General features: G+C 38.9%; 8 protein-coding genes and 1 pseudogene across 10 annotated transcripts; 5 read left to right on the top strand and 4 right to left on the bottom strand.

Moving 5' to 3' along the window:
* Positions 1-10,629: 10,629 nt before the first annotated feature.
* On the bottom strand, positions 10,630-14,174 carry LOC130997075 (receptor protein kinase TMK1-like). The gene is made up of 2 exons (XM_057922347.1): positions 11,397-14,174; positions 10,630-11,330 (listed from the first exon to the last, which is right to left on the bottom strand). Exons 1-2 carry the CDS (start codon positions 13,720-13,722, stop codon positions 10,822-10,824), a joined length of 2,835 nt encoding a protein of 944 aa, XP_057778330.1. The 5' UTR covers positions 13,723-14,174; the 3' UTR covers positions 10,630-10,821.
* Positions 14,175-20,447: 6,273 nt separating this feature from the next.
* Positions 20,448-31,312, bottom strand: LOC130997073 (uncharacterized). The gene is made up of 2 exons (XM_057922346.1): positions 30,385-31,312; positions 20,448-20,797 (listed from the first exon to the last, which is right to left on the bottom strand). Exons 1-2 carry the CDS (start codon positions 30,638-30,640, stop codon positions 20,550-20,552), a joined length of 504 nt encoding a protein of 167 aa, XP_057778329.1. The 5' UTR covers positions 30,641-31,312; the 3' UTR covers positions 20,448-20,549.
* Positions 31,313-42,989: 11,677 nt separating this feature from the next.
* On the top strand, positions 42,990-60,121 carry LOC130998480 (uncharacterized; annotated as a pseudogene).
* An 8,410-nt stretch (positions 60,122-68,531) lies between these two features.
* Positions 68,532-72,533, bottom strand: LOC130998479 (uncharacterized). Its single transcript, XM_057923898.1, has one exon. It carries the CDS (start codon positions 72,531-72,533, stop codon positions 68,532-68,534), a length of 4,002 nt encoding a protein of 1,333 aa, XP_057779881.1.
* Positions 72,534-74,617: 2,084 nt separating this feature from the next.
* On the top strand, positions 74,618-77,632 carry LOC130998478 (uncharacterized). The gene is made up of 2 exons (XM_057923897.1): positions 74,618-74,797; positions 76,070-77,632. The coding sequence occupies exons 1-2, from the start codon at positions 74,618-74,620 to the stop codon at positions 77,630-77,632; spliced, it is 1,743 nt and encodes a 580-aa protein (XP_057779880.1).
* Positions 77,633-77,658: 26 nt separating this feature from the next.
* Positions 77,659-80,882, top strand: LOC130998477 (uncharacterized). The gene is made up of 5 exons (XM_057923896.1): positions 77,659-78,518; positions 78,783-79,095; positions 79,154-80,411; positions 80,503-80,654; positions 80,748-80,882. Exons 1-5 carry the CDS (start codon positions 77,659-77,661, stop codon positions 80,880-80,882), a joined length of 2,718 nt encoding a protein of 905 aa, XP_057779879.1.
* Positions 80,883-97,404: 16,522 nt separating this feature from the next.
* Positions 97,405-102,063, top strand: LOC130998475 (uncharacterized). The gene is made up of 3 exons (XM_057923895.1): positions 97,405-98,211; positions 98,335-98,605; positions 102,017-102,063. Exons 1-3 carry the CDS (start codon positions 97,405-97,407, stop codon positions 102,061-102,063), a joined length of 1,125 nt encoding a protein of 374 aa, XP_057779878.1.
* A 31,841-nt stretch (positions 102,064-133,904) lies between these two features.
* On the bottom strand, positions 133,905-139,965 carry LOC130997072 (protein LEAD-SENSITIVE 1). 3 transcript variants are annotated; one of them, XM_057922343.1, is made up of 4 exons: positions 139,600-139,965; positions 135,377-135,783; positions 135,227-135,300; positions 133,905-134,838 (listed from the first exon to the last, which is right to left on the bottom strand). In XM_057922343.1, the coding sequence occupies exons 2-4, from the start codon at positions 135,394-135,396 to the stop codon at positions 134,156-134,158; spliced, it is 777 nt and encodes a 258-aa protein (XP_057778326.1). In that variant the 5' UTR covers positions 135,397-135,783; positions 139,600-139,965; the 3' UTR covers positions 133,905-134,155. The 3 variants fall into 3 exon arrangements, with proteins under 3 accessions (XP_057778326.1, XP_057778327.1, XP_057778328.1); XM_057922344.1 differs by having other exon boundaries at positions 135,377-135,721; positions 139,665-139,940; XM_057922345.1 differs by lacking the exon at positions 139,600-139,965 and having other exon boundaries at positions 135,377-135,784.
* A 1,455-nt stretch (positions 139,966-141,420) lies between these two features.
* On the top strand, positions 141,421-143,602 carry LOC130998474 (uncharacterized). Its single transcript, XM_057923894.1, has 5 exons — positions 141,421-141,522; positions 141,708-141,965; positions 142,095-142,547; positions 142,647-142,795; positions 142,858-143,602. Exons 1-5 carry the CDS (start codon positions 141,421-141,423, stop codon positions 143,600-143,602), a joined length of 1,707 nt encoding a protein of 568 aa, XP_057779877.1.
* The last annotated feature ends 577 nt before the right edge of the window (positions 143,603-144,179 follow it).

Genomic DNA, 144,179 nt, shown 5'->3' with positions numbered 1-144,179 from the left:
GGAACCGGCGGTTCCAAAAAATAGAACCGTAACCGAACCGTATTGAACCGGTTTCGGTTCCCGGTTCAGAACCGTCTCTAACGGTTCCGGTTCCGGAACCATGCGGTTCGGTCCGGTTCCCGGTTTCGGTTCACGGTTCTGGTTCGAATGGCCACTTGGGAAAGTACTCGTGCATGCTATTTACTGTAACATGGATATGGAGTATTTTTTTATTTTATCTCTCACGGGACGGGATACATTGTGTGTGTGTCTCTATAGTCTATATATATAAACGCTAATTCTCCTGTGCGACCGTTGCACAGGTGTGCGACGGGTCGACCCGGCCCAAACCCGCCCTCCTGACCCGGAACCCTGACCCGCGTGGGTTTGACCCATACTCATAATTATTACATTTGTTTATAATAATGGTTACTTTTATTAAACATAATATATACATTTGTTCATATAAATGTATATTGATATGTATAATATTTTATATTGAATGAAGGTAAATATTTATATTAATATAAGTATACATTTGTGCGACCAAATGTATATCTTATGCTTATTAAAAGTAAATACTCCTATTAGGGTTTAATGTTCAGACTTAGGGTTTAGTCTTCACCTATTAGGGTTTAGTGTTCACGCTTAGGGTTTAGTTTACAGGGTTTAGGGTTTAGTTTATAGAATTTAGGGTTTAGAAAATATAATATTGTATATTAAATGAAGAAAAATACCTATATTTATATAAGTATACATTTGCGCGAACAAATGTATATTTCATGCTTATTAAAAGTAATAATTATTATAAACAAATGTAATAATTTAGGATTTAGGATTTCGGATCTGGATTGCGGGCCGGGTCGGGTACGGGCCGGGTCGGACCCGTCGCACAGTGTGCGACGGTCGCACCCAAGACCAGCCCATATATAGAACATGCATAAATGGACAAATATTATGACTATGAGGACGTGCCAATATAGAATATACTTTTATCAAGCTAACCCATAAATACAATGCAAAGCTCTCGTACTATGCTTTATTTCGTGACTAACAAAAAACTTATATACACCCATAATCTCGCGATTTCGATTGACAGAAGCAAAATAAAAATAAATGTTTAAAAAATCTATACATATATAAGAGGAGAACCATTAAAATCATCATTCTATTTATGGAAAAAAAAAAGCATAATTACATGTTGATGTATATATATATATATATAAGGGGCGTTCCAATGAGATTCCTGATCTGTGATGAGATCTTAGATTGATTTATAAGTGTTGATTTAAAGCATCCTATGACTGATATTTATTTGGAGAGGGGCGAAATTTTCTTGGGTTCGAAATCTCTGGAGGGGGCGAAAAATTTTACTAAATTTTTTAATATCGTTATTCAACACTATATGTTGCCTTATTCAACAATATATATATCTTATTCATTAGTCTCACTATCTCACCAAAAATAGCAATCTCACTAGAACCTACCCCTATATATATATATAGGAAGAGAGGTTCAAGAAAGAACCACTAAATAAAAGAAGAACGGGCTATTTTCAGTCATTCGATCATCAAGATCTACGGTGGATGCATCATCTTGTTGGATGAATGCAAATCCTGGGTTCGAATTCTAAAAGGAGTAATTTTTTTTTTAGTGCATTAATTTTAACAGCGAATGCGTTAATTTTTACAGTGAATGCATTAGATTTGATGGTTCTCACGTTCTCACAAATAATGTAGTTCTCTCTAGAAGAACCACACCCTTATTAGTGTTATCGATGCATATACATAACACTACATAGATAACAGAATTTTCTCGAACCGTTATCTATTGTTAAAAAGGTGCTCAAAGATAACGGTTTTTGAAAAAAACTGTTATGTATGTACGATTTTCTTGTAGTGAGCAGAAATTACGATGTAGGAAAAAAGTGTCCAGTAATTGGTTCTCTTATTTATATACTCCGTAGTAGTTAATTTACTTAATCGTAATAATTGGTTTTTATACTAATTAACAAAATATAATTCTATTATATATACAATAATATTTACATGCATCAAAAAAGTGTGTGTGTGTGTGTGTATATATATATATATATAGTACCTTTTTTCTATAAAATCTTATTTTAATAATAATGCATAGATAACAGTTTGAAGCAATGCGTTATGTATCAACGTTATCTATTAGTCAAAAAGATAACGGTACTCTTGAACCGTTATGGAATACGCTATCTATAGTGTATCTTTTATAACGATTTGTTCAAGCGTTACGAAAAGCGTTATATACGAACGTCTATTATAATGGTTATTTTTACCGTTACAGAAACTGTTATGTAAGAGAATGGATGCATAACAGTAAGCCTGGACCGTTATGGAAAACGTTATCTATGAGCTGAGTTTTTTATAACGAAAATGTAAACGTTAAGATAACCGATATATATGAAAGTCTTTAACAACAGTTATTTCAACCGTTACGATGACTGTTATGTATGAGCATCATATTTTTTTTTTATTTTTTGAAAACCATAATATATCTATTTTTTTAAACAAAAACCTGTTTATCTAAATAATAAAAATTCGAAAAAAAATTATTTTAAATTATCATTTTAATAATAAAAAGTAAAAATTATTATAATTTTTAATGTTAAAAAATAATTAACTCTTATGCGAATCAATTTTTTTTTTCATTTTTTTCTTCAGTTTTTAATCATTTTTTTTAAACCATAATATTTCTATTTTTTAAACAAAAACCTGTTTATCTAGAAATTAAAAGTAGGAAAAATTATTTTGAAATTCGTATTTAAATAAATTATAATTAATTTTAATTATTAAAACTGAAATAATTTTAAATTGTCATTTCAAGGATTAAAAAACTGTAAATTGAAAAAAAAATGAAAAATAAAGATATGGTGATGCAAAGGGTCGAACCTAGGACCTATGTGTTATAAGGAAAGAGTCTTGTCAATTCGTCTACAACATATTTATAACATGTGTAAATATGAGTTGTAACATCAAATAAAAGCACTTGGGCTGAAAAGTTTCAGTTTCTTCTCCTGCCCACAATTAATCCGACCAACTTCTTCTCCCACGATTAATTTGACGAAACCTTCCGCATAAAAAAAATCGACAAACTTTCATCTTCTAACCCTAGCAGTTGTTCCATCTTTGGCGTGTCGATCGTTGCCGATACCGACGTTCTTCGACAGTCTTCTGAAGTCACGCTTCATTCAATTGCTTTCTGAAGTCATGGCAAAGTTGGTCTCAAAGTTCTTCAAATTTCGTCAGTTCCTTCGACACTGATCTGGTATAAAGAGGGGTAAATATCACTTTAAACCCCAAACTATTTTCGCACTATCAATTATATCCTGAACTATTGAAAATGATTTTTTAAACCTTGAACTACCAATTTTGTATCAATTGTACATTTTATCCATTTTTCATCCTTTGAATTTTCAATGAGTAATGCATATAATCACATCGTTTTATATAATGTAGGTCAAAAAAAGAATGATTCTAAATACATTGTAGCATCCGGTGAGCCACATCAAATTTTTGAAGCTAAAAAAAAGGAATGAATGGTGAAATTGATACAAAATTGATAGTTTAAGGTTTAAAAAATATTTTCGATAGTTTATGATATAATTGATAGTGCGAATATAGTTTGAGGTTTAAAGTGATATTTACTCTATAAAGAGAAAGGGCAATTAGAGGGGTTGAGGTGCAGGGTGTAGAGAGAAAGAGAGCGACGACGTGGAACGAGTGCCCTACTTGGCCTGTATTTTTGGTGGTGAGTTAAGGTATGCAAATCTATTTAACGTAAACAAATTGTATAATTTTAATATCAACTGCCCTAATTTCGCCCAAAACCTTGAAATTTGAGGCTTCCTAATGCCATTGTTTCTATAATCTTTTTTGTTCTACGTACTTATTTCTGAAAATAATAAGTGTTTGAAAACTTGTTTCTTCTATGTGATATTGAAAGATGATGTTTTTGTGCATTGACTATTTATATTTTGCTGCGATTCTAAGCTAGTTATTCGGCGTTGTTGGTCATGAAAGTAGCTTCATTTTATTCCAGTTTTAACTGCATTTTGACAGAGTTCAATTTTCAGACGGGAGAGAAGGCTGTGAGCTGCGGATTCACGAAGTATCAAATTATCAATTAAGTGGTATAAGATTCACAACTTGACGACAATCAATTTGAGAAGACTCATTTTTCGATCACTGAATTTTATGTAGCAAGACATTTTTATAGAAATTGTTGAAAGTTTATGGTTTTTTAGGAGAAAATAAAAGTTCGGGATATTTTATGAAAAATGCTAAAAGTTCGGGACATTTTATGAAAAAATGTTGAAAGTTCAGAGTTTTTGAGGAGAAAATGAAAGTTCGTAACATTTTATGGAAAAGACTGAAAGTTTGAGACATAAAATACTATAAACCCTTATTATTATTAGGGTTAATGCCGTGAAAAACCATGAACTTTGGTGCGATTTTCAAACTTTCCATGAACTATTTTTTTATCAAATTTTCCATGAACTTAAACGCCTGAACAATTTTTCCACGATTTTTACCTCCGGTGATTGTCCGGTGTTAGGTGGCGCCTACGTGGCATTAGTCAAAACGACGGCGTTTTGATAAAGTATATGAAAAGACATCGTTTGAACTAGAATTCGCATCAAACGACGCCGTTTCTTTTGCTGGGGTTAAATCATATTAACCCTAACCTAATTTCACCGCATTTTCTTACATTCACCATTGTCGAATCTTGACTGCAACTGTTATGGGAGAATTTGACCTTGGGATGATGAGATATTGCGAGTGAGGCGCCGAGAAGAAGACGAAGTAAGAGATATTGACGACGATATTTTGCGAAATGGGAGACAGGTATTTCTCTTTCCCCGTGTATAGAATTTGTCGCCCATAGTACTTTGCCGCCCTTAGCTTAGAGAAAAAATTGAGTCTTTACTTGCCTATTGCTGTGAATCTTTGATTTTGCTTTACTATTTCATTAAATCTTCTTCTTGCCCATCCATCACATTGAATTTCTTTTTTTTCAATTTGCGCAGTGACTCATTTGGTTTGTATATTCACCATGGTGGGAAGTTTGTCAACTTAGGCGCAGGTAGATTGTACTCAGGTGGTGAAGTTTTGGAGAAATTCGGTTTAGATAAGGATAGGTTTGGTTATTTTGACTTAGAGGAGGAAATCAAGCAACTTGGGTATACTTCTTGGAGGTGTTTAGCTTTCAAGGTTCCTAGAACTTTAGTGTTTATGGATTTGTGTGATGATAAGCAGGTAATGCAAATGATTAGTTGTGTTACATCTACAATTACATGTGTGAGTATCTATGTGGATGATGGGAAAAAGGGAAAGGTCAAGAAGGTTGTCACTGAAACTGAAACTGTTACTAAGACAGTCATGAAGACTATAACAACCACTAAGAGTAGTAATAATAAGGGGAAGTGGAAGGTAAATCAGTCCAAAGGGGAAGAGAAGGTATTTGATAGGGAAGAGCCTGCTAGTGTAGTGAAAGAGCATAATGTGCAGATTGAGTCAAGGATGGGCAAGGATACTGACAGAGTGGTGATGGAGCAAAATGTGCATATTGAGCCAAGGATTGAGCATGACGTGCTGATGGAGGAGCTTTATGAAACAGATGAAGATGATGATGATTGTGTTCCTCAATATATTGAGAAAGAGGACGTAGAGTCAGATGATTCTTTAGGTGATAAAGAGCTAGGGTCAGAAGATGAAGAGTATATGCAAGCAAGAAGCAATGTCAGGGAAAGTATTGGTGTGATTGCTGAAATGGGTTTAGAGAAAGAGAATGAAGAAGAAAGATTGTCTGAATATGATGATTCTGATAAAGAGAGGTCTGATAGTAGTGACTTAGATGGTCAAGTTGTTAGAAGCAAACAACCTAAAGTTGTGTATGATCCAAGGGGAGATATTGCAGATTTGAAGCTTGTTCTAGGCATGCGGTTTGAGGATGGTTTTCAGTGCAAGAAAGCACTGGTAAAGGTCATCCAATTCACTTTAGAAGGGTAAGCAAGGATCAGTGTGAGGCTTATTGTGAGGAGCCTTGTCAGTGGAGAATATATGCTAGTATAAAGAAAAATGAGAGGTCTTTGGTGGTGAAGATCTTGGGTCAGGATCACACATGTACATTTGCAATTGGTAATAAGCAAGCAAGTTATAAGTGGCTTGGGGAAGAGTACACTGAGGTCTTCAGAGTTAGACCTCAAATGTGTGTTGAAGATTTTAGGAATGATGTTAAGAGGAGATTTAACATAGCTGTTCCAAATGGACGGTTGTACAGGGCCAAAGCACATGCCTTACAGGTGCTTAGAGGCACTATGCAGGGCCATTACAATAAATTAAGGAGTTACATTGCAGAGTTGATGAGAGTGGACAGAGAGGGCAGATTTGAGCTCCTGTGTGGGGATGGTACCATATTCCAGGGACTGTACATTGGGTTTTCAGCCTTGAAGAATGGATTTTTAGAGAGATGTAGGCATATTATTGGTCTAGATGGCTGCTTCTTGAAAACACATTTAGGAGGTCAGCTTTTGTGTGCCATAGGGAAGGATGGCAATAATCAGATGTACCCCATTGCATGGGCCGTAGTAGAAGTGGAGAATGAAGCTTGTTGGCGATAGTTTTTAAGCTTGTTGTTGGAAGAGCTTGGCATCAGGGATGGCAATGGATTTACTTTGATTTCTGATCGTATGCTCTGAATGCTATATAGTATGCTCTGAGCAGAATTCTTGCTCTGAGCTCTGCTCTGGCTCTGAAGTATATTCTGGCTCTGGCTCTGCTAATTCTTGCTCTGAGTCATATTTAAGTCTGCTCTGAAATTAATGAATATGCTCGGTAGAGCCAGAGCAGAATATGCTCTGCTAATTCTTGCTCTGAGTCCTATATAGTCTGCTATGAAATTAATGAATTTGCTCTGCTATATTCTTGCTCTGAAATGTAGGGCCTAACTAATGCTGTGAAAGAGTTGGCTCCACATGCCGAGCACAGAAACTGTGCTCGACATGTCTATATGAATTGGAAGAAACAATTCAAGGGAGTTTCATTGAATAACTTATTTTGGCAAGCTGTGAGGGCTACATATTCTGAGGAGTGGGAGGCAGCAATGGAGGAACTTAAGTGTGAAAATGAGCAAGCATATGAGGATCTTATTGAGAGAGATCCAACCAGGTTTTGCAAAGCCTTTATTTCAACTTGTTGTGTTATTGATATGGTAGATAACAATGTATCAGAAACTTTTAATGGGTATATTCTGAGTGCTAGGGGGAAACACATCATCGACATGCTAGAAGAAATCAGAAGTGGTCTAAGAGAGAGGCAATATAAGAAATTACAACATGTGAACACTGTCACTGACATAGTAACACCAGCTGATATGGTAGATAACAATGTATCAGAAACTTTTAATGGGTATATTCTGAGTGCTAGGGGGAAACACATCATCGACATGCTAGAAGAAATCAGAAGTGGTCTAAGAGAGAGGCAATATAAGAAATTACAACATGTGAACACTGTCACTGACATAGTAACACCAGCTGTTAGGAAAAAACTAGAGAAACTGAAATCACAAGCTAGGTATTGTACTGCTCACCCTGGTCTAGGAGGGAAATTTGAGGTCGCAATGAAAGGTGATAGGTTTATTGTGTCTCTGCATGAGAGGACATGTAGTTGTAGGGCATGGGAGCTCACTGGGATACCTTGTATCCATGCTGTGAGTGCTATCCATTTTATGAGGGATGATCCAGCCACATATGTGCACAAGTATTTGAGCACAGAGACATATTTGAAGGCTTACTCATTCCCTCTTGAGCCAATCAATGGTGAGAGATTTTGGCCAAAGGCTCCTGGATATCTAGTTGAGCCCTCACATGTGAGGATCATGTCGGGTAGACCAAAGAAGAAGAGGAGAAGAGACAAGGATGAGAAGGACCCAAAAAACCCTTCAAGGCTGAGAAAGACAGGCACCATGATGACATGCCAAAGGTGTTTACAAGTTAGGCATAATTCAAGGACATGCAAGAATGATGAAGTGGAGAAGCCTGAAGGTGAGAAGAGGAAGCCGGGAAGACCAAGAAAGTACCCACCCCCTGAACCCACTGAACCCACTGAGGCACCCACAATAGAGGCCACAGACACCACAAACCCTACAGATACCACAGTAGCTGCATCATCAAGAGGAAGGGGCAGGGGCAAGGGTAGGGGCCGGGGAAGGGAGATTGCAATGGAGAGACAAGAGGTAAACTGTGTTATCCTTAAGTTTTCTTATGTTATTTTCATTTGGCATTACAATTTAAAGTGTACTTTATTTACATCATTGTAGGCAAGCAAAGGAATAGGTCATTACATTGGAGAAGAAACATGGAACTCTTATATTGCAAGTGGGAGTTATGTGCAACAAATCCCAAGAGGAGGGGAGCTGTCCATTCAAGGCCCTACACAGAATCCCAAACCAACACTTGAAGATGGATTGTTGAAGATGAGAGGAGCTGTCCATCTGTCTATTTGATGTTGTTTGGTGTTTTTGATGTTTTTGATGTGCAAACTTTTCATGTTTCTGTTTCTTCAAGATGGATTAAGACAATTTGAATTTGGATTGTTGATCTTGAGGATGTTTTGTCTCAGTTTTTGATGGTATAAATATCAGAATCAGTTATGTTATTCTATTTCTTGAACATTCAATGAGCACATATAATTGCACATAATTCTGAAAATAAACTTACTTCTCATTACCATTGCCAATGAGATTACAAGGTTGTTACAAGAGGAATGACAACAAAACACCATCAACCCTATACCCTAAGCAACAAATGCTTGAATTACCACACTAACAACTCCAACAACACAAGCACAAACAAACACTTTCTTCTTCCCGTTCTTGCTGCCCTTAACCTTCTCCATTCTGAGGAGTCTCACTTCATCCTCCAACAATCTAATTCGCTTCAAATCTTCCTCCACATATTTCTGTAGGCGATAGCATTCTCCAATCCAGAAGTTCAATTTTTCAGCATCATCATCTTGATTTCTAGGCTTTATTTCAGGATCTACCCACTCAAAGAAGCCGCATTGTTTCTGCAACAACAAAGATTGTTGCTTTAAGGAAGAAGAGAGAACAGAAATAAACTCAAAAGCAAAAAAACGTGACAATCACCTCTTTGTTGGAGCATCTGAGGAATCTTCGCCCAGGATTGAAGTGCGTTCGCGACGTTTTCATCTCCACTCGAAGTTTGCACGTACATTCAGGGAGGGAATCAGGTGTAGCCATGGAAGAAGAGGCGCCATAAGATGAAGAAGGCGAGAAATTCATCTGAGTCTTCTGAAACCCTAATCGCTGAAATGGGGAAGTGATTTCTTAATTTCCCCAAATGTAGACTTAAATAGATTGTAGGAAAGAAAAAATGAAGAAAACGACGTAGTTTGATGCCAATGTAGACGACGTCGTTTCTTACTGTCGCCGGCGAAGACATGTCATCTTTCAGGTGACTTAAAGAGTGCCATGTCAGCACTCTAATTGGGGCTTATTCAAAATTGTGGAAAAATTGTTCGAGTGTTTAAGTTCATGGAAAATTTGATAAAAAAAAAATAGTTCATGGAAAGTTTGGAAATCGCACCAAAGTTCATGGTTTTTCACGACATTAACCCTTATTGTTATTATTATTATTATTATTATTATTATTATTATTATTATTATTATTATTATTATTATGGTTCTTGATCTAAAATTTACAATCAAACAACGTCAAATCGACCAACCCATATAACGGTTGTGTGTGCGATCAAAGCGCCAACAATATTATCAGTTACGAATGTATTTTTCATGATCGTGATGTAAAATTTTAAAAGAAAATACTATTAAAAAAATATTCGTTGCTTGTTTTCTGTTTTCATAAGACACTGGAATTTCATGTGTACAATTTGGGATGAGTACGTGGATGTAATAAAAAAAACATTATATTAAAATGAGAAATCAAATATCATAATTATCCAAATGTATCGGATCAACATGTACAAATCTCATATTCAAGTAATTACTATAAAATCACCAAAATTTTGTTGAACAATTTATAAATTGTACAATATAAAATTTTCGATACTCATGTATTATTAATTAATAAATAATTAAATTTTAAATATAAAATTTATTTTAAAATAATATTTATTTTTTGAAAACTAATGTCTTTCCTTTTTTTTTTTTTTTTTTTTTTTTTTTGGTCGGTCAAAGTCATGTTAGATGTTAGTAGTTAGTTCCCCATCCACTCCAAGAACCACCTTATCTCTCCATTCACCAAACTCCAACCTTATATCTCCAATCACCAATTCGTTCCCAAGAGGGATCGAACTAATGTCTTTCCTACATCCCACGAGCGCAAAATTAGTAAACTAAAAAAATGCGAACGTGTGAATAAATGCGATTTAAGGTTGTGAGCAAGTATGGGATTACCTCGTCTCTGGGCTAATAAAATTCAGACAACTCACAATATATAATTTAACGTCAACACATGACCTAACGTGACAACCAGACACATCATTATACACATGCCACTGAAATTGACTTTCACGTTCTACATCTACATCAACACACCCACCTATTTCATTCGCATTTTTCACTTATTCTAATTCATGCTCACAAAAACACAAATTCATTAATAATTAGAAAACAAGAATGCAGCAGTGAGGGACTGCTCTAACTCTCCAATATCTACAAACCAACAAAACTGGCATCAAGCATTACACATACACAACGTAAGCAAACAACAAACAAATGAAAACAACATGACAAAATTAATTATGAACAAAAAATGAATAGCTAACCCTAACGGCCATCAACCGAGGTGAAGGAGTCGGCGAAGCCGGCAGGTCGAGTCGGGATGCTGCCATTGCTATCCTCAAGGTCCATACTGCTATGCTCCTTCCCTTCTGCCTCCTGCCAGCCCTTCACCATCTGGTTGAGGGGAAGGCTGTAGTCGATCCCACAATACTCCTCCGCCTCGTCGTTGAGTGGCCTCCACTTCTCAACGAGGGAGGCCAGCACGTTCACAGCGTGCCCCATATCAGGCCGTTGCCCCGGCTCCCTGGCCGTGCAGTGACCAGCCAGCTCAGCAATGATGGCGATGCTATCCGAGATATCCTCCTTTCCGTCTAGGGCCGGGTCCACCGCCCCCATCACCTTCTCCCTGCTCGATTTTATCTGCCAGAACCACGCCACCAAGTACTGGCTCTCCTCGGGCCTCTCCTCATCCAGTGCCATCATTCCGGTCAGAAGCTCCATCAACACAACTCCAAAGCTGAAGACGTCCGCCTTGGTCGTGATCTTGCCCGTAACTGCACATCAAAATTGAAGTAAAACGCTTCCAAAGAGAAACAACCATTCAAAGCAAGAAACCTTACCGGCATATTCAGGAGCAAGGTACCCGAAAGTCCCAGCAAGGCGGGTGACTACAGACCTCTCCCCATTCCCATCCCCATCCGGGGCGAGCTTCACGAGCCCAAAATCTGAGACCTTCGCACGAAAATCATCACCAAGTAAAATATTAGAAGGCTTAAGGTCTCTGTGAATGAAGCTTTGGTGAGCTAGATTGTGAAGGTATTCCACCCCCCTTGCAACATCAAGGGCAATATTGAGCCTCCTTTTCCAAGAAAGAGGCTCCAAATTCAATTTCTTCCAATGGAAAAGATGACTACTCAGAGCCCCCTCCGACATATACTCATAAACCAGAATCCTCTCATTCCCTTCAACACAGAATCCTAACAGAGAAACCAAATGCCTATGCCGAACTTTGGAGAGCACAGCGATCTCAGACCGGAACTCATCCAACGCCTTGTTGCTGATCACGCCCGCCTCCATCCTCTTCACTGCTATCTTAGTCCCATCATCCAACTCCCCCTTATAAACCACCCCAAACCCGCCACGCCCAAGCTCATTCTCTGGGGCAAAGTTCTTGGTCACATCTCGGAGAACCTGGACCGAGATCACCAAGTTCCCCGCCTCAATCACATGAGACTGGCCGCTGTTCACGCTGGCAGAGCCAGCAGAGGAAGCACTCCTGTTTGTGTTATCCGCGACCACAATCTTGACCATGTTGTCTGAATCAGACGGGCCTCTCGGATGCACCACAAGGGAGGTAGGCACCCTGCCTTTCCTCTTCTTACACAAGTGCATCGAGAGTGGCACAACCAAGCAAATTAGAACCGAAAAACAAGCAACAGGTGCAACAATCACGTAGAGCTTATTTGAACGCTTCCCTGCAGTGGAATCGCGCGTGGTATTGACAGAATCAGACGAGGAAGGCAACCTAGGCGAGGACTGTGAGCCCGGAGATGACGTGCTATTGTTTTGAGATGGATTCAAAAGGGAATTCCCACCTAAAACAAGCTTGACACTTGCACTAAACTTTGGAAGTGGAGGGGAAATATTGTTGTCACTCAAATCCAACACTGCCAAAGACTTCAAACTAGTCCAATTTGATGGAACCAAACCAGAGAGATTGTTAGACTGCAAATATATATGAGTTAAGGAATCAAGATTGGCAATGGAAGGGCTCAATACACCAGAAAGATTAGAATTGGGCAAGTTGAATGTGATGATCTTTCCACTAGGATCACACCCTACTCCCAACCAAGACTGTCTGCACGGATCATTACCCGACCACGAGCCCACGAGCCTAGAAGGGTAATCCACACCATCAAGAAACTCTAACAGAGCCATCACAGAAGGGGCACAGAGATCTCCAGGGTTAGGCAAACAAAATGGATTTGATCCATAAGTAGCATTAGCAGCATTGAATTTAGGCATAGGCCCCATAAAATGATTGTTATTCAAATCAATCCTAACCAGCTTCATTCCAACCAAACTAGCAGGAATCAAGCCAACAAGCTCATTCCCATTGAGGTCAAGATCTTGCAATGAAACCAAATCACCAATGTTGTCTGGAATTCTACCTGTGAAGTGATTCCCATGAAGCCAGAGGCTAGTGAGAGAAGCCATGGTGGCAACGATCTCGATTGAACCAGACATCCCCACAGTTTGCTCATTCAACCAAAGCTCTGCAAGAACAGACCCCTTAAAGCTCGCCGGAATGCTGCCGGAAAGCCGATTTTTCGACAGCCTTAAAACCTGCAGGGACGACATGGTCCCTAGAAACTCCGGCAGCGGTCCGGCCAAATTGCAGCCCATCAATGTGAGATTGGTCAGCTGAGCCGAGCCGCGGAGCGCCTCCGGCAAGGACCAGCCGGTGGTGGCGTTGAGAGGGTTGTAATCCAATGCCATCGCCTCCAAATTCACGAGACCGTCGAAGAAATCAGATGGGATTGTTTCAAAGTTGTTGTTGTCCAGATACGCATACTTCAATTCGGAAAGACCGCTGAAAGACGGCAGCTTTCCGGTAAACTGGTTCCTTTGAAGGCCGATGTTGAACAGTTTAGACAATTGGTTGAAGTTTTCCGGCAAAGGGCCTTTGAGACCTAAACCCCGCACCTGAATCTGAGTCACTCTTCCGTTTTCGCAGAAGACGTGGGGCCAGCTGGGGGGCCCACATGGGTCGCCGCCATTGGCAGGCCATTGCAGAAGCTCCGCATTTTCGAGATTTTTTCTGAACTGATTCAGCACGGCTAAATCGCCCGGGTCCGTCGTAGCGCTGTGAACGACAGCGGCTGAGAAGGTGAAGAGGAAGAAGGCTGCTGCGGCGAGTTTTGTTATCTGGGTAGCAGCCGCCATGGCAGATATTTTGGAGCTAGCAAGCAGCGCACAAGCATTGGGTTATAGTGAGAGCTTTTTCAACATCCCATCTGAAATCTCGCAGAGGGAGTGGGAGAGAGACAGAGAGGGGGTGATAATTGGAGAGAGAGAGAGTGTGTGTTTGCAATTGCAGAGCTCCACTTTCTCATGTGCGGGAATAATAGCAGTAAACATAAAACACCAGAGAATTAATTAAAAAATTGGGGAATGGAGAGACTTTCAAGCCAAGATTGTTGAACGAGAAAGTGGGTCTTTGAAGAGAAATGCAGATCGAGAGAGGAAAAGGATAAATTAAGGAAGAGGAAAAGGAAATGTTGAAATTGCTTTGACAAATGTGACTGTTAAATCATGGAAAATAAGTGGTTACTTTCGGATTTTGGGTGTTGGCTGATTTTGTGCTGGAACGAGGGAGAAGGGTGTTTTTGTCTTTTCGGGTAATATCCACCTAGTCTTTATATAATATAAAACGGGAGTTTTCTTACCTCCAAATTTTCTCTCTTCTCTCACTTCTTCCTTCCAAAATTTCTTTCTATTTTAATTTTATTTAAAAAATCGTTAACTTCGATTCATGAAAAAAATATTCAATTCAATGTTTAATTAAAAATTATAATCTTTAATTAGGATTAATAAATAAATTTGAAGTGAGTCTCTAATATTGAACATCATGCTATTTTTTCATTTTGTTATTAGTTGTTTAATTATAATTATTTTAAATTTAATTTTTTTTAAAATATAGTCGTTTTTAATGCAGTTAAGGAAAAGAAAATTTGTCTTAATTTTAATGTGAATTTGCAAATAAAAAATTAGTTATATATATTAAAATTAGAATTTAAAATATTATATAGATTTATTTAATTATGTATATGATTTATTTATTTATTTATATAAACATATTTATTGTTATATATTCTTTTTATATTATTCGTATTTCTCCTGATGTTTAAATTAGTTTTGGGTTGTTTAAATATAAACTTCAATAATAATGCACTTTGGTTTTTTAAGATCCCAATATTATAGTATTAAATGATGACTATTAATTTTGTTATATTAATAGTTTAGTACATTATTTGCTCAAAATGAGATTGACTGAAATAATTTATTTTATAATCTATAAATTTAATTATATTATTATTATACAATGCTCATTAAGTTGATTTACCGTTATTATACATTATTTTAAATCAAATACTTATATTTAAATTAATACTCCATCCGTCTACGATATCGTTTTCACTTTGTGAATGATACAAGTTATAAAAAGTGGTGAATAATAGTTCATAATAGTGGGTATTGTTGTTAGTGAAGTTTGGGTCTCACTATTGTGTTTCTTTAGGGGTGGGTCACACTATTGTTGTGAGTGGAGTTTGTGAATCTTACTGCTATAAATAAAAGTGAAAATGATATTATGGACATACCAAAATATTAAAAGTGAAATCGATATCGTGGACAGAGTGGTATAATTTTTTCGTTACCAATTAATCTAATTCATAAATAATGACACTTTAGTATTTTTACATAATTTAAAATTTTAAAAAATAAGTAAATATATCGTGGCCCGTGCATCGCACGGGAGGGCGTACTAGTATTAAATATTTTGCAGTTTATCTCAATGTAGTGTTTGCATTTATTTATTTATTTTCTGATAAACAGCTGCAGAATATTTTCTTGGTTTGTTCTGAAAAACCAATGAACTTGGACTTCATATTTATGGATGCAACTCGGAAATAGTTCGTTATTTAACATGAAATTTGTTCTCTTCTGTTAAATTTACTACTTCCAGAATAGTTTGCGCCGATTCAGGGAATGTTTTTTTTTTTCCTTCTGTTTTTTAATAAAAAGTAAGAAATTATTAATCCATTGGTTCACGAAATTGCACAACATTTCAAGAATGAATATTGTGGTGGGTGTTCGACAATTTGTCTAGCTAAAATTTACTGGCAACTCAATTAATCTAGACTGTGATTGAATTTTTTAATGCTAACGTAATTTCAAATGATCTAGTACTTCCTCCATTCCGCGGAGCTTGAGCAATATTTTTTTTCGAGTTGCCCAGTGAACCTTTGGCATTTTTCTAATATGATAAAATCTTTTTTCTTTATTCACTTTTTTTTACTTTTTTACCTTACCACACAGAACACATAAAAATAAATAACTCTTTAAAATTTGTGCCGAAATTTTTTTTCCCTCAAATTTCGCTGGACAGAGGAAGTACGGATGTAAGCGTCAAAGTGTGGGACTAATTCCGGTATGGATGATTGTAATACAATACGCCTTGAGCTTGCAAGATTGAATAATAATTCTCTCTTCACCTTTGGAATATAGTTCAGTTGTATAATTTGATATGATGTGTCAATTCAGTTCCATTATTTATGGATAACGTAGCAGCAGGGGAAAATGAAAAGGAAATGCATTTTTATTTTTTTTAATTGCCGCTTGGAAACAAAACAAGTATGAAAAACAAATTAAAGGATTCATTTTTTTTTTTTGAAAACATTCAAAATCGGCATGTAGTAGCTAGGTCGGATTTTTTCATACCTAGCTACTTGATCATCTCTCCAATTTTTAACAATCTATTGAACCTACGAGATGAAATTTTGGTACCTCTATTAATGAGAAATAAATTTTGCAAATTGCACTATTGAAAAATAATTAATCCATACAAAAAGTGGTGAGATTCATTGTATCAATGAATGTGAGTACGAAAGATAGAACACAACGAATGATAACCCAGTTCGGTTAAACAACCTACGTCTGGGGGGCCTCGTCCAGGGAAAATCATCCACTATATGAAGTTAAGATGTACAAAGGACTTACACAATAAGACACCCTCTTACTTAGCCTCTACATCTTCCCAAAACCTCATCAACGGTGAATAACTGAAAGCTTGACAACGACTAACTTTCTAGGCGCACCTAATCCCTCGAGAAACAAGAACCAACAATAAAGAAGAGTAAATAACTCTTTTACAATGTACGCTCAAGTGTATAACTCACAAACACTCTTCTGCTAGGTAATAAAAGTACTGTATCAATGAAAGTACTACAGACTGTACAAATTTGGGGGGACACCTAGCAGGATCATAATTCTCGACTACATTGCGAGAGATGTTAAGCACGAAATTCCCCAGCCATGATGAACGAAATATGGCCTCCTTTATAGACATCAAGCCTTTAATCTTCTCTTGTAGCCCAAGTTAATCCTTTCTCATTCGTAGAAGGAAATAAGAGTTCTAGCTTGATGAGGACTCTGCTTGGATGATCTTGATATATCTCTAATTGTAATCCATCAGCAAATTGTGCATACTACTGATATAATATGAAATATATCCATAAGAGTCGTGTAAGATACCAACTGGAATATGCTGCTGAAAATCGCGCAGGAAAGTATCAGCCAAAGTACCAGACACTGATTAGTACTTTGTTTGTAATCGTATCTGAACATCCTGAGATACTTAAAGAATTGTCTATACAATGACAATATATATTTGAGTATAACCAATACTCAACAATCTCCCCCTTTGTCATTGATGTAGACAAAACAAGCAGCACAACCCATGAATAAACTGCAGCAAGCAAAAGTATCAGCATCTGTACCATCTCTTCAAAGAACTCTCGGAGATACATCACCAGCGACAGGCACACGAACACGTGGAAATACAGCACCAGCGACATACATATGAATATGAAACGCTCTATCAAAAGGTCTCTTCATTTTCCATATTCTCCCCCTGAATTGAATTAATTTGTGAATGCACCAGCAGCAGCCTCCAATACAATCTCACAAAAAAAAATACCACATGGATTAGTGTCACCAAGATCTAACACCGATAACTTAGGTGACCTGCTCTGATACCAATTGAAATTGTACCTATCCAACAATCAATTGTCTCGGCCACACACAAATAACGTAAGCAGCGATACTCAACGAAAATCAAGCGGAAAGTAAAGAACACAAGACACCAACAATGATTACCCAGTTCGGTGATAACACACCTACGTCTGGGGGGCCACGCCCAGTTCCAACAGTTCACTAGTGAAGATAAGAAATACAAAGGACTTACACGCAAAGACTCGATCTTCCTAGCCTCTATTTCTTCCCAAACCTTCACCTACGTGAACAAAAAGAGAGCAAGATAGAACTTACCCACAGAACGTGATTGCCTCTCAATCCACGTTCAAACCAACATCAAGAAACACTCCAACAGGCTGGAGTTCAGATCACTAAACCAAAGAAGCCTTACGCTTACATAGAAATAAAGAGTAAAACAACAGCACACACTCACAGATTGTATGCTCACTCAAAGGCACGAAAATACTCTCTCAAAGAAGTAGAATATCAGATCAAAACAGCAGCAAAAACGTATCCTCTTCAACACCAATATATGGCCAAACCCTAGAAGATGTTTGGGCTCTTGGAAGTTTGGGTTCTAGGCGATTTGGGCTCTTGGTCGTTCCTCGAAGGGATTACTTGAGGCAGCACTAAATAGGGTTTATAAAAGCCCTAGGAATAAAGACTCCTTAGCAAACTTGAAGGCCCAAGCCTATCTTAAACTAAAAACCCGTAGAGAGAGAAAAACTGCCAGACAAGAGACTGAAGAAGCAACCCAACAAGAGACATTCTGAGAAACAGCAGAAGATACTTCCTTTGTTCTACATAATGACAACAAACCTTAGAGTATATAAATACTCTAACAACTATTAATTTGATAGCCTCGCTTTAAGTTAACAATTGTCAGCATGACTATAAGGTTTTATAATCATTATACATTTTTTTTAGAATTATAATCATTATATTTTATCAAACATATTATGTCATGTAATGTTACATATTTTCTCATATTGATGCTCGTGTATAATATATGATCATTTTACATGAAATGATTTTACCAAGATTTTACTTTGGTTTTATAGTGCCAAAAGTGCCAACGGAAATCCAAAATAAAACCAAGTAAAATGGTCATTTTGGCACTTATGGCACTAATAGTGCCATACGTGCAACATAAACAACAGTAATAGAATCAAGAAATCATAAATGGATCATCTAAATCATAAATGGATAATGTAAACCCTAAATCGAACATCTAAATCCTAAATGGAACATCTAAACCCCATGGGGAAGTGTTTAAAATGGTTCTTTTGGCACTTATGGCACTATTAGTGCCATAAGTGCCAACGGAAATCCAAAATAAAACCAAGTAATAAAATGATGCGTATGACACTTATGGCACTATTAGTGCCATAAGTGTCACACGCGCAGCGGACGCTGGCTTTTTCCCGCGAGCGCGCAACTCACCCATAAGCTTCTAGCGGCCGCGCAATCACCCTAGTAAAAATGGCAAATTGGGCATACCACCTAATTAATGACCATATTTTGATGTTTTAAGATTAAGGGCCAAAAATTGATTTTCAATTTTCATTATGACCATTTGAGTACGTTGTTTGATTGAGATATATGCCGAGTCTATAGAAGTGTTTTTGGATTTAAAGGAGTAATAAATTAGTACTAATATTAATTAGGTATGATTCAGTGTGGGGCCACGCTCATACTATCATGCGCTTCACCTTTATTTCGTATCTTAATTTACATGATCATCCATTATAACGCCATTACTTCAATTTCCTCGCATTCTTGCAGCTAAATTATTTTGCCAATTAGCACTTTATTTTTATTTTTTTGTCCGATTCTTTTGAGAATGTGTTGGAATTGTGTGACCTCATATTGAAAAAGAAAACCTTTAAGCATAAATTTATGATTAATCAATTTGACCCAATTATGCACAATAAAAAAAATGAAAAAAGTGGCTTGAAAGGGTAAGTTTTTCATTCCGAATTGACAACACACGATAAATAGAGCTTTTATTAATATAAAATGGCTGGTCATAAGAATTAGTGTACGTAAAAATCAAGAGTATTGGTACATGTGATGAAAAAGATTTTATTGTTTCTTGAAATTGAAAGGAGGGGAAATCTTGACCATACACGACTGAGTATGTGGAATTTATGACTAAGAAAATTATGACAAATGTTTTCTGCTCACGTTAACAAAATAGACTTATATTAAATCAATATTGGCTGATACGTGGACGGGCTAGTGTACATTCATTTATATGTAATAATGTAAATAGGAATAATGAACTAAAAAAAATGATTACGTTTATACTATACGATGCTGTTACATTTTATTTGATAATGTGATAGATATTAATGCGTCTATCCATAAATAGGTGTTATTTATGTATCTAATTGCAGCTGTTGGAATTTCTGTTACATACTGCAAAATGATTGTCGCAAAATATATACCCCTCAATTTTTTGATAATCTATGACCATTTAATATCCTGTTTTGATTGTAGTCTTCATCTAACTTCATTTGTTATAAAAAATAATAATAAATTATGTAATTATGGATAAATATATAAGCATTTTAAATATAAAGTTAAGTTTTAAAATTTTATTTGAATTCGAATAAGCTCGAATATATATGATCACAAATCTGACCCGGGTATGTACCAGCAAATGACAAAAAAGATAAGAAAATGAAATTATTGTTCAATCTTAGGCATGTAAATGGAATTAATGATTTCCATACGTTACAGCCAGCCATAATTAATGCAATAACTAAAAAGATATTAAGTGAGACGTGACCTTTTTTTTTTTTTTTTTGGAAGGAAAAACCAATCTCATATATTAGTGAATATCATGAGAAACAATGTCCCTAAGCCATTTAGGGAAGTCATTCGTCCAACAAATGGACTCGTTACACGTTCTTGCCTTTTGCGCTAGAAAATGAGCCACAGAATTGGCTTCTCTATACATATGAATTATGATGCACATTCAAAAGGAAATTCTCTCTCGCAGCATGAAGGATCTCCGCCAAGTGTGCAGGGAGGCAATTCTCATCTTCTTTTTCGTTCGCCATAGCTCTCGCCGCCAGAAGCGAATCAGTGAAAATTTCCACTGCCTCAACATTATGCTTCATACACACATAAATTCCCTGAATGACTGCCATAATCTCAGCCTTCATTGCGGTCGACGCCGGCTTCATCCGTTGAGTTCCTGCTGTAGACAATTAAATTTGTCGTCGAATTAAATCGTGCCACGTGTAAATTTATGAATTAAATATTCAATTATATTTTCTATTTTATTAAATGGGATTTTATTCCTAAATTAAATAGATATATAATTAATATTTAACATAAATAAATTAATGGGCTTATGGACACCTAAAGCCCTAAGGCCCATGCATGAAGGCCCAAAGCCCATAAAGCCCACGAAGCCCATCTCTAAAATCTATAAATAGAGGTGTTGGGGTGCTCATTATCACAACGTGAAGGAGTGGAAGATCGAAGGGCACAAAGAATTCTCTCTAGTATCACAAGTAGAAGAGGCGGAGAATTGGAGAGTTCAAGTATTCTTCCAAGCATTCAAGTATCTTGAAGAATTCTATCTAACGTTCAAGTCTCCTTCAAATCTTCAATCGTTTGAGTATTCAAATCTTCAAGTATCCTTCGAATCTTCAAGTATTTGAGCATTCAAATCTTCAAGTATCCTTCAAAATCTTCAAGTATTCAAGTATCTTCAAATCTTCGAGTATTTCTTCAAATGTTCAAGTATTCCTGCGAATCTTTGAAGTGATCTTCAAGTATCCAAAGAAATCAAGTTCAAAAGCTTCAAGGCATTCTTACAAATTCTAAGAATGTTCTCAAATCAAATCAAGTTCAATGTTCAATCCAAAATCATGACTTAAGTCCTTTGGATTGGCGTCATCAAAACAAGTATTTCAAGAACCTTCAAGCTTGTTCAAGAATCAAATGGAAGAGAAGAATCAGAGGATTAACTAGAGATTGCAACCCGCATAAATCTATCTTCAAATCTATCAAATTATCTTTGTAACGCGTTTTTGTATTTTATCAAATTGAAATACAAAATTTGTGTTTACAAATTTTGGCACGCCCGGTGGGACATCTCTACCTCTCATCTCTACTCTTCACCAAAAATCTTGAACAATGTCTATTCAACCAAATGCAACTGCTCAAGCTTCATCTAAAGGTTCTTCGGAAAGCATCGATGTAATTACGCGAAGCAAAGCAAAATTGATGCAAGAGGTGTCCAAGTCGACCTCCCGTCTTCCATCTATTCATGAAGAGGATGACAACTCCAGAAGAAGCTTCATGTTTCCCATGGAAAATTATCAACTCCACGCGGATGTCATGATGACAAACACATCCACTATGGAAGAACAACTCTTAAACCTAACAAAAATGGTCGAATCTCTATCTAAGCATATCCAAGATCAAGATGCCCAGATTGCAAAGCTGAGAGAAGAAAAAGAAGAATCAAGCCACGCAAACAATGATAGGGAAGATGAAGAAGACGAAGAAGATGGAGAGAATAATGATAAAGAAATCTCCAAGGACAAGCAAAACTATGATGAAAGAAAATCTTCAGGAAAGGATACTCCTTTCTCGTCTGGTGGCCTTATCCCAATCGACCAACTCAAGGAGTTCATCGAAGCAACCATGAAGAGTAACAATGCTGGAAACTCAAAGTCATCATTGACCTACTCCAAGCCATATACTCGGCGGATCGACGACTTGAGGATGCCTCTTGGTTATCAGCCCCCCAAATTCCAACAATTTGATGGCCAAGGAAATCCGAGACAACACGTGGCTCATTTCATTGAAACATGCAACAACGCTGGTACTTGTGGAGATCATTTGGTCAAACAGTTTGTTCGCTCATTGAAAGGTAATGCCTTTGACTGGTACACCGACTTAGAATCAAACTCAATTGATAGTTGGGAACAACTGGAGCATGAGTTCCTCAACCGCTTCTATAGCACTAGAAGTACTGTCAGCATGGTGGAGCTCACAAGTTCGCGTCAATTCAAAGAAGAGCCAGTCATTGACTACATCAACCGATGGAGAAACCTTTGTCTCAACTGCAAGGACCGATTGTCTGAATCATCTGCCATCGAAATGTGTATTCAAGGGATGCATTGGGGCTTGCAATACATCTTGCGAGGAATCCAGCCTAGAACATTCGAAGAACTTGCTACAAGAGCTCATGATATGGAGTTGAGCATGATGACAAGCGGGATCGAAGAACCACCCATCCGAGAACCTCGCAAATTCAAGCCAGAATTCAAGAAAGGAAGCAAACCGTCCGATGAAACACCAAAGAAAGAATCCATGGCGATTAAGGCAACTTCGGTGAAATTCTTAAAGAGAGAAGCTGGACAAGAAGGCAACCAGAACTCTTCCCGAGACTTGGGGCAAAGAAGACCTACCTTGAAAGAAATGCAACAAAAACAATATCCATTCTTAGACTCTGATGTTTCAGGAATTTTTGATGACCTGATCAAAGAAAAGCTTATCGAGTTGCCAGAAATGAAGCGACCAAATGAATCAGGGAGGACAGACGATCCAAGTTACTGCAAATACCATCGTCTGGTTGGGCACCCCATACATGATTGCTTCATCTTCAAAGACAGGGTCATGCGGTTAGCTCGAGAAGGGAAAATATCTCTTGAAGAAGACGCTACTGCTGTAAATATGGTCTCCACAGACTTGAATGACATAATAGAAGGTATTGGAGCTCTGTATGACACATCCAATCAAGTAGATGAAGAACCTGAGCTAAATATGGATGAAGACGATGATGCATTGGCAATCACATTCTCCAATGAAGACTTGCAGCTTGGATTTAAATCTCATAACAGACCATTGTTCGTGAGTTGTTATACACATGAGCAGAAGGTCAATCGAATTCTCATCGATGGAGGCTCGGCGGTCAATATTTTGCCACTAAGGACTTTGAAGCAATTGGGAATCCAAGTAGATGAGCTGTCAAAAAGTCGATTGATGATCCAAGGTTTCAATCATGAAGGGCAAAGAGCTCTTGGAACTATAAGGTTGCGATTGCTGATGCAGGATATGGATTCGACAGCGTTGCTTCATGTTATCGATGCCAAGACGTCCTATAATATGCTTCTGGGTCGACCATGGCTTCATGAAAATGGTGTTGAACCATCTACATTGCACCAATGTTTCAAGTACTATCAAAATGGCGCCATAAGAAAAGTGGTTGGTGATCAAAAGACGTTTACGGAAGCAGAATCACATTTTGCTGATGCTAAGTTCTATTTGGAAAGAACCAAAGTCTCAATGGTGAAAGATGATACATCACATGACGAGTTGAGATCTTGCCAGGAGAAAAAGAAGAAAGAATCTTTTCTGAAGATGGAAGGATTCACCATGCCTTTAACGAAGATTGATGCTAAGAAGCCAATTCTCCAACCATTTGAAGGGTTTGTCCGACCAAAGCGAAGTGGCGTCACAGATCATGAAGATCTCTCAAACAAAGAACTCTCAAAGCACTTTGGTCCGAAGGCATATAAACTCCTCGTGAATGCTGGATACAATCCTCAAGAAAGCTCTATGTCAAAGTCTCATTTGGAAAAGACTGATAACGCGGGCCAAAACTCCAAAGCAGGTTTGGGATATACAGCGCAGAGTCCCGTTCGTATCGCCATCAAAAGAGCTGCCACTAACTATGTTAGCACCCAACAAACCCTGGAATCGTCAAACATTCAAAGGGTTTCTGTTTTCAGAATGATGGGTAGAAGAGAAGCTCAACGAGTATCTGTCTTTAAAAGACTTGGCAAAGGCAAATCATGGAAACGAAGCAAGACAAAATGGAGTGATGAACTACACATAACAGAGAAATGGAGAAGTTTGATCCCTCCTCGAATGAAAAGATACACCACTTTGCTTATGCCATGTGGGAAAGAAATGAAAGCTCAAATGAAGACCACCATCTTCACACGAGATGCCATAGATGAAGAAGATAGAGAAAGTGTGGCTTCCTCTTACTACACTACTAATAGTGCTAGTAATCCAGTTCCTCATACTACTCAAAGTCAAGAGCCCCGTGAAATTGCAAGTCTCGTTAGAAGTGGCGTTATCACAACAAGCGTTGCAGAGAATATATCCTTCATACGCCAGAGAAATGAAAGCATAAAGACGTGTTTTGATTGCAAAGATCCTCGCCAAAAAGATGAAGACGCTGTTACAGCAAACCATATCACCTCCTGCGAGAAAATGGTCGTTGGAGAAGAGAATTCGCACTTGAGCCCCAAAGAACTGGAAACTCTGGATGAAGAGAGACTAGAAGTCCAGCAAAATTGGAATACTATCAAACTCTTCCTTCAAGATCCTTCAACAAAGCAGTGCGAGCGCCCTCTTTTCAAATTGGAGACATGGCCCTCGCTGCAAGGAGGCCAATTGTTACCACTCTCAAAGGAAAGTTCTTGAAGTACTACTATCCTTGAAGGGTGGTAGAGGTTGAAGCATGTACATATGTATATAGTTCCAAAAAAAAAAAAAAAAAAAAAGCCAAAAAGAAATGGAAAGCATAAAAAGCCAAAAAAAATAGAAAAGCAGAAAAGCCAAAAAATGAGTCAGATGAAGAAAAGCAACAAAATGGAGTGTATGAAGACAGCTCCTTGACGCACGAGCCTAAAATGCATGTTACTCCTGGCCCGCATGAGTATAAACTGTGCACGGCACCCAATCTCAAACACCTGTTGATCCTATGAACTACGTTTTGACTTGATCCCTTTCAAAAGGGTACGTAGGCAGCTTAGATAATTTCTAGGTTCAGTCATAAGTTGTGTTTGACTCTTTTCAATTTATATCATCAAAGTTATGATTTAAGTTGATTATGTGAAGCCGAATATGTCTCAAATTGGAAAGAAAATCAAGCCATCAAAAGAAGCACAAGCATTTGGAGAAGATGTCAAAATATCCATCACAAACCAAATAAGAATCATCAAGAGAGAAATGATAGAAACTGCGGTTTGCACCAATACTAAGCAAATAGGTCTTGACCCTCCAAAGTTCTCTAAGCAGAGATCAAAAGTGACTCTGAAGTCTTCAAAATTCCGCAGCATTTCCTCATCAACATGTGCAACTTTATGTTTGTCAAACTCTCTTTTGAATTCTTGGATTGCACCTCAGACGGTATGAAATGAGGCACTATCTTGCTTGAAGGACGACAACATCTTCGTCTCCCAACAGCTCTATCATAGCAAGCTCTTCCTTGATCAAAGCAATTCAGATGATGGCTTCATTCTCCTTGGCTTAAGCATCAAGAAAAGAAGACTCAATCTTCTCGAGTCGCTGTGCAGAATTCTCCCAACTTTGTGAGATGCCAAACACAACAACCTCACTCAAACCAGACTCGAACAATCCCAGGTCCGAGCGCACCCAAGACCTGTCAAAGAATTGAGTCATCTGGCGTTGAGGTCAGCTATGCATCGCCAACTTCACTTATCCCCAAGCTAAAGTTGAAACTATTCGTGGAGTGGAAATACACGTTCACACCTTTAAATCATCTAGCCTGCTCAAATGCGCGCAAAGAGAAGATGTAACCAGCAATCTTCAAAGGTTGGACTCACAATGGCCTAGATCCGAGCGCACCCGAAATCTGAGTAAAAGCCAATTGAGCCACCTGAAGTGCAAAGTAAACATCACTCAAATAAGGTCTTAGATGGACTGCTGCCAGATTTTTGGATGAACTCTCTGAGGATGGTCTTTAGTCGGGCTGATGGAGATGTCAAGACTGAAAGAAAAATAACAATAGATTCCGAACTTGGCAAATACTCAAAGCATCTTCTTTGGGGCAAAATCCGCCATGAAGTTGATTAATGAGACTACGCTAGTCTTAAACATAGCCTCCCAAGATTGTCATCACCAAACTCCCATCGTTGTTAACTGCAAGGAAAACACAAGATATGGTAAAATAAGATATGGTCAAATCAAAAAAGGAGTCAACTTAAGTTCCCGTTGGATCATTGTTTTCGACTGAACAATGCATATGCCTAAGAGAGGATTAAGAAGTATCACGGGCCTGATTGTTTTGGGCCCTCATTAATTGGAAATGGGCTGAGATAGGGAAAGAATCCAATTACCTCCCCTAGAAATGGATCTAACACCCAATCTCTCAATACTCGTCTCCTCCCTCTCGGTGGACATACAGAACGCATAGATGCAAATACCGCCGCCGCCGTTGTTTCAAAATTGGCGAGAACCGCCATGGACGAGGCCGCCTTCTCCCTCCGGTCACGGTCATCTGTTCCATCCCTCTCTCTAAAATCCTGCTGTTGCTGCCGCATTCAAGATCAGCAAGGGCGGCACTTCAAATCATTGCTGCTGAATCATGGAACCCATTCGCCAGTGTTGTTGCTCTGAAATTGGTGAAGCCGATGTTTCGAATCTCCATGAATAGATGGCCACCGCCTTCTCTTTCTCTCGCACATAGATAAAAATTGTGTCCAAATTTGAAGCAGAGCTTGACAAAATTGGTTGTGGCTGCACTCGACGCCGCCGTGGCTCGTGAAGACCCGTTCTGCCTCAAAGCCTTTCCGATGACAAGCGCTCCCCACTTCTCACAAATACTACTGTCGGCTGCCGAAACTTCTGCTTCAATGCGAAATGAAACTCGATGAAATCAGCTGCCTCTGAATTAAAGGCGTTGCTCGTGAACACTCGTTCCGCCTTAGAAAATAACGTCATCGCGTCCAAGCCCGACCCCAACAACTCCAATCCCTTCGCCAGCAGCTGCTACGCCGGCTAAGAAGAAGCCGAAGTCTACTGCAAAGCCGAAGCCAGATACCGCCATCGCGCTCCAAGCCGGTTCCAACAGCTGCTCTACCGCCCTCTGCCGGAACTTGTCGTAATCAATACTGCAGAAGCCATGGAAAAAGAGATAGCAACAGCCTCCTCATAACTTCATTCTCCTTCGTTCCATCTCTCCAATTACAATAAGTGGCAGCTAACTGGAATTCTTTGAAAACTGAACTGAAATGTACCAAGCTAAATGCATTTGTTCAAGTTGAGATCAAAACCAAGTCATTTTGAGAACGGTGAAAGAAACAAGTAGACGAGCATGAACAAGCAAGATGTCTAAGAAGTAATATTATAAAGAGAAAGCATAAGAGCTCGCTGCTAAGTTTGAGGAAACTCAAAAAAAAAAAAAAAGGTGGTGCCAAAATGAAAGGTGCTTTAACTGACTACATCTAAGCATGGGGCAGTACACAACATACCTTTGCTAAAGTTAGTCGAGGACAGCAACGACACGAAGGGAACGAAACTATGGCGCTGTCAAATTCCTTGCCGGAGCTCTACTACAACCAAGCAATCCCCTACAACGCATTCCTCTCGGCTCATAGGAGAATGGAGCATTCCGACGCCGCCATAGCCGTCAAAATTCGCTCCGACTTTCTGCAAAAATCTTCGTCGGAGCTCCGCTGCACTCAATGGAGAGAGAAGTAAGATACAATGGAAGAAACGTGACAAGAAAGAAAGAAGATGACGAGCCGACCACCTTCAACCCTCCGTCGGCACTCCGCGAGAACTAGAAGCAAGCCGAGCTTTGTTTTGAGAACTATAGCTATAGCTATCAAAAGATACTACAGCTATCAAATGAAAACTCCTAGAACAGGCTACTGTAGGCAGCCGAGAAAGAGGAAGCTGCGTTTGTTTTGAGATGCAATACATAGGGAGGGTTTACTCTATTTATAGAGGAGAAAAAGGAAGAAGCAGAAGCAAAACCAGAAGAAAAGAAAGAAATAAAAAAGGAAGAAGAAGAGATTCCCTAGCCACCAATGTGTACGAGAACAGAGTGCAGCTCCAGCTATTTTTTTTTAGTTTTCAGCAGGCGACAGCTCGTCAAAACAAAAGTATCGATCAGTTTTGAAAAGTAAAGATAATGCATTTAATGCATGTTCTGGTATAGCTGTAGATAAAGTCTAAAGTGTATAGCTGTTGTGGTTTTAAAAAGATAGCATAATCATAGGGGCTGCCTTCTATTCTCTTTGGAACAAAACTCATGTGATTTGAAGATAAATTGGGCCGAGCAAATAAGTGAATTTGGTCAAGCCTTTTAAGTGGGAATTGGGCTTGTAGTTGATATCTTCAAATTAGACATTTGATGTCTTTGGTTAAGCAAATGGCTTGGATTAGAGTTTGCAGCTAATACTTTCTATCAACGTATAGAAAATAGCTCCAAATGATTGAACCACAAATAGGTTAATCATTATGGGATGCTAAAGCAAAGTTAAAAAAAAAAAAAAAAAAAAGAGCAAATTCAAAATCCAAATAAAGAACTCCTAAATACGAGTATAAACTATTTACAAAATTCAAAGAAATTCAAGAACTCCTAAATACGAGTATAAACTATTTATAAATCCAAAGAAATTCAAGAACTCCTAAATACGAGTATAAACTATTTACAAAATTCAAAGAAATTCAAGAACTCCTAAATACGAGTATAAACTATTTATAAATCCAAAGAAATTCAAGAACTCCTAAATACGAGCATAAACTATTTACAAAATTCAAAGAAATTCAAGAACTCCTAAATACGAGTATAAACTATTTATAAATCCAAAGAAATTCAAGAACTCCTAAATACGAGTATAAACTATTTATAAATCCAAAGAAATTCAAGAACTCCTAAATACGAGTATAAACTATTTAAAATTCCAAAATCAAATGAAGAACTCCTAAATACGAGTATAAACTATTTATAAATCCAAAGAAATTCAAGAACTCCTAAATATGAGTATAAACTATTTATAAATTCAAATTCAAGTCAAGAACTCCTCGATAAGAGTTTAAATTATCAAAAAATAAATTTCGAGACTCGTCTATTACCGAAGGCATTTCGTCCATAAAACAAGTCTCGATGGGGCAATTTGTAGACAATTAAATTTGTCGTCGAATTAAATCGTGCCACGTGTAAATTTATGAATTAAATATTCAATTATATTTTCTATTTTATTAAATGGGATTTTATTCCTAAATTAAATAGATATATAATTAATATTTAACATAAATAAATTAATGGGCTTATGGACACCTAAAGCCCTAAGGCCCATGCATGAAGGCCCAAAGCCCATAAAGCCCACGAAGCCCATCTCTAAAATCTATAAATAGAGGTGTTGGGGTGCTCATTATCACAACGTGAAGGAGTGGAAGATCGAAGGGCACAAAGAATTCTCTCTAGTATCACAAGTAGAAGAGGCGGAGAATTGGAGAGTTCAAGTATTCTTCCAAGCATTCAAGTATCTTGAAGAATTCTATCTAACGTTCAAGTCTCCTTCAAATCTTCAATCGTTTGAGTATTCAAATCTTCAAGTATCCTTCGAATCTTCAAGTATTTGAGCATTCAAATCTTCAAGTATCCTTCAAAATCTTCAAGTATTCAAGTATCTTCAAATCTTCGAGTATTTCTTCAAATGTTCAAGTATTCCTGCGAATCTTTGAAGTGATCTTCAAGTATCCAAAGAAATCAAGTTCAAAAGCTTCAAGGCATTCTTACAAATTCTAAGAATGTTCTCAAATCAAATCAAGTTCAATGTTCAATCCAAAATCATGACTTAAGTCCTTTGGATTGGCGTCATCAAAACAAGTATTTCAAGAACCTTCAAGCTTGTTCAAGAATCAAATGGAAGAGAAGAATCAGAGGATTAACTAGAGATTGCAACCCGCATAAATCTATCTTCAAATCTATCAAATTATCTTTGTAACGCGTTTTTGTATTTTATCAAATTGAAATACAAAAATTTGTGTTTACACCTGCCACCACCAGAGAACCATTCGAGTCTCTGCAAACAAAACCCACTCCAAACTCGCCCTTCGCCGGATCAAACAGCACATCAACGTCCATGCGGAAAATCCTAAAAGCTGGTCTTTCCCATTTCTTTTTTCCCAACTTCACTCCCAACCATCCATCTTTGCAACGCGTTGCACAAGCATCTGCAAAAGTTTCCAGCAGCGCTCTACTCATGTTTTCATTTGGCGTTTCATATTCCTCTTTCTGCCCATGCTTCATTTTGCAAACGTAATCCCATGTTTGCCATAATAAAACACACCAGATCTCGTACTCCTCTCATGTGTATTCTCTTCCAATCATCTCTGCAATATCAATCATCTCCATTCCCTCCACTCTCCTCAGACTTTTCCAGAACATCGAATTCTTCCACACTTTTCGAACCATCGGGCAGAAAATAGTAGCGTGAGCTGTTGTACCCCATCTGTCATGGCAATGCTCACATATCCCATCCACCGGAACATGATGGAGCTTAAGGTTCACAGCTGCTGGAATGATATTTTTAATCACACGCCAAATAAAAATGTGCACCTTCGGTGGAATTGAAGCACTCCAAACCAATCTGCTCCAAAGTTTCCTGTCTTCTCTGCATTGATGAGGGTGTTCATCATAGAGGAAGTACGGATGAGGGTGTTAACACATAAAAATAAATAACTCTTTAAAATTTGTGCAGAAATTTTTTTTTCTCAAATTTCGCTGGACAGAGGAAGTACGGATGTAAGCGTCAAAGTGTGGGACTAATTCCGGTATGGATGATTGTAATACAATACGCCTTGAGCTTGCAAGATTGAATAATAATTCTCTCTTCACCTTTGGAATATAGTTCAGTTGTATAATTTGATATGATGTGTCAATTCAGTTCCATTATTTATGGATAACGTAGCAGCAGGGGAAAATGAAAAGGAAATGCATTTTTATTTTTTTTAATTGCCGCTTGGAAACAAAACAAGTATGAAAAACAAATTAAAGGATTCATTTTTTTTTTTGAAAACATTCAAAATCGGCATGTAGTAGTTAGGTCGGATTTTTTCATACCTAGCTACTTGATCATCTCTCCACTTTTTAACAATCTATTGAACCTACGAGATGAAATTTTGGTACCACTATTAATGAGAAATAAATTTTGCAAATTGCACTATTAATTTGATAGCCTCGCTTTAAGTTAACAATTGTCAGCATGACTATAAGGTTTTATAATCATTATACATTTTTTTTAGAATTATAATCATTATATTTTATCAAACATATTATGTCATGTAATGTTATATATTTTCTCATATTGATGCTCGTGTATGATATATGATCATTTTACATGAAATGAACTGATCCATACCAATACTTGATTTATTATTGAATACAATACTTACAAATAGGGGTGTAATCGAACCGAGCTGAACCGAATAGTGGTGTGCTCAAGTTTGATTTGTTAAGTATCGAATCGAATCCCGAACTTTACTTACCGAATACTTTGAGGCTCACGAGCGGCTCACGAGCCTATACGAACTTTCTAAATTTATATTTATATACAAAATATTGATTATTTTATTTTAAAAATAAATTATTTTATTTAAAATAATAAATGTATTAATTATTTTTTTATAACAAATAAAATTAATTAAAGATTTAATACAATTATTATTAATTTTAGTGGATAAATATAAGTTATGTCTACTAATAATTTATATTTTTCAAGCTGAATCACTTGACGAACATGTTCACGAGCTAACGAGTCGAATACTACTAAGCTCAAATTTGGTTTGTTTATTTTACGAGCTTCTCTAAACGAACTTGAACGAGCTTTTTTCGAGCCGAGCTCCGAATAGTTCCCGAGCGGCTTGGTTTGTTTACAGCCCTTACAAAACATATCTTTGTTTCTTAAACTTGTAACCCCATCACTCAACCTTTGTAATTTTTCATTTTTTCTTATTATATCTGGCTCTTTGATTCTAAGGGTCGGTTTACTTTGCTTGTAAAATTTTCATTGGTAAAAAATACATAAGAAAAGATGAGAAAATATTAGTATTTTTTTCTCTTTTTTTAACAGGGATGAAAAGATGAGAAAATATTGAGAAATATCGAGAAATATCATACCCCTAGGGTAGGGGCTATGATAATATTATCCAATATTAGAGAGAAAATGAATGAAAATGAGTTGCCCGATAAAATATTTCATTTTATTCAGAAAAGGATTTTCATTTTATTGATAAAATTATATTTTTTTATCTCTTTTTCCATCGCGGTGAACGCACCTAATTAGTACTCTCTTCGTCCACGAAATTTATGCCATACTTTTCTTTTTTGTCCAAATTTCCACTATCAATTTTATTTATATTTTATTAAAATTTATGCTAAAAATAATATGACATAAATTTTGCTGACGGATGGAGTATAATTTTAAGAAGTTTGCGAAACCGTGACATTTTCAGATATTTTTTTCAAACGGTCTCTTAAATTTTAATCGCCACTAGTATACGCCCATTCGTGCGATGCACGACGAACATCGAAATCAAACGATAAATTTAAATAAATAAATATAAATAATAATAAAAATAAAAATAAAATATAAACAAATACAACATATGTTTTAAAAATATAATATAATAATTAAGATCAATTATCAATAAAATCTTGAATATAAAATTATAAATTTTCAATTTATACAAAGTGTAATGAAAATTTGCATTATGCATATTATTATATAGTATTATACATCATAATAAATATTTTCATACACAAACATAAATAAAAAGTTGTAATTTTTTAATGAAGAGACAGAAAATAAAATATTTTATACTTTTCATAACTTATTCGTTTTAAATTCATTTTTGATTATTTTTATACTATATTGAATTTAAGATACATATGATTATTTTTTCACGAATCAAATTTGATGACGTTTAGAAAATATATAAAATATAATAACATAAAAAGCAAAAAAAAAAGTGAAAAAATTGGTGGAAGAAGAGAGAAAAAAGAGAGGGAAAACATGGAGGGGAAAAACTTCTCTTTTATATACTATATAGATTGTCAATTCTCAATCTAATATTAAATTTAAGTAAAACATAATAATAACAAATATGTTAATATAAAGAAATATAAAAATTCATACAAAAATTTAATAAATCTAAATCATATTTGAAATTAATTTTTTAAGATTTAATTAATTAATTATCTATAAATTTATATTAATATAAATTTCAACCTTTAAAATTTATTTTTAAGCTAAAGAGTTCTAAAATGAACAAATATAAGACTAATATTTTTAGTTACATTATATTGTTATAACAAAAAAAAAAAATAGAAAATATTAAAAATGATGTCTAACAAAAATATAAAAAAATAAATAAAATAAATATTAAAAAAGGAATGAAATAGAAAAAAAAAATTGAACGTGTTATTCAAAGAAAGGAGGTAGGAGAGAGGAGAGGATAGATGAAAGATGAGAGAGAAAAAAAAATTGTGACTTTAAATGATAATAATTTATTTATTTTAAATTTATTTTTTATAATTTTTTTACATCAAATTAAAGATCTTATCATTATCTTTAATTTAACATCCATATAAAATATTTTTTTATAAGTAAAAGTTGATGAATTTAAAAAAAAAATCAAAACAAAATATGCAAAGTAAAGAGAAAAAATTTTGTAGAAAAAATTCGTGCATGTTTTATATATATAGATTAACTAATAGATATTTAATGAGTAAATAGTGGGATAGATTGTGAGAGAGAATATAATTTTATTATAGGAGAGAGAAAAATTGGTGGTAAAATTTTACCGTTAAAGTGCTCTTTTATATTATATAGATATTATATATAGATTGCCGAGAAGTGTTTTTGGATTTAAAGGAGTAGTAATAATAAACTAGTACTAATATTAATTTGGTATGATTCACTGTGGGGCCACGCTCATACTATCATGCGCTTCACCTTTATTTCGTATCTTAATTTACATCATCATCCATTATAACGCCATTACTTCAATTTCCTCGCATTCTTGCAGCTAAATTATTATAACACAAATATTTATGTGCAACTGATTGCATCGTGCAATTAATTGTCAGAATGACACTATTTTAATCGAGAAATGATACTTGAATATTTTCGAATGACACTATTTTAATATACAAATGACACTTAATCTTCTTTAAGTGTCATTTGTATGTTGCAGTAGTGTCATTCATAAATCAATTGCACGGTTGCAATCAGTTGCCCTCATGCTTCTTTTGCCAATTAGCTCCTCTTTTTTGTCCGATTCTTTTGAGAATGTGTTGAAATTGTGTGACCTCATATTGAAATAGAAAACCTTTAAGCATAAATTTATGATTAATCAATTTGACCCAATTATGCACAATAAAAAAAATGAAAAAAGAGGTTTGAAAGGGTAAGTTTTTCATTACGAATTGACAACACACGATAAATAGAGCTTTTATTAATATAAAATGGCTGGTCATAAGAATTAGTGTACGTAAAAATCAAGAGTATTGGTACATGTGATGAAAAAGATTTTATTGTTTCTTGAAATTGAAAGGAGGGGAAATCTTGACCATACACGACTGAGTATGTGGAATTTATGACTAAGAAAATTATGACAAATGTTTTCTGCTCACGTTAACAAAAATAGACGTATATATATTAAAGGGTAAATATCATGAAAATCCCTTAACTATACTCATTTTATCAAAAATACCCTGAAACTTTCGAAATGTTCTCTAAACCCTCAAACTATCAGGTTTTTATCAAATATATCCTGCATTTATTTTTCGGTTACCAAAAACGTGATGTGACTCGCCAGATACCACAGTGTAATTTATATTCTATTTTTTTAAAATGACATGGAAAAACGACTTCGTTTCGTACCATATTCTACCGCGTTTATCCCTAATTCTAGGTTATTAGTATGAATTTCAAATACAATAGAAGTCAATTTTAAATTTCAGAGTGAATTTTTTTAAATAATATGGTACGAAATGACGTCGTTTTTGCCATTGCATTTAAAAAAAATTAAATATAAATTACATTGTGGCATCCGGCGAGCCACATCACGTCTTTGGTGATCGGAAAATAAATGCGGGATATATTTGATAAAAATCTGATAGTTTGAGGGTTTAGAGAACATTTTGAAAATTTCAGGGTATTTTTGATAAATCGGGTATACTTCAGGGGTTTTATGATATTTACCCTATATTAAATCAATATTGGCTGATACGTGGACGGGCTAGTGTACATTCATTTATATGTAAATAGGAATAATGAACTAAAAAAAAATGATTACGTTTATACTTTTTTTTTTTTAATTTGAAGGAGTTGGGGAGGGAGAGCAGTGAGATTTGAACCCGAGACCTCACTGTTCACACATAGAAGGTCGCACCGTTTGGTGTCCCCTTGGGCACTGATTACGTTTATACTATACGACGCTGTTACATTTTAATGTGATAGATATTAATGCGTCTATCCATAAATAGGTGTTATTTATGTATCTAATTGCAGCTGTTGGAATTTATGTTACATACTGCAAAATGATTGTCGCAAAATATATAACCCTCAATTTTTTGATAGGTTAATTGCCCCTAAATACACCACAGTTCCTTAAATTCTATAATTGCACATCACCTTTAAAATTCGCCCTTAAATACACTATCTTTCCTCGAATTCTACAATTGCACATCACCTTTAAATCCGCCCCAAAATACATCACCTTTATATTTTTTCTGTTTTTGCACATGACTAAAAAAATCTCAAGAAATAAATTAAAGTGTTAATTTATAAATTTAAATATCTTTTTAGCAGCGGAAATATAATAAAATAAAATTCTTTATAAAGTTTAAATCATATATATATATATATATATATATATATATATATATATATATATATAAATAAGTATTTTCGTAAAGAAATAAATTCTCTAATAAATTTTTAGAAATAACTTGAATTAAAAAAATAAACAAGTCGTGACATTAAGAAAATAAAATGAAAATTTTATTTTAATAAATTTCACACGAATTCGATATAATTTGGAATTTAGAGTTACAATAATCAAAAGTACCACATGAATAATATAATGAGTTTGAAAGAAACATTTTTTTTAAGAGGTTCGACGCGCCCATTCGACTCTCCACGCGCCTCCAATGTCATTTACCTGAAATATTAAATATGGGTTAAGCATACATAGTATACTTAGTGTGTGAACATGCAATTATTGTCCACGTTAATAAAATGGTAACACATACGATCATAACATTCAAAACGACACAGTTGTGCCAATCTGGAAGCCACGTCATTTAAAGTGGTAACACCCTAATCTAATTAAAGTGTTAAATATAAATTTAAATATCTTTTTAGCAGCGAAAATGTAATAAAATAAAATTCTTTATTTATTTATAAAGAATTTTATTTTATTATATTTCCGTTGCTAAAAAGATATTTAGATTTATAAGTTAACACTTTAATTTATTTCTTGAGAATTTTTTAGTCATGTGCAAAAACAGAAAAAATATAAAGGTGATGTATTTTGGGGCGGATTTAAAGGTGATGTGCAATTGTAGAATTCAAGGAAATGTGGCGTATTTAGAGACGAATTTTAAAGGTGATATGCAATTATAGAATTCAAGAAAATGTGGTGTATTTAGGGGCAATTAACCCTTTTTTGATAATCTATGACCATTTAATATCCTGTTTTGATTGTAGTCTTCATCTAACCTCATTTGTTATAAAAAATAATAATAAATTATGTAATTATGGATAAATATATAAGCATTTTAGATATAAAGTTAAGTTTTAAAATTTTATTTGAATTCGAATAAGCTCAAATATATGTGATCACAAATCTGACCCGGGTATGTACCAGCAAATGACAAAAAAGATAAGAAAATGAAATTATTGTTCAATCTTAGGCATGTAAATGGAATTATTGATTTCCATACGTTACAGCCAGCTATAATTAATGCAATAACTAAAAAGATATTAAGTGAGACGTGACCTTATTTCGCCATTAACTCAATTCCCAAATCTCCCATACAATGCTAAATTGCTAACAAACTAATTTAACAGCCAATTAGGCAGAATATTAATATACGCAACTGTCGTTTGGAACTTAATTGTCATTATATTAACATGTATGTAAATGTAAACTAGTGCATAACCCATTGAAATTCGACGGGATTTGAAATTATAATGGGTTAAATTAGTAATTTTATATTTATTATAGTTATATATTTAATTATTCATTTATTATTTTACAATGTCACCCCTACATATATTTCCTTTCCTTACTAATAAAAGATTATTTCCTTACATACATTAAACTAATTATGTTATGTTTGACTAATTAATTATTACCTAATATACATTGAGTTATTTTTAGATATGTTAAAGGGATATTAAGCCAATAAGGGGACGGATACTAAGCAACAATTTTAATATATATATATATATATATATATATATATATATATATATATAGGGGTGCGCTCCAGTGAGACCCCCTATTTTTCGTGTAACATGAGTACAATGAATAAGACATATATTACTAATGAATAAAACATATATCTAATGAACAAGATGTATATACTAATGAAAAATAAAATTTAAAAAATTCGTAATGAATAAGACATAAATACTGATGAACAGAGCCGTATATACTGATGAACAATGCAGTATATACTGATGAATAACAAAATTTAAAATATTATGCTCCCTCCAGGATTCGAACCCTGCGAAAAAAAATCACCCTCCAGATACAATATCAGCCATAGGATTGATCAAATAAACGCACCAGATCGTGCCTTAGATCTCACTAAAATTAGGGGGTCTCATTGGAGCGGCCCCCTATATATATATATATATATATATATATATATATATATATATAGGGTCAGCTTCAATAGAGACCACTTCCCTATATAGAGAATAGAGACCAAATCAGAGCCATTGATCCCGTAAATCAATGAATCAGATTAATTCGAATTCTTCAAGTTTAGGAAATCCCATAAATTTCTCATTTTTCAATTCTGGGAACCAACGAATATTATTATGAACTTACGAACATACTAATGTTTGTTGATGTGTTCGTATAAAAAACAAATGAACATACTATTAATGTTCGTCAATATGTTCGTATAAAAACAAATGAACATACAAATAAACATACTTATATTCGTAATTTCATAATAATGTTCGTTGGTTCCCAGAATTGGAAAATGAGGAATTTACAGGATTTCCTAAACTTGAAGAATTCGGATGAATCTGATTAATTGATTTTGGTGAGATCAATGACTTTGATTTGGTCTTCATTCTCTATATAGGGGAGTGGTCTCCATTGAACTCTTCCCTATATATATATATATATGGGGCCGCTCCAATGAGACCCCCTAATTTTAGTGAGATCTAGGGCACGATCTGGTGCGTTTATTTTATCAATCCTATGGCTGATATTGTATCTGGAGGGTGATTTTTTTTCGCAGGGTTCGAATCCTGGAGGGAGCATAATATTTTAAATTTTGTTATTCAACAGTATATACTGCATTGTTCATCAGTATATACGGCCCTGTTCATCAATATATATGTCTTATTCATTACGAATTTTTTAAATTTTATTTTTCATCGGTATATACATCTTGTTCATTAGATATACGTTTTGTTCATTAGTATTATATGTCTTATTCATTGTACTCACGTTACACGAAAAATAGGGGGTCTCACTGGAGCGCGCCCCTATATATATATATATATATATATATATATATATATATATATATAGGGGAGAGTTCAATGGAGACCACTCCCCTATATAGAGAATGAAGACCAAATCTGGTTCCTTGATCTAACTTAATCTAATGGTGGTAATTTAATTGATTAAATTTATTAATTTTAATTTATTTTATAATCAAAAGGTTAAGCATGTCATTTTCTATTTAACCCTAATCTCACTCACTCTCTCTCATTCACGCTCTCTCTCTATCTCTCTCTCTCAATCACTCTCCCCCCTCTCCCGCCGCCTCCCCCAATCCCCTGTTGCTCCGCCGCCTCCCCATCTCTGCTGCGCCGCCGCTTCTGCTCCGCTGCCATCCCTTCCATTCTCCCTTCCACCGCCTTCCTCCCCTATCGCCTCCATCTCATCCTCCTTCTGCTGCTCCGTCGGCGTCGCAGGCGGAGGATTCTCGAGGCTGTGCTGCCCCGGCGTCGTCAGGGTGAAGCCGATGAAGACGACAATGGTAGAACGCTCGTGGTGGCGACCGCCGTGCCGCGTCGTCGCCGGATTTGCAGATCTGCATATCGTCAATGAAGTGTTCGTAGAAAATATCAATGAACATTATGATGTTCGTTAATATGTTCGTAGAAAACCAATGAACATACTGATGTTCGTCGATATGTTCGTAGAAAAACCAATGAACATACTGATATTCGTCGATATGTTCGTAGAAAAACCAATGAACATACTGATGTTCGTCAAAATGTTCGTAGGAAAACAATGAACATACTAATGTTCATCTATTATGTTCATTGACGAATTAGATCCCAGAATGGAAAAAGATGAATTTTCAGGATTTGTTCAATGGGATCCCATATTTCAGTAGATTTGAGTGGACGTTTTTGCCCTTTCTGGATTAAATAAATGTAATTAACCATTATTTAATTACATGAAAAATCAAATCATGAATTAATCTGGATCATTGATTGGATTGAGATGAATGGCCTTGATTTGGTCTTCATTCTCTATATAAGAAATGGTCTCCATTGAATGCGACCCTATATATATATATATATATATATATATATATATATATATATATATATATATAAAGTTAACCCACAAATTTTAAGTTTATGTACTTTTACATTTAACTTGAAAGCTTTACCTTTATTGGCCTACAATATCACGATTTCATTACCTAATCATTTTAATTATTTCCTGCAAAACGATTTTTGTTAAAGAATAAAATTAAAAAATTCACAATTTTTGTTCGTCTATATAATACTATAAAAAGTGAATTGTTTTTTCTCCTATTATTCTCTCTCTCTCTCTCTCTCTCTTTTTTTTTTATCTCTTCTCCCACCAATTTTTCCACTATTTTTATCTATATTCGTACAAAAAACCAATCAAAAATGAATTTTAAATAAATTAGGCATGAAAAATTTAATATTTAAAATATTTTATTTTCTCTCTCTCCATTATTTTTTTACATTTATTTATTTATGTTTGTGTATTAAATATTTATTTATTTATTAAATATATTTTGTACTTGTTTATATTTTGATTTTGTTTAATTTTTATAATTATTTATTTAAACACAGAAAATGGTTGAAAATAAATTTATTCAAAAAAAGATGAGAGGGGAAAGATGAGAGATGAGAGAGAGTTTTTTTCAAACTTTAATCTTTAAATAAAAATAACTTTTACATTTTAAATAGATTAAATATTTAAGATTAATCACACCACTATAATTGTGTATCAATTGCAATCCATCAAATTAATTATAAAATAATCATAGCACTATATAATTTATGATATAATTAATTTTTAATCAGCGTGCGCGCGCATGTGTTAATAATAAAAAATGTTCAATCATTTTACATTATATGTTAAAAATGTCTTATTTTATAAATATGACGAGACTCTTCATATTATTAGTAAGTACGTAAATGGGTACCTAAAATTTGAGGATCGAGTCGATATGAAACGAACCGAGCTTAAAATTTTATTTGTATTTAAGTACAAAATTTGTATTTGTAATATGAATTTGCCTAGCTACTAACCTATTAATTAGTTTTAAAAATATTGTATCATGCATGCATGTTGACATAACTTCTAACATAAACACTAACACTCTACACACATAATCAATATTAATATATCTTTTTAGTCATATTAACACTTTAACACAAATAACACTGATCTACACATAATTTCAGATATTTGATTAAAAATTGCGAATAATTAATATAAAAATTATGAACTAGAAAATCTATATAATATACTATAAAAAATTAGTTTTTTCCCTCCATATTTTCCCTCTCTCTCTCTCTCTCTCTTATAATTTTAATTCTTTTCTAAATATCGTCAAATTTAATTTACAAAGAAATATTCAGTATGCATTTTAAATATATATGTCTGTGATAATATCTTTATATAGTATAAAACTCATCAAAAAAATAGTTTTAAAATTAATAAGTTATAAAAAGATTTAAAATATTTTATTTTCTCTCTCTTCGTTAAAATTTTACAACTTTTTATTTATGTTTGTGAATGAAAATATTTATTTATTTATTATGACGTGTAGTACTCATAATAATGTATAATGTTAATTTACATTATAAAATTATTTAATAACTAAAATAATCATTAAACTTTACACATAGTTGAAAATTACGTTTTTAAATTCAGGATTTTATTGAGTAATTGATGTGAATTATTTCTCATCATAGTGGTAAAGGCTTTCTCATAATTTCTCTCAACGAATGATCAATCCCTCTTTGATGCATTTATGCTTCTTTTCTTCTCTTTTTTTTTTCATCTTCTCTTTTTTTTTTGTCAAATAAAAATTGAATTTGGTGAGGAGCAATATATGCAGAGTAGGGAGAGAGTACAAATCAGAGGAATCACTCTCATCAGAGGAGCCGTATGGGTCAGAAGAACCATTTTTACCAGAAGGATTTCATCCATCAGAGGAATGACTCTAGCCAGAGGAGTCATCCGCACCAGAGAAGTCATTCTTGACAGAGGAGCCCTCTTCTCCAGAGGAATCATCCGCGCCGGAAAAGTCACCATCGTCAGGGAAGTCATCGTCATCAGAAAAATCAGCTCCATCAGAGAAGTCATTACCACCAGAGGAGACGCCCTTGCCAGAGAAGACGTGTTTACCAGAGGAGTCCTTCATGCCAGAGAAGACGTGTTTACCAGAGGAGTCCTTCATGCCAGAGATGTCAATATCACCAGAGAAGACGCCTTCTCCAGAGAAGACATTTCCATCAGAGGAGCCAATAAACGCGCGGGAAGGTCTCCCGCGTATTATCGAAATTACCAGCGTACCCTTCCACCACGCATGACGCATGCACCGAAGATGTTTTTACTATTTTACCCCTCCGCTTGTAAATCTATAAATAGGGCTCGAGCTCGTGTACTGTGGTTTACGCTCTCTCATATTTTCGAATACAATAGTTGTTTTCTCTCTCGTGCAAGGTTTCCGATCAGCTATTTTTACTCTTTCTAGCCTTCTCGACTAGGTAGAATTTTATGTTTCCTTTTATAGATTTAGGTGTTGGTTCCGTAAACACCAACTGGCGCCGTCTGTGGGAAACAATGGGCTAAGGCGTGAGAATTCCACCCCCTGCGTATGCAGATCCGGAATCGTCGCCGGATTTGCATGCGTAGGTCCCAATTACGCCATCATTCGGAGGTTTCAAGTTATTGTAGATCAGTTTTTATGTTTTCGTGCAAATTTACTTACAAGTTCGGGAAATCTACGTTCAATTGTGTTTTTGTGCATGGGGAAAAGGTGGTGACGGTTATAAATTATGAATTAGGGAAAATTTACGTTTCTTCACTGTGGATCGGGGTAATTATGGGCAAACATGAGTTTCCTTTGGAGAATGGAGAGTTTATTCGTAGATCTAACGGTTTTATCGGTGAATTATGGAATTTTGGTTCTGTTTTTGCTTAATGATTGGCTCTGTGCTGGGGATTTGTGGGTTTGCAGCGATAGGATGTTAGTTAGCACTCCATTTTGGTTATGATTGGGCTTGCGTGGTTGATCTGTGAGTGTTTTTTGTTCGCGGATGGTGCTTATCAGTATTTTCCATGTTTTTATGGTTAATCCTCGTGTTTTATCGGTGGATCGGGGAATAGTGTTTTGTTTCCGTTATGATGAGGCTGATACTGTTAATTTACTGGTATTTTTCATTTAAGAAGGATGTTTATCAGTGTTTCCATGGTTTCTATGGATAGTCTTCGTTGTGCTTGGGCTCGTGTGGTTAAATCTGTGGGTCTTCTTCGTTTGAGGTTGATAATTACCGTTACTTCCTTTGCCTGGATGACAAATCTTCGTTCTATATCGTTGGATCGGAGTTGATGCCCTGTTTTTGTTATGTTGGCTCTGTGCCGGGGGTTTATAGACGTTTTTCGTTTAAGGGAGGGGGTTTATGGGCGTTTTCCATGATTTTCGTGGTTAATCTTCGATCTCGATGATTGAATTGGGAAGTTATGCTCTGATCCTGATGTATTGGGGTTTTTTGTTGCGGATCTGTGGGTTTTTGTGGTTAATCGTCGATGGCGAAGAGTATTTATTGTCGTTGATGCAAGAGTTTTACCTCAATAATATGATGATTAACACTTTGTCTTAGTTATGGTGAGATCCATATTGTTGTTTTGTGAATGATCTTCACTTATGGGAAACGATTATTCATGATTCTCCATGTTTTCCTTGACTAATCTTCGTATTATTAGCTTGGTCTCTTACATAATTTCTTTTCTTATCATGTTTAATGCAATCGTGCTAACATATCTTCTGGTGATAGCTCTGTTTGTATTTATCTCTGGGTATCTTGCGTCTGTTGAAGTTTTATTGAGGGCTCTGTTTTCTCAATCTATACTCTGGGTTTATTTCCCCGAGTGTAGAATTATTTGGAAGGGAATTTTTTAACGGTCTCTGCACCGGAAGCCGGGATTTCTTATTGGATTTCTTACATTGGGACTCCAATCGATAATAAGGGGTTTATTCTTTCGTCGTTAGAATGGTTTCTCACTTTGTTTATGTGTAGGTACCATGGGATCATCAGACGCTCACCGCAACCTAGAAAGGGAGTTCGACTCCGCTGCTCTCACCACTGAGGTGCCACCTTCACTGTTCCCTGGCCTACAGGGCAATGCTACCTTCACTGCCCCACCAGGATTTCAGGCTATCCCCGCCACTCCGTTGACAGGGTTGAATGCAAGTCTCCAGAGATCTGCTCTGGTGACTCCAGGATCTGACATGCCATGCTTAACTCCCGTGTCTGGAGCGGGACAGATCACGTTTGGGTCGATGGAACAGATGATGGCGCTGCTTCACTACTCCGCTGTGCGTCAGGCACTAGGAACTCCCATGTTGTCCACTGTTCCCACTGTAGCTCCACTGGTGGAAACGGCTACTTTGCAGGGCACTGAGGCCCCACCTCCCGCTGCTCAGGAGGTAAACACTTTAGCAATCAACAAACAAGCTGCGATGCCTCTGGAAGTGCAAGGGGACCCTGCTGACAGGGAAGTGGAAAGAAGACCAGAGGGGAGCCGGGTCAGACTCAACAGTGTTGTGAGAAAGGAGAGGGTTGACGAGTCTGATAGTCAATCCGTCTCTTTGGTGTTCGAGGAAGAGAGACCGAGGGAGAAAGCTCGGCTAAAAAACCAAGTGTCTCAGCTGAAGCATCAACTCCAGGATCTGGAGGAGTCACTGAGGGAGAAATCCCGAAGGGAGGACAGGGAACAAAGGTCAGGAAAATCGCACCGGGTGGAGAAGTCCCATCGATCGGAAAAATCGCGCTACACAGAGAGGTCAGAGGAAAGAGAGCCGGAGTATTCCTCTGGCAGACATGAATATAGAGTCCACAAGCGCCACGCTCATGAAGTACCCAGGGACAGAAGGGAACAGGGGAGGCACAAGGGGGACAAGAGAGCTAAGACATCGAGGTTCCACCCGATCAACAACCGCAGTCCTTTCTCGGACGATATTTTGGCAGATACCTTACCTAGAAGCTACAAGCCCATCTCACTGGATTACGATGGCACTACCGATCCGGAGGTACACCTCAATCGGTTTGAAGGGTTGGTTACGCTGCACATGTACACGGAGGGCATCAAGTGCCGCATCTTTTCAACTACGCTCACTGGACCAGCTCAGTTGTGGTTTGGGACGCTGCCCCCAAATTCCATTCACTCATTCGAAGAATTACAGACTCGTTTTTTGCGTCAGTTCGCAAGTTCGCGGAGGGTAGGGAAGTCAGCCCTTTCGCTGATGGATATTAAGCAGGAGCAGGGAGAAACGCTTCGGGAATACACAGCAAGGTTTAACCTTGCCGCTCTGGAGGTGCCAGAGGCAGAATCACAAATTAAAAACTGCGCCTATGTCAGAGGACTCAGGCCAGGGATCTTTTTTGACGAATTACAAATTCGACCAGCAAGGGATTTTGATGACATCATGGCAAGGCTGCCGGGTTATCTACAGTTGGAGGACGCCAAAATGGCGAGGAAGGTGGAAAATGAGAAACACAGAGTCAAGAAAGCTGAGGAAGCACCCGAAAGACAGAGACAGCAAGATAGGGCCCCATTCAGAGGATTGCCTCCTAGGGTACTCCCACCCCAGGGAGGAATGCCATCTAATCAACAGCGCACAGTGAATGAAGTAACACGGTTTACCGAATACACGCCCTTGATCAAACCACAAGAAGAAATTTTTCATCTGATAAAGGATCAGCCGTTCTTTAGGGCACCGGGGACCTACCGGACTGGGCCGCCGCAGGAAGGTCCTAACAATAAGTTGTGTGAATATCACAATTCCTTCGGGCATTACACGAAATATTGTGGACACCTTAAACACCAATTGGAGTTATTGGTGCGCCAGGGATGTCTCGACCACTTCATTGACAGGGGAAATGAAGGTCAGAGGAGGACTGATCAGAGAGATCAGCGGGATCAGAGGGATCAGAGAGATCAACGAGATCAGAGGGATCAAAGAAATAACCGGGATCAGCGACGAGAACAGGGGAACAACAACAGAGATCGCAGGCTTGATGACAACCAGGATAATCGCAGAGAGGGGGCAGACAGACAAGCTCTTCCTCCCCCCCCATATAGAAGGGAAGTTCACATGATTTGTGGGGAAAACGGGATGCCCACATCAAATAGGGCTAAAAAGCAAGTCGTCAGAGCAGTCAAAACAGGATATTATCCTAAAAGGGTCATGGAAGTCACCAGCGCGGCAGAGGAGCCGGCAATCACTTTTGGAGCAGAGGATATACGCACATTAATGTATCCGCATGATGATGCGCTGGTCATCACGGCGGACATTGCCGGCTGCATTATTCACCGTATTTTCGTGGATTCGGGCAGCGCTGTAAACATCTTGTACAAGGAATGTCTCCAAAATATGGGAATTAACGCTCATGTTGAGCCGACAAATGCTCCTCTGTTTGGGTTTGGAGGAGAGATGGTCATGCCCCTGGGGTATGTAGAGCTGCCGTTGATTCTTGGCAGTACAGTGGCGGGCAACAAAACAAGGATGGTACGTTTCTTAGTGGTGGATATGCCTAAACCCTCATACAATGTCATACTCGGCCGGCCCGCCTTGACGGCGTTCAAGGCGGTTATCTCTTTGTTTCACCTTAAAATGAAGTTTCCAATCGAGGGTGGAAGAGTGGGAGAAGTTTGTGGCGATCAGACGACATCAAAAGCATGCCACGTGCAAATGCTCACACAATCAGCGGGGCAGAAAAGGGAAAGATGGACAGAGGGGTCGAACGCCCGGAAGAGGGGGAAAGTGGGCGAGGTGCATGCCCCAGCAGAGGAGCGCCAAGAGTTGGCGGATTTATTAAAAGACAGAGACTCCACAGAGAAAACCGCGCTGGTGTCCACTAGCGATGTTTGCAATATGATAGAGTTGTTTCCAGGGAAAGAGGGTTTCCAAACTAAGATTGGATCGGCCATGAGTAATCAAGTCAGAGAAGAGCTCATTGGTTGTCTCCGGCGAAATGCGGATGTATTCGCTTTCAGCACCGCAGATTTGAAGGGAATCGATAGAGGGTTGGCGGAGCATTGCCTCAACGTGGACCCTAAGGTCAAGCCGGTAAAGCAACGGACAAGGAATTTTGGGGCTGAAAAGGACGCTGCCATCAGAGAGCAGGTCTATGAACTATTGAAAGCTGGGCATATTGTGGAAGTGCAATACCCAGAGTGGATCTCAAACGCACTGATGGTACCCAAGAAAACAAACACCTGGAGGATGTGTGTGGACTTCCGAGATTTAAACGCTGCTTGTCCGAAGGACCACTATCCTCTGCCGAGGATTGACCAATTGGTGGACTCCACTTCAGGATGTGCCTTATTATCCATGATGGATGCGTACCAAGGGTATCATCAGGTAAAGATGAACAGGGGAGACATCGCCAAAACGGCCTTTGCCGTCTGCTGTGGCGTATATGGGTGGAAGAGTATGCCGTTCGGTCTGAAGAATGCAGGAGCCACATATCAGCGGATGATGGAGAAAATTTTCAAAGAACAGCTTGCTAAGAATATCTCAGTATACGTAGACGATATGCTCGTACGGAGTAACAGGGCAGAGGACCACGTGTCGGATCTGGAAGAAATCTTCACAGTAGTCAGAGATCACAGACTCATGTTAAACCCAGCCAAGTGCACTTTTGGGGTCACCACAGGGAAATTCTTGGGGTATAAAGTCACGCCAGCAGGGATTGAGGTCAACGCCGACAAGGTCAAAGCTATTTTAGAAATGACACCGCCCAGAGGAATCAAGGAGGTGCAGACTCTGAATGGGCGTATCACTGCTTTGAGCAGGTTTATATCGCGATCGGCAGAGCGAAGCATGCCATTTTTCAAAGTGTTGAGGAAGGGAACCAAGTTTCTATGGACAGAGGAATGCCGAGCGGCATTTGAGGATCTTAAAGTATACCTAGCAAAACTCCCAACTCTGACCAAGCCAATTCCGGGAGAAACGTTGTATCTATACATAGCTATGGGGGAGGAGTCAATCAGCTCTGTGCTAATCAGAGAGGAGGGAAGTCATCAGAGACCCATCTATTTTGTCAGCAGAATTATTCAGGGCCCTGAGCTCAACTACACAGAGATCGAGAAGGCGGCTCTGGCGGCCATGATCACGGCAAGAAAGCTGAGGCCTTATTTCCTTTCACATCGAGTGGTGGTACGCACGTCTTTACCTTTTAAACAAGTTTTGGGGCGCGCGGATTTGTCGGGAAGAATGGTCAAATGGGCTGTGGAACTAGGGGAATATGATGTAGAGTACGAGCCACGAACGGCGATCAAGGCGCAGGCATTGGCAGACTTCATACAAGAAACAACTCGTCGTCCCATACCAGAGTTCTGGGTGGCTTATGTGGATGGGTCAGTGACAAAAGAGGGGTGCGGAATTGGAGTACATATCACTTCGCCAGGATACGGAACATATCAGTTCGCTATTAAATTCACCTGCCGGTTATCTAACAATGAGGCGGAATATGAGGCAGTGGTCAGAGGGGCACATATCTTGTCAGAGCTTAAAGCCGAGTGTGTCATCATCAGGACAGATTCTCAATTGGTAGCTCAACAGTTCTCAGGAGGATACAATATTAAAGATCAGAGGATGAAAGCGTACCACACCAAAATTAATGGAATGAAAGAAAAGTTCATGGAATTCAAGCTCGAGCAGATTTCACGGGAGGAGAATACAAAAGCGGATCTACTGGCGCGAATGGCTAGCGCAGTAGAGCAAACTTGGAGCGACGAGATTATTTTACTCTGTGATACCAGAGAGATGGAAACTTCGCAGGTGTTCTCGGTAGAGATCAGAGATGATTGGCGGGCTCCGATTATACACTTTCTGAAAACAGGGGAACGACTAAGCAGAGAATCCAACCAAAGGGCCCGCTATGAAAATTACTGCCTAATCAATGATCAACTCTTCAAAAGATCTTTTACTCAACCTCTGCTAAAATGTTTATCGCCAGAGGAAGCTAACTTTGCTCTGAAAGAGATTCATGCAGGTTGCTGCGGCGGGCACACCGGATTTCGAGACCTTGTACGCAAGATCATTCGGGCAGGTTTTTATTGGCCTCACATCAACCAGGAAGCCAGAGAGTTTGTCCGCAGGTGTGAAGCTTGCCAGCGGCATGCCGGGAAAATCAACATACCAGGGGAGCCCATGGGTGTAATGTACGCTGCTTGTCCGTTTGATAAATGGGGCATTGATATAGTTGGGAAGCTGCCTACAGCACCTGGAGGGAAATGCTTTCTCATTGTGGCAGTGGACTATTTTTCCAAATGGGTCGAAGCTGAGGCCGTGAGCAAGATCGATGAAGTTACAGTGGAACGTTTTATCTGGAGGAATATCTGTTGCAGATTCGGAGTGCCACGCATCATCGTGTCTGATAACGGGATTCAGTTCACGGGGCAAAGGATCGCGGATTTCTGCGACCGAATGGATATTACACAGAGGTTTGTCTCAGTGGCTCATCCACAGGCAAATGGACAAGTGGAATTAGCTAACAGGTCCATATGTGAGGGAATCAAGAAGAGGCTAACTCAGAGCAGAGGGAAGTGGGTAGAAGAGCTGGACACCGTCCTCTGGGCTCATCGAACCAGTCCAAAAACGGCGACAGGGGAGGCACCATTCACGCTGGTGTATGGATCCAATGCGGTGATACCAGCAGAGGCACGACTAGAATCATACCGGATTACCACGTATGACACTGAGCACAATGAGGAGCTCCGCCGAGCAGAGCTGGACTTGGTGGAAGCACAGAGGGAGGAAGCCCGTATCAGAGCGGCCAAGTACAAAGGCATCATCAAAGCGGGATATGACAAACGGGTCAGAGTGAGGAAATTGTCGAAGGGAGATTTGGTTCTCAAGCGAGCTGATGCATTAAAGGCGGTGGGTAAGTTCGAAGCCAATTGGGAAGGGCCATACATCGTCACAGAGGTTTTGGGAGGCGGTGCGTACATATTGTCGGATTCAGACGGCAGAGCTCTACCCAGACCATGGAATATAAACACACTCAAAAAGTTCTATGTATAACTGCTTCTTAGCAGGAGTAATCACTTGTAGACCGGATACTCTTTTTCCCCACAGGGGTTTTAACGAGGTCCGGGGCCATAATATCAATAAAACAGATATGTGGTTCTAGGGAATTCCCTGGTGTTGTGTTTGTTTATTTCAATTCTTGTTTTCTTACACTACATATGCTACTTAACATGTTCGTGCAGAGCACTGCACATGTCACCAGAGGGGGGAGTAGGGTGTATACCCATAATCCTCAATTTTTAAATTCAAAATGCAAACTGCTTCTTAGCAGGACAAGGGAGAAACAAATACAAAAACTGCTTCTTAGCAGGTCAAAGGGAAAACAAGCATCAGGGATGGACATCTCTTCTTCCATGATCCAACACTCCAAGTTCTTCTTCGTGGCTGGGACACGCTCACCTCTCAGATCTACTTCAACTCCACTTTGTGTCTGCAGAATACCAAGAAAAACAACAAGTCAAAATGCCAAAAAGAAAGAATACAGAGGAGGAACAAACCAAAGGCCAGATCTGAGGAACCAACGCTCAGATCCGGAAACCCAACACCCAGATCTGGGAAATCAACGTCTAGATCTGAGGAGCCTGGTTATAAAACACTCAAGCAAGGGAACTCCACTCGTTACAACCACAAAGTTAGAGATCTACACCAGAAGCACAGGGGAAAAGGCGGAGCCCTCAGGGATGTGAGTGTTTAGAGGGGAAATTCCCTTACTTGAGTGCCTTACAACCGATCTAGGGAGGCAAAACATCAGCAGATCCAGGGTTTGAAGGATCGGAAGAGGATATATATAGAGACGATACTGGGTTTAAGAAATGGGCTAAGGGGTAATGGGCCCGCATGAGCTTATGGGCCGGAGAAGGGAGTAAGAAATAATTGGGCCAACATGTTCATAACAGAGTATTGCACATGTCACCAGAGGGGGGAGTAGGGTGTATACCCGTAGGTCCCAATTTTTAAATTCAAAAATTGCTTCTCAGCAAGACTAGGGCAAACCAGAGGAATTACGCTCCACCAGAGCAGAGGGGTCATGCTCAACCAGAACAGAGGTTGCTGACAATCGTAAGCCGCGAAAGTTGGTTGTGCCACCCGGGCCCTCCATGCTCCGCGCAGAGGTTCCTGACAATCGTAAGCCGCGAAAGTTGGTCGTGCCATTCGGGCCTTCCATGCTCCGCGCAGAGATAGCACTTAATCATAAGCCGCGAAAGTTGGTTGCACCCCCCGGGTTTTCCATGCTCCGCGCAGAGGTTGCTTTAACCGTAAGCCACGAAAGTTGGTCACACCCCCCGGGTTTTCCATGCTCCGTGCAGGGTGTTCTTTCAATCGTAAGCCGCGAAAGTTGGTTGCGCCACCCGGGCCCTCCATGCTCCGCGCAGAGATCGCACTTAATCATAAGCCGCGAAAGTTGGTTACACCCCCCGGGTCCTCCATGCTCCGCGTAGAGGTTGCATTTAACCGTAAGCCATGGAAGGTGGTGTGCACCCCCCGGGTCTGCCAAGCTCCGTGCAGGGTGATCGCTTAACCATAAGCCACGGAAGGAGGCGTGCACCCCCCGGGTCTGCCAAACTCCGTGCAGGGTGATCCTTTAACCATAAGCCACGAAAGTTGGTCGCACCCCCCGGGTCTTCCATGCTCCGTGCAGGGGGTTACTATTCAATCGTAAGCCGCGAAAGTTGTTTGCTCCATCCGGGCCCTCCATGCTCCGCGCAGAGATTGCACTTAATCATAAGTCGCGAAAGTTGGTTACACCCCCCGGGTCCTCCATGCTCCGCGCAGAGGTTGCATTTAACCGTAAGCCATGGAAGGTGGTGTGCACCCCCCGGGTCTGCCAAGCTCCGTGCAGGGTGATCGCTTAACCATAAGCCACGGAAGGAGGCGTGCACCCCCCGGGTCTGCCAAACTCCGTGCAGGGTGATCCTTTAACCATAAGCCACGAAAGTTGGTCGCACCCCCCGGGTCTTCCATGCTCCGTGCAGGGGGTTACTATTCAATCGTAAGCCGCGAAAGTTGGTTGCGCCATCCGGGCCCTCCATGCTCCGCGCAGAGATTGCACTTAATCATAAGCCGCGAAAGTTGGTTACACCCCCCGGGTTCTCCATGCTCCGCGCAGAGGTTGCATTTAACCATAAGCCATGGAAGGTGGTGTGCACCCCCCGGGTCTGCCAAGCTCCGTGCAGGGTGTCCCTGTCAATCGTAAGCCGCGAAAGTTGGTTGGGCCGCCCGGGCCCTCCATGCTCCGCGCAGAGATAGCATTTAATCGTAAGCCGTGAAAGTTGGTCGTGCCACCCGGGCCTTCCATGCTCCACGCAGAGGGTTACTATTTAATCGTAAGCCGCGAAAGTTGGTTGCACCCTCCGGGTCTTCCATGCTCCGCGCAGAGTGCTCAAGCTTGAATGGGAAGCAGCTTGGATGGGAAGCAGCGCGGATGGGAAGCAGCTCGGATGGGAAGCACGAAATCGCCAGCAAAGAAATCAACCAAATCCTCGTCAGAGGAGGCGGTGAAATCCTTTCCAGAGGAATCAACCAAATCCTCGTCAGAGGAGGCGGGGAAATCCTTTCCAGAGGAATCAACCAAATCCTCGTCAGAGGAGGCGGTGAAATCCTTTCCAGAGGAATCTATCAAATCCTCGTCAGAGGAGGCGGTGAAATCCTTTCCAGAGGAATCAACCAAATCCTCGTCAGAGGAAGCGGTGAAATCCTTTCCAGAAGAATCTATCAAATCCTCGTCAGAGGAGGCGGTAAAATCTTTTCCAGAAGAATCAACCAAATCCTAGTCAGAGGAAGCGGTAAAATCCTTCCCAGAAGAGTCAACCAAATCCTCGCCAGAGGAGTCATCACCATCCTCGACAGAGGAGTCATCACAATCCTCGCCCGAGGAGTTATCACCATCCTCGACAGAGGAGTCATCACCATCATCCTCACAATCCTCGCCCGAGGAGTCATCACCATCCTCGACAGAGGAGTCATCACAATCCTCGACAGAGGAGTCATCACTATCCTCGCTAGAGGAGTCATCACAATCCTCACCAGAGGGGTCATCAAAATTCTCGATAGAAGAGTCAATGGAATCCTCATAGCAGAAATTAAAGCAACTCCAAGGGAGGGGATCAGAGAAGCATCAACAACAATCATAACAAGTCAATTCAAATCAACAGGGGAAAGACGGAAATATAAGTCCCACCTCAACAAGCAGCGAAAACAACACAAATAACAGAGACGAAAGAAGCGGACATGGGAATGAAATTTCATTAGAGCATGCCCAAGAAGCAAAGATGTACATCAAAAACTGGCGGTAAGTGTTCAGTTGGTACAAATTAAAGAGTTACAAAATTTTCCTTTTGATAAAGTCAGGAGTAAAAGGGGGAACATCAAGAGGGAGGAACAGAAGCAGCTTGAGCAGCAGCAGAGGAGACAAGAGCAGAGGCAGATGAAATTAGGGGAGGAACACCACCGGCAGAAGCATGGCCAGAAACGGCTTTCTCTGTGAACACGGGCAACGGGCCAGTTTCCTTCACTTGAGGAAGACGAACTCCCAAATCCAACAACTTTGCAGCCTCCTGCACATACAGATCCTCATTTTGGTACAGGTCGAACAGCTGTCCCACCGCAGCGGGGGAAGAGGCAGAGTCGGTGAAGACAGAAGCCGCTAAGTCAGAGGGCAGGGGAGGCTCCAGGCCGAATTGGGAAAATGTTCGGGAGCTCTCGCCAGAAGGATCCCGCAGCCGGTTCACAAAGCGCGCCAAGGAAGCAGAGAACGCAGGTGCATACGCGGGAGTAGAGGGCAGCGAGTCAGATCCAATCCCAAGAGAAAAATAGGGAATGGCTTTCTCTAGTACTGGGTACCACCACTCTGGCTTCTCTGGAGAATGCGCAGGGATCCCCATCCGCTTATTTATCTCCTCATCCTGGAGGTTATCCATCAGGGCTCTGAAATTCAAAGTGGCAAGTTGCTCTGGGGTGGCCCCCGCCATCTCCAATGCCTTGGAAGCTGTTTGCTCTATCACATAAGCAAAGAGGGGTCCAAAATCCTCCAAGTATTCGGGAGTCTTTTTGAAAGCCTCCAGAGTGCCTTCCAGCATCAACCCCAGGAAATGTTGACCCCGCGGAGACAAGAAATACTCCAGGCGTTGATCTCGAGCCCCCAGGACGAACGCGCGGTTCTGAGCTTCCACAAGTATCCTTTTCCAGCCCCGCCTGGCTTCCTCGTAGTCTCTTTCATAACCAGCTTTGAACCTGGCCAGGCATTCATGGCCCTCTTTTGTGGCCCTCGACAATTCGGAGGCCAAGGAAGCTCTCTCCACCTCCACCTGAGCTAATTTAGCTTTCAACTCAACAACCTCCGCTTCAGCCTTGCTCAAGCGCTCCACAACTCCAGCAACAACATCATCGCGCTGGGCGACCTCTGCCTGCTCTTTTTCTCTTTCCTTCTCTGCCATATCATAGTCATGGATGCACTTAACAGCACCCTATAACCGTGATTCCACCTGCAAGCAAACAGAAGGGGGCCCAACAGAACAATAGAGAGGTTAGTAACTCGAATTTTTTATGGCAAAGATATAATATGCAGGGTACCTGAAGAGCCAGCTGGCATAGCTGAGTAGCCAGAGACGCCCGAGACAAATTCTCCACTTTCTCTCGGTCCTCCGAGTGGACACGAGCTATCAGCGCATTAATTAATGCCTTACCCGATAAACTCGAAATGGGCCCAGGAACAAGATCCTCTGACTCAGCAGCCGAGGGCACCACAGCTTTGCCCTTACCCTTTCCACCGGCAGAGGGGAGAACCTTGGAACCACCAGCTGACTTCTTCGCTGGCCCTTTGCCCTTGTCCCCAGCAGGAGTGAGAATCTTCACACCACCAGCAGACCTCCTCGCTGGCTCTGAGGACTTGCCAGCCTTTTTTAGGCCCTCCTGTCTCTCCTTCTCACCCACAGAGATCAGGGAACCTCTCTTCCTCTTCTTCGTAAGATCGGCAAGGGTGGCATCGGGAGCCGAATCAGGTGAAGGAACCTCATCGATAATATCCACGACTTGGATATCTTCTTCACGGGTGCCAGCGGCGTCACCAGCACTGGAGTGCCTACTTCTGTGAACAAGAGCCCCCGCATCAACTTCCTCCGCATCAAAGGGGTGCGAGGCTTCCACATTCCCCTCTGGGATTTCAACTACAGGGGGAATGGGGATCAGTTCGGAACCAGCAGGCTGCTCCGAGGGACTTGTTCTGGAAGCAGAACCGCTTGGGCCATGTGCTCCGCTGCCAGCAAGAGAAGGGGTGTCAGGCAAATTGTCCCCACATTTCGATCTCCAAGACATATCTGCAAACCAAAATTTCACATCATTAAAAGCAGGGTAACAAAAGCTAATGTGTTTTCTAATGTATATTTTTTACCTATTGATCTCGCTGGATACAGGGGAAACAGACCATTATATGCCAGAGAGGAATTGTTCTCGGCCAGGTACCTACAGTCTAGAGGCTGGGTCTTATTCATAGCATTAAGGTGAGTTATAATACTCTGGTCACGGGTAGAAGGGACTTCGGGAGAGGCTGGTTTATAAGTAGTGCGACTTGTATGCCATTCCAGCTCCGAAGCACCATAATCGCGCCAGTTGCCGAAAAGGGTGCGCACATAACAATAATATTCCAGGAAGCCCTTATCCAAGGAATTCAGGGAGGAAAGAAAAGTAGTAGGATATTTAGGGTGAGAGGCAAAACTGTACAAGGGATTGCCTTGCATGCGAAGGGTCTGGGTTTGACAAAATAGCTTGGCGGTGTCCCCAACACCGTTAGCCCGGCACAAAACATGGAAGGCATATAACCTCCGGATAGCAGAAGGAGCGACTTGAAAAAAGGGGATGTGAAAGTAATTACAAACGTCAACCAGCAAGGTAGGGGGAGGGAGCCTTAAACCAGCCTCTATCTGGGCTTTCCAAACAACTATTAACTTGTGATGGTGAAGGCTCTCGGGAGGCGTTGAACCCTTAGAGAAGGCCTCGAACTGCAAACCTGCAGGACGCCTACATTTGCTTTTCAATTTTTCCACCTCCGCGACACTAAGGCGGGATGGAGGAATACTTTTGGGGGGTTGGCGGGGCTTTTTCCCTTTTTTCTTAGGTGGAGAAGGAGGGGGTGCAGTTTGAGATTCGCCAGAAATAGAGGGGGAAGGAAGATTTTCAGGATCTTGCCGCGATGGGGAGGAAGATGAAGGGTCTTGGGCAGAAGGAGAGGGCGAGCGAGAGGGTTGAGGGGCGGAGGTGCAGGCCATGATGGGAGATGCCAACCCTAGGGTTTCTAGCACGCTCAATCAGAGCACCAACAGTTATACCACTACGCTATGAATAAACACAAAATTGCAGGGAAGAGGATGCGCGAGTTACCTAGGCCAGAAAAAGATGGACGGTAAAACCTGGAGCGGAAGGGTCACGTGAGAACGCCGGAGCAGTGAGAAAATCGCCGGAAAATGCAGAAAATTCGCTCGGAAAACTTGGAGAAGAAGAATAGTGAAAAAAGGGGAGTTCGAATCGGCTAAGTAAGATTGTACGCGGGTAACCACCAGCACGCGGGATGAACGGCACGTGGCATACGGAAGAAATCAACGGATGGGAATTTCTACGGAAAGGCGAAAGGACGCAAAGGTTAAAAAGTAACCTCGGGGTACGGGGAAAATACTGTAGACTGGGCAGACATTTAATGCGGATGACGTCATCCACGCGGGCGAGTCCTCTGACTAGTTGTACCTCTCCAGAGTGAACTAGCCAGACCAGGGGGCGGGAATGACAAAAATGCCAGAGAACAATTTACAGGGCTTCTTTTTACTTTCTCATAATGTCAAAATGTCAAAATGCTTATGTCTTTATGATTTACAGGGGCCAAGGAAAATAACAAAGCTTTGATGCTGATAACACACCACTGGTTGAACACGAAGAATACCCGGTTCAACCAGACTAGAGGGGGGAGTGGTTGGTGAGGAGCAATATATGCAGAGTAGGGAGAGAGTACAAATCAGAGGAATCACTCTCATCAGAGGAGCCGTATGGGTCAGAAGAACCATTTTTACCAGAAGGATTTCATCCATCAGAGGAATGACTCTAGCCAGAGGAGTCATCCGCACCAGAGAAGTCATTCTTGACAGAGGAGCCCTCTTCTCCAGAGGAATCATCCGCGCCGGAAAAGTCACCATCGTCAGGGAAGTCATCGTCATCAGAAAAATCAGCTCCATCAGAGAAGTCATTACCACCAGAGGAGACGCCCTTGCCAGAGAAGACGTGTTTACCAGAGGAGTCCTTCATGCCAGAGAAGACGTGTTTACCAGAGGAGTCCTTCATGCCAGAGATGTCAATATCACCAGAGAAGACGCCTTCGCCAGAGAAGACATTTCCATCAGAGGAGCCAATAAACGCGCGGGAAGGTCTCCCGCGTATTATCGAAATTACCAGCGTACCCTTCCACCACGCAGGACGCATGCACCGAAGATGTTTTTACTATTTTACCCCTCCGCTTGTAAATCTATAAATAGGGCTCGAGCTCGTGTACTGTGGTTTACGCTCTCTCATATTTTCGAATACAATAGTTGTTTTCTCTCTCGTGCAAGGTTTCCGATCAGCTATTTTTACTCTTTCCAGCCTTCTCGACTAGGTAGAATTTTATGTTTCCTTTTATAGATTTAGGTGTTGGTTCCGTAAACACCAGAATTATAGTACTATTTTTTAAACCACACCAAACCACGGTGAATTTATTCTTTTTTTTAAAAAAAAACCTTCGTTAATTCATCTTTTTTTTTTCTAAGGTTTCTTCAGTGATCTCTCAACTAAGGTAATTTTTTAAAAAAATTTAGTTATATTTTATAGTTGTTAAATCATACCAAACTAAACACATTTATGCTTCTTTTTTCATAAACTTTTTTTTTATTTATATATCTTCCATTTCCTAGGTTTTATTCAATGATCTTTCAAGTCTAGAACAAGATAATTTCTTAAAAAATTTCAATCATATTTTATATTTTTCTTTATAGGAGTTAGATATGTATGTATATATATATATATATATATATATATATATATATATATATATAATATTATGATGTGTTAATAGGTAAAAATGTCGAATCATCTTAATTTATATGTTAAAAATGTCTCATTTTATAAATATGACTAGACTCTTCAAATTGTTGGTAGTGGGTACTTAAAGTTTGAGGATCGAGTCGGTTTGAAGTAAATCGAGGCTATGTTTTTATTTGTATTTAAGTACAAATATCTAATTTGTAATATAAATTTGTCTACTATCCAATTAATTAGATTTATAAATGTTAATGATGATTTATTTTTACAATATGTACACTAACACTAACAATAGCACTCTACGCTCATAATCAATATTAATATAATTGTTTTAGTCATATTAACACTCAAATTAACACAAATAACAATCTACACATAATTTCAAATATTTATTTCATTTTAATTTGAAATTACAATATATACACACACACACACACACACACACACACACATATATATATATATATATATATATATATATATATATATATATATATATATATGGTCCGACATGATGATAATTGATGATGAAATTATATGAAGCCATTTATGCTGCCCTACATCCAAAAATTTGAAGAGTTAATATATGTGAAAACTTGAAGAAGTTAATTTATGGAGCCATTTATTTGCTGTTTTGTTCTTTTCCTTTTCAGTGGATTTGATAATTTGGAAATTGGAGGTATTGAATACACTTAACCATTATAAAATATATGCCAAAAATATTTAAAGGGACATTTTAGTCCTAAATAGTTTCCATAAAATTTCAAGGGTATTATGGCAGCCATAATTATGGCTCCATATAATTTCCCTATAAATTATTTATATTATTTTTGTATAATATAATTAATTTTTAATTAATTTAGTTTCATGTAATAGAATTTACATTATACTAATCTATATAATATATAAAAAGGCAGTTAACGACTACTTTTTACCGCCAAAATTTAAAAATTAGTTTTTGTTTTCAACTACACCAATGCCATATTTTCGGATACCTCAATTCAAATGGAGTTCAATTTTTTAACTGCATTCAAATTTAAATTAAAGATAATTTAAAAATAATTTAAAACTTTTTACTTCCACTAACCCACGTAAATGATACCATCAATAATCAATAATTATACATGTATTCTCACTTATGCATAACCGCCCCACTAACCCACTTCAAAAAATTTGACAACTTATAAACATAAATTTATACACGTAGCAGTTACATTACATAATTATATATTGCATAAATTTATGAATAAATTTATTTTGGGATTAAACGAGCAAATTAATACTAATGTGATTCGTGGAGAAATGAAAAAATTGCCATGACATGAACGAAGGAGTGCAGAAGAATACTCTCTACATCGGCGGTTTAGTCAAGGAAGTGAACGAGCAAATACTCCATGCTGCCTTCATCTATTTCGGAGACATTAATGATGTGAAGACGTCGTTGGACTTGGACCAGGCCACCCAGAAGCACCGCTCCTTCGGCTTTGTCACTTTTCTAGAGAGAGAAGACGCTGCTTCCGCCATGGACAATATGGACGACGTTGAATTCTACGACCGCGTCCTCACCGTCAATTAATTATGCGCTTCCCAAGAAAATCAACGGTGGAGAGCAGGGTTAGCGGCCAAACCTATTTGGGAGGATGTTGACATTTGGTTTGAGAGGTAGCATCAAGAGAGCATGAAAATGTTGCGGCTTCGAGCAGAGCACGAGAAGCGATGGAGGCAGCCGAAGATTTGCACATAAAGAAGATGGCTGACGAGCAAGAAGGCGAGAAAGATGCTACTGATGATGATCCTATGCAAAGCCTAAAGCTGAGGTTTTGGAGCAGAATGCTGGAGTCTAGAAAATTCACATTATTAATTAAAATCAATTAATTTTTATTTCAAAAATTGAAAATTCAAATGTTTTTAGATTCATGTTTTTCTTTGAGATCATATTGTGGATAATTTTAATTTTTTATTAAGATTCATGTTCGCATTTACTTATATCTAAATTATATTTTAATATGTATATTTATTTATTAAAATTAAATGTCGTTCAATTTTGATGTTGATCGTGCATCGTACAAATGAGCATACTAAATTAGATTTATGTTTATGATGAATTTATGCTTATTTTACTTAAAATGTTCTTTCAAAATATATAACGCCCATGATACTAAATTAGATTTATGTTTATTTTACTTAAAATATTCTTTCAAAATAACGCCCACCGTGCAACGTACGGATGGTTGTACTAGTCTTAATTATATTCGTCAATAAAATGTTAACTTTTTGTTAGAATAATAAAAATACCCGTTTATATAAATTTTGTACATTTGTAATATATTGATGGATAAGAATTAATTTAAAATCTCATTTTTCATCTAAGCATCATCTCATCTCATGATCATCAAGAACCCGAAAGACGATATCTGATTTTTAAGCATTATCTCGTCTAGATCCTAAAATACTATGCCTGACTTATGCGTCAATCGTTTGAACATCACTATCTGATGCTTTAAATATGAGCTTGAAAGACCAGGGCAGACTTGTGAGATTATATAATTAGAAGCTTGTGAGATTATAACTAACTTCTAAACATCATCTTGTATAGAGTTTAAAAAATCACCATTTGTGCATCATCTTATTTAGAGCTTAAAATATCATAAATGAGTTTCAAGCATCATTTCGTTTGGAGTTTGAATGAATAAAATTGATTCGTGAGAATCATCTTGTTTGAAGTTTAAAAGACTATACACTACAAAAAAAGCAGAGATTATCGATGGCAGAATGCCGTCGGTAATAAAGAACGGCCGCCGGTAAAATATGCTACCGGCGGCGGCGCCGTCAGCAATGTGCTGCCGCTAATGGGCTCGTAGGTAACGATATACCGACGGCGATCGGCCGCCGCCGGCAATTAAGGGCGGCACAGCCGCCGGCATTTACCGCCGTTGATCGGCGGAGAATTGCCGGAACATTACCGACGGCATTTACCGTCGGTAATTAGCGGCGGCATTAACGTCGTCGGTAATGTCCACCGCCGTCCGGTGGCGCATCGCCGGAGTTAGCCAGGATATTACCGAGGGCAAATGTCGTCGCCAATTACCGACGGCATTTTGCCCTCGATAATTTTTTTTAATTTTTATTTTATTTATTTATTTATTTATTTATTGTATATCCACAATTTATTTCTGTATTTATACAGTATTGCATAATTTAGATGAACTTCCCAGTCGGTCACCCGACTTCCCAGTGGGTCACCCATCTTGCTTGTGCTCTATGTCAAGCACACTTAACTTTGAAATTCTTTTCGAGTGGTCACCAGTACAGAACACTCGTATTATTGATATATCTACACCTATTAATTCATTTAAATGCTATATGCTCACTCATATATTTATAATCTTTGAATATGTGGAGATAATACCTGAAAGATGTTGTTAATTACTGATCGAGTTCGTTTCCATCCTTATTTTTATCGTCGGTAAAATATTTAATTATTAATTTTATTTTATTTTAACATTAATACACTAAAAGTGTTTTAATTTGGTTATTGTAATGTGATTTGAATTTATTTGTTTATGTTAAATGCAATCATCATCATCATTGCCATAAATATATAAAACATATATAGTTTTAATAAAACACTTGAAATATATAGTTCAATAAAACATAAATTTGAAAATAAAGTGCAAATGTAATTTTGTTTGAAAACATAAATATAAGTCTAGCATCATCATCATCAGGGGGAGACCTAAGCATCATCATCAGGGGATGGAGCTCGCTGACCACTATACATCCTCATAAACTGCTCCATTTGAGCAATGCGCTCCTGCATGGCTTGTCGTTCTGCTTGCTCTGCAGCCAATCGTGCCTCCATTGCAGCCCTCTCTGCTTCCCGCTCCTGTTCCTGCTGCTGCAGGCGCTCCTCCAGCGTGGAGATCCGTGTCTCATAAAGCTGCTGAGACACCGTAGAAGTGCCCGTGCTGCGGATAGACCCCCTACTAGCCTGGCTCTGCCCGGCACTCCCGACGCCGTAGATCCGTGACCTGTCCGGCTGTACCACATCCAAATACACCTCATCTAGCCGCTGCTCTCGTCCTGTGGCAGCGACAAGTCGATGAACCTCGTGCTAATTCATACATAACAATGCATAATTGTTAGAAAATAAATACATTCACTAAATATTTGAATAAACTTAAACACTTGCGTCAATTCTTGCATCTCTCTCCGACGTATAAGTTCCATCGGCGTACATGTGGAGGCGGAGAAAGGTGGCATAGTTCGGCGCATCTTGGGGGAAATCAGGCTCCAAGTTCTGTTCATGCATTTATATAAGATAAATAAGTTATATTAGTCAAGATATTATATTATATAAGATAAATAAGTTATATTATATATATATATATATATATATATATATATATATATATAGGGTGTGGTTCTAGAGAAAACTACATTATATGTGAGAACGTGAGAACCATCAAATCTAATGCATTCACTGTTAAAATTAATGCACTCAAAAAAATAAAAAAAATTGCTCCCTTCAGGATTCGAACCCAGGATCTGCATTCATCCAACAAGATGATACATTCACCGTAGATCTTGATGATCGAATGGCTGAAAATGGTTCTCCGTTCTTTTTTTATTTATGGTTCTTTCTTGAACCTCTCCCTATATATATATATATATATATATATATATATATATATATATATATATATATATATAGGGGAGGGCTACAGTAAAAACACTTCTTAAAATATAAATATAAACGTTTTTTAATGTACGAATTTTATCCAACAGGGTTACGAATTCATCCAACATGGTTATGAATTGTGAAAAATAAATTTTTGCTACCTTCGGGATTCAAACCCAGGACCAAAAATTCATCCAAAAGGATTACGAATCAACCGTAGATCTTGATGATCTAAGGGCTGAAAATCATTTATATTTTATACACTTAACAGTGTTTTTATTCTAGCCTTCCCATATATATATATATATATATATATATATACACATATACTTATGAACTTAATTATTTGTTAATTATTAACCATATACTGCTGCAGGATACGAGTCGACTGAGACCCGCCCACGTGCCTACTGATCCCTGTACCCTCCCCATCGGGCTCAGACATCTGGTTGGCACATGCTCGTGTAGAAACAACCTGAACCTTGGGACGCTGCCAGTATTCCTGGAGTCCAGTCCAGAAATTGGGAGTCATCCAGGCGGGTCTAGACATCTCTCTCCCTTGGCGGGTACACTCCTTGAGCTCTTTATTGTAGTCGCTCATCATGTCGGAGTACCTTTTTGCGGGCGTTTTTCTCCCACATGGCCCTCACGTCATGCTCATCCTCGGGCTTCCAATAAAACTCTTTCTGTTGAAAGAAAGAGAATTAATTTAATATCAAACAATTTAATATGATAAATTTATATATACTATAAATTTATTTGTACCCGTAATTCATCAAAAAACGTATCCTTCATCGCCGGGGGCGTCAACTTCCATGTGTACCCGCCTGGGTTATCAAACATCTTAAATGCTTGCGTGCAAGCTTTGGACAGGCCTATTGGCTCCAACAACACACTGTGTAAAAGTAATTTTATCACTTAATCATGGTATACGAGAAACAGTAATTTAAACTAAAGTACTTACCCAATCGTAGGATTCCTCTAAAATATAATCCTCCCTGTTTCCTTAGCCGATCTCTCTCTGATCACGGCAGCTGTAGGGCCCCTAGGCCTTCTAGCCCGTGAACTACTAGCAGAGACCTGAGGAGTCTCGGGAGTCCCAGAAATATGCGTCCCAGACCCATCAGATGTGTCTCTAGTAGCTTCCGGCGCATTACTTCCAGATTGCCTCCCAAATCCCAATAAACTTCTACGGCTAGACATGATACATGTTGCATACAATTACATTAACAAATATATAACCAAACATAATATTAACAGTAACTAACAAACATAACAAATTTATTTTCAAATTCAACCAAAATGTGCTTTTACATTTATTCATAATCATCACTACTATCATCATCACTATCGTCAAATGTCAACGGGGGATCATCGTCTTCTGGTTCATCGTCATCTTCAATCTCAACGATTCCACCGAGGGGATGAAGAAGAAGTGGTTGTTCAATGCCTACATTTGTGTGAGTAGACATAATAGTAACCACTTCTTCTTGAAATGGTTGATCTAATGTTGATGTAGATACTTCAACCTTTGATCTTGCGTTGACTTTGCATGCTGACCACCAATTTTTCTTTGATTGGTTCGTACTGGGATAGGGGCAGTAAAACACTTGAACTGCCTGACTCGCCAAAACAAAGGGATCATACTTCTTATATCTTCTTGTGTGGTTCACTGAAACTAACTTGAAGTCTGTATCAATAGAAGTTCCCTGAGCCGACAAGTCAAACCATTCACATTTGAACAAGACTGTTTTCTTAATTGGATACCCCGAATACTCCAGCACGCAAACCTCTTGCAGACGCCCATAAAAGTCTAGCACATCTCTATCACTACCGTAGACCGAGCCTTTCATGCAAACGCCACTGTTCACAGTCGCACTCTCTCTATCATGATCAGTCGTGTGAAATCTGTAGCCATTCACGAAATAGCCGGAGTATGTTTCAATCTCCCTTAATGGTCCAGCTGCAAGCGACCTAATATACGGGTTCAACTCGTCGTTACAAGGACGACAAACCTGTTACACACATTAATTTAAGTTTGCAAGCCAATTTTAGAGTAAGTAAATGTATATTTAACTTAAATATATCGTCTCTTACGTAATGGCTAAACCACATAATAAACTCGTTGTCAAACGCGACCTCAAACTCTGCATCAGTCATGTAAGGATTTGCATATCGCTTTTCCTCCTTGAAGATCCTTGGATACAAAGAAAAAGTTATATGTTACTACCTATGTATGATGAATACTTCTTATACATAAATTGAACGAGAATACTCACTTGCTATATGTCTCTGCAACCTCTGCACAATTGCTCAAAATATACATGTGTGCAGCAATGTATTCGCGCTCATCCATGTATCTCTTCGTCCCTCGACCAAGTGAACGCCCAATAGGTTTGAATATGGCAAGACAGAGATGATCCTTATTTTCAGCAACAAGCATCTCAATATTGCGAGGCAAAGTTGTCCACTTTGTAGATATTTGATCTTCAAAGTAAAAAGAAGAGAAGGTTGACATTTCTGCAAGTATGTATGCATTGGAGATGGACCCCTCAACTTTGGCTTTGATTTTTATATGATTTTTCAATGTCCTCAAATATCGTTCAAAAGGATACATCCACCGATATTGCACTGGACCAGCCAATCGTGCCTCATCTGCCAAATGAACTGGTAGGTGCTCCAATGAATCAAATAAACTAGGAGGGAAGATACGCTCAAGTTTGCAAAGAGTAACAGCTATCTTCTCACTAAGTATTCCCATATCGTATATGGCCACGTTGCGGGATGTTAATTCTCTGAAGAAGAAACTTAACTCTGTAATTGCCTCCCAAACATTCTTAGGAAGAAGTTCTTTAAAGGCAACAGGCAACAGTATTTGCATGAACACGTGACAGTCGTGACTTTTCATGTTGTGCATCTTCAGGGCGTTCATGTCAATGCATCTACTAATATTTGACATGTACCCATCGGGAAACTTAAGACTCTTGATCCATTGAAGTAAGATCTTCTTCTCTTCCCTGTCAAGCGTATAACATGCTTTCGGATACTGTCGGGTTCCATCCACTTTCTTCAACTCTTTCCGCTTGCAGAAGATGTTCAATTCTTCTATGGATTTTTCTATATCTTTTGTCTTCCCCTTCACATTCAGGACAGTATTAAACACGTTATCAAACACATTTTTCTCAATGTGCATGACATCCAGATTATGTCGAATCAAAATATGTCTCCAATAGGGTAGATCCCAAAATATGCTTTTCTTTTTCCACCCAACATGTTGATATTTTGCGAGTTGAGCGTTCCTGCCATCGAAGTCTTCGGTAACCTTCACGAAGCCCAACCCCTCAATTTGATTCAAGATTTCTATTCCCGATCTTTGTTCTGGTGGACCAACATTGCAGGTCTTATTCTTCAAGAATGAAGTTTTGTTTCTCCTAAACACATGGTTAGGAGGTAAGAACTTCCGATTATTATCAAACCACGATTATTTTCCACTCCTCAGTAAAGTGAATGCTTCTGTATTCTCCATGCAGTGTGGACATGCCAATTTCCCAGTTGTACCCCACCCAAACAACATAGCGTACGCTGGAAAATCACTGATAGTCCATATCAGAGCTGCTCGCATCTGGAAATTTTGCTTCAACGATATGTCGTAAGTGTTCACACCAACCTCCCACGGAGATTTCAACTCTTGTATCAGTGGCTGTAAGAAAACGTCCAACTTCATCTTTGGGTTTGATGGCCCAGGCACGAGGACTGTGAGGAACATGAATTGTTCTTTCATGCACAACCACGGAGGCAAGTTATACGGCGTGACAATAACTGGCCAAGAAGAATATTGACGCCCTGATTGTGCAAATGGGGCAAAACCATCTGTAGAAAGGCCCAATCTCACATTTCTGATCTCCTCGGCGAATCCAGGAAAGACTGAATTCAAGTGTTTCCATGCCGGAGAGTCGGTCGGGTGGCGCATGATCCCATCGTCTGTTGAGGTCGCATGCCACCACATATTTTTAGCAGTTGCGGGAGATGCAAACAATCTCTGCAATCGGGGCATCAAGGGAAAATAGTGCATCTGTTTGGCGGGCACCTGTTTCTTTCGGCGACTTCCAGATGCATGCAAATTCTCCTTATATCGTGATTGGTCACAGAATATACAATTATGTAGCTCGCTAGTTTTCCCCCAATACAACATGAAGTTATTAACACAACAATCAATCTTCTCTACTGGCAAACCCAAACCACGCAGATTTCTTTTCGTACTATAGAAGTCTTCTAGACAGTTGTTATCCTGCGGTAAAGCAGCTTTCATCATCGAAGACATTTGATTGTAAGTCCTCTCTGACATGTGGCTTTCAGCCTTTATGCTCATGAACTGAGTCATCCAACTTAATTGTGTGTACGTGTCACATCCTGCGTACAATGGAGTATCCGCTGTATCCAACATGTTATAAATATGCTGAGCGTCATTATTGGGCGGCTGCTCCAGATTTGGAGGATCTTGATAATTACTAGGTCCAGCATGGTCATGCACCATCCTTTCGTAGTTATTGTATGATCCATCATCCTCATCCATTATAACATGTTCTGTCGGCATATACAGCGGTGCTTCCCCGTGAGAAACCCAATTTGTGTAATTTAGGACAAATCCACGCCTACTAACATGTTTTCTGACCGTAAGTACATCTAAATACGCTTGATTCTTGCACTTCTTACACGGGCACCTAATGTTACCTTCTCCATCTGTGTATGCCGTTTGATTTCTCGCCCACTCAAGAAAACTCTCAAGCCCCGTTTCAAATGCAGTACAATCATTGTATCTCGCGTACATCCACATACGATTATCACTCATTCCTGCAAATTCTAATTGAAAAAAATAAATAAAATATATAATAAATTAATTGAAATCTAACAAAATTTCGACAACATAACCCCACTATCCTAACTACCAAGTGCTCGACTCTACCAGCAGCTATAGTGACCATAGTGGTCCTAATTTACTAAGCCTATACTAGGTCTACCCGGCCCCCCAATGTCGAAGCAATAATACAATACAAATAAAAGCAATAAAAATCAGGGTAATTAAATTAAAAACAATCATTTGTTGGGAGAAGATCCTTAAGAAATAATCAATTTCTATCCCAAAGGGAAAAGATCCTTAAGAAATTGATTAAATCTATCCCACAATATATATAATAACATAACATTTCATAAACACATAACATAGCACATAACATTTAATTTAACAAAATCATCCAACATATATAAATTATTCTAACAAACAACTTAAACTAATTGATTATTATTTTTTTTATTAAAAGCGGTATTTTATAAAAGATAAAACAAAGGAAGAACAAACCCATGAAGGCACAGAGACGTCAACTATGGGACGAGTGTACTTGACAAGAGCAGAAAGTGTACTTGACAAGAGCAGAACAAAAAAGCAAACGAGCGGAAGGAAACACTTCAGGAACTCCGGCCTCACCATCGTTCCCAAGTAAATCCGGCTCAAACAAACAAAAGACAAAGACCAAAGAACCCAAGCAGCCATGAAGCAGGCCAAGACGGGCACGGAACAACAACAATCAGAAGCACCCCTAACGGGACTTAGATGCGACGAAGATGACTATGGCTCGCGATGTCTCGGATGACAGCGTCCTCAATGACCTCAATCCCATTGCTCCAAAAACCCTCTTGTCTCGCAGGGTTTGCCATAATGTCCGCCACAACGTTTCCCTCCCGATAAATATGCGAAACCCGAAAAGTGATCTCATGTAAGCGAGCTAACGTCTCCTTCCAATAACTGATGAAACGCCAAGGAACCTCCATCGATCGCTGCTGTAGGAGACGAACAACATATGAGGAGTCCGCCTCGAGCCAGAGCTTGCGCCATCCTCGGTTATAAGCTATCGCAATGGCAGTGATCGCCGCAAGTAGCTCAGCTTCAAAAGCGAAGCCCGATCCTCCCTTTGTGTGGAAACACCCCTGAACAGTTGCAGCGTGGTCTCTGAACACTCCACCACCAGCAATTAAACCCGGTGAGCCGGACGCAGAGCCGTCCGTATTTACTTTGATCCAACCAATATCCGGCGGCCACCAATGCACAGATAAGAATTCCGGCGGAGGTGCAGGCCGAGAAGAAACCCCAATGGATCGTAAAGTGAGGTAATCGTTCCATTCATTGGCCATGTAGCCGAGCTTCAACGGCAACGCCTCGGCTTCCTTGAAAGCCGTCTTTATAAAGCTCAGAACCTTTATGGCAGTAAAAGCCTGATCGTCAAATATGCATGCATTTCTGCTAGTCCAAATCATCCAAATAGCGCTTAGAATTCCAATCTTCCACACTCTTCCCAGAAGAGAGCTAAAATTCATATTCCACGCCATGACCAATAAACTCTGGATGTCAAGGCAGTCAAGCAGATGCAACTGCCTAAGCCAGCCAAGAAAGGCTTGCCAAATCGGAATCACCCTAGAACATCCCCAGAAAGTGTGATTAATAGATTCCGCAGCAGTAAGGCAAATCGGACAAGCATTGGGAACAATGAGCCCCTGCCTAATCATGCAATCAATCGTAGGAAGCCTCCCATGAATGAGTCTCCAGCAGACAATGGAGCGGCGTATAGGAACAGCCGTATCCCAGATCCACTTCCCCCAAACAACTTTGGGGTATCTATGTGATATATTGGCGAAAGCCAATGAGGAAGTAACATCTCCGCGCAAAGAGGCCTTCCAAAAGCGCTCATCATGCCCATCTCCCAAATGGATAAGAAGGATATCGCACACAATTTCAGGGAAATTATCAACAAAGTTTTCAGAGAAATGCCACTTGCCATCAAAGAAGTAATCTGAAATAGGCTGTTGTAATAAACCCCATAAAAAGACAGGAATGCCAAGTTTATCACGAATCCTATACCCCAACCAATCATCAAGCCAAAAGAGGGTGTACCGCCCGTTCCCCACCATGACATAAGAGTCATCCACCAGTACATTAATTTCATGCTTAACACCTATCCAGATCGAGGAGTTTGCCACATTCTCTTTGGCATAGCCCTGCGGATTGAGATAACGAGAAGAAAGGGTTTTGTGTGCAAAGGAATTACCTTTTATAATATTCCAAGCCAGCTTCATTAGAAAGCTCTTGTTCATTAAAGTAAACGAGCGTATTCCTAATCCACCCTCCTCCTTAATGGCGCAGCATCTGCTCCATTTTACCGAACAAGAAGGCTTTTGCTCAGTGTTCCCAGTCCATATAAAGTTTCTGCATTTTCGATCCAGCTCATAAAGAAGCGACTTTGGCCAGCTGTAAACCATCATAGTGTGAGTTAAGGAACTTTGAATGACAGAATTCACAAGGCAAATTCGGCCAGCCATCGAAAGATGCAAACCCGCCCATCTTGAAAATTTATGAATAATTTTATCTTTGATGCTTGTGAGATGAGAAGCCCTTGGCTTCCCCACAAATAACGGCGCTCCCAGGTAAGTAATATGATCATTCCCTTGAGTGAAATTCAAGACCTGATTTATTCCACGCTTCATAGACGTAGAAACTCCCTTCGCAAAGTATATCCGTGATTTCTCCAAGCTGCAAACTTGTCCAGACAGCTCCCCATAGTACTCCAGAATATGTTTTATCGTTTTAGCATTACGAATGGAAGACCTGCAAAAAATGAGAATATCATCGGCATATAGAAGATGAGTTGGGAACAACATCGATCTACAAAAGCTCATAGGAGTGAGGCGACGAGCAGCGACACAATTCAAGATCAGGTGACTAAGCATGTCTTCGGCGATGCCAAAGATAATAGGAGAAAGAGGATCTCCTTGTCTGACCCCTCTAGTGCAAGCAAAATAACCACTGAGATGTCCATTGTAAAGTATGGAAATTCTGGCCGAGCTGAAAATGATGGAAATCCATTGAATGAATCTTTCATGGAAGCCCAAAACACGAAAAACCTTGAGAATGAAATCCCAGTTCATGGTGTCAAATGCTTTCTTGATATCAATCTTGCAAGCCATGTTCGCGCTTCGATTAGTGCGATTCATGCAGTTGAAGCCTTCTGAACCAAGCATGATGCAATCATGGATAGACCGACCGCTGATAAAGCCAAATTGATTCTGGGAAACAATATCAGAAGCAACTCTGTTGAGCCTGACCGCCAAAACTTTAGAGATGATTTTAAAGAAGAAATTCGAAAGGATGATCGGCCTTAGGTCAGAGACCGAAGACACCGCCTCTGCCTTAGGAATCAGCACCAGAGTATTAGCATTGCAACCATCGGGGAGATAAGAATTTAGGAAGAAACAACGCACAGCACGGATTATATCTTCCTTAATTATATCCCAACAGTGATGAAAGAACACCCCTGAGAACCCATCCGGCCCCGGAGCGCTGGAAGCATCCATGCTGCGGACAGTAGCCGCGATTTCCTCATCAGAAGGAATATCAATCAAGCACCTATTATGTGCCTCGTTGACCTGCATGTCGATGTGTGCTTCCAAATCAACCAAATCCACATTGGTGGCAGCTCCTTGCGAAAAAAGAGCAGTAAAATGTTCCACAATGTGGCGCTCAATAGCTGACTGCTCATAAACCATGTCACCCTCAAAGTTGAGATGATTAATGACCAGACCCGATTTCCTATTCCGAAGTGCCTTATGGAAAAAAGCCGTGTTTCTATCACCATCTTGAAGCCACTTGACCCGACTTTGTTGCTGAAGTTGTACGTTCTTTCTGGTAAGCATCGTGTTTATAGCAGCTTGCTTAGTTACTTCCTCATCAAAGTTATCATCCGTGTACCCTTCCCTTGAAATACGCGCCTGAACAGAAGCAAGCTCCTCCTGTGCTTCAGCTAACTTAGCATCAAGGTTGCCAAAGGTAGTTCTGTTCCATTCCCTTAGCACACTTTTTAATCTTTTCAATTTTATCATAACCTTAAAGATCGGGCAAGGAGTGTAAACCACGGCATCCCAAGAGTCCCGCACAAGATCAAGAAAACCAGCGTGGCCCACCCACAAATTCTGGAATCGGAACGGCCTTTTTCCAGGAGCAAAACGAGATTTGCATTGAAGCACAATGGCTGAATGATCCGACGTAAGCCTTGGCAAAACATGAGAATTAACAGAATCCCAAAGATTATCGAAAGAAGAAGAAATAAGAGCTCTATCCAGAAGAGTTTCCACATGATTGGGTAAAAACCTTCTGCCCGACCAGGAAAATTGCAGACCCGAGGAGGAGGGTTCCAGAAAACTTGTGTCATCGATGAACCTGCAAAAATCCGCACAAGAACTTCTAGAAGGGAGAACCGTGCTGAGACGCTCGTGAGCTCCTTTCACAGCATTAAAATCACCAATAAAAACCGTGTTTCCATCAATATAATTAAGAAGGTCAGCCCAGAGATTCCTTCTGAGAACCGCATCATTGGCACCATGAATAACCGCAACCCGAAAACAAAGATTCTGCCAAGTACAATTAGAAACAACCACCTGATCTGAAGAGAAGAGAATTGTAGTGGCCACAGCAGGCTGAGCCAAAAACCAAATGTTAGATCTCCGCGGCAATCTACAATTCTGGTGGCGAGGCGTGAGATTCAGAGATTGCCAGAAACTCATCTGAATTTTGCGAAACTTGGATTTGGGCTCAATGATGCCCAAAATCAATGGAGAAAAAGAACGACAATGCTCCTTGAGAAGCCGTTTAGACTCGTCCGTAAGTCCTCGGACATTCCAAACGAGAAGATTGATCAGAGAAGAGATTAAAAATCTGGCGATGGGGTGTCCCCCATCTCCATTTCAGCAGCCCAGCTCTTAGCTGCCATATTATGCATGGTGCGTATACTCGGCGTATCCGGTTGCTCAACCACAAAATCATGAACTTGGTGTCCCAAATCAATAGATTTTTGAAGTCTGTTCTTAATAGAATCCGTGGATGGAGTGTGAATGCTTCTCCCACGTCCACTTCCTGGCGGCCGTCCACGACCCCGCTTTGCAGTAGCTTGATTGGCATCCTTAGGAATTTCTTTAAAGAAAGATTCCAGTCTCTGAATCTTCATGGCATTCTCAAGCGTTAAAGCTTTTAGATCGGTCTCCTGTATCGTCCCTTCTTTAAAAGTAAGCACTTCTTCAATCATCTCCCTTGTAGAATCATTCACCGTTCCTGTAGTAAGTGTTTCAGTAGATGACTTGTCAAGTTCATTGACATTTTCCACATCTACAGTTTCGTGATTATTCGAATATTTTGCAGGCACCAAGATTTTTCCAAGCATATCAGGCCCAGAGATAGCATTCCGATTTTCCTGTATAGACTCAAGTTGATAGTCACCTGTGTCTTCAGTTTCCCCAGCATCCCGTTCGTCAATCGTTTCTTCTGCGATGTCCTGCAATTGCTGATCTGTCACAACTTCTTTTGGTTGCCAAGCAGCCGCCGCTCCTTGCTGCTGCACAACCTTCTGCTGTTCCTTATTAGTGATAGCATCTCCAAGCGTGTCCTGCTAGCGTTGACGTGCTCCGCTCTATCCCTTGCTCGACGACACTTATCAATCGAATGCCCTGTGATCTTACATACAGTGCAGAAAGCAGGAAGATTTTCATAACTGAATTCCACATATAAGGAACTATCATCTTCATCAATCATTACATACTCACGAAGGGGTAAAGACATATCAATTTCAATCAAAACCCTCGCGTAATGTCCTACTTCTCTAACCGCCGAGGAAGCGTCAATTTTTAAAGGAGATCCGAGATACCTACCAATTGCGGAAATAACTTCCGGATGCCAAAGCTCGATGGGAAGGTAATAAATGCGAACCCAAACCTGTGCCAACGCTGAGGCTTCCTTGTAAGGATTAAACTTTGGAACCCATTCACGTAGTCTAAATTGACCTCCAGAAATTTCTTGAGTCAAAGTTTTCTTAACTATCTTCTTCTCATCCATCGATCCAAATTTCAACGTAAAATACCCCTTGCCCATGGTTATTAGTTGCCACTCATTTGGAACTTGCCAGAGTCGCTGCAGTTCCGCCTTTAGCTCGTGCGCCATACGTGGCTTGATCCCTTTGCGAAGTATCAATCTTCCAATAAGAGCATGCTTAAAGTCAGCCACCCGCTGCTGGTAAAATTCCTTGGGTATCATGAGCGTGTCCACGCCATTGATCTTGCTTGTGTTTAGGGCTTGAAATCTGTGAGCGGGGACATCTGGCTTGCGCGGTCGAGGAGTGACAGCAGCAGCGTAGGTTCGTTCTGGTTGCTTAGCGGTCTGCTCCACCGTTCTATCATCAGTATTCCCAACTGGAACAAAATCAGAATTTGGGAGCAGTTGTGACGAACTGGCCTTGTGCGGTTGAGAGCCACCCTTGTTCGGTGAGAAATTGTTCGAAACGGGTGGGAGGTTGAGCGCCGATCGATCATGTTCGCCACGAGGCAGGTGATCGCCGGAATCCATATGTGCTTGCGTCGTGAAGGCGCTAGAGTTTCATCACCTTCTGATCTCCGACGAAGACGGCCCTCCGGAGGCGGACACGTGATGGCAGCGAATAGTTGCTGCGCACCCGTGGCCCGGTGGCCGTGAGAGTTTGTCGTGGGAGCGACTGGGAGAGTTGGGTAGATCTAGATCTGAAAATAAAGGCAGATGATGGACTTTTCTCTCCTCGTGACTGTTCTTTCTCTCGTCAAAAAAACAGCTGCTGCTCGGATAACAGATGCTGCGGAAGATGTTGATCGAAAATAACAGATGCTGCTCGGAGGAGAAGGCTGAACTGGAGTCCAAAGAAGTGGCCGGAACTGCTGCTGCTTGCTCCGATGGTCAAGGCTTCTGCGGCGCGTCTGTAGTCTCTCTGAACGGACCAGCAAGGCAGCAAGGCAGGCGGCAAAGGGAGCAGGTTCGCAGTGGGCGATTGGACGGCAGGCTCGCGACGCCGGCGAGCGGCAGCGCGGTGGTAGAAATACGAGCACTCCTTTTTTTTGACTTCTCTAGAGAGAGAATATCGTATCTCCTCGAAAAAAAATCATCACTTAAACTAATTGATTAAAATTAAGCATGCTTAATAGAATTTAAAATTAATCATGCTTCATATAATTTATTTATAAACAAAGCCAATTAAAAATTAATTAACTAGATCTAACAAATAAATCTATTTAATTAACATAAATACATAAATAAATTCATAAATAATTAAATAAATAAATAAGAGAAGCGTATGGTGGTGGTTTCCGGCGGGGTGTCGTGAAGAAGGCGGCGAAACGAGGTCGTCGAACTACAAGGAAGAATATAAGTGAAAATTAAATAATTATATATATAATTAAAATGAGATATATAGATCTAGAGAGAGTTACCTGGGCACGGCGGCGGCGGTCGGCAACGGCGGCGGCAGGTGGAGAGCGGAAGCAGCAGCAGGGGGGAGCGCGGGGGGGGGAGGGTTTCTGTGTGTGTGCGGCGCAAAACTGAAAAAAGAAGGGATACGCGTGAATTATATTTAGTTCATTAGCGACGGCAATTACCGTCGCTAATTAGCGACGGCAAAACGCCGTCGATAATTGCATAAAATTAAACATTTATTGCGTATACTAAAATTACCGGCGGCGGCGCCGTCGCTAATTACCAGCAGCGATTTTGCCGTTGGTAATTGGCCGGTGATTGCAAAAGAGCGGGTCGCCCGAAATGTCGTCGCTATTTACGCGTTTTTTTGTAGTGATATAACTAAATTTTTTGACAAAGGCTTGATATGCGGATTTTTTTTTGGTCAAAAAAAGCATGACGTCCAACCCTCTCTCCCGAACGAAACCCTAATCGCCGTCGTTGCCTCCTCTTTCCGGTAATGGAGTCCGACCAACAGGTCTAGATTCTGGACAAAAGTTCTCTCAAGCTTCCTTTGGTTTCTTCTAACTTTTTGCGTCCTTCCCAATCACCCCGAACTGATGGGGCATCGAAAACCCTAGTTCCGCCGGCAATAATCTCCAACGCTCACACCAAAACGGGAACCTCTACAGCGGTCCCTGATTGCAATACAGGCGTTACTCCGACGACGTCCTACGCTCGTGTCACAGCCCCCAAGTCTACGCGACCGAAAGATATCCCGGCACATAAATTTAAAGCCCTTCAACCGATAAGTCATGGCAACCAAGGAACTCTGGTCATTCCCCGTGACCTTCAGCTGTTCCAACTGAACAAGTTCAAACATGCTCTTATTGGAAGATTGATGCTGAATAAAGGTGATAAGCCAAGACAAACTCGTGATCTAAAGGAGGAGTTGCAAGGCCTTTGGAAACCTTCCGCTCCCTGGCACCTCATGCCTTTGGGTAAAGGATATTATACCTTGAAATTTCAATCTCAGAAGGATAAGGCTGCTGCTAAAGAAAAACTCTTATGGGAATTATCTGTAGGATCAATTCGTCTACGTGAATGGGTCCGTTACTTCGACCCGTACAAAGAATCTTCCTCAATCGCTCAAATTTGGGTAAGAATTTATTATTTACCTGTTGAGCTTTGGCATCCTGAAGTGATATTAGGCATTGGAAGATGGTTAGGGCAACCTCTCAAAATTGATGGCATCTCCATGACAGAGGACGTTGGAAGCTACATGCGCATGCTTGTTGAAGTCGATTTGGCCCAACCTTTGCCGGAGACAATGAACATTGATGGGGGTGATTATTCTTTCCCGGTGGAATTTTGTTATGAATCTATTCCTTTGTTCTGCACTCGGTGCAAGATTACAGGTCACTCGATGGATAAATGTCGAAGGGGCGCTAAATCCAAACCCTCGGATGTGGTGGAGAAGCCTATGGTCAAGGATCCGCAGTGGAAAACCATTAATAAGACGGGAGGAAAGCAGGTACAGGAGAATAGACTCTCTGCTCTTGTCAATGTGACCAACATGAAGGGAGAGCTTAATGTAATGGAAGAGCAGCATAATATGCAACAGCAGGTCTCTGAGGAAGAGGAAACAGTGAATAAAACGGGAGGTATGCATGTCCAGGAGAACAGATTTTCTGCTCTGATCGATGTGAACAACATGGAGGGGGAGCACACTTCAATGGAAGAACATCATGGTATGCAACAACAGACCTCTGAGGAAAAGGAATTTGACGCTCCTGATAAGCAGTCTGAGGTTTCTGCGAAGGTTGCTGTGCAGGTTTCGGCTATGGAACATCCTGATAAAGAAAACTGCGAGCAGGAGGGAGAACCTGCCACTCTTGTCGCTGAACAGTTGGAGGAAGGGCAAGTGGAAGACGTGATCGAGGAGTCCTCCGATGACGAGGATAGATCACATGGGAAGATGATTACAAAGTCTGACATGAACCTGGGCCTTTCTGCGATGGAGGCTCCTTTGAATGAGATTAATGAACATAGTAATTCTGATGCTATGATTGATATGAATTTGACAGTTGAAGCTTTGGGGAATCAACAAAAAGCTAAACAAGTCATACAGATTGCTGACAGTTCGTTGAACACGGTCATTAAAAGAAGGGGGCGACCGCGAAAGCAAGACCAGATTGCGCGCAATCATAATAATGCTCTGAAAAAGCATGAGGAGAATATCAAAAGCAGGTTGAGGAATTCTATAGAGGCAGGACACAAGCCTAACGACTACATAGTGGATTATAGCAACACCAGTAGCATGCGAATTATGGACAATGTGGTTAATAAACGATGGAGTGACGAAGTGGAGGCGGGTGGAACATCCGTGGCTTTACGGATGAATCAAAGCGCTTACTGAAAGAGCATTGTAGCTCTTTTTCCCCTATGATTATTGGTTTGATCGAGCCTAAGGTTCGCCTTCACAAGGTTCGTCAGAGTTTCTGGATGTCGATTAACATGGTTCCACGACATCAAAATAGCAGGCTCTTGCGTCGCCCTAATATTTGGTTAATTTCTCACCCTTCTGTGAACACTAACATTATTCACTCCTCCGAGCAAGCCATTATTGCGGACTGTAGCTGGAATTCGAAGATTTTCAGAGTTGCCATTGTACATGGCGCTAATGATCAGGTGGCCCGTCGCGTTCTTTGGTCGGATCTTCTCTCGGTGATTCAAGAAAACACTGTTTGTATTGGCGATTTTAATGCAGTGAAGGGTGCCCATGAGCGTATTAGCATGGTGACCCCTAGTAGAAGCTCTTGTCGTGATTTCTGTAAGTTTATTGAGGACGCTGATTTTATAGAGTCGCCTACGACAGGGCTGTATTTTACTTGGTCGGGGCGTCGCTTTCTTCCCCGGCATATTGAGTCAAGGCTTGATCGAGCTCTTTTCTCTTCTGGTTTCGCTGACATGTGGACTAATATTGTCACTCATGCGTTACCTAGATTGACTTCGGATCACTCGGCTTTAGTTCTTCAATGTAGAGACGCGGATCCTCCTGGGAAGCATTCGTTCCGGTTTCTTAACATGTGGGTTTTGCACCCTGACTTTCAAAACTTGACTCATAACTCTTGGTCTGGTGATGTGGACGTCCGTTGTCCCATTTTCAAGGTGATGTTTAAACTGAGAAGACTCCGTGCTGATCTTAAGACCTGGAATCGTACGGTTTTTGGGAATGTTGATGATCAGATTATGGTTTATCAGGTTGCACTTTTGGAGATTCAGCAGCGTATTTCACAAAATGGGTACTCGGATTCAATTTTTGATTAGGAGGTACAGGCTCAGGCGCGCCTTAACATCATTTTGGAAAGAAAGAACAGTTTATTGCATCAGAAAAGTAGAGCGAAGTGTTTGACGGATGGTGATCGTAACACTTCTTTTTTCCACCGTCTCATCAAATTCAGGAAGCCGAAGCAGCGCCTGAATCATCTGCGCATTGGGGATCAGATTTCGAGTGATAAGGACGATATTAAGAATCATATTATTGATTTTTTTTCTAATCTTTTCAGGGAGGAGGGTCCGTGTCGTGACGATAGGACCATGTTGGAAGCTATTATTGATCATAGTGTCACTGAGGAGCAGAATGCTAATCTGATCAGAATCCCGGAGGATGACGAGATAAAGGCCTCGGTGTTTGGGATGGACGCTTCTAGCGCCCCGGGTCCTGATGGTTTTTCGGGTCTTTTCTTTCAGAATTGTTGGCATATCATTAAAGAGGATATATGTCTCGCTGTTCGGTTTTTTTTCTTACGGTCTTACCTTCCTGCTGGCTGCAATGCCAGCACGTTGATTTTGATTCCCAAGAAAGATCAGGTTGATACGGTGACTGATCTTCGTCCTATAATTCTCTCGAACTTCTTTTTTCAAAATCATTTCTAAGATTTTGGCTACCAGATTGAGTGCGGTGGCAGCGGTCTGTGTTTCTCCTAATCAGTTTGGTTTTATCAGTGGTCGCAATATTCATGATTGTATTGTGCTGGGTTCTGAAGGTTTTAATTGCATGAATAGAGCTAGTCGGCGCTCGAATTTTGCTTGCAAAATTGACATTAGCAAAGCCTTTGACACTATGAGCTGGGGGTTCATTTTACAGGTGCTTCAGGTCAACGGTTTTCATGAGACCTTTATCAGATGGATTTCTGTGATTTTCACTTCGGCTCGCATTTCTATTCTTTATAATGGGCAGTTGAGTGGTTATTTTGCTTGCTCCAGGGGAGTTCGCCAGGGAGACCCCCTTTCTCCTATTCTGTTTGGCATTGCTGAGGACGTCCTGAGCCATCTTTTCCTGAATTGTGTGCATTCTCGGCACCTGGTGCCCATGGATTTTAGCCGAGGATCTCACTTTCCCACGCATCTTTTGTATGCTGATGATATCCTCATTTTCTGTAAAGCTTCGGTTAGAAATGCCAAAAAGATCAAAGAAATCTTGAATCTTTATGGTGAGCTGTCGGGGCAGATTTGCAATCCGGTTAAGTCTCATGTTTTCTTTTCGTCTAGGGTGGCGACTCCCTTACGAAATAATATTCAGAGGGAGCTTGGTTTTGCTATCGGAAGTTTGCCGGTTACTTACCTTGGTGTTCCTTTATTCACGGGCCGTATTCGTGCTTCTTATTTTATGGCGATTTATGATAAAATCGTTAATAAATTTGCAAGATGGAAAGGGTTGCAGCTCTCTATGGCAGGACGTCTCTGTTTGGTTCGCTCGGTGATTCAAAGTTCGGTTACTCATTCCATGATGATCTATAGATGGCCGAAATCTCTTATTTATAATTTGGATAAGAAGTGTCGTAATTTCATCGGGACCGGGAGTGTAGACATCAAACCTTCCTGCCCGGTCAGTTGGAATCGGATTTGTGCCCCTCGAGCGGAAGGGGGTTTGGGAGTGCGACCTTTCTCTACAATGAACAAGAGTTATCTGATGAAAATGGCGTGGAAAATGGTCCAAGGTCAGGATTTTGCGTTTGCTGTTCTGCGTACTCGTTATCTCACTATCTTTGGCTACGCGAAGCTTAATATTGCCTCTTCCCCTTACTGGACGAGCATCCGAGAGCATGTGAATCAACTTGTTGATAACTCTCTCTTATGTGGGCAAGGGTTCGACCACTTACTTTTGGAAAGACGACTGGTTGGGTTACAAACTGGTGGATAAGTTACGGATTCCAACTTTTATGCATGAGTTCCTCAATCAAGCTATCGATAATTATTTTTTTGATGGGATCTGGCATTTCACAGAGGACTTTATTATTCATTGTTCCGATATTGTGGTGGATATACTACTCCTCCCGTTTGGTGATGAGGAAGATCAACGTTTCTGGAAGTCGTCGCTTACTGGTAATGTTTCGGCTGCTACGGCGTTTGCGGCTAACAGTCATTGTTTCCCCAAGGTTTGTTGGGGGAGTTGGATATGGGAGAATTTTATCCCGGAGCGCAGATCTCTTCTTACTTGGAGGTTAATCCATAAACGCTTACCTACTCAGGATATCTTGATTCGTCATGGGAAGATGATTGGGCCGAATAGGTGCGCCCTCTGTGGTAAGGACGAGGAAACTATTAGCCATCTATTTTGGAGATGCTCGGTGGTTAAGCTTGCTTGGCATGAGTTGCTGGAGTGATTTCATAAGACTGATTATCTGCATCATGCGGACATTCACGATTTCCTAGTCACTGCTTGGAATGCTAAGTTCAGTTCTTTGGTGACTTCTTTCTGGAAAGCGGGGGTTATAAATTTGTTATGGAAAATTTGGGATTGTCGCAATCAAATCATTTTTGAAGATAAAAGTTTCTCTCATAGGGATCTCAGCCGTTTTCTCAAAGTGGCTTTCAAAGAAATGGATGCTCATTTCTCTAAAATGGGTAATTCTAATAATTCTTGGTCGGATTATCTCACTTTGAGAAGTATTGGGGTTGCTACTCGTGCGGCTCCTCCGCCGGTTATGGTTAATGTTCACTGGTGGCCTCCGGTGGGTCAATGGATGAAAGTCAATACGGATGGGTCTGCGATGGGAGCTCCGGGAAGTATTGCTGCTGGGGGCGTTTTTAGGGATCATTGGGGCTGGGTCCGGGGTTGCTTCCACTTTAAAGGAGGAACAGGATTTGCCTTTGAAGCTGAACTACTTGCGGTAATTTATGCAATTAGGATTGCACATCATAGAGGCTGGCATATGTTGTGGATTGAAGGCGATTCGGCCTATATTGTTCGTCTGTTGACTTCTAGATCGTTGGATGTTCCGTGGCGTTTCATGGCGGCTTGGAGAAAGGCGCTTAAGCTCTTGGAGGAGTTTCAGTTGCAGGTGTCGCATATTTTTCGTGAGGGAAACTGTGCGGCAGACTTGATGGCGAATCAGGCTAGACCTGAGGGATGGTGGCCCTATGCTCGGGACGAAATTAAAAAAGCGGTGGCCATGGACATGACGACTCATAGCCATGTTAGGATCAAGTTTTGACACGGGTTGCAGTTGCGGTTTCTTTTCGCGCTGCTGTTTCGGTTTGCTCAGGGGGCTTCTGGTGCGTTTCTTGGATGCGGGTTTTTGTCGAACAGATGGAGGGCAGGTTTCTGCACGGGTTTTGTTCATCAGGAGGCCGGATTGGAGTTTATTTTTCCTCGAGCAAGAGTTGCTACCTGTTCAGCGGTGTGATCTGCAGCAGAATATGGAGCAGATGTGTGACCCCGGGCGGTATAAGGATTTTTTGTTTTGGTTTAACCGTGATCTTTTTTCCAACAGTTGGTGGGCGGGCTTGGGTTTCGGGCGGTCGTCCGATTTGATCGCCTTGTCGTCTGGTGTGAGCTGTTGGGGGAAGATTGTTGTCGGCAACAATCTGATTTTTGTTTCTCATGGATCGATTGGAAGGAGTTTTTTGGAGGAAGAAGGGCCTGCAGCGACGGCGTATCACCGGCTGCTTGGTCCCTTTGCCTCTGTTGATCGTTGGCTGGAGGAGGGAATCGGCGACGGCGTATTACCGGTTGATTCCACTTCTATGACAGCTTTTAGTGTGTTTGTCGATCGATGGCTGGAGGAGGAAATCGGCAACGACGTATTACCGGCCGATTTCCCTTCTATGACAGCTTTTGGTGTGGCATTCGTTGTCGATCGTTGGCTGGAGGGGGGACTCGGCGACGGCGTATTACCGGCCGGTTTCCCTCCTATGACAGCTTTCGGTGTTACTTTCTTGGCTGTTGGTTTTTTCTTGCTTTTATTTTTCTTCTTGTTTCCTCTTTGTGTTGAGAAGTCGGGATTTTCTAGGAACGATGGTTCGGCCGGAGTTTCTGAGATTCTCCCAACTCAGCTTCTAACACTTTTTTATCTTAGACGAGTACTCTTTTTCCTCATTCTGAGGTTTTAATGAGGCCCGGCCCTTAGTCTGCTTTTCTGTGCTTTCAAGGGTTTAGGTTTTCTTGTTTTTCTTTTTTCCTTTTAATATAATCCTATTTTAATAATAACTAAGTTCTGATAATCATCTCGTCTAAGGCTTGAGAAAATTGATGTGATATTCAAATTATATCATATCAATTTATTTAGTATTTCAATTGGTAAATTTTCATAAAAAATTGATGCGTAATAAAAAAAATTATGCAAAATATCTTATTTCATGACCAAATAAATTAAATAATTTTTTAAAAAATGAAGAAATAATTTATTTAATCACAAGTATTTATTTTTAAAAAAATTAAATAATTTTTTATTCAACTAAATAAATTTGATCAACTTTTATTGCAATTTAAATTGTATTAATCTCAATCACTTCACCAATTAAATGTGGGTTTTTGGTTTGGAGAGTAAGAACATCCTTTTATATAGATTTTATTTTGGTGAAATCTCATAAAAAATCAATGTTCGATGAGAAGATTTTGATAAATAAGAATGAATAAATATGAATAAATAAAAATGCAAAAATATGGTGATGCCACATAGCTGTATTCCATTTTCCTATTAGATATGTGATGATTTTAATATATATTCTCGTCTTCAACCCATATAATAATATCAACTAATTTCTCGAATTTGTTTAAATTTATAAAATATGTATATAAACAAATAAAATATCAAACAATAATTAGTTAATAATCTCGATAAAATTTCAAACAATAAGAACATATTTATTTCAAATATATTTAAATATATTTTTATTATTTTTTCAAAGTTAAGTATTTTTTTATTTAGATTTTTAAATGGTAAAGTTTAATAATCATTTTATTTAAATTGTGAATTGTGAGATTTAATATAGATTCACTATATATGAGCATGTGTTAGATCAATTCGAGAATGATAATTTATTTGAAATTATTTTTCATGACCAAATTTAATTGAAGAATCTATTTATTTTAAATGCATCTGAAAAGTATCCTTTTATTTATGTTTTTTTCATGGTGAAGTTCAATAAAGATCAATGCGCAATGATAAAATATCAATGTGGGAACGATGATAATTGATAAGCTAATATATGAATGAAGACTAAACCTTTTATTTAGATATATCATTATGAGATTAATGTGGAAATTCATATTTATTTCAAATTATTTTACATGAAAAATTAAAGTGTTAATTGCCGGAAAAACCATATACTTTTTCGATTTTTGGTCATTTCCCATGACAAAAATAGTCTGAACAGAAATCCATGAATTGAAAACTTAATTGTAATTTTCCCCCGCGTCCATTTTCCGGCGATCTTCGATGGAGCTCCGATCCAACGTGGCATAATTCATTCCATCTCTCAAAATAAATTGATGACTAGGCAGCCACATCGCCGCCGCCTGAAACCCAAATTTCTGAAAGAGGTGCCGCAGATCTGGTTCTGTCTCCCTCTTCCTACTTTGTCAAGCAATGAGCCCTAATTAATGAGAATGGAGGCGAGCAAACAGGAAGAGGAAAGGGGAGGGCGAAGGCGGCGAGGCGAGAGGGCAGAGGTTGGAGGTGAGACGAGGGCGGCAGAAGTGGGAGCCGGGATCTGAATCAGTTACCCAAATTTCTGAAAGAGGTGCCGCAGATCTGGTTCTGTCTCCCTCCCCCTGCTTTGTCAAGTAATGAGCCCTAATTAATGAGAATAGAGGCGAGCAAACTGGAAGAGGAAAGGGGAGGGCGGAGGCGGTGTGTGGAAGCGGCGAGGCGAGAGGGCGGAGGTTGGAGGCGAGATGAGGGCGGCGGAGGTGGGAGCTGGGATCTAAATCAGTTCTCTCAAAACTAATTGTCGTGCCAACTGCCAATCGTCGCCGGCGTTGGGGACTCGGGGTGGAGTCACGAGGCTCGGGCAAGGCGACCGTTGACTGGTTTGCTGGCGCCGGAGGTCGAGGTGACGGGACTCAAAAAAGCTTCACTATCGCCGCAAAACTCCAATTCCCGGCGATGACACGCTGGAAATTCGATTGCCACCTCAGATTCAATTTGGGGAAAAAATGGACGCGGGGGAAAATTACAATTAAGTTTTCAATTCATGGATTTCTGTTCAGACTTTTTTTGTCATGGGAAATAACCAAAAATCGAAAAAGTATATGGTTTTTCCGGAAATTAACCCAAAATTAAATTGAAAATTTTATTTATTACACATATATTAGTATAAATTCAATGTATATGAGAATGTGTAAGATCAATTCAGGAAGGATAATTTATGTGAAATTATTTTTCCTGAATAAATTAAATAGAAGAATCTCTTTGTTTTAAATGCATATCAAAACTATCCTTTTATTTATGTTTTTCAAACAATAGGGCCAAATGGCCCTATTCAACATACAACATTAAATTTTGTCCACCATTTGAAAAAACATAAATTTTGGCCATTTTTTGTATGTCATGATTATTCTACCCTTCTCTCTCTCTCCTCTCTCTTTCTCATCTCCCTCTCTCTCTCCAGCGGCTCCTCTGTCTTTCTCATCTCTCTCTCTCTTTCTAGCGGCTCCTCTCTCTTTCTCATCTCCCTCCCCCTCTCTCTCTCCAGCGGCTGCGCGGCAGCGGCGCCGAGCTTAGAGAATTCGTCGGAACTCTCGCGACGGTGGTGGAGGAGATCCTCTCTCTCTCTCTCTCTCCAGCGGCTGCCGCTCTCTCCTCTCTCTTTCTCATCTCCCTCTCTCTCTCTCCAGCGCGCCGCCTGGGCAGAATTCGTCGGAGTAGAGGATGAGGCGGCGGCGGTAGATCTGGTCTGATGAGGCGGCGGCGGTGGATCTGATCTGATCGTTGCACCGCCTCTTCCATCGGCAGATCTGATCTCCGCCTCCTTCGATTGCAACCATGGCAGATCTGATCTGATCTATGTGCTGCACGTATGACACTTATGGCACTATTAGTGCCATAAGTACCATAAGTGCACACTTCCCCCTAGGGTTTAGATATTCCATTTAGGGTTTAGATTATCCATTTGAGGTTTAGATGTTCCATTTAGGGTTTAGATGTTCCATTTAGGATTTAAATGATGCTGTTGTTTCTGTATTTGTGCTGCACGTATGGCACTTGCCAACGGAAATTCAAAATAAAACCAAAGTAAAATCTTGGCACTTATGGCACTAATAGTGCCATAAGTGCCTAACCCGACCCGGCACGCGACCCGCGTGCCTGATCCTACCCGGTCCGCCTCATTAAGGGTAAAAACGTCCAAATCAATAAAAATGGCCAAAATTTGTGTTTATTCAATGTGTGGCCATAAATTGTGTTTTATGCTTCATTTTGGCTACTTCAAAATTTTACTCTATGTTTTTTTTTTCATGGAGAAGTTCAATAAAGATGCGAGAATGATAAAATATCAATGTGGAAACGATGAGAAGCTAATATATGAATGAAGATTAAACATTTTATTTATATATATCATTATGAGATTAATGTGGAAATGAAGATTTATTTCAAATTATTTTATACGACCTAATTAAATTGAAGAATTTATTTATTTTATATATATCTTGGTATCATTTTCTCTATTTTATATGATTAAATTAAATTGAATAACTTATTTATTTAAAATACATGTAAGTATTATTTTATATGATCAAATTCAATTGAAGAACATATTTATTTCAAAACATCTATACTTTTATTTAGGTTTGCAGATATCGAAATCTAATTACAATTTTTTTAGACCTTAAAAATTATGAAGTTTAACATAAATATAAATTTAATGTGAAATACTATTGCAACTATAAAAAAATGTGGTAAACTATTTTTTATCTGAAATACATATTATAAGTATTTCTTTATCAAGATTTTCTCATGATTAAATTTAATAGAATATCAACGTGGGAAAGATAGATGATCTAATGTATTCATGAAGATTGAACCTTTTATTTAGGTTGTGAATTGATGAAGTTTAGTAGAAATTCAATGTGGGATATATGAATTTATAAATGTAAAAATATCATAAAGTGTAGAATTGAGAGTGAAACAATACTAAATTGTGAAAGTGCCACTTATAATAGAGAATAGTGAAGAGCTCTTCAATATGTAGCTCTTTATATAATCAATAGATTATTTATTTAAAATACATCTAAGCATCATTTTATTTATTGTCATTGTTCGGGAGGAGGGGGACGAGCTACTGCCGGAAGACATACATGATATGTCACATGCATCGTTCATTGTTCGGCGAATAGAACCGCACATGCATAACTTGGCTTAATATGTCATTTGCACTGTGAGTAGCGTGCATTTCGGCCTACCTTTTTTTTTCTTATTGATTAGAAGATATTGTAAGAGATGATGTTACTGAATAAATATAATATATTTTCCTCCTGAAAAAATATACACGAATGATCCACAAATACATTGAAATTACGTTCCAATTATAGATGTGAATTTGAAATCTATTAAGCCCATTTGATACATTATTATTTATTCCCAAGTTTACATCTACCTTTGTGGACAATAATTATAACTAACTGATCACATTTGCACTCGGCGCAATGCGCAAGAAATATTTTATATTTTTATATTTATATAAAGTTGATATTAATTCTATTATTATTATAAATAAATAAATAATTTTAACTGAATATATTTGAGCTGAATATTGAAGAAATAAAAAAATAAAGAAGAATTCACAAAAATAAATATGAAAGGCAAAAAAAAATTAAAAATGAAAAAAATAATGAAAAATAGATTTATTCAAAAAAAGATGAGAGATGAAATATTTTCTTTAAAAAATTAATCTTAAATAAATATAACTTTTACATTTTGAATCAAATATTTGCATAATATATATATCAAATTAAATTATTTATCTTGATCTTTAATTTGAAATGCATATTAAAAATTTCATAATTAGTCGATTTTTACAATTTTAGAGAGAAATAAAACAAAAAATAAGAAGATAAAGAAAAAAAATTTAAAAATAATGTTTACAAATAAACCTTTAATTTTATTATAACTATGAAATTATCATTTAATTTTTAAATTAATTTCAAATTGAAATTGATGTTTTAATATAGTCTAGATTTTATCACTATCTAGCAATAAATACTATTCTCTCTGTCCTCATAAAATGTACTCCCTCCGTCCCAATAAATGTGGCCACTTTGTTTTCGGCACGGAGATTAAGAAAGTGATAGTTAAGTGTTAATCATGTGTGGCCCACTTTTTTAATTAAGTGTTATCTATCAAAATTAAAGAGCTAATTAAGTCTTCTTCTCACTACATCAGTTCCATATTCTCGCCGGAGGCGACGCCGGCGACGAAATCGCAAACGAAATCCCAAATTGCAAAGCAGATCGCAAATTAACAGATCCAAATCACAAGAAATGAACTAAATCAGATCGCAAATGAACAGAAATAAATCCCAAATCGCACATCGCACCCAAATTGCAATTGCAAACCAAATCACAAGAAGTTGGGTCGGATTTGTTCGATAGAGATATGAGCAAGGGAGAAGAGTCGAGCTTCGTGCCAAACCTGGGAAAGGAGAGGAAGCAGAGGTTGCAAGGGAGTCCGGAGAAGAGTGAGGAAGAGAGAGGGCAGTGGCTTGCCTGGAGCGATGGCAACGACGACGGCGGTCGCCGCTCACCCCTCACCTTCACAAGCGAGCCAAGAGAGGGAGGGAGAAGGAGACGCGGCCATCCTCAGATCTAGGGCTCGCCACCCCCAAATCGCGACCACTCTCAGGGCTAGGGCTCGCTCTCTTGCCGGAATTACAGAGACGCGGCGGCGGCGCGACTCCGAATTCATGAAGACCAGACGTCGGAAGGCAGGAGGCGGCGGCAGACATAAAGCTCTTTAGAGAGAGAGAAGCGATAGATGAGAAAGAGAGTCAGAGGGTGAAAGAGGGGGAGACAGAGAGAGATGCGAGAGGGTGAGGAGACGGCGCTCGTGGCGCAACGGCGGCGCCGCCGTCGACCAGAGGGTGCAGACGAGAGGGAGAGGGTGCGACGCTGTTTATCTGCGTGATGTGTGTCTGAGTGTGTGTGTGTTTGTTTATTTAATTAGAGTTTAGGTTTAGATAACTAATTAGGGTTAATTAAATTATAAATATTTCCATTTTGGGAAAGTGGCCACTTTTAATGGGACAAACCAAAATGGAAAGGTGGCCACATTTATTGGGACGGAGGGAGTATTAAATTTGTCATTTTCGTTCGTCCTCAGAAAATGTATCTAGTCTATTTTTAGTAAATTTTCCACTCACAAAAAAGTGAAAGCCTGACTCCACTTACAACATATTCAACTACTTTATTAAAATTTGTGCCATTTAAAAATGGATACTTTTTACAAGGACGGAAGGAGTAATAATTACGGTATCATCAATTTGCTCATCAAAATAAATACTTGTAAGTGCGCGGAAACTACTTCAATTTACACAAAAATCCAATGATTTTTTTGTTAATATATACTATCCTCGTTCCATTATAAATGTCCCTTATTTTTTGGGAGCGAAAATTAAGAAATATGTAATTAGTACATAGAGTGAGCTGATGAAAATTGTTTAAATATTAGGTATAAACAAAGAATATGTTGTCAAAAGAAAATGCTTTATAATGAAATATTTCATTATAAAAAGTAGGGTAAATATCATGAAAATCCCTGAAGTATACCCGCTTTATCAAAAATACGTTGAAACTTTCAAAATATCCTCTAAACCTTCAAACTATCAGATTTTTATCAAATATATCCCGTATTTATTTTTTGGTCACCAAAAACGTGATGTGGCTCGTCGGATGCCACAATATAATTTATATTCTATTTTTTTAAAATGTAATGGCAAAAACGACGTCGTTTTGTACCATATCAATTTAAAAAATTCACTCTGAAATTTAAAATTCACTGCTATCGTGTTTGAAATTCACACTAATAATCTAGAATTAGGGATAAACACGACAGAATATGGTACGAAACGAAGTCGTTTTTTCCATGTCATTTAAAAAAATAGAATATAAATTACATTGTGGCATCCGGCGAGCCACATCACGTTTCTGGTAACCAAAAAATAGATGCGGTATATATTTGATAAAAAGTTGATAGTTTGAGGGTTTTAATAACATTTTAAAAGTTTCTGGATATTTTTTATAAAATAAGTATAATTTAGGGATTTTCATGATATTGTAAAATATTTGTAATGAAACCAATGGAGTATCATTTTAGTCAATCCACCGGTGTTCTGTGTTCAGCTACTATAATAACTTCGCACGACACATATTCATCTATTTACTATTACGACACTTCGAAAATAGATTCATAAATATTTCCACCTCAAGTGATATTCATCAATTTACCAATTTTTTTTTGGCTTTTTCATAAATTTACCATTTGAAAAACATATATCCTATTTTGTATGCATATACAAAGCTGCCCATTCGTCGAATTTTCCTTTCAAATTCCACACTAATCTATTAAAGCGACGGTGCAGCTTATAATTACCCTAACCGGATCAATAAATTATTGTTCCCATCTTTTTATTAGCAAAATAAAATTCTACTTATATTATTTTTTTTTTGAGAGAAATTCTACTTATATTATTCGAAAGATTTGAATCACGTTATTCAAACAAGATTTGGTATTTTGTGGCGGTGCAAAAGTTAGCCTTTTATTGGTCCTTAAATTGGGATAAATGTGGGTCCCAAAATCTAATCGTTATTAAGCCCTTTGTCTCATCTTTGTTACGAAAATAAGGTCCAATCAGTCAAAAAAGTTGAGGCCCCATGTTTCATTTAAATAAATAAACAAATTAAATATTCCTTCTATATGATACACTATTTTCTTTTTTTGGATTAGATTCATTTTGGTGGTTGGACACTTTTGACAATATCCACCGTTCCTCTTTTTTCATATGGATTATGTAAATTGTTTATGATAAAAATGGGGGAGCATCTTCTAGTGTGCTGGGAATTTCTTTTCCATCATAGTATACTGTAAAATTATACTACAAAAGCATAGGGACTCCAATTTCATTGAAGGACATAATTTCAATATAAATGAAAAGCACACGACCTCCATTTCTTAACAATTTTTTAAGTTGTTTTTTTTTTAAAAGAAAGTTTTTAAGCTAACCAAAAAGGGATATTTTTAAGGAAAAAAAAAAGGATATAATATAATTTTTTTTTCGTTTTTTCTTAAAGTTAACAAAAAAAAAAAGAATATGATAATACATTTCTCCTTTTTCTAAAAGAGAAATATAAAAACCTTTAATTCAACGAATTTTTGATTTGATTTATTAAGGAAAAAGAAAAACTCCCCTGAGAGTGAGAGTAACTGAGTAACATTATTATAGACTTTATTATCGAACTATCTAAATCAAAACCAAACGTAGTACTAGTAAATTCAACCAATTAATTATGGTGCATGTCTAATGCATGAACACTTCCATTAATTCTCACTGAAAAACTGAGAAGACCTTGTCAAAAATTGACTGCCACTTTACCACTTTAAATACAGCACATTTCCAAGATAAATCTATAAAATTGTTCCTTCAAAATCATAAAATGCAGAGCAGATTAATGATAGACTTTGCAACTAGGATTTCCACTCAAATTAGCAAAAGCTAAATAAAAGTAATAAAGTGAAACCAACTCGTTTCACTAGAATATAATTTCTCTCTTCTCTTTTAATGTAAATTAATGAAGCGAACATTTTTCAGTAGTAATAAATACTCATTAAAAAGTGGTTATTGTTTATTTGCTTGATTATTAATTTATGGCTAAAAAATGGGGGAATTCGTTTATATTAATTATTTTGAAATGGCAAAATTTACAAGAAGCGTCGGCACAGTTGGAGAAAATTAAATATGTGGCTCTCCTTCAACATTATCATCACTTCGGCTATTGCCAAATTATTGGGAGGCGGTGCTTTACTTTGCCGATAATGTTGCCGAGTTTCAACTTCGCTTCTTTCCAAATCATCAACTTATATTATAAGATTCAATATTAAATTTGTCTGATTTTATATACTCCCTCCGTCCCGCGAAGCGTGACCCACTTTGCTTTTTGGATTGTCCCACAAAGCTTGACCTGTTTCTAAAAATAACAAAGATTAAAGATAATTAGGGGTTATAACTATACTTAATTAATGGCCTAAGTAAGGACCCAATTAACGATTGAATTCCCCGAAACCCTAAAATGAGCCCATTTGGTTTCTGGCCCCTCAAGTCTCTTCTCTCTCTCCCCAAGTGCCGCTCCCCATCGCAGACTCAGATCTAGGGATTGCTTCCGCCGCTCTCTCCTACGGTGGTTTAATGGCAGAAAACGATGGGTGGGTTAACCCTCGCCTTACCCTCACTCTTGTCTCGCCCTATCGTCGGCCCTATGCAGCTCGCTCTCCCCCTCGCTTCCCCCACCGCGATTGTCTCTGCGAGCGGTGGGCTCGCCGGCGGCGAGGCAAATGGGCATCCCTCGGCCCCGTCCCCGTCCCCGTCCCTGTCCCCAAGTGGAGGTATGGTAATTTACGGCGACCTCCTCACTCCTCCTCCGTCCCATTCCTTTCTCAGCCACCTCCTCTCTCCTCCTCCGTCCCACTCCATCGCCACCCCTCCTCGTCCATCGATCCGTATTGGGTCTGAGGTGGTCTTCAACCATTCGAGCTAGAAGCTGAATTCGACAGTGATGATGAGTATCCCGGTGGACTTGGGGTCGCCGGTGGCATGGAGGAAGCACGGTGCGAAACTGGAGAGGAGGTGATGTCGCCCATGGATTTCTCCCATGTCTATTTTCCTTGGAAGCCGAGCACGGAGGAGTGGGCCGAGTGTGTTGCCATAGCCGATAAACAGTGCAAAGATAAGGGTTTCTTATCCCTTGATGAGGTGATGTTGTTCTAATTGTTGTGTGTTGCTTTGAATTTGATGTGTGTTGCTCTGAATTGTTGCTTGTTGCTCTGAATTTGATAGTGGTGCTCTGAATTGTTGTGTGTTTCTCTGAATTGTTGCGTGTTGCTCTGAATTTGATAGTGGTGCTCTGAATTGTTGTTGGTGTGTTGCTCTGAATTTGATGTGTGTTGCTCTGAATTGTTGCATGTTGCTCTGAATTTGATAGTGGTGCTCTGAATTGTTGTGTGTTGCTCTGAATTTGATGTGTGTTGCTTTGAATTTGATAGTGGTGCTCTGAATTGTTGTTGGTGGTGCTCTGAACTTGTTGTGATGAGCCGTATTTGTTTTGATTTGTTGCTATGAACTTGTTGTGATGAGCTGTATTTGTTCTGATTTGGTGCTCTGAACTTATTTTGATGAGCCGTATTTGTTTTGATTTGGTGCTCTGAACTTGTTTTGATGAGCCGTATTTGTTTCGATTGCTTTAGTCTCAAGGGTGCCAGCTTGTCTGTTCCTACTATTTCTCTTAGCTGGAACTTGGATGGTGAATGGAAATATACCTATTTTACCATCAAATAAAACAGTGCCATTTTCTGCTATCAATGGCCTTGTTACAGCGCACATAAACATGATCTTGGTAATGAATTTATTGCTTTTACATGTTCGGTGTGGCTCGGGCTCTCCGAGTGCTAAGTAGTATCTATGTGAACCTCGAGTAATGTAAAACCACTTCTCGTCTATATGCACGGTGTTATGCATATCTCTGAATTTGATTTTATTAAGAATCCTATCCAATTCTAAGGATTCAAGTGAGAATCGCAGCCTCAATAGCTTGTTGGTGGCTGTCAAATCTGGTTTTAGAGCACTTGTGTGTGCTCTGATTTTTTTCCAAATTTCACCCACCTGCCAATGGTGCTCTTACTGATTTCTAGACCAACTGCAAGCTTCCTAATCGTGCCTCGCTTGGTGTATTCGAGATTTGATAGAACAGTCAAATCTAGATGAACTTGAGTTCTACGTTTTGTAGTAATCTTTCGACTTACACTATTTATAACTTCACCTGCTTGATGTTGCTTTCTTGCAGCCCTCCACAGTCGAGTAACAGTGGAACGAGAGGTTGAGAATTTCTGAACGGCTTCAAGTATTCTGCCATATTTCGGCTTCCCATCAATGCTGCCTTGGAGGATGAATTGCACCATTTGGTTTCTTTGTGTTGTAGTGAGATCTTTCCCCATTTTAGCTTGCTAGGTTTTTTTTGTTGTTAGCTTGTTATGTTTCTTTGTGGTGTAACTCTCTTAAATAGACTTGTAATTTAGGTTTTGGTGGGAAATTTTCGCAGACAATGAAATATTGGAGTATCCCTTGTACTGCCGCCAATTTTTTCGGGGGATTTTCAAACAATTTCAGTTTTAAGAATTCGTGTACTTGCTTTAATAGGTGTCAGTATTTTGATTATTTAAATATGTTTCAGTATTCGTGTACTTGCTTTAACAATTTCAGCTTTAATATGTTTCAGTATTTTGATTATTTAAATATTTAATTAATTAACCATATTTAACTAATCATATTAATTAATTTATAAAGAAATTATGAAGATCAAATTGTCAAAATAAAAGGAATAATAATAGACATAATAAAAGCAATCCTTAAACACTTATTCACTTTATTAGCAAAGACACTTAAATCAATAAACATACTCTCCTTAATTTACGTGCCGAAAAGAAATGGGTCACGCTTCGCGGGACGGAGGGAGTAAAAAATTGAGATCCAATCATCCAATAAGAATATTATTTTTTGTGAAAAATAAAAATAATTAATAAATTAATAAAAATTACAAATAAATTAATATAATCTCCGAATAGCTGTATTCGGTTAATGTGGTCAAATTTTCGTCCCTTTCCAAATTCCAACTCAAGTAAAAATGACTAGTCGTGCATTATATTACTTTATTCGTGAATTTTATTAAATTATTCATTATCAATTCTCATTTAAAAGATAGTAATTCTAATTGGATTATTTATTCTCTCTCTGTATATTCATACGAACCTAATTGATACATCAGTGTGTATTAAGTGAACTCATGTTTATGTGCAATACTTGCAAATTACACGAAATAGTTAAATAGACATTTAAAAAAGTTATATTTTGATATGGGGTAAAGCTCAATTTATCTCATTTATGACAATAAAATAATAATAAAAAATTTAACTCGACCCATATTGATATTATACGGGTCGGATTTGGTCCAGTGGGGTCTTATTTGATCCGATATAGCTCTTGAAATATGATTATATGAGAGTGACTTCGTTCCAACTCATCAATCAATTGATATTTTTATATTCCTACATGTATAGTTTGATGACACATGTGAGAGCATAATGGAGCCTGTGCCTGGCAATAGTTCTCGAGAGCCAATAGTTTTAAAGTCTAAAATAATTTAAAACAAAATTAATTTAGGGACATAAGGAAACAGCATGTGTTAAAAGAAAAATAATTTAGGGACATAAGAAAACACCTCTACATGTGGGGGGCGTTTAGGTCTTTTCGCAAAGCAATCAGCTTAGCCTCTCCTTTTAATTTTCCCGATATTTTGTTGCACGCCATTTCTGAGGCGGGAAACATCGTACGGCTTTTTGGTGGATGAAGGGCAAATTCGACCTCTTCAAAATTTATTTGCATGCCTCAGTTCACAATTTCACAGCCTTTTCTCTGTCGGTAGTATTTATAGATACAGTGGTGAAGCTTGACATCTTTTAGGGTTGTCTACTTTTTTAGAAAAATATTAGTATTATTTAAATGAGGAGAAGAATTTTGATGTTGCTGCTCTTTGGCTGATTTGATTTATATATATATTGTGTCCACTGATTTAAGAATGAATAAAACTTTGATCTATTTTATAACTTTTAGATGTCGTTTTCGAATTTTCTTGTTTGGTAATTGTCAACCACCAATTCATCGGAAACTTTTTTAATAAATATGATAAATTCTTGAAATATTAAAATAAGAGATTTTCTACCATGTTATTAGATAGGCTGAGAATATTTATGGGCCGATGAACCATTTCAAACAAATTGGGCTTCAATTTGATTTGGGATAGTCACGTGAACAAACATCAATTTGATAATTGCATGCACAATTATGATAGAAATTCTATACGATAATGTAATAGATCAACACTGATTCACAAGTGACATTTATGAAGGCCTCTGCTCTCTTTATTTTTTTACCCATGCAACCACAATGAGGAGGACATAAATGAAGGCATGGCGTACGTGTTTTGGCGAATCGGTAAGGGGTTAATATCTAATGTCAAAGATTTTTGGTTCGAGTCTGAAAAATATTATTCTTTTCTCAGTCCATAAAAAGGACTTAAAAAGTCCTTAACTTAGATAAGATACAATTTTCTTCAGTTCAAAAACACTATTATTCTCTCAGTCCATAAAAAGGACTTAAAAAGTAAAACCATATTTTTCTATTGAAAAAAGAGAATATACACTCGTATAGCAATATTGAGCAATTAAACTCAACTAGTAGTTGCCCACGTGCGATGCACGAAAATAATTTTGTATATATATTATAAATATTAAATCAATTATAATAGTTATAAATATTTAAAAAATTATAAATATAAATCTTTTTATAACTAAAATATTTGTAGCAGAATGGATGATAAAATGTGTAGTTTTCACGATGCATATAAAGTTGACCATATGTTATATTTTGTACAGTATTTTCATGTAAATATTAAAGCATAACAAAAATAATAACAATATTATATAAATATTGCATCTGAATTTTATAAATGCTGAAAGACTTCTTTATACACAACATTGGCAGTAGTCGTATTGTCACCACTATCCTTATTAGAAATGAAGATTTTCAAATCTTTACGACTACGAACTCTCGAAATAACAACGTACAATTATGTGGAAAAATAGATTTTAGCAAAATTAAACCAACTTGTGAAAGAGATTGGCCCCGACTTTTGTTAATAGTAATTGCATATGAAACAATAAGAGAAAATTGATGCCGCTGGAACTTAAATGGCAATCTTAGATCCACTGGAGTGAGCGTCATTCTTGAAATTTTAACATTATACTCCCTCCGCCCTGTAAAAATAGTCCTAGGAGGGAGTGACACGAGTTTTAATAAAAGTGGTTAAGTATATTATGAGTGGAGAAATGGTCCCACCATAAAGGTAATAATAATAATTAATTGTATTGTGAGTGGAGGGATGGTCCCACCACGTGGTAGAATATGTAAATAAGTTAATATATGGAGGGTAATGTATTGTGGGGTAGTGTCCATAAATGGATTATGACTATATTTTGTGACACCCCAAAATAGAAAATTAGGACTATTTTCACAGGACAGGGGGAGTAATATGTTTGTATTTAAAAATTATAATAAAGAATGTATAATACCTTTATCAAATTTTCTTCAATATACTCCCTTCGTCCCAATATTTAAAACACAATTCATTTGGGCACGGAGATTAAGGAGTAGTGGTTTAGGTGTTAAAGTGATATGGCCCACCTCCATTAGTATTTTGATTAGGTATTGTTTAATGAATTATTTGACCTTTATTTTAACTTTTGACTTCAAATTTTAAACTTAAAAAATTTAAATTCGAAAATCTACTTAAATTAATTTCTGCCACATTTTTTTTATTCCTATTTATTCCTTTTTTCTCCATTAGCATTTTTTTTTTCATTTCCCAAAACTGCCGCTGCCTAATTCCCTCCAAATAGCCAAAAAACACAATTCATTAAACATGAAAAAAACTGGCGCCACTTTTCAATTAAAATTGCCACCAAAAGTTATCTTTACAACCCTATAAAAGGAGGTGGTTGCACATTCTTACTACACCAAAATTTGGGCAGCATTTCGCCCCAAATTCTTCTACAAAAACTGCTTCCACCAAAAAAAAAAAAAAAGAGAATGACAAGAAGGAAAGATCTCAGCGGGGCCGAACGACAAGCCATTGCTTTGTTTCTTCTTCAAAACTCATCAAATGGGAAGCTTCACTATGGGACGGCCAAGGCAGCCACGGAGAAATGGGGATGCTGTCGGAGTTCTATCGCCCGTTTGTGGAAGGCTGCAAAAGACGAACATGCACAAGGTCAGTTGGTCACCGTTCAAAGCAAAAAAATCAGTAAGAGTCAAAGGAAAAGAGTGCACATAGATTTGGAACTCATTTCAAGTCTTGAATTGCACAAAAGGGGTACAATTCGAAGGCTTGCAACTGGCATAAACTGCTCAAAGAGCACAGTTGGTAGATGGATATCAAAGGGGCTGATCAGACCTCATTCTAGTGCCATTCGACCAGATTTAACAGCCCCCAACAAGTTATTACGGCTGCGGTTCTCTCTACAACAAGTTGTGTATGACAGAATATGCAATGTCCTCAAGTTCAATAACATGCACAATGTTATTCATGCTGATGAGAAGTGGTTCTACATGAGCAAAGTAAATCACAAATTTTACTTGACTCCAGCAGAAATCGACCCACACCGCACATGTAAAAGTAAAAAGTTCATCAAAAAGATTATGTTCCTATGTGCAGTGTGTAGGCCGTTATTTGATGAAGATGGAAGTGTATTATTCGATGGGAAGATAGAGATTTTCCCGTTCACTGAGATGGTACCAGCGAAGCGAGAATCAAAGAACCGGGAGGCTGGAACCTTAGAAGAGAAGCCAATTCAGTCCATCACTAAACAAGTGATGAAAGACATGTACATCTACAAGGTATGGGGTTCACAGGAGCTATGTATGCATTGTAACTCAAAGATGATTGGTTTTATTATGTTGAGCTCATTTTAGTTCATGTGTAAGATCAATAATTTCAGTTTTTTCTCTCTACATATACAGCTTATACCTGCAATCATGGCCAAGTGGCCCCAATTTGCAAGCAAAACTATATACATACAGCAAGATAATGCTAAGCCCCATATAAAAGATGATGATCCTGATTTTAGAGCAGCTGCAAGTGCAAATGGATTTGATATTCGAATTATTCATCAACCTCCAAATAGTCCAGACACCAACATCAATGATTTAGGTTGGTTTAGGGCTATTCAAAGCTTGCAAGTGCAGGCAGTTAGCTCAAATGAAACTGAACTAGTGCAGGCAGTGCAGAAATGTTGGATTTGTATACTGAAAGCAAGAACGTTTTATGCTTGTATACAATGATTCATGTGTTCCCTATTTTATCTCCTATCTGATTGGGTTCATGATTGTATATGTATGTTCTTTATCTCTATATAAGTAGATTATATGGTGTGTTGTAGATCACAGAAGACCGTATAATTGGAATAACCTTTAGAGATATAATATAATCACAGCCGAAACAACTCTAGGACAAGTTATTGGTTTAGGCTGCGGTATAGATGGAAGTAGTTTGTCTTGATTACTTGTCTATACCGGTACGTCATAACGTATTGATAGGACCACAGTGAGATGTATTCTTCTATCTGACTTAAGTGAAGAATCCAGATCTCGGTGACTTAATAAAATCTTAATATTAATAAGATTTCAGATATATATGTTGATTCGTTTATCACTTTAATTTACTATGAGCGAGAGTTATATAGTAACTTGAGTACTCTGTATCTTGGGTGATAGCGGTTAATATATGATATTTGATTATCTGTATTAGTACTCGTATCCGTATAGGATAATGACATCCCCTTAAGGAACTCAATAATGTTTATTACGTTAAACCCTGCAGGTTGATTAAGTTCAGGCGCAATAATAAGTTTTGAGTGGTACTGCTTAAGGATTACAAAGAGATTAATTAATTAAGGCTGTCAGAGCTATAATTAATTAATGGATGTCGGATATTTTAAATACGAGGATTTAATAAGTCTAAATACAAGCCCCGTCTCATCACCGGCAATAAAGGGGTAAGTCAATATCGGTTCTCTAGTGGAATGAACTGATATTTATAAATTAATTATGGTCTGGGCTGACCATAGATAAATTAATTTATTTGAGGCCCATCTTTATTCCTTGTATCTGGTCCCTGGACTGGCCCAATGTCTCCTAGCCCAAGTAGGGCTAGAAATCGCCCCTCACTCATATCTGGCGCCCCCTCCCTTGTATTTTATTATAAAATACAGCTGTCAGCTCTCAGGAAAAACACACTGATAATTATTAGGGTTTTGAGAGCAGAAAGGATGCGCAGAACATGTAGGGTGAATTCTAGCTTGGGACTTTCATAGCTCGTTGTCCATCCAACGGTGAAAGCTGAGCGGGATACAGTCGAGAAGATCAGAACTGGAGTCTTTCGATTCGATCATCAACGACCTCTGCATCCGCTTTACAAGTAAGTATTCCTAACACCTATGTGCAGCTGTTAAATTCGTAGGAGCATGTTTAAGATTAATCGTTGTATGATAAATTAATAATAATCCAAGAAACGATCATCGGGCAAACGGAACGTTAATTCAATTTAATATTCCTTCAATTGGTATCAGAGCCCAGGATTAATTTCTTGGCTCTATTATTAATTTATGTACGATTAATAATGTGCGTTGTTTTTACTGCTGTTGTTCTTCGTGGTCTGTTGATTCGTGGAATACGTCGTTTGACGTTGTAATCATTTTTCACCACGAGAAAAATCCGTGGTTAGATTAGGTTTTTTCAAATTATATTTGTTTTTCCGTTGTAATCTATAAATTTGAGGAACGAGACGAGCACGACAACGAATCAACGATGAAAGAACGGTGGACAGAGGTGCCGTGGCAGGTGCGGTGCGGCAAAGTTGCCGGCGCCGAGGGCAGCGCGAGCAGGAGCGCTTGCGCGCCGTGCGCCGCGCGTGCCTGATCGTGCGCCGTGTACGCTGCCGCTGCACGGGCTGCTGCGCATGGTGGCTGGGCGAGACGGAGAGGAGGCAGCCGGCAGGGGCGGTGCGCGCCCGGGGCCGCGCCTGCGCGCTGCGCGCCCAGCGGGCGGCGCGCTGCCGCTGCTCTCGCTGTGCGCTGCTGCTGCTGGTCGTGCGCCCGACTGTTGCTGCTGATGCGGGTCAGGTTGGCGAAGAGGAGGCGAGCGACGGGGGCGGGGCGCGCCCGGGGCAGCGCCTGCGCGCTTTGCGCCCGGCGCGCCCAGCGGGCGACGCACTGTCGCTGCTGTTCCGCCCGTGCTGGAGGCTGCTGCTGCCGGATGGTGCGCCGGGCTGCTGCCGAGCTCGCGCTGGGCGCCAAGGGAGGTGGCGGCGCCTAGGGTTTCCAAACCCTAGGTGGCCGATTTTCCAAACCCTAGGGGGCCCAAACCCTAGTTTCCAAAGACGGGCCGGATGAAGTGTTCGGGCTAAGTTTTAGTTTTTGGGTTTATTTTATTTTATTTTTCTTTAAAAATAGAATAGATGTTGGGATTCCACGAATAGGTCACGAAGAATTTTAATTCTTTATTTCTGTTCTTTGCATGTCGTGGTGTTAATCCTTTATGCTCTTTGCATGTTGTTTTGTCTTTGCTTGTTAATATGTGTTTATTAACTGCGCTTAGACAAGCATGCTAGTTTTATCGTTTTCTTAAGCATGTTTTAGAATTCTGCGAGCATGTCTTACATGTTGCGTTCTAGATGAGCATGACTAGGATTATGTGCTTGAGCATGAACAAACTTTTTGAATTAAAAGACTAAGCAGTTTTAATAATTTTAAGCAATTGAAATTATTTCTAGACCTCCACATGCGGTCTCTAAACAAAGTGATTGGCGATATGAGTAAACGTCCACCCGCGTGGCTTACTTCATATTTGTTCTTTCATAAGTTTGTCAGATGAGATTTCTATAAAAATATTTAAATCCATTAAAGTAGTGGGAGTTATGCAGTAAACGTCCACCCGCGTGGCTTGCTTGTATAATTCTCACAAGTACTTTGGAGAATGGAATTAAATAAGATAACCAAAATAATTAAATCGAAAGCGACATGGTCCGAGTGAGTATGTCAATTTTGAGAATTTAATTATTGAGGTTAAATTGTGGTCATTGCTTAGATATCATATCAAGTACAATGTACAACTCCCCGCAGAGTCCCTTCTTGATTGTGATATGGTCTAGCTAAGGTGCCAACTATTAGTTTCTTTTGTCAAAAGAAAAGTTGACATGGATGGAAATTAAACGACTAGTAACTAGTCTGGTTGAGGAGTTCGTGTGTAAACGTCCACCCGCGTGGCTTGCACATGGATTCTTTGAGCGATTGGAGGTTTCACTAATATTGTTTTTATCAAAAGGTTACTATATTATTGTTACGAACTATGTGCTTCATGTTCTTACATGTTTAATTGTTTACTTTCAGATATGTCTATGTCTCCGATCATTAATATTCTAGCAAACAATCCACTCACCGGTCCTAACTATACCGAATGAAAACGCCACATAATGTATATTCTTGACGCTGATGAGCACAGTTTTGTGCTTACCACTCCACGTCCCGCGGCCTTAACTGATCAGTCAACTGATGCGGAACGTGAGGCGCATAGGAGGTGGCACAAGTCGAATAATATGGCCAAGTGCTATATTATGATGACTATGTCGCAAACTTTACAACTCCAGCATCAGGGTATGGACGACGCGACTACGATCATGTTGAATCTCTCTGAGGTTTATGGGGAGTCCGAAAGATCTGTCCGCTTTAACATGATGAGAGAAATCTTGGCATGTAAGATAAGCGATGGCAGTTCTGTGCACGATCATGTCATGCATATGATAAATTTGTTTGACAGGCTTGATCTGCTAGGAGGGGGTATCGAAGGCGAAGCCAAAGTCGATATCATCCTCAACACTCTCCCTAAATCTTATGAGAACTTCCGTCTCAATGTCGTTATGAGCAAGGCCAACTATACTCTTAATGAGTTGTTGAATGCTCTAGTTACGGCGGAGGGAGTCATGGGCACGCGGAAGGAGAAAGAGATTCTTGTCGCTGCCAAGGGATCTGCTTCTTCGTCGAAAGGCGGGAAGAAGAAGTGGAAAGGTCCAAAGGGCAAGAATGACAACGAAGCTAGTGGGAGTGGCAAAGCCAAAGTGGACGGCCCTACCGACAGTGTGAAGAAGCCGACGGGAAAGGGAAAGTGCTTCAAGTGCGGCAAGACTGGGCATTGGAAGAAAGATTGTCCGATGCTCAAGGCAAAGGGACAAGGTACGTCACAAGTTCTAGTAACTGAAACATGTTTAGCTTCGTTTTCTACTCATTCTTGGATAGTGGATACGGGGGCAACTGATCATGTTTGTTACACCTTGCAGGGCTTCAAGCCGACAAGGCAGCTGGAAAGTGATGAGATCACCATCTCCATGGGCAATGCGTCGAAGGTCGCAGCTGTTGCTATTGGAGATTTATCTTTATGTTTTGGTGATGACATTTTAGTTTTGAGAGATATTTTATATGTGCCGGATTTTCGGCGGAACATAATTTCTGTTTCAAAGTTATTTTTGGATGAATATTCTGTTACTTTTGATAGGGGTGTCTCTATCATGAAAAATAACATGACTATTTGCTTCGGAATTTTGAACAACTCTCTCTATACTATTACATGTCCAATTAAAAATTCTGTCCATGTTGCATCTACATCACAAATCTGTCCTAATCCGAATAAGAGGAAATATTTTTCTCATGAACAATATACACATGCATGGCACCTAAGATTAGGCCACATCAATCTAAATAGGATCCAAAGGCTCGTTTCAAATGGAGTCTTGAAAGACTTTCAAGCTGTTCCATTTAGAACCTGCGAATCCTGTATAGAAGGAAAGATGACGGCAAGGCCTTTTAAGGCCAAGGGGAATAGGGCCTCGCATGTGTTAGAATTGATTCACTCCGACTTGTGTGGACCGATGTCCACAAAAGCTCGTGGAGGGTATGAGTATTTCGTCACTTTCATTGATGATTACTCAAGATATGGGTACATTTACCTACTTCAACGCAAGTCTGAATGCTTTGAGAAATTCAAAGAATTCAAGGCGGAAGTGGAGAAGAGATTGGGTAAATCTATCAAGTCATTGCGGTCTGATCGCGGTGGCGAATACCTCGGGAACGAATTTTTACAATACTTGTCAGATTTAGGGATTACATCCCAATTGACTGCACCGGGTACTCCCCAACAGAACGGTGTGGCGGAGAGAAGAAATAGAACTCTTTTGGAAATGGTATGATCAATGATGAGTTATGCATCGTTGCCTATTTCGTTTTGGGGATATGCCTTGGAAACAGCGGTATACTTGCTGAATCTAGTGCCTTCCAAATCGGTTCCTAAAACTCCTGTCGAGTTATGGTATGGGCACCAGCCCAGTCTAAACCATATAAAGATATGGGGTTGTCCTGCATACATGCTAGACAAGGAAGCGAAGAAATTGGAACCTAGATGTGAAGTAATGTTGTTTATAGGATATCCTAAAGGAACGAAAGGTGGTTATTTCTATAATCCTAAGGATCAGAAAGTGGTTGTTAGCACCAACGCACGATTCTTGGAACATGATTATATAGATAAACACAAGTCTAAGTCCGAGATTGTCCTTCAAGAAATCGAAGGCAATGGACAGGCGATTCCATCACCCCAGCCAAGTGTGCAAGTGAATGCACCACAGGATACTGCACAAACCATTGTCACAGCTGTACCACCACCGCTTCGTCGTAGTGGGAGGGTTATAATTCAACCCGATCGATTTATGTTCTTGGGAGAGTCTTCGGATCTTCTTCCTGTTAATGAACAAAATGATATCGACCCTGATAACTTTAGACAAGCGATGGAAGATCTAGATGCAGATTCATGGTACGACGCCATGGTTTCTGAAATAGAATCCATGACAGCTATGGATGTATACGAGGAAACTGAACTACCTGATGGCTTCGAAGCTATAGGTAGTAGGTGGGTATACAAGAGAAAGCGAGATTCGGATGGCGAAGTCGCAGCTTTTAAAGCTAGACTGGTGGCGAAAGGTTATACCCAGGAACAAGGTATAGATTATGATGAAACCTTTTCGCCGATTGCAATGCTTAAGTCTATCCGAATACTCCTTGCCATAGCAGCCCACATGAACCTTGAGATTTGGCAAATGGATGTCAAAACTGCTTTTCTAAACGGTTTCCTTGAAGAAGGAAGGTACATCTATATGCAGCAACCCGAAGAGTTTGTGAAAAAGGGCGAAGAGCATCTTGTATGGAAGCTAAAGAAGTCCATTTATGGACTTAAGCAAGCTTCGAGGTTATGGAACAAGCGTTTTGACGAGGTCATTAAATCCTATGGATTTACTCGTTGTGAAAATGAAAGTTGTGTGTACCGTTTAGATGCCAATGGCGACGTGGTTTTCCTTGCACTTTATGTAGATGATATCCTCCTCATTGGCAACAATGTTGAGCTATTATCGGACATAAAGAAGTGGTTATCCGAACAGTTTCAAATGAAGGACTTAGGAGATGCAGCGTACATCCTAGGGATCAAGGTTGTCCGTGATCGCCAGAAAAGGATGTTGAGCTTATCTAAAGCGTTCTACATTGATACTGTGATTGCTCGTTTTAGCATGCAAGCTGCCAAGAAAGGCTTGCTACCTTTCAGACATGGCATTCCTCTTTCTAAGGACATGTGTCCTAAGACACCTAGTGAGGTTGAGGAAATGAGGAAGGTACCTTATGTTTCCGCCGTAGGTAGTCTCATGTATGCAATGCTTTGCACGAGACCTGATATTTGCTATGTCGTTGGCATGGTTGCAAGATATCAGTCGAACCCTGGACCAGGACACTGGACTGCGGTAAAGCATATTCTCAAGTACCTGAAGAGGACTCGAGATTATAGGCTAGTTTACCAATTAGACAGTCTATCTCCTTTGGGTTACACCGATTCGGATTTCCAGGCTGACCGGGATGGGAAGAGATCTACCTCTGGCTATGTATTTACCTTGGGAGGTGGAGCCGTATCATGGCGGAGTGCAAAGCAGAAATGTATTGCAGACTCCACCATGGAAGCCGAATATGTAGCTGTTTCTGAAGCTGCTAAGGAGGCTATATGGTTCCGGAACTATCTCTTGGATCTAGGAGTGGTCCCTAATTTGCCTAAGAGTATCATAATTTATTGTGATAATTCGGGTGCAGTGGCAAATTCTAAGGAACCCAGGAGCTACAAGGCGACCAAACACATAGAGACAAAGTACCACATCATACGAGAAATCGTAAGCAGAGGAGATGTGCTAGTTGAGAAGATTGATACATTGGAGAACTTAGCTGACCCTTTCACGAAGAGCTTGCCGCAAAAGGCCTACGAGAAGCATGCTCGAGGGATGGGATTGCGGTTGATGCCACCCACTTAGAGAAAAACTTTCAGTATAAGTGGGAGAAGAAGTGAAGTGTTTGTTGTAATAGCTAGTATTTAGACACATTGTATACTAAAAGTTTTGCTTTAGTATAAGTGGGAGATTGTTGGATTTGTATACTGAAAGCAAGAACGTTTTATGCTTGTATACAATGATTTCTGTATTCACTATTTTATCTCCTCTCTGATTGGGTTCATGATTGTATATGTATGTTCTTTATCTCTATATAAGTAGATTATATGGTGTGTTGTAGATCACAGAAGACCGTACAATTGGAATAACCTTAAGAGATACAATATAATCACAGCCGAAATAACTCTAGGACAAGTTATTGGTTTAGGTTGCGGTATAGATGGAAGTAGTTTGTCTTGATTACTTGTCTATACCGGTACGTCATAACGTATTGATAGGACCACAGTGAGATGTAATCTTCTATCTGACTTAAGTGAAGAATCAAGATCTCGGTGACTTAATAAAATCTTAATACTAATAAGATTTCAGATATATATGTTGATTCGTTTATCACTTTGATTTACTATGAGCGAGAGTTATATAGTAACTTGAGTACTCTGTATCTTGGGTGATAGCGGTTAATATATGATATTTGATTATCTGTATTAGTACTCGTATCCGTATAGGATAATGACATCCCCTTAAGGAACTCAATAATGTTTATTGCGTTAAACCCTGCAGGTTGATTAAGTTCATGCGCAATAATAAGTTTTGAGTGGTACTGCTTAAGGATTACAAAGAGATTAATTAATTAAGGCTGTCAGAGCTATAATTTTAATGGATGTCGGATATTTTAAATACGAAGATTTAATAAGTCTAAATACAAGCCCCGACTCATCACCGGCAATAAAGGGGTAAGTCAATATCGGTTCTCTAGTGGAATGAACTGATATTTATAAATTAAATATGGTCTGGGCTGACCATAGATAAATTAATTTAGAAACAATAGGGCCAAATGGCCCTATTCAACATACAACATCAAATTTTGTCCACCATTTGAAAAAACATAAATTTTAGCCATTTTTTGTATGTCATGACTATTCTACCCTTCTCTCTCTTTCCTCTCTCTTTCTCATCTCCCTCTCTCTCTCTCCAGCGGCTGCGCTATCTCCTCTCTCCTTCTCATCTCCCTCTCTCTTTCTCCAGCGGCTACGCGGCAGCGGCGCCGAGCAGAAGTCACCAGAGCAGATCTGATCGCAGCGGCAGTGCCAAGCAGATCTGATCACAGTTGGTCTGATCGCAGCGGCGAAGCTGATCTGATCGCAGCGGCGCCGAGCAAAAGTCAACGGCAGAATTCGTCGGAGTAGAGGATGAGGCGGCGGCGGTGGAGGAGATCCGATCCTCTGAAACGCGTGGAGGAGGGATTGGTCAGGTGGCGGATGATGAGGCGGCGGCGGCAGATCAGATCTGATCTGATCTGATCTGTGCTGCACGTATGGCACTTATGGCACTATTAGTGCCATAAGTGCCATAAGTGCACACTTCCCCCTAGGGTTTAGATGTTTCATTTAGGGTTTAGATGTTCCATTTAGGGTTTAAATGATGTTGTTGTTTCTGTATTTGTGCTGCACATATGGCACTTATGGCACTATTAGTGCCATAAGTGCCCAAATGACCATTTTACTTAGTTTTATTTTGAATTTTCGTTGGCACTTATGGCACTATTAGTGCCATAAGTGCCAAAATGACTATTTTACTTGGTTTTATTTTGGATTTCCGATGGCACTTATGGCACTATTAGTGCCATAAGTGCCATCTTGGCACTTATGGCACTAATAGTGCCATAAGTGCCTAACCCGACCCGGCACGCGACCCGCATGCCTGATCCTACCCAGTCCGCCTCATTAAGGGCAAAAACGTCTAAATCAATAAAAATGGCCAAAATTTGAGTTTTTTCAATGTGTGGCCATAAATTGTGTTTTATGCTTCATTTTGGCTACTTCAAAATTTTACTCATTAATTTATTTGATGCCCATCTTTATTCCTTGTATCTGGTCCCTGGACTGGCCCAATGTCTCCTAGCCCAAGTAGGGCTAGAAATCGCCCCTCACTCATATCTGGCGCCCCCTCCCTTGTATTTTATTATAAAATACAACTGTCAGCTCTCAGGAAAAACATACTGATAATTATTAGGGTTTTGAGAGCAGAAAGGAGGCGCAGAACGTGTAGGGTGAATTCTAGCTTGGGACTTTCATAGCTCGTTGTCCACCCAACGGTGAAAGCTGAGCGGGATACAGTCGAGAAGATCAGAACTTGAGTCTTTCGATTCGATCATCAACGACCTCTGCATCCGCTTTACAAGTAAGTATTCCTAACACCTATGTGGAGCTGTTAAATTCATAGGAGCATGTTTAAGATTAATCGTTGTATGATAAATTAATAATAATCCAAGAAACGATCATCGGGCAAACGGAACGTTAATTCAATTTAATATTCCTTCAAGAAATCATTTGAGGAGCTTAGTGCAGTGACTTTAAACAATGTGTTTTTGAGCCGACAGGCTGCTACACTGAGATAATGAATGTTAAAGGGCAGAATTGTTATAAAATCCCACACATGAAGAAGGGGATGCTTGCAAGACAGGGGAATTTGCCAATGGCATTAGAGGTCCCTAAAGAGCTAGTGGAAGAGTGTTTGGCATACTTGATTGAGCAGGGAGCTGTGGATGGCATAGAAGAGTTGAGGGAGCAGTTGGGATTACAAGAGGATGGCAGGGATGACATTGGACAAGAAGATGCAGGCAGAGATGACCTTGGACAAGAATAGGATGCAATTGATGCAATGAAGGCAGCCTTTAATCAAATGAAATTGATTGATGATGCCTCCATTTAGTTCATTCTAGGTGCAGCCTCCATATTGTAAAGAAATCATTTTGTAAAGAAATCTTTTGTATGGAAATCATTTTGTAAAGTGGAGTTGGCTGTATAGACAGTGGGAAGAAATCATTTTGTAAAGTGGAGTTAGCTGTAAAGAAGTCATTTTCTATGGTTCTACAGGGGGTCACAGCCCTCATACCAACACATACATGAGCACAGGGGGTCACAGCCCTCATACCAACACATACATGAGCACAGGGGGTCACAACTCTCATACCAACACATACATGAGCACAGGGGGGACACAGCCCTCATACCAACACATACATGAGCACAGGGGGGACACAGCCCTCTAAAAAAACTTGAGAACACACACCATATTCAGTCACCCACACAATCTTGCCGAAAAGTCACAGCCATAACATAAAATCAAAGCACACAACCCATATTACACATGAATCATCATCTCAGCATTTCAATCCATCTACCACCACACACATGGGCAATTAATATGAGGCACACAAGTACAATAAGAACAATCTCACCCTTTTCACAGGCGGTAAGTAGATTTCGAGGAACCGTCGGACCGTCGGAGTACAGCCGCTCAACCATTCTGGGGTGTCATCATCGACAGCCGCCTCCTCCCTCTCTCTGAGGACGTCCTCCCCTTTGTCAGTGCATAAGAAAGGGAGTAAATCGGACTCCTCTTTCGTCATCACGAGAGAGCGTCGGCAACGACTGTAACGCCGAATCATAGGCCATCGGATCGGAAACACGGGCGTATCATTCACCATCAACCCCTCCTCCAAAGCACCACCGGAGGACTCCTTCGAGGGAGTTCGAAATCCGCCTTCAATTTGAGAAGAATAACCAGGCGGCGGCGGCGGGAATGGAGGCAAAGAAAACCCCAACGACTCGTCGGATTCCGACTGGAATCCACCGTGAAGCTAAGCAATATAACCAGGGGGCGGCGGCGGCAATGAAGGCAAAGATTCAAATGGATCTAAGTCCTCCGAATCGGGGATGAATTGACCGTTCGAATAAGAAGCCCAACCTAATTTTTGGCTCATCTACTTCGAGATTTAGAGGTTCTCGAAGACAATGGGAGGCGGAAATACAGTGGACTCACCTAGGAGGAGGGCGGTGCAAATGGAGGTGGATCGAGGGTGGAGGAAGAAAGGGAGGGCGATGTATCGGAGATCGAGGGTGAAGGGAGACGGCGTATCGGAGTTCGAAGGTGGAGGGAGACACTGATGAGATCGAAGGTGAGAGCGGCGGAGATTGAATTGAGGGGCTAGGGTTTCGGGAGTAATGGTAGAGAGAGAGAGAGAGAGAGAAATTTGAGTATTTATACTCTCATTAGCCATGATTTAATTAGTGTACTTAAATGACTAATTCTTTCCTCAAAAGGAAATGTGTCTTCATTATTGGGACAACCCAAAAAGGAAATTGTGTCTTCAATAATGGGACGGAGGGAGTATATGTCAATTAAATTATCATTATCGAATGAATCAACATATGATATTCGTGCAGTTTCATTATTTTTACATCTTTCTATGAATGAATTCGAAGAATTTGAATCACCTAAAATTCATAAAAAAAAAAGATTATTTTACTAAATCAAAATACATACATTACAAAAATAACGACTGTCGGTTCGGTCTTTGGCCGTGCTCTCGTAGCTCGGTTCAAGTCGGGCCGACGTTGATGAGGAATGTCTTCTAAAAAAAATTGTAAGCAAATAAACTTACCACCTAGATTTTGCAATCCTCATCAACTATTATACAAAAATTACATTTAATTGCATGCTATGAAAAAAGTGCAATAAAAAAATAAATGTCATACCAATTTTTATATAGATGTTGAACAACAAATTACTATATGACGACTTCTCCAATGTTTTTTTTTTTCAAAAGGAAGGATGTAATATATAGATCAGGCAAGGTCTTCACAAATAACATCATGGAGCCAAACAGGATAGCTATTATCCCAGCTCAAGTTTTGCTTCGTCCTTCCAGCATGTGGGGCAAGCATGTGCGCTGCCCGGTTGGCAGAGCGGCGTGCATGAAAAACCCCAATGAGTGTGCACTCCCTTGCTCTGCTGATAATCTCGAGAATGTCATCCGGAAGAAAGTCGCATTCTTCACCAGGTGCTGCCATAATCCTTGCAGCTAAAAGAGAATCAATGAAGATCTCAATAGGGGCCAACTCACTCTTGATACTCTCCATAATCCCGTCAATCACCGCCATCACTTTCGAGATTATAGCGTTAGAGGATGGCCTCCTAGCTTTTGCCACTGCTTTGAGCACTCCACCCCGATCATCTCTAATCACAATCCTCGCCCCATAAGAGTTTTGACAGGAATTGAAACAAGGGTCGACGTCCACCCTGTACCTCCCCATCTGCGGTGGTTTCCAACGCTTGTCACCAACCTTCACCCCCATAAAGCTCTCCGCTGTGCAAAGCGGCTTCGCCGTTTGAAAGGCGCTCTAGTAAGCCTCGCAGTCCCCCTCCGTCGGCGTAGAATTGGAGCTATCGTCTCCATGTGCTCGTGCACAGTGATGATTCCACAATTTCCAGATCGTGATAGCCCAAATCTCCGCCTCATCTTGCGTGAACTCGCCTAACACAGCAGCTCCAACATCCCTAAGATTTGAGCCTCTCATCTTCTTCAAAAGACACAAAACCTTGTCTTCTTCCAGACTTTCTTAGCAGTAGGACAAAAAATGAGACTATGGGCAATGGTATCCCATTTGTCCTTGTAGTTCTCACAAATGCCTTCAACAGGGACGTGGTGCTTCCGCAAATTACACGCGCTTGGGATAATATCATTATAAGCCCTCCACAAGAAGACTTTGACCTTGGGTGGCACCGACAAGTTCCAAACCATTCTTCCCCAAGTTTTCTTGTCATCCGCGCTGCAATGAGGGTTTCGATCATAGTAACCATGCTTAAGAAGGTATGTCGTTTTCACAGTGAAATGTCCATTTAGTTCAAATTTCCATCTCCGTTCATGAACACCCCCGGCCTCACCAATAGGCGTTCTCCGAACAGCGTCATATTCATGCGGCCAAAGCCTCGCTTCAAGTTTTTCCTCATCCCATTCGCCATCCTCTGTAATAAAATCAGCAACTCTGACCTTCTCATCAGCCTCCTCCTCCTTGCCCTTTGGTATACTCGACTGCCAGCCTGTGAGCCATAGATCAACGAAAGCTCGGATCTGGGAGTCGTCCCCCACCCGCCAGCTAGTACCAGCCTCGATAATGGTTCTGCTCCACACCAAGGACCTCCAGACAAAAGATGCATTTTGTCTAACCGGAGCAGACATGATGTTTCCCTTTTTGAAATACTTAACTCGGAAAACCTTAGCCACAAGATAATCGGGTTTGCGGATCATTCTCCAAACTTACTTTGCCACCAAAGCTTTATTAAAGTGCTTAAGGTTCCGTAACCCCATGCCACCCTCGTCTTTAAGCATGTATAAAACCTCCCACCATCTCCAATGCAAACGCCGTATGTCCTCCTTATCCCCCCACCAGAAACTCGCATAAATGCGGTGGATGTCATCGCAGATCGACTCCGGTAGCCTGAAGCATTGCATGGCATAGATCGGGATCGCCTGAATCACTGCTTTGATGAGAGTCTCTTTGCCGCCGCCCGAGAACTCCCGCTGGTTCCAAGTGGCAATCTTTTTTTGGATTTTCTCTGTGAGGTAGTTGAATTGAAGTCTTTTCTGTCGAATAGAAAAAGCGGGCACGCCCAAGTATTTTTGGATCCCGTCACCACATCTAACACCCAAGCAGCTCATGGTATCCCTTTCATCTCCCCCCTTCGTGTTCGGGCTGAAAGTTACAGAGGACTTGTCAAAATTGATAGACTATCTCAAAGCTTTTTCATACGTTAAAACGATCTCCTTGATGGCTTCCGCTTCGGACGCCTTGGCTCGAAAAAAAAATTAGGCTGTCGTCCACAAAAAATAGATGGGAGATGCTCAATTGACTAGGAATAATTGGCACCCCGTGAATGTGGCCTTGCTGCTCAAACTTGTGGAAGAGCGAGGAGAACCTTTGAGCACAGATCACGAATAAAAAAGACGAGAGCGGGTCTCCTTGCTGCAGCCCTCTAGTCGCATGGTGTCCCCCGAAGACCGCTCCATTCAAAAGAAAGGAGAACGAAATGGACCGCACGCATCTCATAAATAAATTGCAGAGCTTCTCAGGGAAACCAATTTTTTCGGACCATCGACTCAAGGTAATTCAACTCCACGTGATCGTTGATAACACTCATTTTTCTATGGTTTTTAGTGTTCATATAATGTCATTTTTATAAGAAATTGAGTGTTGGATGATTGTTTTGTGCTTTTATTGCTTTATCTTGTGAACTATGTTACTTGCTCGAACTTTGATGGATTTTACAGGATTTTCGAGATGTAATTTGGAAATATTGTCAGAAATGGAAGTTGTAGTTTGTCTCAATACGAGTTCGTGAGCGCAAACGGATCATAAATCGGAGTTCGGACGAGAACGTTATGACCAAAATAAGAAAGTCGTGCACAGTAGTGAATAGTATTGACGGAAATTTCCGAATTTTGGGGAATTTTCGGGTTTTTTATATTTTCTCAGTATTTTTGAGTTCTACACTGTATTTATCTGCTGTGCCTATATATAGGTCCTTTCCCTGACCTATTAGAGACATCTTTTCACATCTCTTCACCTCCTTTCTTTTTCTTTTTCTTTTTTTCAGTTTTCATAGATTAGATTTATTTCTGCAAATTCAAGCTGTTCATCCAGAATTTCTTCCGGGTTTTATCTATTTCATTTATTTTAATTGCTTTCTTTTTATTTATGCTTTTGATTTATTTTAGTATATCTGGCTAGTTCGTTAATCTGAACCTAGGGTTTGTACATAGCTGATTAATTATGTGTGTATGATTTATTGATATCAATTTGCCCTCCAACTTGTGATTCATGAATCCTGGTGCTTAATTTCTTGTGAATTATTTGGCCAATAATTTACATGTCTAGTTGTTTGATTTGAAGACTTGAATGCGATAATTGTTCAGCCGATTCAGGAATGCATGTTATAGTAGTAGCCTTGACACTTGAATGGGATAGGTGAAACTATAGAGAGCTATTCTTTGTGTACGCTTGAGAGTTAATTTATTCCTTGGAGTCTTGAATGTGAAGGGGGGTAAATTAATCTACTTTCATATGTGTTCGTTAGAGAAGCTTGTGAATAGTTCTGTGATCTCTTATCAGGATTGGATTAAATTGGTAATTGAATCAATATATTAAATACATGTAGTTAATTAGTAAAAGTACATCCCTAGGGTCAGAGTTTTCTTTATATTTGATTTAGTTATCATTGTTTCTCTACTATTTAGATTTTATTTTGTTAAATTTAGTTTTTGATTCACCTTCCTTTTTGTTTTACCTGTCTACTGTGAGTGTCTGTTTAGGGAATAGCTAAAGTAATTTCAGTTTTACAGTCTCTGTGGATACGATACTCGATTGCTACGTTTGTGCTACAATTACACCGTTTTAGTTGCGGTTTAGTTGCTAAGTAAATTAGTGATCAATCGTAGGTTTTCCTCATGTCCAGTTTTAGAGCGGTGTAACCTATCTCTCCGTGTTTCATGCCCCTGAGCTAGTGTTGACACTCGAAGCTGATCAAGATGTTGTCCGTGATCAGTCGCCCTTTAAGGAATGCACTTTGGGTCTGGTCGGTGATGTTTCCGAGTACCAGTCTCAGACGGTTCACAATAACCTTAGACACCAGCTTGTAGGATGTATTACATAAACTCAACGGCCTGAAATCACCCACCGAGTTGGGTTTGTCGGTCTTAGGAATAAGGCACAGAACGGTTTTATTCCATGAAGCGACATCTGCCTCGTTGTTGAGAATTGCGAACACCTGAACCGTCAAAAAATCACCCCCAGCCAGCCAAAAACGTTGGTAGAATCTCGCATTGAAGTTGTCCGATCCTGGTGCCTTTGTTGGGTGCATGTCAAATAAGGCGATCCGGACCTCCTCCGCCGTGTAAGGCCAGTCCAGGAAATCAAAGTCAGCCGAGCTAGTACGGACATCCACATCATCAGTCACCCTCCCAATCTCCTCAGTCGTGGGTTCACAAGAAGAGAAGAGGCATTGGAAGTATTCAAGAATAACTGCCGCCTTTCCTTCTTCCTCTTCTTGCCATTGTCCCCATGTATCTTTAAGTTTGTGTATATTATTCTTTTTCTGGTGTTTAGAAGCTTGAGTGTGGAAAGCTCCGGTGTTCCGATCACCATAAGTCATCCAATTCACCCGAGCCCGTTGCTTCCAATGGTGAGCCTCTGTCTCAATAGCTCTCTCAATCTGATCCGAGATAGCCAAAATATCTGCTGCCGTGTGTTTATTCCCACCATTCTCATCAGCTCGGATCTCTCTTGGCGGAGCTTTTTAATTTGCTTTGCAAACCCGTCAAAATTCTTTCCTTGAGAAGCCTCTCACATCTCACCATTTTTTGGGGAGATCTCTTTCATGGTAAAGGGAACCCATTCGCAAAGAAAGTCGGGAACAAAACTCCACTCCATGAACCATTTATCCTCGAAGTGGAATCTCCCTCTGCCCATGTTAATGGCCTTGCGTCTTCCCCTGTCAACGGTGCACATAACAGCGCGATGATTGGACCAAAGAAGTCAAGTGTCTTAACTTTAGCATGACCAAATCTCTCAATCCACTCTCGGTTTCCCAATAATCGGTCAAGCTTTTCAAAAATCGCCATGTCATTCCTTCTATTATACCAAGTAAACTCATCATTTCTTTAGCCAAAAGTCCCGTAGCAGACAGTAAATTAGAGTATCGTGGAAGGAATTTATTTGGTTTGGTGGCCTAGCGCATCCACCATTTTTCTCCTTAACCGAGAGAATCTCGTTAAAGTCGCCGCCAATCAGCCACGGGAGATCATCCTTAAAATGGATATCACTAAGACACCTGAGAAGCTTCCACAAGAACCGTTGTTTCTTAGTCTCGGGGTTTCCATAAACCCCCGTGAAACAAAATTTGTGATCGTCTCCAGTACCCAAACAATCAATGTGGCCCGTTGAGTACGACACCACCCTCACGTCAATACCATTACTCCATAGTAGGGCCAAACCCCCACTCTTTCCTCTCGCATCCACGAAGAAAGTGCCCTCCAAACTAAGAAGATGTTTCCACAAAGTGCATTTGCTTGCAACGAGCCTTGTCTCGCACAAAAAGGCAAGGTTCGGGGAATATCCGGTCAAAAGAGCCCGAAGTTCATGGAATACGTGTGGTTTTCCCAACCCACGCGCATTCCAAATCATGCAATTCATAATGCTCAGCAGGGCTGCGCCGCAACCTCCGCCGTTTCCAAACTGTGTTCCTCCTCTTATGGTCCATATTTTGTGTATTTTTTTGTTGGGTTTGCCTCTTCTATTTGGTCCACCTGGTCAATGACTCGCTTCGTGGGTCGTGACTTGTGTGTCATGACTTCCACAAGAGCCGTTTTAAAGGCTTGGTTGTTGTCCCTCTGATCACTAATTTCTTAGCAACAAAAACCGCAACTAACACAGACAATTGTAGCAAATAATAAGCAATCGAGTATCGTATCCACAGAGACTGTAAAACCGAAATTACTTTAGCTATTCCCTAAACAGACACTCACAGTAGACAGGCAAAGCAAATAAGACGGTGAATCAAATACTAAACTTAATAAAAAATCTAAACAGCAGAAAAACAATGATAAATGAATCAAATATTAAAAGACTCTGACCATAGGGATGTACTTTTACTAATTAATTACATGCATTTACTCTATTGATTCAATTACCAATTTAATCCAACCCTGATGAGAGATCACAGAACTATTCACAAGCTTCTCTAACGAACACCTATGAAAGTAGATTAATTTCCCCCCCCCCCCCCTTCACATTCAAGACTCCAAGGAATAAATTAACTCCCAAGCGTACACAAAGAATAGCTCCCTATAGTTTCACCTAATCCCATTCAAGTGTCAAGGCTACTACTATAACATGCATTCCTGAATCGGCTGAACAATTATCGCATTCAAGACTCAAACTGAACAGCTAGACATGTAAATTATTGGCCAAATAATTCACAAGAAATTAAGCACCAGGAATCATGAATTACAAGTTGGAGGGCAAATTGATATCAATAAATCATACACACATAATTAATCAGCTATGAAGCTCAAACACCAACACTAAGCATAAGAACTCAAACTCCTTAAACAATTAAGCTTATTTCATTGTTCTAGCATAAACCCTAGCTCTACTAAATCAAGAAAAATCAACCAATTTGGCTAAAAAACGTAGTAAAAGCTTAGGAATGAAAATAGATTAAGAGTGAGCAAAGCATACCTCAATGATTTATAGGCAAAAATTCGAAAATCACAAGCTCTTGCTAAAACCCCCAAATTCTTGAATCTCCCGGAAAAGTGGATGAAAGCCCGAAGTAATCGGATGGAAAGGAAGCTAATGATGTGGGTAGTAGTTATATGGAAGGAATTTAGAAGATTCAAAGTGGTTTGAGAGCAATTGGACGATGAAAAATTGAAAATTTCGCCCCTTTTTACCTTAGTGTGTGTTATGGGTGTAAAGTGTGTGAAATGGGGTAAAAAAACGCAATTAAAACCTACCTGGACCAACTCGACGCCCAACTTGGCGACCACCGAGTTGGTCGCTGTTTTGCACGGCCAAAATGCCGAATTTGGCGGTGTACTGGGAGTTGGTCGCCGTTTTTGATTTTCGCCCTGTTTTTTTAAACTGCAAAAATGAAAATACTAGGAAAAACATGAAAAACGTGAACGAACTAACAAGGCAAAACTAACAAAAATGAGAAGAAAACAACGACAAACAAAAACAAAGAAAAACAAGCAAAAACTAACAAAGCAACTAAAATTGGGTTACCTCCCAACAAGTGCTAAAATTAACATCTATAGCTTGACGATACCTCACAATCATGGATCAATGAAATTGACCACTTCCACATCGCGGTCTAACTCTGCCTTGAAATACGGTTTAAGACGATGGCCATTAACAGTAAAAGTGGAACCATTCGATGCAAGCAACTCATAAGTTCCATTCCGATTGCTCTTGTGAACCACATATGGACCTCTCCATCTAGATTGCAGCGTGCCAGAAAATAATCGAAGCTTAGAATCATACAAAAGTACCTCATGTCCCGGCTTGAATTCCTTAGTGCGGATGCTCAAATCATGGAATTTCTTGGCTCTTTCCTTGTAGATACGAGAACTCTCATAAGCTTCATTCCTCCACTCATCCAACTCCGTCAACAAATCACGCCTTGTATGACCGGCCTCCTTAAACTCCAAATTGATTCTCCTCGTCGCCCAATATGCCTTGTGCTCAATCTCAACAAGTAAATGACATGATTTGCCAAAAACAAGTTGATAGGGAGACATACCAATCGGAGTCTTGTAGGCAGTGCGATACGCCCAAAGAGCATCATCCAAGTGCTTTGCCTAATCTTTCCTGTTTGCGACGCTCTTTTCCAAAATCTGTTTGATCTCTCGATTAGCCAACTCCGCCTGCCCATTAGCTTGAGGATGATATGGAGTCGTCACCTTGTGCTTTACTCCATACTTTGCCAAAACGCTTGCTAGCCACTTGTTGTTGAAGTAACGCTCTCGGTGCTCCGAACCGAGTCAAAATATTCTTTTCCAAGAATTTAATGACTACATTGGAATCATTGGTGACAGTTGGGATTGCCTCCACCCAACGAGACACATACTCCACTGCTAGCAAAATATAGGATAACCAACATGAAGGAGGAAAAGGACCCATGAAGTCGATCCCCCACACATCAAACAGCTCCACCTCAACAATGATATTCTGTGGCATCTCATCCTTCTTGGTGATATTGCCCATGCGTTGGCATCGATCACAAGACTTCACAAAAGCATGGCAATCTTTTAAAATTGAAGGCCAATAAAAACCACTATGGTTGATCTTCATGGCAGTGCGGTTGGCAGTAAAGTGTAGGCGAGCTATGGCACTCCTCAATGATCTTTGGCCATTCGTGCTCTCTAATGCATCGCCGAATAAAGCCATCGGCGCACCTTCGGTACAAGTACGGATCCTCCCAATAATAAAACTTGACATCATGGAGGAACTTCTTCTTTTGATAATGCGAAATCCCCTCGGGAAGAACTCCAATAACCAAGTAGTTGACATAATCCGCATACCAAGGATCCTTAAATAAAACAACCCAAATCTGCTCATCGGGAAAAGACTCATTGATGGCCATCTTCGGATCATCTCCCTCGATCGGATTCTCCAAACGAGACAAGTGGTCAGCTACCACATTCTCACACCCATTTCTATCACGAATCTCCATGTCAAACTCTTGAAGCAGCAAGATCCAACGAATCAAACAGGGCTTTGAATCCTTCTTGTTGAACAAATAACGGATGGCGGCATGATCAGTGTATACAATTGAATGAGTTCCAATCAAGTAAGGACGGAACTTATCAAAAGCATACACCACGGCTAGCAGCTCCTTTTCCGTGGTGGTGTAATTCATCTGAGCCGAATCTAAGGTCTTACTAGCGTAGTAAATAACCTTGAATAATTTGTCTCTTTTCTGTCCCAACACGGCTCCCACGGCCCAATCGCTAGCGTCGCACATCAACTCAAATGGAGCACTCCAATCCGGCGTAATCAACACGGGCGTAGAAATCAGCGCTACTTTCAACTTCTCAAAGGAGACGAGGCACTCATCGGTGAAGACAAACTTCACATCCTTCTCAAGAAAAGCACAGAGTGGCTTGGATAGCTTGGAGAAATCCTTGATGAAGCACCTATAAAATCGTGCATGCCCAAGAAAACTCCGCACAGACTTCACAGATGTAGGAGGAGGCAGCTTCTCAATAGCAACAATCTTAGCTCTGTCCACCTCCAACCCGTGGGCCGAAACCTTGTGTCCCAACACGATGCCCTCACGAACCATAAAGTGGCATTTTTTCCAATTGAACACGAGTGCCGTCTCCTCACAACGCTGCAAAACTTGAGCAAGATTGTCCAAACAATTATCAAAGGAGGAGCCAAAAACAGAAAAGTCATCCATAAATACATCCATAATGTTTTCAATCAAACCATGGAAAATCGCCATCATGCAGCGTTGGAAAGTGGCAGGAGCATTGCATAGACCAAAAGAAATCCTCCTAAAAGCAAAGATGCCATAGGGACAAGTGAATGCCGTCTTATGGTGATCTTTCGGGGCTATCATAATTTGATTGTAGCCCGAGTACCCATCTAAGAAACAGTAGTACTCATATCCTACCAAACGATCAAGCATCTGATCAATAAATGGCAATGGAAAGTGATCCTTACGTGTGGCTGCATTCAAAGCTCGATAATCACGCGCCATCATGTGACTAGCCTCGTAACTATCAACTCATCTCTCTCATCTTTGATCACAGTCATGCCTCCATTCTTAGAGACAACTTGAGTTGGACTCACCCACTCACTATCAGAGATGGCATAAATGATACCTGCATCCAACCACATGAGCACCTCCTTTCTCACCACCTCTTGCAAAGCTGGATTCAAACGTCTTTGCGGCTGCACTTTAGGCTTGTATTCCTGCTCCAACAAAATATGATGCATGCAAATAGAAGGACTAATTCCTTTGATGTCAGAAATAGACCATCCTATAGCAGACTTGTACTTTCTCAAAACTCGCATCAACTTTTCCAACTCCAACGGAGATAAATAAGCAGACACAATAACAGGAAAGGTCTCATTCTCACCCAAAAATTGATACCTCAAGTGCTCGGAAAGCGGCTTTAGCTCAAGTTTGGGTGCAGCTGCAGCTGCAGCTGGTGCAGATAAATCAACTTCTTTTTCCACCAACTTGCTTCCCCCATCAACAGGCTTGTGAATATCCATGTATGAAACAGGATTGATGGGATGGCTCTCTACGGCCTCCAGCTCTGCAATATAGTCCAAAATCTCATCACACGCCTCATCAAGCTCGGAGTAAGGATATAACGACTGTGTGATGCACTCCTCCAAAGGATCCTCTACAGCTGCAGGGAAATTCACTACAGTCTCGATTAAATTGCAATTCTCAAGCTGTGGCTCAGCTGGCTTCTTCATCGCATCATAAATGGACAACGTCATCTTTTCATCATTGACGCGGAAAGTAAGATCTCCCTCTTACACGTCTATCAATGCATGGCCCGTAGCTAGAAACGGACGCCCCAAGATCAATGGAGTATTCTTATCCTCCGGCATGTCCAAAACTATGAAATCTGCTAGAAAAATAAACTGCTCCACCTACACTAGAACAATCCTCCACAATTCCCTTGGGATAAATAAGGGAACGATCTGCCATTTGCAAAGCAATAGAGGTAGGCTTGATATCTCCAATCTCCCACCGGTTGAAAATAGAGAGAGGCATCAAATTGATGCTTGCCCCTAAATCACAAAGAACGCGGGAGAAATTCTGCCCTCCAATCACACAAGCGATAGTAAAGCTGCCAGGATCCTTCTGCTTCAATGGTAGCTTTCTTTGTAGCACAGCACTACATTCCTCGGAAAGATTAATCGTCTCATATTTCCCCAACTTCTTCTTGTTGGAGACTGCATCCTTGAGGAACTTGGCATAGCCTGGCATATCTCTCAAAGCATCAAGTAAAGGAATGTTGATGTGAAGCTTTGAAAACATCTCCATAAACTTAGCTAATTTCTCATCCATCTTTGGCCTGAGAAACGTAGGAGTAGGAATAGGCTCCTTAACAGCAGAAGTACTCGACGATGCCTTAGAAGTAGGCGGCGAATCGCAGACAATCGTCTCCAAGTCATCCTCCTCAACAATCTCTACACCTTTTTCCTTGCCATCCTGCAACTCTGGATGATTCTGATATTGAATCGCATTACACTGATTTTTAGGATTGATCTCAGTGTTGCTAGGAAATTTTCCTGGTGTGTGCTGCGCAGTTGCTTGGTTAGCCATCTGACCAACTTGAGTCTCCAACATCTGCACTTGCTTAGAAAGTGCAGAAAAATTATTTCCAATATGACCCACTTGAGACTCCAAATTGGTCATCCTTGTATTAACAGTTGTCTTCATACTAGACACCTCTGTCAAAACCTGCTGCATCATATCCTCAAGCGATCCCTTCTTCGGCTCATTGATAACTCCTCCACTAGATACAGAAAACCCAGGTGGAGGCTGCAAAGCATTATTTGGGTTGCCATAAGAAAGATTCGAATGCGGGCGTGCTTCCTGGCTGGAACTGCTGCTGGCCCTGCTGATATTGTTGACCTCTGCTATACATTCCTGGCTGTCCTCGCTGGAAATTCCCATAGTTTCTGCCATTAATATAATTGACATCTTCCATGCCTGACGGGTCTTTCACAGCTTGCTCAGGATGTCCAACATTCAACTCACTGATCTTACTAGTCAGCTCTGCCAGCTGCGTAGCAATCGCTGCCATAGGATTAGAACTGGAAGCAGCTGCAACCTTTTTCAATTGTACTCTCTCTGATGGCCATTGAAAACTCATAGAAGCCATACTCTCAATGATGTTCCACGCCTCTGAGCTGCCTTTCTGAAGCAGAGAACCTCCTGCAGCTGTATCCATATGCATTCGTGTATGTTCCCCACTGGCATTGTAGAACATGATCACGAGCGTGCCTTCATCAAATCCATGGCTTGGGCACTTTCTGAGCTTTTCCTGGTATCGCTCCCAAGTATCTGCCAGCTTTTCTCCCTCATACTGTTGAAACTGCATGATGTCCATCTTCAATTTCAGAGTAAGGCCAGGCGGATGAAACTTGCGTAGGAACGCATGAGCCAAATCCTCCCACACGGTATTCTCTCCCAGCTGCAATGTATGATACCACGACTTCGCCTTATTCCGCAGTGAGAAAGGGAAAAGACGAAGACATATAATGTCATCGGGAACATCATTCATCTTTACAGTGCTGCATAGCTCCAGAAAATGCGCCAGGTGCGCATTAGGGTCTCCGATCGCATGTCCACCATATTGACTCTGTTGGACCATTGTAATCAAACCCGTTTTCAGCTCAAAATTGTTAACATTGACTCGTGGGGGTTCCTGGTACACATACTGCGGTATGAACGCCTCATTAATTGCGGGTTGTTTCTGAGCCTCTACAGCCTCCTTTTCATCAATCAGCTTTTTCAATTGCTCTTGCAGAGCTCGAATTTGAATTTGCTCACGGGTAGCCATCGTATCTGACTCAGCTTGATTCTTTTGCTTCGTGAGATTGCGCAAAGTAGCGTTGATATCAGGATCCAACTCAAAAAGAGGATTACCGTGAGATCTTGTGTTCATGCGCAACCTACAAAACACACCCCTTAAAAATTAGAACAGAAAAATAAAAACAAATAAAAGAAACCTGAAGTACTATAAAGTCCTATCCGGATTATTAAAGCAACTTCTTATCAGTCCCCGGCAACGGCGCCAAAAAGTTGATCACTAATTTCTTAGCAACAAAAACTGCAACTAACGCAGGCAATTGTAGCAAATAATAAGCAATCGAGTATCATATCCACAGAGACTGTAAAACCGAAATTACTTTAGCAATTCCCTAAACAGACACTCACAGTAGACAGGCAAAGCAAATAAGACGCTGAATCAAATACTAAACTTAATAAAAAATCTAAATAGCAGAAAAACAATGATAAATAAATCAAATATTAAAAGACTCTGACCCCAGGGATGTACTTTTACTAATTAATTACATGCATTTAATCTATTGATTCAATTACCAATTTAATCCAACCCTGATGAGAGATCACATAACTATTCACAAACTTCTCTAACAAACACCTATGAAAGTAGATTAATTTACCCCCTTCACATTCAAGACTCCAAGGAATAAATTAACTCCCAAGCGTACACAAAGAATAACTCCCTATAGTTTCACCTAATCTCATTCAAGTGTCAAGGCTACTACTATAACATGCATTCCTGAATCGGCTGAACAATTATCGCATTCAAGACTCAAACTGAACAACTAGACATGTAAATTATTGGCCAAATAATTCACAAGAAATTAAGCACCAGGAATCATGAATCACAAGTTGGAGGGCAAATTGATATCAATAAGCTATGTACAAACCCTAGATTCAGATTAACGAACTAGCCAGACATCGTAAAAGAAAACATAAACATCATAAATAAGAAAGAAATTGTAAAAAAAAAAACTAAATTATATAAAACCGTAGTAAATGAATGTAACAGCTTGAATCTTCAATCTTGCAGAAATCAAAATCCAGTGATCTAAGACTTGGAAAGCAATAAAAACTAGAGCTATGAAACTGAAAAATAAAAGCAGGGAACCCTAGATAGGTCAAAAGAAGATCTATTTATAGTCTTAGGGTAAAACACAGAGTTCTGATACAAAAATAACATCGAAAAATGGAAAAACGCGGAAAACTTAAAAACACGCGGACAAAACGGCGGCCTGTTTGGCGATCGCCGAAATTGCCTTAAAAACAGCCCAAATTCGGCAGTCGCCGAATTTTCTCCGTAAAGCATAAACTTCATCCAGGGAATTCGGCGGCCAACTCGGCGATCGCCGAGTTGGCCGCCGTTTTTGTTCTTCAAACGGCCAAAATTCGGCGGTCAACTCCTTTGACCACCTATTTGCCTCCTACTCGTCCCGACCTCAGAATCTTCGTCTTTTCTCGATTTTCGGACTCGATTCTCTCAAAACTCTTCTCTTAAGCACGTTCCTTATAGTCCATGCTCCAATACCACTCATTCCTGCATCAAAACAGCTAAAACTACACCCGGCCGTGAAATCTTGAAATAATATGCAATAAACTCCAAACAATAATAAAACGGGCATAAATCAACTTAAACCGCGGAATATAAACCATAAAAACCATGTAAAATGAGTGTTTATCACCCTCGCCAACCTCTTCCACCCCTTACTTTTGGGATTAATTCTAGTCTTGACTGCAGATAAAATATTAATGGTGATTGGTGGGGTCCCTCCACCTGCCGCTGTTCCCTCTTTTATCTCCTCCTCCAACTGTGGTTTTCCTTTTTCAAGGGTAGTATTAATGGGGCTCTCATTTTTCCCCTCGTCCTGCATCAAATCCCCCTCCCCAAAAACACCTCACCATCCTCCTGAGCTCCCTCCTCTATCTCATCCATGCCCGACCCCTTCTCCCCTGTTTTATCTCCCTTTCCCTATTTCTCCCCCTTCTCCCCCTCCACATGTCCCTCTTATTGTCCTTCCAAAGACTCTCTCGCCCTGTCTTCTATTCTCTTTACCAGACTCTCGCCCTTGTTGGTGATGGCTAGAGGTCTCTCAAAGCCCGGTGGTTGGGCTAGCCCTTCCCCATTTCTCCTGTTCTGCACCGGTGGGTCGCCCCTCGGGGGTGGTTGTGGTTTGAGACCAACACTAGAAATGGGGAGTTTCGGTGTGTTACATTGCAGGAGAGTTTGTGGCTTGAAACCCCCTGGGTTTCTCCGGTACTCAATACCTTTCCCTGCCCGGAGCCAGTTCCCATAGCTCGGTTTCACTTTTACCTCCTCACTCGCGTCACAGTTCTTCGCGTCACAGTTCTTGAGATAATGCCCAATCTTCCCGCAGGCAAAGCAAAAGTTGTCAGGAAGCTTCTCATAAAGAATTATGACCATCACCGTCTCCTTGTTTCCCTCCACCTCAATTGGGACACAGCGGACCAGCGGTTCTCAAATTGATTTCAACACTCGTGCTCTAGCAAACTTTCCAAGACATCACCCCCCTTCTCCCTCTTCTACTTCCATGACCGCCCCCACTTTCCCCCCTATCCTCCTAACCATCTGCGTGTTCATACATGTCAAGGGTAGGTTGTGAAGTTGGATCCAGATCGAGATGTCAACAAACTCAGTGGTAGCTACCATTTTCATGGGGTCTGGTTTCTGTAGCACCACCAAATCGTTAAAAATATGCCACGGTCCGTCGAAAAGGATCTGGTCCAGATCTGCCTCTAGATCGAGGTGTAAAATAAAAACATTGAAGCCCACAATTCATTATCAACGTAGCCTCGGATCTGGAGCACCGAAGGGATTTTTTCGCGAAGCAGTTCACGTGGGTGTTGCCTTTCGGCGAAGATCTTACCAATAAGCATCCTAGATGCTTTCTTGGTCTCCTATTCAGATTCTTGCGCCATCATTCGAATGGTTTTTGAGGGGGCTTCCGAGGCCAATCGAAGTTTCGCCACAGGTCTGGCAATCTCATCAGGGTCCATGGTGGCAGCTAGGGGTGTCTAAACGGGGTAGGTCAGGTACCCGACCCCGAATTTTACTCAAATGTTAGTCCCGATACCCGCCCCGCCATGTACGTCGGGTACCCTAATACCCAACACGGGTACCCGACACGGGTACCCGACACGGGTACCCGGCGCGGGTATTAGGGTACCCGCAAACCCGGTCGATTTTCAATTTTTTTGCTTTGTTTGTTTATTATTATTATTATTGTTTTTTTTTCGATCAATTATGTAGGCTGTTTCCTTTCTACTATTGCTGCTTTCAGTTTGCAATATTGTTGTAAATGGAGTGGAACAATTCTGACCCAATTCTCCATTAACACAAATTACACAATTCTTCATTTAGACATATGTAATCTATGAGCAATTAAGCATACAAATTACTATCAACATTTGATTTCAGACCATAAAATGTTGAAATGATGTACGTCAGTGCGTGATTTAGGGTAGGGATTTCATTTTTATGTCTGTAGTGAATTAGGGTAGGGATTTAATTTTTAGTTTTAGTGTTTTACTATTATTAAAAATTAATAAAAATAAAAAATTTATATTGAATTAATAATATTAACGGGTATTCGGGTATACCCGGTACCCGACGGGTATACCCGGTACCCGACGGGTATACCCGATACCCGCGAAATTCAATAGCATGAATCCCGATCCTGACCCGGTTCCCGTGAATTGTGGGTATCGGGTACCCGGTACCCGGTCGGGTATCTGGGTCGGGACGGGTAACCCGATACCCGCATCCCGTTTAGACACCCCTAGTGGCAGCCAAGAAACACGCAGTATCGAAGACGACAAAGACTCTCCTCTCTACAAGAGAAAGAACTCATTTTCCAGAGAAAAGCACGCTAGTCTCCCGAGAATACTCGTGCCGCCGCGAAAATAGTTCACAGAGAAAAATTTGATGACTTCTCCAATGTTGAATCAACATTTCCATCAATGTAATTCATTTTTTAAAAATTGAGTGGACAAATTTGTGCATCTAAAATTAAAAACATTAATATATAGGATAAATATCATGAAAACTCCTGAAGTATACCCGCTTTATCAAAAATACCCTGAAACTTTCAAAATGTTCTTTAAACCCTCAAACTATCAGGTTTTATCAAATATATCCTGCATCTATTTTTCGGTCACCAAAAATGTGATGTGGCTCGCCGGATGCCACAATGTAATTTATATTCTATTTTTTTAAATGCAATGACAAAAACGACGTCGTTTCGTACCATATCATTTTAAAAAATTCACTGTGAAATTTAAAATTAACTCCAATCGTGTTTGAAATTCACGCTAATAACCTAGAATTATGGATAAACACGATAGAATATGGTACGAAACGAAGTCGTTTTTTCCATGTCATTTAAAAAAAATAGAATATAAATTACAATGTGGCATCCGGCGAGCCACATCACATTTTTGGTAACCGAAAAATATATACGGGATATATTTGATAAAAATCTGATAGTTTAAGGGTTTAGAGAACATTCCAAAAGTTTAAGGGTATTTTTGATAAAATGGGTATAGTTCAAGGGTTTTCATGATATTTACCCTAATATCTATGTATAGTGTATCTGTCATTGAAATTTCTTGAATATGTATGGCAGTTAATGCATCATCATCCGAAACTTGCAAATTACTCATTTCAAATGAATTTTGAAGACTTGTTTTTTCTGATAAAAATAAATTAACAAATTCAAGTAAAAATATATAAAAAAAGAAATTGGTAATGTTTATACAATACCTTTGTTAGGCATTTCTTCAATATTTATTTCAATAAGCCCATCATCTTTGAACGATTCATCATTTGTGGAAGAAAAGTTTCTACCCACTTTGACATTTGCTTAAATTGATATCAAATAATTGTGTTATTTTAAACTCATAAAACAAATTCTGATAATAATTGGCAATAATTAATTAAAAAATTGATGGCCAACAAATTATGAATAAAATTATCAGCTACAATATAATAAATTTCATATGAAACAATTATATATAAAAATCAATAAATTAAAATAAGAACTAAATCAATAAATTATTTTAATTATTTATGTTAATCACTTGCCAACGAAGAATAGTGTCCATCATTTCTTTGATCTAATTTATCATTCCATTTAAGATAGTTTGATTTTATTTTTCTTGGTGACCTTGCATTAACTAAAAAATATTTCAAATTTAATATAATACACATTAAATTCCTAATCTATATATATATAAAAGCAAAATAAACTCTATCCTACGTGGCATCGTATAATCACTTTATTCTAATTTTCCTCAATTCTCATTCATTCTTATTTTTTTTTAAATTTTAATCAACAAATTTCTATATGTAATAAATAATATATATTTCTTCTTTTTGAGATATTCGATATCTAATAAATAATAGATAGAGTATTTCTCTTGATTGTAAAATGGAGAGTATTAGATAAACTTGATATCTTCGAATTTTAATCAACAAATTTCTATAGATAGACTAAATATCTAATAAATAATACTCAAATCTAGATTGAGCCAATTTTTCAAATTATTTTTTCAAATCTAGAATGAGCCAATTCTTTCGATAACATATACGAAAAATAGAAAGTATGTGTAGGCTTATAATTAGTAAGTAGCTTATAGGTTTTAATCAATTTTTATATCTAAAATAGATTCGTCAATGTCAAACAATATGTGGTCTCTATATATACGTATTCTTCGTATCGTATAATCACTTCATTCTAATTTTCCTCAATTCTCATTCATTCTTATTTTTTTTTAAATTTTAATCAACAAATTTCTATATGTAATAAATAATATATATTTCTTCTTTTTGAGATATTCGATATCTAATAAATAATAGATATAGTATTTCTCTTGATTGTAAAATGGAGAGTATTAGATAAACTCGATATCTTCGAATTTTAATCAACAAATTTCTATAGATAGACTAAATATCTAATAAATAATACTCAAATCTAGATTGAGCCAATTTTTCAAATTATTTTTTCAAATCTAGAATGAGCCAATTCTTTCGATAACATATACGAAAAATAGAAAGTATGTGTAGGCTTATAATTAGTAAGTAGCTTATAGGTTTTAATCAATTTTTATATCTAAAATAGATTCGTCAATGTCAAACAATATGTGGTCTCTATATATACGTATTCTTCGTATCGTATAATCACTTCATTCTAATTTTCCTCAATTCTCATTCATTCTTATTTTTTTTAAAATTTTAATCAACAAATTTCTATATGTAATAAATAATATATATTTCTTCTTTTTGAGATATTCGATATCTAATAAATAATAGATAGAGTATTTCTCTTGATTGTAAAATGGAGAGTATTAGATAAACTCGATATCTTCGAATTTTAATCAACAAATTTCTATAGATAAACTAAATATCTAATAAATAATACTCAAATCTAGATTGAGCCAATTTTTCAAATTATTTTTTCAAATCTAGAATGAGCCAATTCTTTCGATGACATATACGAAAAATAGAAAGTATGTGTAGGCTTATAATTAGTAAGTAGCTTATAGGTTTTAATCAATTTTTATATCTAAAATAGATTCGTCAATGTCAAACAATATGTGGTCTCTATATATACGTATTCTTCGTATCGTATAATCACTTTATTCTAATTTTTCTCAATTCTCATTCATTCTTATTTTTTTTTAAATTTTAATCAACAAATTTCTATATGTAATAAATAATATATATTTCTTCTTTTTGAGATATTCGATATCTAATAAATAAGAGATAGAGTATTTCTCTTGATTGTAAAATGGAGAGTATTAGATAAACTCGATATCTTCGAATTTTAATCAACAAATTTCTATAGATAGACTAAATATCTAATAAATAATACTCAAATCTAGATTGAGCCAATTTTTCAAATTATTTTTTCAAATCTAGAATGAGCCAATTCTTTCGATAACATATACGAAAAATAGAAAGTATGTGTAGGCTTATAATTAGTAAGTAGCTTATAGGTTTTAATCAATTTTTATATCTAAAATAGATTCGTCAATGTCAAACAATATGTGGTCTCTATATATACGTATTCTTCGTATTATTAAAAAAAAAATCTATTTAATTCTTGCTCCATAATTTGAAAGATATAATGGTGACTAATAATTTAAATATTATTTTAGGTGTAACCAAAGTTTCCACAATGAAGCATGCAACCAGATTTTTTATCAGCTCTGATATTCAAGAAGTTAAAGATTTTATATTAAGGTTTGTATAAATATATATTTAAAAATACATTTTGATATAAGATTTATTCATGCATCATACAAGTGTTAATCACATGTTTCTCACATATTCAAGTTTAAAATAATTTCAGGTGCGGTCTTACTGAAGATTCCAACAATAACACCACAGCTGATATTTCCAACGTTAGCCGAGAAGTAAAAAGTGAAGAATGGTTGAAACCTGCTTTAGTGAAAACAATTAAAGAGATTAAAAACTATGAGGTAATTTTTAATTTGCTATACATATTTTAAAATATTTTCATAATTAGAAAATAATTATCTTTCAATTTATAGAGTGGAACTATATCTGCAAAGGCGCAATAATTGATTTTCACCCTAAAGAAAAACAAAGGTTGTTGTTGGTCAACTTTAATCATAACTGGAATTATTGCCGTGTGCAAATTACGATAAAATCAAAAGTTAATGTATTGTGGGGCTATTTTTTAAGGTCATGTACGAAATACAAATTCGGACAAACTTCGTGTATTTTACGGCCATTAACCCTAAAATATAATATGAGATAATTTTATGAAAATGTCATATTCAAAATTCAAATGCGTAATTTTGATATTTAATATTCGAAAGATTTTTATTTAATATTCTCCTCATTCTACAAATATAATTGTAAGAGAGATTGGTATAAATTTTTATAATTGTAATTTAATATATCGTGATTGGATAAAAAGGGTTTATAATAGGAGTAGTGTTAACAACAAATGAGTAAACAATTGATAACAGACGAGTTGAAGACAGTGGGTATACCTCTAGAGTACTGGAAATGAGAGAATTTCTTATACAGACGAGTTGAAGACAGTGGGTATATTTTTTTTGTCTCTCAGTCTTTTGTTGGAATTTAACATTTGATATCTTGGTATGTGATAGGCCTAATTTATGACTTCAAATCACGTTTCAAATCATTGTTGCAACTTCTCTTCTAATATTTTTTGAATCAAAACTTTGCTTATATAGACATTTAATTTATGTTGATTTCAAATAAATATTACATCTTTTACTTTAGAACAAATTTATTAAATACTATATCTTATTGAAAAAAAAATCATCAAATAAAAAATATATTGAATAAATATTTGTATTTTAATAGATCCCCGTCGATTTTCGACGGGTTACCAACTAGTTATGGTAATTAAAAACAATGAAATACATCTCGTTTTTATGCGTAAACTTATATAAAACTGAATATCAAAGAACATGTTAAAATCAACATGATATTATTACATAATTTATTTGTATTTTTGTTATTTAATAATATTCCATAATTTATTTGTTTCCACTGATCGTCAATTTTTTTAATAATTGATTAGCATATTTGTTTAAATGAGTTAATACGTGAGTGAGATAGTGGGGGTGGGGGTGGGGGTGTAGGATGTGATTTATTTTTAACCATCATATTACATATATATTTTCAAAATTGCCACTCAAATCAATTTCAAATTGTTTTGCAATCAATTTGAAATTGAAAACTGCCTTTTTAGTATAGTATAGATATAGATTTTTGGCCATTTATCTTAATAATACAAATTATGGCCATTTTTTATAATTCCAGTCAAAATACCCTTGGCCCCTCCCCTTCTCTCCCTCGCTCACTGCCCCGTTGGGCAATCGTTGGCATAATTACACTAATTGTGCCAAGTCTACCTAATGAATAACACAATTGGCACTAATTGTGTCATTTGTACCAACTGTCAGCAGTCACGCCCTTTCGCTTGGCACAATTGACACTAATTGTGCCAAGTGTACCTAAACAATTGGCACTAATTATATCATTTGTACCATCATAACCCGCGATCCGCACCCGAAGCCCGATCCGCGTGTATACACTACAAGAAAACACGCGTTTAACGACCGAAATTAACGACCGAAAATTTCAGTCGTTAATTTTTCGGCCTTAACGACCGATTTACGACCGTTTAACGACCGATTTTATTTTTTATTTATTTTTATTTTTTAACGACCGAAAATTCGGTCGCTAATTATTTTTTTAATATTTTAATATTTAATTTTTCTTAACGACCGAATTTTCGGTCGTAAAAATTATTTTTTTATATTTTAATTATTTTTTTAATTTTAACGACCGAAAATTCGGTCGTTAATATATATTTTTTTTATTTTTTTTATTAAAAAATTATTATTTAAAAAAAAAATAAATTTTTTTTTTAAAAAATAAATTTTTTTAACGACCGAATTATTCGGTCGTTAATATTATTTTTTAATTTTTTTTAATTTTTTTTAATTTTTTTTTATTTTTTTAATATTTTTTAAATAAAAAAATATTTTTTTTAATTATTTTTTTTAAAGACCGAATTTTTCGGTCGTTAAAATTATTTTTTTTTATTTTTTATTTATTTATTTATTTTAATTTTTTTATTTATTTATTTTATTTATTAACGACCGAATAATCGGTCGTTAATTTTATTTTTTCAATTTTAAAAATTTTAAATTTCGTTTTTATTTTTATTTTTTTTTATTTTTTTATTATATATAAATATATATATATACATATATATAATTATTTTTTATTAATTTTCTATTTAATTATTATTTTCAAATTATAGAGAATATTTTAAAAATGATTGTTATTTTCATAATATTATTCTATAAAAATAGATAATATTGATTATTAATAAAAATGTGATATTATTTGCAAATAATAATAAATTATTAGACTTATTATAATAAATTATTAGACTTATTAGATTTTCTAAATTATTAGATTCATTATTTTCAAAATATTAATAATTTTATTATTTTAAAATAATAAAATTATTTTTCAAATATTAATTTTATTAATATTGATTATTTGATTTAATATTGATTTTGTTGTATATTTGATTGTTATTTTTCATACTCATATTTTCTTTTCTTTTTTTAATTACGATAATATTAATTTTTTATTATTTTAAATTCGATCGTATATTTATCGTCAATGTTTCGCCGACACCACAAATCTTAGTTATTATCTCGACATATTATAAGGTTATGAATTATTAATGATATTTTATATTGAATTAGAGTTTAAATGAATTAATAGGTACTATATATATCAATAATACGAGTGTTCTGTACTGGTGACTACTCGAAAAGAACTTCAAGGTTAAGCGTGCTTGACTTAGAGCACAAGTGAGATGGGTGACCTACTGGGAAGTTCGTCAAATGGTATGCAATTAAAGTCAAAATACATTAGAAATACACTAAAAATACTTGTGGGATACAAAGATAAAAAAAAATTTATTTTTTTCGAAAAAAAAATTATTTTTTTTTATTAATTTTTAACGACCGAATTTTCGGTCGTTAAAAATAAAATTTCGGTCGTTATTTAAAAAAAATAAAAAAAAAATAATTTTTTTATTTATTTTTCTCTTTTTAACGACCGAATTTTCGGTCGTTAAAAATAAAAAATCGGTCGTTAAATTTAACGATCGAAAAAACGGTCGTTAAAACTCGGGCGACGATGCAAACAACGACCGAAAAAAACGGTCGTTAAATCGGTCGTTAAAAATATTAACGACCGATTTTTGGGTTTTAACGACCGAAATTTCGGTCGTTAGAGCCGCATTTTCTTGTAGTGATAACCCCAACCCGATCCGCCTAATTAAGGGCAAAATAATTGTAAAACATAAAAAAATGGCCAAATTTTGCATTTTTTAAATGAGTGGCCAAGTATTGAGTTCCATTGCTGAATATGACCATCTCACAAGTTGACTCTTTGAAAAAAGGGTTCTCTACAGATATGATCTAATCTAAACTCACAATGCACATAATGCTATTGAACAATACTACTATATTTTTATTACCAAAAACTAGGAAATAATACACATAAATATGATCTTTTGCACTAGGATAGAGGTAGCATGCATGCTGTCATTTCTTGTGCTAGTAAAACCAAGGAACAACATAGTCTCGCAATAATACAATTAAACAACAAACCACATTCTACAACCATATAAAAGGCGAAGATAAATAATGTTCACTCTTCTTCTCTGTTGTATCTCTCAGCAAAGGCTTACAGCAGAGATGCTAATGAGCAAGAGCCGGTGCAGCAGGGAGGCTCGGTTCAAGGACTTGAAGCATACCTGTCGCGAGCCTTGTCGTGAGATCCTCAACAGGAACTTTTACCACATCCCTCCTCATGCCGATGTCTGCAGCATAGCGACTGACACAATAAACCCCAACTGCAGTAGCCGCCATCCCATAGATGTTGGTGGTGACGAGCCGCAGAGGTGTAGACAATACAGCCGCAAGAGGTCCGCCTATAATGGACACGGCCTGCCCGCTCTGTCCCATTGTACTCTGATCCAGCACAAGCAATCCCGTCTTGCAGTAAATTGCAAAGTCTTCACAGTTGTTCTTGAACACATTGTAGCATCCAAATCCATTTTCGAGCAGATACTTGGCTCGATGGATCACATCAACATCAGGATCCGAGACAGCTAGAGTACAAGTTCCTCCGCGTGCCTTTGCAAGGAAAAGAGCAGCGCTGACGGAATACTCAAACCGATACAGAATACCACCAGCTAGGAAGCAGTTCAAACAAGACGAGACTACTCCATGGGCATCGTCTCTTGTGACACAGGTGGGGCACGGCACATATGATCGATTCGGTCCTGAGCTCACCAGCAGGACATCTAACATGGTACCAGTCCCGACTTCTTGGCCTCGTCTGGTGAAATGTATAACTTTATCATCTCCAAGATAAATACCTGTTCTCATCCAAGCATAGTGCAGAAAAAATATCAAAAAGCAGTTGTATTTCACTGTCCAAAAACATCATTAACCATGAAATCAATTGTTAAGGCACCGATTTAAATTTGGACAAGGTAAAACACTCATCAAATGCTAGTAAGGAACACTTATCCAAATCAAAGTACGTATTGAACTCACAAATTCTAATTGTATTGCTCTGAAATTTCATTCTCTCTAACTCGAACTTCAGCACATGTATAAAATTATAAGACAAACAAGTCGAGATCATACACATAACTGCTAGTAGCAAAGATATACATGCAGCATTAACCACATACCCCCGCCGCAATCACACAACTGCTAATTCGCATCAAAATAAAGCAAATAAAATAATTCAAAACCAACCGTGATGAGCATAGATATATGCAGTCCGCCACGAGTAGATATGATCCCCTGGCTTTAGACTGCTCCTTCCGATTCTTCGCGTTTGCATTCACAAAAAACAAAATCAGCCAAATACATAACACTAAAAGGAACACAAGGGGAAAAACCAACCTATTTGAGAGCAGCCCCATTATTCTAGCTGCGAACTGAGATTGAGGGAGGGATGCGGTAAAACGAAAACAACAGATGATTTCTCTTCGCCTTGAAATTGGGATTGATTGCTCTACGCAATCGGCGATGCCTAAATTGAAACGGAATGGGACGGTTTTTGATGCTCGAGAGCGGGAATGACGTAATTACCCTTGCCTTAATTCCCAAATTTCAAGCCTTAGAAGCTAAGTTAGCGTGTCCGCGTTACTGCACGATTGTACGTCGGTTCTAAACCGAACCGATCCTATCTACCCAAAGCGAAATCGAACCCATGATAGCATTCGAACCGAATCGACCGATCAAAATCTGTAAAATCAACCAAAATCGAACCGACCAAGATCCATGGCAAAAAATCGAACCAAGGCCCTCTAAAGTGACGGTGGCCGCTATTTTGGAGTGGAATCAATCTCCAACCATTCCCTGTATGCTACTTCAAAATAACGGGTTTGAACAGTGCACCGCTTCATATGGCGGGCACTGTTCACCCGGTAAATCTTTTTTTTTGTTTTTCATTTTCTTTTTTTGTTGTTTTATTATATTTCTTTTTTGTTTTATCTTTAAAAATACTTATCTTTGCTTGATTTAATTTGTAAAATATAATTTAATAGTCTCTATATTATTTATATTTTTAAATTAACATAAATATATACAATATTTAAAACATATTATATAAAATTTAAAAATACAATAAAATGAAATATAATATAAAAGCACATTAACATAAAATTACGACAACATAAATTACACATAAATTTTACAACATAAAAACGCAATAGCATAAAATTACAACCACATAAAAATACAAGAACATTAAACTAATAATACAATAAATGCTAGTAAGGTCCGAGATCACTTCCAGATCCTCCAACGTCACTTCCAGATCCTCCAATGTCGCTTCCTGATCCTCCAAAATCTTGAAAATTTCCTCCAAACATATTGAAAGCATCATATGGACTTGAATGTTGTTGTCTTTTATAAATGATTTTTGCTTGTTCACTTTTGAAATAATCTTGTCGAACAGGATCAGAAATATTGTCGGTGTCCATCATTAGAATTTTATTATCTGATTCCCACATTTGGAATGCAATAGCTTGTTTTTATGCTTCAGTAGCTTTGTTTTTTGCTTCAATCTTCTGCATTTTTAGTTGCAAAATTTGCTCTTTTGTAGTTGATGAGTTTTCCATTAAATCTCCAATTCGTTTATTTCCTTGTTCAGTTACTTTGAAAAAATTAGACATATCTTCACCTTTTTTTTTCTTTTGTTTTTGGTCTTTTTCACACTATCTGGACGGTGTGACGATCCAGAACCACTGCCACTACCATCACTTAAATTGATAGAAAAATTAGACAATCCATCAGGTGAGATAGGAGATTGTGGTAGTGAATCTGATTGAGATGCAGACATTTGTTGTCGAGAGTTTTGTGAAGGACAATCAAACTTTTGAAAATCTTTCATAATAGACCACACATGCTCGAACTTGAAGCCTTTCTTATATTTTGTGTCTAGCACCATCAATTCTTTTGCACGAGTGAACTGCATAATGAATAAAAATGTTATAATGAGTAAGACAAATAATAATTATAAAAAATATATAGATAACTACTCCTTACAATATCATTTTCAGAACAACCACTTGGATTTAGATATTCCACTTGTTGTATACACCCTTTGAGTTTTGAAACTGAACTTAAAATAACCTGCATGCGAGTTTCAAGTGATCTTGAACTTCGAGTATACATGTTTGGATTGGGTTTCTCCTCGTTGTAAACTTCCCTAACACGATCCCAAAAAATTTCTTTTCTTTGGTGTATTCCCGTTTCTGAATCTTGAGATATCTCCATATACACACGACAAAGATGTTTATCTTCATCAATTGTGTAATTAGGCTGTCGGGAAGAAGCCATGGAAAATGAAATAACAGCTAAAGAAAGACAAGTTGGTAAAAGAAGGAAGAGGGTTATTGTGTGTTAAAATATGAAAAAATAGCTCATATATATAGAGGATGATTTATTGATAAGGTATAAATAATAAATGGTGTAGATTTAATGAAATCTAGTTGGACGGTGGTGAATGAATCGAAGCTGCATTATTTGATATGTATGACCAAATGCTTTATCTTTTTCTGCATGAGATTGATTGAATCGATGCTTTATCTTTTTCTGCATGAAATTTTCAAATGCATTATCAGATGTGTCTGCACTTTATCTTTATCACATGTGTAGATTGGTGTTGTCAAATCAATCCTTTCGTATAGTAGGGGAGTGATAAGGTGGATGATGAAGATTTAATGAAATCTGAATGGACGGTGGCGATTCAATATTTAAGATTTTCAAATAAGATAGTATTGGAGATTTTTTATTATTTAAGACATACACGATTTCAATAACCACCACACCTATTTCTTCTCTTTCACTCATAAAATAGAAAATTAAAAAATATGAATCATCATAATATTGGTTCTTTTTCACTACTTTCTCATTCAAGTTCAAGCTCATCTGATGATGAGCTTGAACAATTAATCAACGAGTGTGATGTTGAACATCAATTGATGGGTCAACATATTTTGAATAACAATCTTATTGTAGCTCAACTGGCTGAATATCAAAATGCTACAAAAATTCATGGAGGTTCAGTTCTTGGTCACAAGGTAATCCATCGTGACCGAGAAGCAGCAGCTCATCGTCTCTTCAACGACTATTTTTCTGAAAATCCAACATTCAACGAAGGAATGTTTCGTAGACGCTTTCGAATGTCTCGAAGTCTATTCCTCCGTATTGTTGATGCTGTCAAAAATCCTAATGATTTTTTCGAGCAACGCATGGATTGCACAGGAAGATCGGGCTTGTCCACACTTCAAAAAATAACAGATGCCTTTCGAATATTGGCATACGGAGTACCAGCAGATGCTACTGACGAGTATATAAATATTGGTGAGTCCACTGCAATTAAATGTGTCAAGAAATTCTGTCGTGCAATTGTGGAAATATTTTTTGATCAATATCTAAGATCTCCTAATGCTAGTGATGTTGCTAGACTACTTTATATTGGTAAACAACGTGGATTTCCAGGAATGTTAGGTAGTCTTGATTGTATGCATTGGAAGTGGAAAAACTGTCCAACAGGTTGGGCAGGCTCGTATGCCGGTCGTAGTGGCTCTCTAACAATTATTCTTGAAATCGTTGCTGATTATGACCTTTGGATATGGCATGCATTCTTTGGTATGCCAGGATCTAATAATGATATTAATGTGTTGGAAAGATCTCATCTTTTCAGTGACCTTGCTAAAGGTATCACTCCACCCGCACATTATGTCATACAAGGAAAATAGTATAATGTGGGCTATTATTTAGCAGATGGTATATATCCCAAGTGGTCCACACTTGTACAAACTTTTCATGAACCGCGCTCTGTCAAAAAAAAGTTTTTTGCAATGAGACAGGAATCGTGTAGGAAAGATGTGGAGCGTGCATTCGGAGTTCTTCAAAGTCGATTTGCAATTGTTGCAAATCCAGCTCGTTACTGGCAAAAGAAACATTTGGATAATATAATGAAAGCGTGCATTATTATGCATAATATGATTGTTGAGGATGAACGTGACCTGTCTGCACCAATTGAAATTGCAAGAGAAGTGTCAATTCCAGATGTTGAAACAATGCCAAATGAAACAAGCCATTTCCAAGAATTTCTTGGACGCTATAAAAAAATCAAAGATAGAGTGGCTCACTTTGCGCTTCGTGATACATTAGTCGATCATATATGGGATGAGTTTTCTAATTTAGAAAATTAGTTGGTTTTATCATGTAATTGATGCTTTGTTAAGTATTGTGTAATGTTTAATTCTAAGAGTATTATGTAATTTCAGTTTTTATGTTGTTGAAATAAATTAATCGTTCTACAATATTTAAATATAGGACTTTATTAATTAATTTTTCTAAAAAATATTTAAATTAATTTATATTTGAATTTTAATTTTAATTACATTTAATTGAATATAAATATAATTATTTATAAATATATATGATATATAATAATTAAATTGACAAAATAATTTAATAATAAAGAGCATAAAAAGGGAATATTCTATTGTAGAGGGAAATGTAGAGTTGATTGTTGGAGATGAAAATCCAAAAACTCTACGTTTCAACTCTACAAGAGAGTGAAGGGCCCTCTAAAATAGAGGAACCCTTTGAGATGCTCTTATAGTTATAAAGCACTAAATCAGAAAAAAAGAAAATAAAGAAATATCACCGATAAATGACGAAAGAAAACCTGAGGAGGGCCGAGTGGGAGGGGAGAGTGCTGGCAGCGACGCGCGGCCTCGTAGGGGGTGGGTTGAGGGCTCCGCCGCGCCTGAGCTGAGGAAGAAGAGACGCCGAGATCGAGAGGTGAGAGGGCCGGGAGGCCTGCATCCGTGCCGCGCATAGGGTGAGGACGGTGCCGACCGAGCTGAGAGGGAGAGGCTGGACAGGGTTTCTAGACTACACACCTACAATTTCAGTTATTTGATTTGATTTTAAGCTCTGTATTTAATTTTAATTTATAATATAATATTATACTCCTCTGTCCCACAAAAACATAAACATTTGTAAGTGACACAAATTTTAAGAAATATTAGGTAAAAATGTATTGTGAGTGGAAAAGGGGTCTCACTTTATGAAAAATAGAGATGAAAAGTAAAGGGATTGTGGTGGGGTAGTGTACCAAAATAGAAATATTCATATTTTTATGAGAATACATATATATAACATATAGGTTGGTTCAGTCCGGTCCAAACCTAACCAAACCCTAGTCAGTTTTGGATTTTAAAATCGAATCGATAATCGCCCCATTTTTTCCTGAACCAAACCGAAATCATCGGTTCGGTCAATTTTCTCGGTCCAATTCAATTTTTGCACACCCTTAACAGCACCTCGCGTTTTTTGTCGCCGTAGATGACAATGCTTAACACCTCTTTCAAAATTTGTTTTAATTTTTGGGAATCAACTCAACTTTTTATAATTGTGTATAAGGATGAAAATGAATCAAATAATTTTGGTTCCATTCAAATTTTTGATATTCGAATAGGAAATTTAATGATTCGAATACGAATGCAAATACTTTTTTGATTTAATTAGTTATCAAATATGATTCGAGAATTGCGATATTCAATTCGGTATTCAAATATATATATATATATATATATATATATATATATATATATATATAAAGTAAAATAAACAAAAGATAATATTTATTTAAATAAAAATGAACAATAATAATAATCAAAGTTTTAAAAGGATTTTGATTTCAAATATAGTTCAAACAAAAGTGTTTTATTTGAAATATTAGTTTAGAATTTTTCTTTATCAAAATTGTGAATTGAATATATTCAATTCGAATCAAATAATAGTGAGTCGAATCGAATAGTAATAATTTTTTAATTGAATATTTGATTTTTATTATTTAAAATACACTTATAAAAAAATGAAATGAATATACGATTCGATTCGAGTATTCGCAAATCGGTGTACGAATCGAATACAAATAGTAAATAAGATTCGAAAGATATTCGAATATGCAATGACTTTTATGAAAATGAATTGAAATTAATGAAATGTGATTCGCATTCGATTCGATTCGTTTACATCCCTAATTGTGCACGTGTTTGAGAATTAAATTAAATGTTATAGAAAAATGAAAAATCATTAGTAGAATTCCGAGATAATTACTAATTGTTACGAAAGAAAAAGAAGAAGAATTTTAGTTTACCCTTTTCTTTTCTTTTTCTTTTTATTTATTTCTGTTTCAGAAATGATAAATGGACACCGAGTGTCTTGGACACTCAATCAAAATCGGGGTTTTCTCATTAACTCATAATTAACTGGTGTTGGGAAATGAAAAGATTTATCCAACCCTTATGTTTTGATGATACCAAAACCATTGAAAGACACACTCTAGCTAGAGGTAGTGTTAATACTCTTAATTGTTTGAGCTTCTTGAATAGCTAGACTGGACATCGAATGCAATGATGATTGAAGATGTCAACTCAACTGAAGACTTTGCACAAGTCCAGAACAAAGAAGAGATGCAGATTCAACTGAAGAAAACTGCATCAGAAGTAGTTGAGGTATATACGAGTCATGGAATTCGCCTCAACTGAAGAAGGGAAGGCAGAAGATTCAACATATCATGGACTTCTATGGTGAGCTTTCGGGGCAGATTTGCAGTCAGGAGAAGTCAAGGATTTACTTTGGTCGCGGGGTTTCGCATGCTATGAAATGCGGTATTAATAATGTCTTGGGTTTCACCCAGGGATCGCTTCATATGACTTACTTGGGAGTTCCTCTGTTTATAGGTCGGTCGCGTGCTTCTCATTTTATGAGTATCAAGGATAGGATTGTGCAGAAGTTCTCTAGATGGAAAGGAAGGCAGTTGTCTATGGCTGGGCGCTTGTGTCTGGTTCAATCTGTTATCCAGAGCTCTATTGACCACTCTATGATGATTTTTCGTTGGCCTAAATCGTTACTCCATTACTTGGACAAGAACACTGTAGGAATTTTGTGTGGTCCGGTAACATTGAGAAGGGCACCACGTGCGCGGTTAGTTGGGGAAGATGTTGTGCTCCGAAGGAGGAGGGGGGGTCTTGGTATTCGGTCATTCTCTATGATGAATCGTTGTTATCTGATGAAGATGGCTTAGCGGCTGATAAAAGGCGAGGATTTTATTTTCAAGATTCTTCGTTCTCGTTATCTGGATGAGTTTTGTATGGCTAAGACCTCGGTGGCGTGGTCGTCGGTGTGGCTGGGTTTGAAACCCGAGATTGGGGAGTTAGTTGATAATTCTCATTCGTTGGTGGGACATGGACATCACACTCGTTTCTGGACCGACGATTGGCTGGGCTACAAAATTTGTGACAAATTGGCGATTCCTTCTTTTATGCATGAGTTTTTGGGACAGTCGGTGGCAGACTATTTTTTTCATGGGATTTGGCATTTTTCGGCAAACTTCGTTGAGAATTATCCTGAAGTGGTTGTGGACATTATCACTTTCCCTTTTGATGGTGATAAAGATGTGCGTGTTTGGAAGTCGTCCCCTTATGGGGACGTAACTGCTGTGCTCGCTTTTGCTCATACCGGACATCGTTTCCCCAAGGTTCATTGGGGTTCCTGGATTTGGAGCAACTTTATCCCTGTGCGGCGCTCGATCACTTGCTAGCGCATTATCCATGGTCGTCTTCCCATTGTGGACCAGCTGATCCGGAATGGTCTTATTGCACCTAACTGCTGTTATTTGTACATGTCGGTTGCTGAAAGCGTTGATCACATCTTCTGGGGTTGTCCTCGGGTGATTTCGATTTGGCTTGAGATTCTCACCTGGTTTTATGTGCCGCATCTTAGGGCGTGTGCAAATATTCATTTTTTTTGTTAGCTCTTGGGAGACCTTGTTCTGTACTTTCATTCAGAAATTTCGGAAGTTGGGGATTATTACTGCTCTTTGGTGTACTTGGTCTTGGCGTAACAAGGTTGCTTTTTTATGGAGCTACTTTTGGTCATCTTCGGGTGCTTGCTTTTGTGAGGGTGTCTTTCATGGAAGTGAATGAGGCGTTTCCTCGGCTTGGGCATACGTTTAATACTTGGTTGGATTATTTGATTACTCGTGCGATAGGGGTTTCGGTGCGTGCCGCTCCGCCTTCGAATTTCATTAGTGTACATTCGCGGCTGCTGGTTGAGGACTGGATAAAAGTAAATACTGACGGGGCAGCGTCGGGTTCTCCTGGTGAGATTGCTGCGGGAGGAGTTTATAGAGACAAGTTTTGCGTGGTGCAAGGTTGCTTTCACTTGAAAGGAGGAAGGGGTTATGTTTTCGAAGCTGAGTTGCTTGCGGTGATAACGGCAATTGCCATTGCTCACACTCGAGGATGGAATAAACTTTGGTTGGAGGCGGATTCGCGATATGTGGTTAAGCTGCTTAAGGAACACTTTTTCGATGTTCTGTGGCATTTCTATGCGGCATGGAAGGCTACCCTTAATCGTCTTAAAGATATCATGTTTCGGGTCTCTCATATTTTTCATGAGGGGAATGTGTTTGCGGATGCCATATCTAACTTATCGCGCATGGAGGGTTGGTGGTCGTATGGTATTGATGAGATTAAAAAGCTTGCGATTGCAGATATTGCGACTCATAGTTTTTCTCGCAAAGTTCGTTGATGGGTGTTTCGAAGTCCCTTGGTGCGCCGATGTTGGCATGGTGGGAGGCGGGGGTGCGATCTGGTTTAGTCGTTTAGTGTCGTTGGTTTGAGCCGGGGTCTCTTGGTCTTGGCAGGGTTGCGAGGGTCCTTTCTTCGAACAGTTGGCGTGTAGTTGAGTCTACTGGGCCTTCTTGCGGTGCGGGTGGTTCTGAGGCTTTTGCCTCTTGTTTTATTTTATTTTTTCGTGTGGTTTGGCCTGCTGGTTGGGTCGTTTGGTGTCGTCGGGTTGAGCCGGGGTAACTTGCGGGCAATGGTTAGGCCGGAACTCCTGAAGTTGCTTCTTCCACTCTCCTGGCGTTTTCGGTTTTGTTTCTTTTTTGATTGACGAGCACTCTTTTTCCACTCTGAGATTTTTCCCTCGGGGTTTTTTCTCATAGTGGTTTTAATAAGGCTCGACCCTTAGTTTGCGTTCTGTGCTTTCAAGGGTTCCGTCTTCTTTTTTCTTTCCTTTTTTATATATAGCTCTCTTTTCATATAAATCTAGGATTATTTTAAGAGAATCTCTAAATTAGTGGAATCAAATCTAGGATTATTTT

This window comes from Salvia miltiorrhiza, chromosome 8 (assembly GCF_028751815.1).
Source record: "Salvia miltiorrhiza cultivar Shanhuang (shh) chromosome 8, IMPLAD_Smil_shh, whole genome shotgun sequence".
In the NCBI taxonomy this organism is placed as follows: domain Eukaryota; kingdom Viridiplantae; phylum Streptophyta; class Magnoliopsida; order Lamiales; family Lamiaceae; genus Salvia; species Salvia miltiorrhiza.
This window is presented reverse-complemented; position numbering and strand designations above follow the sequence as displayed.

Coding starts and splice junctions, on each gene's coding strand:
- LOC130997075 (XM_057922347.1), bottom strand. CDS start 13,722: ATGGCGGCTGCTACCCAGATAACAAAACTCGCCGCAGCAGCCTTCTTC. Junction 11,331..11,396: donor CCTTGCTCCTGAATATGCCG/GTAAGGTTTCTT, acceptor TTTGATGTGCAG/TTACGGGCAAGATCACGACC.
- LOC130998477 (XM_057923896.1), top strand. CDS start 77,659: ATGATTATTGGTTTGATCGAGCCTAAGGTTCGCCTTCACAAGGTTCGT. Junction 79,096..79,153: donor AGAAAGATCAGGTTGATACG/GTGACTGATCTT, acceptor ATCATTTCTAAG/ATTTTGGCTACCAGATTGAG. Junction 80,655..80,747: donor ACAGTCATTGTTTCCCCAAG/GTTTGTTGGGGG, acceptor TTACCTACTCAG/GATATCTTGATTCGTCATGG.
- LOC130998475 (XM_057923895.1), top strand. CDS start 97,405: ATGACAAGAAGGAAAGATCTCAGCGGGGCCGAACGACAAGCCATTGCT. Junction 98,212..98,334: donor AAGACATGTACATCTACAAG/GTATGGGGTTCA, acceptor CTACATATACAG/CTTATACCTGCAATCATGGC. Junction 98,606..102,016: donor AGTGCAGGCAGTGCAGAAAT/GTTGGATTTGTA, acceptor TTACAACTCCAG/CATCAGGGTATGGACGACGC.
- LOC130997073 (XM_057922346.1), bottom strand. CDS start 30,640: ATGAAGCATGGGCAGAAAGAGGAATATGAAACGCCAAATGAAAACATG. Junction 20,798..30,384: donor TGGTTCTCTGGTGGTGGCAG/GTGTAAACACAA, acceptor TGTCTACAGCAG/GAACTCAACGGATGAAGCCG.
- LOC130998478 (XM_057923897.1), top strand. CDS start 74,618: ATGCTGCGGAAGATGTTGATCGAAAATAACAGATGCTGCTCGGAGGAG. Junction 74,798..76,069: donor GCAGGCGGCAAAGGGAGCAG/GTTCGCAGTGGG, acceptor CGTGACCTTCAG/CTGTTCCAACTGAACAAGTT.
- LOC130998479 (XM_057923898.1), bottom strand. CDS start 72,533: ATGAGTTTCTGGCAATCTCTGAATCTCACGCCTCGCCACCAGAATTGT.
- LOC130997072 (XM_057922343.1), bottom strand. CDS start 135,396: ATGGGGCTGCTCTCAAATAG. Junction 135,301..135,376: donor ATGGGGCTGCTCTCAAATAG/GTTGGTTTTTCC, acceptor GCAAACGCGAAG/AATCGGAAGGAGCAGTCTAA. Junction 134,839..135,226: donor ATATATCTATGCTCATCACG/GTTGGTTTTGAA, acceptor GGATGAGAACAG/GTATTTATCTTGGAGATGAT.
- LOC130998474 (XM_057923894.1), top strand. CDS start 141,421: ATGATGATTGAAGATGTCAACTCAACTGAAGACTTTGCACAAGTCCAG. Junction 141,966..142,094: donor TAGGAATTTTGTGTGGTCCG/GTAACATTGAGA, acceptor AAGATGGCTTAG/CGGCTGATAAAAGGCGAGGA. Junction 142,548..142,646: donor CCGGACATCGTTTCCCCAAG/GTTCATTGGGGT, acceptor ATTGTGGACCAG/CTGATCCGGAATGGTCTTAT.